Source organism: Nelumbo nucifera, chromosome 4 (genome assembly GCF_055504915.1).
Source record: "Nelumbo nucifera cultivar China Antique chromosome 4, China Antique-T2T, whole genome shotgun sequence".
Classification (NCBI taxonomy): Eukaryota; Viridiplantae; Streptophyta; class Magnoliopsida; order Proteales; family Nelumbonaceae; genus Nelumbo; species Nelumbo nucifera.
This window is the reverse complement of record NC_142652.1, coordinates 9,799,987-9,942,845: the sequence shown is the minus strand read 5'-3', so window position 1 is coordinate 9,942,845 and position 142,859 is coordinate 9,799,987. Positions and strand designations below refer to the sequence as shown.

The window sequence follows — 142,859 nt, the reverse complement described above, 5'->3', positions numbered from 1 at the left end:
GTTTTAGGTCAACTAAGCTGGACTAGTCTTTGCCTTAACCGTGTAGAAATTGCACAATGCCTTGTTCAAATATATTATGCCCAAGATTTGAAACTGCCGGAGTTTCAATTTGGTGAAGCCAGAATAACCACTTAAACTAGCCAACTCAGACATCACTCAAGGTGGAAGCCCAAAAGAGAATTGGAGGATATCGCTCATGATGAGAAGTATAAAGAGCACGACAAGAACAGCATGTAATCATGGAATTTTCAAGTAGAAGAGATGAGAAAGAGAGCATGCGATCCTCAAGCACAATCAATGTGTGGTCAGTGCTTGATTGCTTGCACTAGCCACTAGGCACCACAATTAGAGATGTCAAGCTGTCAGCAGGTCGGGCTTGGCATGGGTTTGGTTCAAGCAGAATAAAACCTCAACACGCACCAACCCGATTAATTGACATGAGCTACCAAACTCGACCTGGTCTGCCCCATAATTAGTATTCCCGTGCTCAGTCAGAGAAGCTTATATTCACAAATGTTTCAATGTTACCGCAACAACTGATTGGATTTGATATAGGCCAACAACCGACAGACCCAAAGTATTATTAAGGCTGGGTCGGGTCAAGATGGGTTTTTCATTTTATATGCACAAGACAAGATTAAGTATGATTTATATGCACAGACCCAAAGTATGATTAACTCGACCCGCTGATATCCTTAACCATAATTACATGCACAAGACGAGCAAATGTATACGGGTGGATTTTCATAGCAATTTGAAAAACTTGTTTTCTTGGGCAATGTGAGACTAGTGAATAAAAACAAGTTTTAATCTGAAATAATTTTTTTAAAAACGAAAAGTTAGGAGCAACCGAAATAAAAGCCTAGGAAATTTAAAATATTTCAAGACACCTTATCATGGACTTCCGTTATGTTCTTTCACATTTGGGTTTGATTGTCAAAGACCTAAATTCTTGGGTCAGTTGTTCCCACTATGCTTTATGGCCTCACCGCGTTCAAAGACTGATCATGGGTTCCACGATTTCAATGGATGAATTACTAGGCCTCGTTCATGGTTTGAAGCTTTGAGCAGGATTCGCTACTGATTTATCCCACCACAGATTTTGGTTCATATTGGATACATGACATGGTGGCAGTAGAAATATCGTATTCTATAAGATTCAGATAAAAAGATGATATTGAAGCAACAAGGCTTAGATGATGATGATACCAGGATGATATACTGATGGTTGAGGAATTTTAATTTACACATGGCAAGATCACAATTTTTATAAGTGATCACTAAGGCTAGGTTTGGTTTGAAGGAAAATGTAGGGAAAGGAAGGTAAAGACAGAAACCTATACAAGATTTGTAAAGGTTTCCCTACCTTTTCATACAAACCAAACACAGCCTAAAGAACCCGGGTTGTTAAGATAAATCACACGACTGTTTTTTCAACAAGTACACAAAGGAAAAAAATGCGTATATATGCAGTTAGTCTTATGATTGAAAATCACACATTAAGGACCAAGGAAACTCGGTTGATAACAAAATCCAGCTTTTTTGTTTTGATGCAGTAAAGCACAGGAAACATAACGAAAGAGTTGAAGAGTTCACCCTTTCTGCAGTCACAAATATGTGTTTGGTTGCTCACAAAAACCGAAAACAATAGGGGTTCAAGACACTAGCAGGTTGTGACTGGTTGAATTCTATCGTTAACTGCTCGGTAGCACTGAAGACTGCAAAGAGGAAGGTTAGACTTGGAATCTCTGTATTTGTACGTATTAGTGCAAGAAGGCCCTGCACATCTTTCTCGAGGTGGAGGATACCTGATTCAGAAACAGTTGAACCCTAGATCAGAAATCCAAGACAAAAGAGCTTGAACAAGAATACTCAAGAACTTGGCATAAGCAACAAGGAACTCATCTAGATGATTAAATAGGATTTGTCATGTTGGAAAGCTCTTCTCTGTAGGGAACCTCCCTATACACACACAGACCGTCACCTGGTACTCAACATGCATGCTCAGCAATCCTTTAGGCTCAGTTTAGGAGTATAAATACAAATCTGTACAGTGCAAAACCTTGTATTTTGTATATATTTGTACAGTTTAGGAGTATAAATACAAATCTGTACAGTGCAAAACCTTGTATTTTGTATATATTTGCACAGTACATATTTGTATTTGTATTCCTTCTAACTCAGCCTCAAGAAAATTCGCCTTTTGTCATGTAGGTATTCTGTTGTCCTAACTGTATACATGATCACACATTGAATGAGCTACAAGAGATCCTATTAGAAACTTGAGAAGTAAATAAATCATAACCTGGAAATAGTTGAACTGAATATGCTAGGAAGCCCTGCATCTTCAGAGAATGAGACAGTGGTGCCAGTTGGTCCAATGACCCACCTGATGGTATTGGACCCAAGACCCACAGAAGAAGATTTCTCCTGATTGTAGAAAGAAAATTTTCAGCATAAAAAAAAGACTAAAGCTGAAGCAGTATTTAGACCTGAAGAGGGCACACGAGAAAACATACCTTTGCTATTTCAGTCTGCTTTTGACGTAATTTATCCCTTCGTGATTCTCTATTTGAATTATGGCCCAAGATCTTTCTTATTGCTTCAGCCTGTTGGAGACATATCTCATAAGGATGAATACTTTGTACAAAGAACCACAATTCTGAGAGGATGCTGTAAATCAAACCTGGATTTCCTTTGCAGCTTTCTCCACTTGCATTCTACGACGTTGAGCAGCCTCGGCTTTTTTCAGCTGTTGATCCAAATCTGAAATTTTCTCTTTTTGCTCTACATGAAAATAGAAAACAAAAGAAGAATAAAAATTTTTAACTGCTCCATTATGGAAAGAGGGAAGAGAAAACAGAAGAGACATGGTTTAAATATAAATCTCATTAGGATGGAAATAGGTGCCAATGTGTACGAGCAACCATGTCCTCTTCTCTGGACATATTGTCAAGATCCAAATGATCTGAATAAATTACAGCAAGTATGACTTCCCCATTCCTTATTTTTGAAGAGAGAATTTTGATTATTTGGTTATTGAAATTCCAAAGATGTTAAAAATGATGCTTTTAACTAAGCTATCATTTGCATGTAATAGTGACCAACATCAAATTTTTATGTTCAAGACCATCTACCATCTCATCTCATCCGTGTCATAAAAAATTGCAACAACTGCAAAGAGAAGAAAAGGTGAAAGATGATCAGGAAGAAGAGCAGAAAAAGAAGAATATAACATGTATTTCAACTCATCTCTTTCAAGAAAGCCTTATCCCAACTACATGGGGATGGCTACATGAATCCTGTCTTGGAATTCTTTTATTTTAGGATAATTTACTAAAAACTCCCTATAGTTTCACATAAATACTAAGACCTACCCTATAATTTGCATATTACCAAGACACCCCCTCTACTTTGCAACTGCTTTACTTAATGCACCTACCGTTAGGAATTGTTTGCATATCCATTTGGGAATGGTTTTATACTGAAAATACCTGTAAATAGTCTCATATCACCAAAATGAAACACTCCCCTCACATTATCTTATTCCAAAAATAAAACAAAATGTAATAGGAAAAACAAAAAAAAAGCAAAAGCAAAGGAAGATGACAGTAATTAAAGTAAAAGTAGAATAGACAGTAATAAAAAAACATTATTATTGTCTGTTTAATTTTTACTTTATTTTCTCTCATCTTGCTTTATTTCCTATTTTAATTTATTATTTTAAGCTTTTTCCCATTACTGTCTATTTTATTTTTATTTTCTTTTATTTCAAATGGATATTTTGGTTATTTCTTTTCTTTAAACTATTTTGGTTGAACAGATGTTAGGGTCAAAATGTCATTTCACACGTTTGCCTAAGAGAACCAACAATAAGTAAAGCAATTGCAAAGTAGATGGAAAACCTTGGTAATACACAAACTATAAGGTAGGTTAGTAATTACATGAAACTATAGGGGGTGTCTTGGTGAACAACCCTTGTCTTTATTATAGTAAAAGAAAATTTGCACAAAAATGGAGAAAAGAGGGTACAGGAAAACATGATAGGAAATCACCAATATCTCAAAATACAAATTAAACACCTCACCAAGAGGCATTCAAAGACTAAACCCACTACATATAATCTTACAGACTCCCAAACTGAAAATGCTTCACCATTACAATGAGACTCCTCTCACACTTTTATACCAACCAAACAAACACTACCAACCAATGACCCCCTAAAACCACGATTATGACAAACTGCAACCTCTACTAAGAAGTTACAAGCACCTCCACTTATAAGGGACAGTAGATAAGAAAACATAACATTAACTCATCCCCTCCCAAAACAGCACCAAACAATTACCTCTAAACTTATCCAGTTTCTATCTCCCCCTTCACCAACTTGCAAATTCAAATCTCAAATGGTGTAGTTAATGATGGGGTCACCATTATCCCATCCTTCCTTTGTGTAGTGACAAATCTTGTATGTGTTCCTAAGAAAAGGAATGTCCCTTTTTCAAGGTCTCAAGGGGGTGTGGAAACACATAAGAACTCTTGAATGGAAATGGAAAAGAGATGTAACTAGTTCTTTCAGAAATGGTAAGATCTTTGGCACAAGAAGGGGTTGATCTGTATCATACCCTTGAACATCTTTGTTTGTCAGATGCCTCCTTATTTGACACAGAGATGCTCTTTCGTTCTAAATAATTAACAAAAACAATCTTCCATCAGAAAGCTGTCCTGCTTTATAAAAGTGGTTCTTAATTCCCGATTTCTTATAAACCTTGTCATACTTTTTGCATGGAACAGCCCTGCAAAAACCACTCAGTGGTTTGTTTGGTGCCTCCCTCCCTCAGATTCATGTTTACCCCCTGTCTACCCCTTGTTTTGCTAGTACATCCATCATGCTATTAGTCAATCTCCTAACCCACTGTATCCTGAAATTCATGTTTCTAGTCAGCCATTTAAACTTTTTCATCTCAATCCCTAAAGCACCACAATATAGACTCTGGTTCCTTCAGCCAACCTACCACCAATTTTGAGTCCCCTTTTTCTGAGAAAAGATAACTGATTGTATTAAAGAAAAACCTCAAGTACATGAGAGGATATACAGCCTACAGGAAAGAACCAGCAATAGAAATTACAAAGCCAGGATTCTTTCACTATACAGGTTTTACCTAAAGATGCCTGATTTAGTCGAACTGTCAACTATAGAATTTAACTCCCTGAGAATCCAGGTTAGATTTACAGACAAGGTGTCCAAAATATCTCTGGCCTCAGTCAGGTAGTGTGCTAGCCTCCAGGGACCTACCTCCTCCCCTAACCATTTTGCAGTATTTGCAGTCACCTTCAACAGCTAGAGCAAACCAGCCCTTATCTTTAGCAATTCGAAGACCTTTGAGTGCAGCCAAGATTTCTGCTTTTGTAGTCAGCAACCCCGATTGGGCCACTCAATGACTTCACCCTTTCCCCTGAAAACTCCACCTATCCCGGCAGCTCCAGGGTTGCCCAAAGCACTACCATCAAAGTTTAGTTTATGCTCCGACTCCACTCTTGCAGAAAGAATGTTAGGTCTGCAAGAAGATCCTGATAAAGAGAAAAGGATTTTCCCCCAAGTTTTGTTGCAAATTATTCAGAGAGAAACCTTTGAACTCCACAGAAACAAAAGCCCACAGGTTGCCCAGGAAAGAAATGTGAGAAAGCAAGAACAATTATCTGATTGACTCCCCTTCAATCTCCACATTTGTCATATTCAATATATTTGCAATCTGTAGCCCTTGCAATGCAGCACACAGTGTTTTCTCCGTATTAATATTACAGTATTTTAATTGTTTCCGTAGTTTCAAACAGTGTTTTTCAACCCATTGTTGACACCCGGCCAGTTGGACTGTTCGGCCCGCAACACAGTCATGATTCGAGTCCAGGTTAACCTAAAACCAAAAATTTAGTTGAAAAACATTGACTTGGTCAGTGACGCTGACCCAGGCGATTAAACCACTGACCCGCTTGACCTAGTCAGTGGGTCACAGCTTGACCCAGGCGGTCGATGGTCAGATCGCAATGATCTTTTTTTATTCTGGATAACTTTTTGCAAACTATGCAATGCAAGGAGCTGAAGGCACCTTGGCCCAATAACTTTGCCAAAAAAAAAAGCCTTTTTGGCCTCAAATCTAAAATAAAACTAAAATAAAAAATATAAAGAACCTAAAATAAAACATATATATCATATATATTACATGCAGAACATAATTATATACACACAAATACACATTACAATATTACAATATTACACATACACACAGGATCTGTTCTAATAATAATCTCCAGCTCTAATAAATCGGCTGCTCTTACCACCAACAAAAATGTAAAACAAGAAAGGCAATATCAATCAAAGAAGAAAAGAAAATATTCAACAAGTAATTGGAAAATCTGTAAAAACTTACTTCTTTGCCCAGCTTCCAACAATCCATCAGGAAAGTCAATGAACTTTGAAGAAGCTTTGGGTTCAGCCTCTTTGACAGATTGAAGTGCCCGTTGCCTTGCCGTGAGGGAAGTTTCTTTCTTCTCATCAACAAAAGACCCAACCAATTCTCGCTTTATGCTCTTTTTCTTTTTCACATCTGACTCAAGGTCTGAATCACTAATATCTTCACTACTTGATGCAGCACTTTCTTCACTGTCATGGAGTACCCTGCCCACCACCCTTTTCTTTTTACTATTCTTGCTAAATCGATTGGTATAATAATTCTCATCTTCATCATGATATTCTGGTTCTGCTACTTTCCTTTTAGGAACACGTGAACTTCTGCGTTTTGGAGCTTCTTCCTCAAAATCTTCACCATATGGACCATCAGAAACCTTTCCTTTAGAAGCCTTACTGCTCTGATATAAAGCCTTATCTTCATTACCATCATCACTATGTTCCCCATCAAGCACACGCCTCTTTCGAACTCTTGAACTCTTTCGAACTGCCTGAGAAGCAGAAGAATTGGCAATATCATTATCTGTTTTCTTTGTAAATGCAGTTTCTTCTGAGCTCCTTCTTGAACCCTCTGAGGTATGACTCCCATCCATTCTGGAATTGGATACAATAGATACATACTTTTCCATTCTTTGAAGACAATCATCACTGTTCTCCTGAGAGGGAAAAAAGAATAGTTCACCAGTGACTACAACTTCAGAAATAAAATGTCTTCAAGAGCAACATAACAAAATTAAATAACAGCAATGGGTATTTTTACCTTGGAAGTTACTTTCTCTAGCTGTCTAATATCAGAAGATTTTAAAGTAACATGAAGCTTTCTGGTGTCAGAATTTCCATTATGATTTGCATGTAGAGTGTGTGTTACACCTCCTACCTTAAGCTTTACTTTTGTTGGTCTGTTTTCCTGAGATGAAGGATCACCTGCTCGATCTACCAGTTTTGAATCACCTTCAGAAAGGTCATATTCCCCACTAGATCTTTTGGCTCTCTTACCAGGCTTATCCAAGCTTCCCTTAAATGAATGCGAGTCTGATTGATTTCCCCAATCAGAGGCACTTTTTCTAGCTGGTGCAAGAACCCCTTCACTGCACCTAGCATTAGAACCAGGTTTAACTTGATCTTTAACATACAACCCTTTTGAAACTCGCACCCTTGGATTCTCAAGTACATTCATTTCAGGATCCCCCTTTGATGAAGCACTAAACCTTCCTGATTTCTTATCCTCTACGATTACATTTTCTTTCCTTGCTTTCAGATCACCCAAACCTTTGCCATCTCTGTTATGGTTCCTGCCAAGTTTAGTCCTATCATACTCCCCAGCTACATCAGCGTCATCCACATTCCTTGTATTATCTAGATCAAGAACCGAGTTGTCACCCCAGCACTTTCCATGCTTGATATTCCCCAGATTTCCTGATCTCTCATGATGGAAATTGTTTGACAAAGAACCCTCTTCCTTCCTATTCTTCTGTTTTACTGCGCCTTGATCACAACCATTATCATCACTTGCGAACAGGCTCAAATTCTCTGAGCTGCTTCCATTATGAGTAGCAGGCCCATTGTCAAAAGGAGAAGATGATAGTGGAGATAATAATGGATCATGACCACAATCATTAAGAAACATCTGGGATGATGCAGTTCGAGGTTTTCTAGACACAAATGTTCTGGGCTTCCTTGCGCCCTTTACAGAGTCAAAATCCAAACCGTCTAACCTTTCCATGAAGGGAAGTTGATCCTGAAATGACAGATTGCATAACAAAGATTAAACTTCAGTATCCTCCTGGAAGACAAGACAAAACATTTATGACAACAGAAGCATAAATTGTAAAACAAGCTGAAAAATGAAAAAAGAGGTTGAATCAATTTCAGATTTTCAGTTCTACAAACAAATTAACTGCAATAGTGGCCATAGAAGGACACAATTAAAGATGGATCCAGAAGTGTGGAAAAGAAGTGGTATGCCTAGAAACTAATAAAAAGATAATGAGCATAAAACAACGAAAACTCTTTATATCACATGTTATTTGCAAACCTGCTTACAGAAACAAAAACAAAAGAAAAAAAATACAGGGAAAAGTTAAGAATATGATTTTCAAGTTGGGCAAGAAAAAAAAGGGAGAGAATAACTGCTTTAAATTATAACAAAAAATAGTACAAAGTCTCATCACCATCATCCAAGCCTTATCCTAACATGGACATGGGAAATGAAAATATGACTCCATTTTCTAAGATCCACAACACCGATACGGATGTATGTATCTTATTTAATATGCTTATATCTAGTTTCATAAGATAACTGTCATTTCTGAATGCTAATTTTGCCAGAATTAATTAAGCTTCTAATGTATACAATCTGAATTTTTATAATGTCGTCTACTAAAGAATGTTATTTTACATATTTTAAAAGTGTTAATGATATAAGAAATAATCTAGAAGCATCCATGCAGTATCCATTGTCCTATCAGATCTGTATTGTGTCTGACAGAGGTACGCTAGGAATGTACAGCCATCCGGAAATCGTAAATAGAAGAACTAAAAGAAATTTGACAATTTAAAGAAATTAAAGAAAACACTTGGTCGGAATTATCTTCCCATATGAACCGGGTCCAAAATAGGACACACAACAAAGCGAATAGCTAACCTGATTCTTTAAAAGTAAAAGAATAACCCTAGAAGATATGATTCAAAGTTCAGACTATAAAATTCCAGTACACTCAAAACCAATTACCATATTTCTTGTAGAAACACATTACAACTTTCAAGACAAGATCCATCTAATATTCAAAGTCAACGTAGCAAACCAAGCTTGGGAGCATCAAATCAGAAGCATAAAATACTAAAATCTAATAAACATAAACCTTTCCCCCCTTTTCAGCCGAGCATTCAAAATTAATGTCAAACCCTAAGCTAACAAAAGCAGCCATCCAGGAACAAAGAGAGAAAACAAAGCGAAACAGAACAACTTAAGATCACTTGAGAAACGGAAAACTAAGCTAACAAAAAGAGTTCGAACAAAAATAGACCTGGAGGCTGTGGAATCAGTCAGTGCTCACTGTAGGAGAATGAAAGAAATCATGGCGGTGCAGCTCCGTTTGCTCCCACTCGAAGGAGAGAAGATGAAAACAAAACAAAGCAAGCTTTTAGGGTTTCGATTCTTCCCCATGCAGGTAAGATAGAATCCATGGCGATGATGACGACAGTAATGGCACACGATGTCCCGATGAGGTGATGATGATGGTGACGATGTATGGTGGTGATGTGGTCTCTGGTTTATCACTAAGGTTATGGATGGTGAAGATACAGATACTGTTACTGATTGGTACCTTTAGATGATGGTCGTATGGAAATGGTGGTTGATGATAATGATGACGATAATGAAGATTGTTACGGTGATAAAAGATCGCCATTATCTTTCTCTCTGTGTTGTATCTTGCGATTTTTCACCCACCCCCTTTTTCTTTTCAAATTTCCCGCTTGCCGCTTCCCTATTATTCTCACTTCACTTCAATGGGCTGTTTCCTGTTTGTGAAGACATTTTTGGCACAATTATGCTAATCTCCCGCCGTAAGCGTCTTGTAATTAGATATAATCTCGTTAAGGGCCTGTTTGGGTGTACTGAGCTGAAGATTCAACTGCTATTAACTTATAATCGATTTAGCTAGAGCTGTAAACGGGTCGGGACTGGTTCGGGACAGGGTGGAGCAGTCCTGTTTGGTAATTACGACAACAATAAATACGCATAACCGAATCAATCAATTATTAATCAGGACAATAGGGTCTGATGTGGTTAGTTTCGATTATACTACTAATGATAATTGATAATAATAAGGGAAATTCTTTATCACTATCCTGTATTTTGGCTCGAGTAATAATTTGGTCTCTAAAGCCCGAACTTTAAAATGTGATAATTTAGTACTTGAATTTTTAAAATATGACAATCTAATACCCAAATTTTTAAAATGTAACAATGTTAATCAGTTGGTTTAAGTGATATTTGAAAAGTCAAAAATATCTTAAGAATGCTATCTAATTATCTTTATCAACCATCCAAACATTGATAATAAAATGAACAGTCTCAAAATCTATATTCTTTTAAACAGTCACCAACTTTTTTGAATAGAAGAGGCTAGAATTTGAGACTGTTCAATTTGTTGTCAACGTTTAGATGGTTGATAAAGAGAATTAGATGACATTCAAAGAGAATTTTTGACTTTTCAAATGGTACTTAACAGCTAATTAACGGACTGATTAATGAAAGGTACTGGATTGTCACATTTTAAAAGTTCGGACACTAGATTGTCGCATTTTAAAGTTTGGGGGCCAAATTGTCATTCAAACCAAAGTATAAGGTATTGATTGGAAATTTTCCCTAATAATAACTTAAAACTTCATTTTGGCATTATAATATTAATAAATTTGACAATAAAATATTAAAAGCATTTATATATATATTTATTTATTTATAAGATGTGTTTTTAAACATAATTTTTAGAAATTTATCTTTTCAGAGATAAAATATAACAAAAAAGTATAAAAAATATTTATATATTATTAACAATATAATGGATTTGGAACAGTAAGAACCAGTCCCAAATTCAATTATTAACTAAGACAAAACCACAAAATTAGCATGAACATAATCAGTTCATTCGGATCACCTGATCCAATCCATTGACGTCCTTAGTTGGTCTAGCCGTCTAGCTCCTTTCAAGTGCTATGGACAAGCAAGAGGTTGAATGACTTAGCAAGCAAGCAGGCAGCTCTTCAAATGATTGATTAACAGCCAATTTAGGCTCTCTAGCGGAATATATAATCATATGGATGTCATGTAGCACATCCCAACACATAATTTTACAAACTTTGTTTTATCCCGAGAGCCAGCCATTGCTGAGCCTGAGAGAGAGAATTCCTATTTGACCAAATAGAAGTTACGAACTCCCCTCCACCCCCATACTTTAAACTCTTAGTCTTTTAGACAGACTTCTTGCTTTCCCTTGGAGATCCATGTTAAAAGTCCATTTTTTGGGGTTACCCATGAGATACATAATAATGAAGCAGTCTCGAATCACACCGCCTTTTTGAATTCTCTCTCCTTTTCCATGACAAGTGCTTCCTGAAAATCACAGAATTTCCCATTTCAGCACTCGAACCCACCCATTAGAGGAGGTGCAACTTCACCCATGAATTGTTAGATGGATGAAGGGAATTAATTTTTCTACTAAACCACCACTTCACCCATGAATTGCTGGGGAGTTGACAGTATGACATCGACCCAGCCCACGACAAGTTGACAACTGAACTGACGATAGTGCAATACAATGAAAGAAGGGAATTAATTTTTCTACTAAACCACAATTTCTCCTTGGATTCTTTTATGCACATACAGACAGACTGAATTATACATGTTCTATTTAGTCCATGCACAACCGGAGTGCATTATGTGACTCATGAAACTAGCAAGCATTTAGTATGTAGATACACCACTGAATCCACATTTGTCCATTTCAGATCCATCAAGATCCACCCAAACCTCGTTTACACGCCCTATAAGCCGAAAAGGTGAACTATACTGTGCAATTGAGTAAGCTTCCTTGCTTTCAGACTTGGTTGAATTTGCCCATGCAGATCTGCTCAAGCTGACAGCAAGTTTCTCTGCCTCTTCAACGATGTTACTATCCCTAGCAAACCCTGAGAACTTTCTGGCTGCAATACAGTGGTCTCCCCATGCATCAGACTGCAGGTTCAGTTCAGGGAGGGGAGCAGGTGGGGTAGATTGGAACTCCACTGGCAAGTAGAATCGCACAAAGTAAGCTGATGAATGTAGGGGCCCAGCCTCTGGGACAATGCTTGTCAAAACAGGAGTTGTCATTCTGATCCTAGAAGAGTTCAAATTTGCACCTTGGATGTACTGGAATAATCTGCAATGTGAAAAAAAAAAAAAAAACAAGGAAGACTAAACCAGATAAACATTCGGGTGTATGAAGCCATTTCATAAACAAATGTCTAACTAAATAAATGGTCCTAATGGAAGAACAGTTTTCAGTTCCAGTACTAAAATGTTAAAATTTATTCAAAGTTCAAACAGATTAAAGAGACCAAAGTGCATCAGATATGGCATTCAAAATTGTTAGTCGCAAAAGTTGTTTATGGAGATTTTTTTTTATTATAGGAACTTCAGTTATACTGGATAGAGGTCTAAAAGTTAGACTTCAAGAAGGATTAGAGAAATTCAATATTGAATTGGAAAAATGTATTCTGCATCTAAATACAATATCCAAATGACAATGCACATCTATGTTTGCAAAGTAAACTAGTCATGCATCTAAATAAATTGTATAGTTATATCAACTATTGCCACTAGTTTCAATGACATCACCCTAATATTCTATTGTTTCTTATAAAAAGAAAGCAATTCTATTGTATCTTTAGTTATTCTCCTTTATCAATGTAAATACCCTTACTACTCCACAGTGGATGGTCAACTACCTTGTATAGCCTAGTACACAAATGTTTCTTTTTTTTTGATAAGTAAAGAATTTCAAAGATTGATTACATGAAAATCCCCTTAGAGAGGCGCAAGGTGCTGCTTCTCCATACAGAAAACACAAAAACTACATCAAAAAGTGCATGACTGTTAAAAAACACAAATTACAGTTGTGCCCACAACAATGTTTCCCTGTTTGCCCCTTGTTTTGCCAAGACATCAGAAAATGCATTAGCTGATCTCCCAAATGTTTTTATATGATTATGTTTCCTATATGCAACTTCTAATTTTTAGATTGCTGATTCCTTGTTTCAACACCCACAGATAGATTACTCATATCTTAAGAAGCGACAGGGTAGAGAGGAAAATTTGTCTTTCAGCCAGAATTAATCTGTCACTTCCTAGTAAGGACAATAACCAGGGCTGCAGCTCTTCCTTGATCGTAACCATCAAATATACAAGTGTTCAATGCATAGCATTCCCAGTCTTCCACAACACAATTAACTCACCTTCAAAAAAGCATTTCTATAGTGGGAATTGACTGGCATTATATGAGAGAGCATTCATCTATTACCTGGTATTCACTTTGCATGTTGAGATCCAAACAGGTAAAACAGAACCAGGAGACAACTGTTTATTGATGCATGACAATATTCCATAGTTGATATCAGAGCACCAAGATGTTCTCCATCATTTGGAACGTTTTAAATTTACAAGGGACATATCTACATAAAAGGCATATTATCTGGTTCATTCCCACCCAGAACGTCCAACTTGTTGCTAGAAATCAACTCGCACTACTCAACAACCATATCAATACATTCCCTGAGGGGAGGGGCATCCCTTTGTTGCAAATGGTGAAAGGTCCATCCATACTTCATTTAAGCGCCCAGCAACATGAAAGGAAGCACTGTACTGGGCAATTGTGAATGCATGCTTATCTCCTAAAACTCTCCCTGTGAGGGATCTACCTAAGCTGGTGGCAAGAGCTTCTACTTCTGCAATAATAGAATTGTCCCTAGCAAACCTTGAAAAATACCTAACTGCTACACAAAGAAATTCCCATTTTCCAAGCTGTAAATTCAGCTCTGGGCGGGGTAGTGGAGGCACCCCCTGATATCTCGCAGACACATAGAGCCTCACAAAATACTGAGACCCATTTGGCTCTTGTTTGATGCTTGTTGGGATAAGTTGAGAAGAATTAAAGTTAGCACCATGGCCTGAATAAAACAATGCATGAGCACAACCAATGATGAGGTGAGAATAACAATATAATGACAATTGCAAGAACTAGTAATTTAGAAGAAAATCAGAAAGAACAAACAAATTTAATAAAGTATTTACCAAATTATAAGCACAGCACAGATGATATTATAAATGGAGTTGCAAGGAAAGGGAAACCATAGATTAACCCTCCAAAAGCATGACGAATACAACCTAACTGTAATTATTATTATGAAACTTGGTGGTGTACTTTACACATAGTAGTACAAAAAACTCCTCAAGCTTGTGCACATTGGCTAACTATGTATACTAGCATATTGAGGTTTGGGATCTCAGCTCAAAAAAACACTAAACTATGCTCAATTTCATAATCTTTCTAATGATCACCAAGGGCCCTCCACAAAAGACCAGATTGAGCAAGAGCCACTATGACCACTAAATCCATAACCAAAATTAATTGTACCAAGATAATCTCCCTCAAGAAATAAGTAATTCAACTCTCAAAACTATATGGATACCCTATTTCACATCAACAGCATATCTGATGTTTAAGCCTATGCAGCAATATATTCACCAGCAGACACCATACAGGATCTCAACAAAAGCCATACACTGTCAGTTCAAAATTCAGCACCCATTCTCTTTCGGTTTGTAGTTTACATTTTTTCTTCTCCATTATGTTTTCCTCATACCACAATATTGGCCTCAGCATTCAGATTCAATTCAATATATTATTTTCGACTTACATCATCGTCCCATGAAAATTAGTTGTTAGAAATTTGAGTTTAGTCTATCCAAGTCCAAAGAACACCTCTTGTTTGACCAGATAATTCCCAAATGCTCCCCTACAAAAGATACTCATCTATAATCATATAAAACACCACCTTTACTAGAATAAACAAAAGTTGAAGTAAGAAAATCATGGCTACAGAACGGCCACCTTTGAAAATGTGAACCAAAAGGCAGAGGGAGTCCCATTCATCTCCAACATTGGATAATCCATTTCTTTCAACATTTGACAAGTGATAGAATTCAATCCTCCACATGCATTGCAGAAAGACAACTTAATCTCCAGCGCATGAATCCTAAAACATAAAGCATTGAAAAAGGGCCATTACCTAATGTTGGTCCCATTTATCTAGGGTCTTGGGAGGGTGGACTTGATAGGAACTAACATTTGGCATTTTTCCCACAAAAAAAGTGGCCACTCTTAGACTCAAACCTCATTCTCATGCTTGTCAGACCAAGAGATTACCATTATATCATGATATGGCCCCTAAAATATGAAGCATATAAGCTTTAGAGAAATCATCACTAGAAATCTAGAAAGAGATCCTTGAACCCAACTCTCTTTTTTTGTTGATGATGGATGACTACCTACATTTTATTGATAATGAACAATTCCCAAAGTTGCTTGAACAGATTGGTTTTTAAAGGAAAAAAAAATCCATCTAATAGCTTTTTTCTTTTTTTTTTAGAGAAAGTAAGGTATTGCGTTGGTAACAAAAAGGCAATCAACCCATTGTTTAAAAAAAAAAAGACGTTGCAAAATGTTGGTTCCATCTATCTAAGGTCTTGGGAGGGTGGACTGGATATGCACCTAACAATTGGCTTTCTTTTAATGCAAAAAAGTGGTTGCTCTCGGAGTCGAACCTCTGTTCTCTCACTTGCCAACTTGAGATTTTACTGTTACACCAAGCAATGGCCCTTATACTCAACCCATTACATGCCTTCCTAAAACCAAAATTAATTGTAACAGAATCTAATTTTAAATCTTCTTGTGCCTCTGTATCCACATCAAGAATATCCACCTTCACAATCTGATTTCAAGTTTTGAAAAACCTTTCTCATTTTTATTGCTAACCAGTTGAAACCTTTTTATTAAAATAAAGAAACAAGAATTAAAAACTTGAAAGCCATAACTAAAAGGAAAGACGCCTATATTGGAGCACAATATAGCTTATAGCTTTGTCTTTTAGTGAATAAGATTTTAAGGAGATCGGGAGCTCCTTAATGGCTGAAGTTGAAGTTGGGTAAGTTTCTATACCCTTGAACATTTTATCCACTAAAAGACAAAGCAATAAGTCATTCAGTTCAGCAACTTCAACTGTTATCAAACAGCCCCTTAGACACCATAGACTACATAGATATAGTTTATCTAAATTTCATCAAGCATGTTAACCATCCATTACCAATTTTTGCACCACACACAGTAAATCTTGAGTTCAAAACCTTTAAAATGATTTACAGTTGTGTTTCTCAGCATTATAAGGTACACAAGCAGTATATAGAGATCTTTCACTGGTTACACTGTTAGAAAAGATCTTCAAGGACCTTGAGCATATTTTCTTTTCATCAGGAAAGAAAATATACATATAATGAGGCAATGACAAGTAATTGACCTTGAAGTAGCAACAGCAATACCTTTGTCGTGAGCTAGTGAGTGGCAATTTCCCTAATAAGATCCATGAACAAATATTCCCATGGAAACCTCTTAAAAAATAAGTAATTAACCAGAATCCAGAAATTCCTATCCAATTGAGCAAGCTTTATTCTGGTTACTACAAGAAGAGAAAAGTTCTGTAATGAAATCTTATAACAAAATAGGCATACAATAATATATCAATCATACAAGAATCTAATTCAAAGTAAAAGAGTAAGTTTGAAAACAGTCTTACAATTATACCTGCAAAGCATATTCTGTTTTTTCCCTTCAGGTCAACACAACAGAAAGTAAAGCAATCAAACTTGGCAGCACAAGAGGTTGAATACTTCAACTCACCTCTAAACAGAAGAGACTATAGCTGTATGGAACAAGTTTCGATTGTTTTGGTATGTCCCACTTAAAACAATTTGCATTAGATTTTCACTATCAGATAACATAAAGAGAAAACAACAAATAGTAAATTAAAATAATAAAAGAAAACAAAAACGACAGAAAACAAATTTAAATAACTACTGCCATTTCTTCGGTCCCAAGGAAATATTTTCAGACTCAACTAAAGAGTCAATGAATTCTTCTAAGCCGACCAAACTTCATATTTTAGGTTTCAAGACCCCAAAATAAAATCAAAAGAATCCCATTAAATCGTTCCGCCAACAGAAATTAATCGTGCAAAACTGAATAAAAGGGAGCACCTCAAGAACGTGGAAATGATCCCGTACTATCTCAGTAAAGAAAATTGCATAAAATTAGTAACTGAGCCCCCACATAACCTACTCAATCCAGTAATAATGATCAATTTTAACTTGAATTTAGTGTACACGACATAATAAATTTAAAAATAAGAATAATAACCATGAATTTTCCAACAGAATAGACACAGCTGCGATTATCACATAACAGTAAATCAATTTGAGAAAACAACAATGACTTTTATCTAAACAAAATAGCGAAATTACTCAAATAGCACTCAGAATAACCTGTGAAAGCCTTCTCTGGTCGCCTTCTCGAAAGAAATTCCTCGAACAGGAGCTGAAATCCACGAAGACTCCCTGTACAATCTTATCTCAAAATCGGATTCAGAATGAACAACTGTAAATTGGGGTGATTCAATTCCATTACAGAAAACGAGAAAACGCAAGAAACTAGCAAAGAAGAGTGTCAGGGAAATCTTCTCCATCTTCCATGCCACGAAAGGCCCCATAGTCGTCTTGTTTAAATAGACTTTTCGGAGTGACTCAAATTACAGCTTTCTCCATCCTGATGTGCTATTATTACAACAATGGTGTTATAATAACGCTGCTGGAGCAGTGCAGCTGCAAAGCTAATGATTGATTAGGCGATCTAAAGACCAAAACAAATGGGCCCATGAAAGCCCATTAAGGGTTGGAGAGAAATTTCCTGGAAATTATTGTTGCATCATTGATAATGCATCAAACGACAACCAAGGGCAAGGAGGGGATCCATACAAAACCATTTCGGTTGGATGAAGTAGGAAGGGGGAATTTGAAAGAGAATTTGGTTCATTTGTGATTCCACCCATTGAATCTGATAAATGGTTTTAGGGGTAATTTGAATTCAGTCCACCTCAGAATTCATAATGGGATCGTACGGTTAAGGTCAGTGTAAGGGGAAAAGATTCTTTATTCGCGGAGGAAATATTGTTTATAAGGAGGGTGGGGATAAATATATTTGGAAAATTAATTTATAAATTCTATGATTTTTCTATTGTTGTGTCTAACTTTCTTCCAATCAAACACCTGTGGTGAATGTGATTCTCGTAATGTATTGGGCTTGATCTGAGATTTTTTATTGGCTTGGGTTGAATACTTGGATGCAACCATTGGTTTAACTTGGTAATATTAACCCTGGGCTATCAGTCCAGGTCCACATATCACTCCTTCCCGAACAAACTTCACTCGAGATTTTTATTCCCACTTTCCTCCCGCACTAGTGTGGTGTTTTGGTGATTCAAAGAGGATGAATGATGTACGAAAATAGCCTACGGCACCTAATCGGTCAGGCTTATTTGTCGCCAACATCAGTCTTATTAAATGGATGGTCATGGGGCTACACAACAGGGGGTAGCCCATCCCCTTTCCCTTAAGGGGCTACACCACATGGTCCACATCTATATGCATGGACTAATGGGCTTTCACACGTCGAACAAACAGCCCACTGACCACTGTGATATGCAAGATGTGGGTATTGAACTACGAGATCAGAGATCACATCAGCTCCCCACAGGCGTCTCACGTGCACATCTTAGCGTGTATGGGGAACATCTCCCATATTTGTTATTGTGAGATATTGCCAATATACAGTTGGGATGTGCTGCAGGGCACGCCCTGTGGGGTGTCGATGTGAAACAGAGCTGTAACCATCAATAGATCATTAATAATTTGCACCTGTGTTTAGTTTAAAGGAAAAAGTAGGGAAACATGTACAAGATTCGTTAAGGTTTCCCTGACTTTCCCTTCCTTTCCCTCAAGTAACCATAACTCGTTCAGCCCAAAAGAATAAAACCGTGAACGTAACTCGGTGGGTAGTATTTTCTGTACATTATGATGGTTACAAGAACGTTTCAGTGGAGGGGCAGCGGATGGTAAGGAGCTTGGGAGGAGAAGAATCGGGCCGGATTGACAAAATAATCCTACAAACGGAACCCAGCCTATAGTGAACGATTCTTTGACCTGTAGTTGCATAAGAAAGGATGTCATAGCAACACTTGTGTTTGGTTTGAAGGAAAAAGTAAAGAACAAACCAAACACAACCTAATTAGATGACAGTAAGGATATAGCTTCTCATGGTAATCAAAGTGACGCATACAAGCAATGAACTTTTTTTCAGGTAGAAAGCACTGAACTGAATTCAACAATTAGCAAGTGCCCGCATCTTTTATGAACTCCATACAAGAGCAATAGTAACAACAGGAATAAAAGTAAAGAAAAAAAAAACTAAAAATGGGGGAAAAGGGACAATTGTCATGCGGGCAAACCCATGATGAATTAGGAATTACAAAAGATCCAAACTTGTCTATATCCTACAGGTTCAATACCTTTAGCTTCTTTTCCTTGAGGAATGCACTCCACTCAACTGGTTTACGAGCGGCTCCATCATATTGAACGTACTTGGGTAGCTTCTTCCCATAAGTTACAAATGTCCCCCCATTAGCCACTGCCTTACACACTGCAGTTGCTTGGTGCCCGTCACTGAAATTTAAACCTGCAGCTGGACTTAGCTCATGTGCCAAGCGTTTCATGTACCTGTAGCAGAAGCCAAAATGTCTGAGAAAGAACACTTTATCCTTTTTTTGGTTCTTTATTTATTTATTTTACTTTTTTTTTTCTTTTTTTTTTTGTTGTGGGGGGGGGGGGGGGGGGCTAATGAACAGAACTTGTGCAGTTCTTTCATTGACTTTTGCACACAGTTTTGGGAGGGTGGACTGGATTAGACCCTAACTGGCATTTTTTTCAGAAGTAGACTACCCTCATGCGAGAAGCTCGGAACCTACTTATCAGACTTGTCAGCTTGAGATTTACCATCTCACTAAACAATGGCCCCGGTGAAGTCGCCAATGTAGCTTGGAAAATTTGTAACCCAACACCCAAGATTGATCGACCACAGCCACCTAAAGCTTAAAAATTGCTTAGAAGTTAAAAATCCCATTGTGATCAAACTTGAGAAGATTTTTCTCTCTTAGACTGGTAAGAATTAGTACTTAACACTCAACAGTCACCACTTGCAATCCTGAGGATGGAATTTGAACCCAGGTCTGGGATCACAAATTCAAGAAGATGCCATATTGCATGGGAAGATTCCACATGCAACAATTAAGTATCCAAGAGTCTGAGTTTGAAAACAATTCATGGAAAATGGAAGCAATAACGGACTTTTCAATAGTAGCCCTAACATGTATTAACAAGGACCAAATCCATAACTGTATGAGAAACAATAATACTAAAGCCAAAAGTTGTCAATGCATGAGAATGAAGACTCATTTAGCAAAGCTGTGTGGTCAACACAATAGACTAGAAAGTGGGTTTCCCTCCTTCATAACCAAATACAGTGATTAAGGGTCTCTCACAATTAGCAAAGACATGAAAAAGAAACAAAAACCTTCAGCTTTTATGAAAATTCCCAAAGACTTCAATGTGTTAACACTTTAGGGGAAATAAAACCATCTGTTGAAAATTTAGTTAGATTATTGCATTGCTCAGGAGCATGTGGAGCATGCAGGAGTGCATGAGATTAACTGATTAAGAGATCAACAACCATAATCCCAAAATCATGCGGGAATAACTTTAAGAGCCATGGCTCAACCTCACAATCGTTTAGAAATTCATGGCAACTTTTCCATCAAATGCAAGAACAGTAACAGCAACTAGGCCAATACACTTCCCATTCAATAATGAAGAAGTAGCTTATGTAGTTGGTTAGCTTCCACATCAATTGACTGGTGTGAAAGGCTAATTTGGAAAAGGGGATTATCTTAAAAAGAAAAATAACCTGCAGATTCCCCAATTCTGAGCAGACATAACACCTTTGAAATGCATGTCTTTAGTTAAGCAAAATAAGATTTTATGGACTTTAGTTTTAAGTATAATATGCCAACAATCATATAATGGTTGCTTTCTGACATCAATCCTGCACCTGTTAAGTCCGGATCTGCTCCTCATAGAGCACTCCTCACGGCACATTCCAGCCGTACATCAGGAACATTTTCTGTACTTGTATGCTGTTATTCAGTGGAATGTGCTGTGAGGAGCAAACCCCGATATAGATAGATAGATAGATAGATAGATAGATAGATAGATAGATAGATAGATAGATAGATAGATAGATAGATAGATAGATAAATAGATAGATAGATAGATAGATAGATAGATAGATAGATGGGGGATTTCTAGACCGGGGGCCATGGCTCCCCTAGGTCCCCTTGGCTCCACCCCTGCATAAGCATCAGATAAATATCTATCTATATATATATCTATCTATATATATATAGATAGATAGATATTATTTATTCATATATAATATAATGTACAAAAATATATTTTTATAATTTTAAATACAATTATATAAAACTTATATATTAAAACCAATAATATTATAATTGGATTTGTATTTTAATTGGATCGAATTAAGTCAAATTTGAATATGATTCAATTGCATAAACACATCATCCAAATATAGGATAATCAGATCAAGTGTTGAATCTTGCCATGGAATTTTAGGTATCATTGACAAGCCTACTTCCTATCCTACCTCCACCCTTTAATTAGGGTTGTAATTGGAGGGTAGATGGTATTGGACCCAAATGCATTCAAATTTGAATTGACTAGTCAATCTTAGACTTGATTTCAACAAAAAATCCAAACGAGTTTAGGAATCTCATGTTAAATTCTCATTCATGTTTTTAACATGAAGAAATAAATTAAAAAAATTGCTTGTTAACTTATATATAATAAATTAATATAAAGATGAAATTTGAATTTATTATATGCATATATATATAAGTATACAAAGTATAATATGTAAAATTATGTATCTTTATAATTCTATATAACTAGTAAGCGTGCACGTGCTTTGTACGTGGCAATTCTATATAATGATAATGATAGAATAATGCATCCAATATTGTCTATAAAATTCTTTTTTTTTTTGTTTTTTACTATTAATTGGATCCATACTGCAAAATTTGGATCTGATTACATAAGCACCTCATATTGGGCTACAAAGTTTTGGGTATCATTGGCAGGCCTACTTGTTTGGCAAGACTCTTCTTTTTGTAATCTTTTATTTTCTTAGTGTATACTTTTTGTTTATTTATCAAACAAAACATAAGATTTAAAGAGGGAGAATTGAATGAGGTGAAAATTGTAGTTCAAACTACATTTTAAACCTCACAGTTAAATAGGGATTAAATCCAAAAAATGGGTATTTTAGTCAAAAGAAAGTTCTATAATTTTATTCATATTTTTAATAATAGTGTAAATATGGAGTTATAGACGTGTTCAATTTTTTCTAATTTTTTTTATTTCTATCTGTGTAAAAATAATACTATTATTTACACTTATTTTTTGTTTAATATGTTTAATATATGATATTATACATGTGCCCAAATGTTTTTTTGTAAAGTTTATGTATGTTTATATTTTATTAATATTTATTATTTAATTATGACATTCAAGGTTGACATATTTGACCCAAAAGTTGAATTATTGATCTCTACCAAATAGGAAAATAATTTTATTTTTTTGTTAGTTTTAGATTATATATTTCATTTTTATCACCAATAAAAATAATTATTGTTTTTTACACTTAATTTTTTAATTTGATTAATAAAAAATGTCATAAGTGTGTCTATTTTTCTACATTTTTATAATTTTCTATATTAATTTATAATTAAAAAATTGTATTATCTAGCTATGGGTTCATGGGTTGCCCAATTTGATTTGGATAGTTGAATTGCTTAATTATCACTTGGATAAAGAATGATTTTGTTTTGATTAAGTTTTAAAATATATGGGTTATAAAAGTATTGAACATACATCTAATTAGTAACATTTGTTAGTGAAAAATTAACTTAAATATGAGATTTAATAAGAGAGAGTGGGAGTTAATACCTCAACTACAATAGTTAATGAGAGGGGATTATCCAATAAATACTTCATTTAGTGAAAGTTAAATTATAAAACTTTCAATTATTCAATATTGTTAAACTTAAAGAATTATAAAAGTAATATTATTTTATGAATTATCTAAAAATCATAGTTATAACAAATTAATTACTTAATAAAAATAAAATAATAATAATAATAGTAGTAGTAACAATAATAATAATACTTTAATATTACTAATTTCAAAACCAACACACACATAATAAGAAAATATTATCAGTTAATAATAATAATAATATACTTATTATTAATCTATTAATAATACTGATTATTATTAAAAATGTTAATAGCAAAATTTAATTACTTAAAATTATTTGCTGAAATTGACCATTTTAATTCAGACAGATAATTAATTATTAATTATTAATTTCTTAAAATTATTATTTATTGAATAATTTTAATTACTCTTTGATATAACAACATTATTTTTGAATAATTGGTTTTTTATGTTCAATATTTTTTTTTGCAAAAATCCAAATAAATTTTCATTTGCAATGCTAACCATTTTATTTTTCTCTTATTCAGTTTTCCAAAAGATAAAAAATAAATTAATGATATTTACCTATTTTTATCAAATTATGTATTTATCAAGTTGTTGTCATTAGTGATGACGATGATGGTGATTCAACTTTTTGAAAGAGAGGGTTACTAATAATAATTAATGACTTCTAATTAATTAATTTCAGCTATTAATTACTACTAATAATAACTCACTAATAATAATTTCCTATAGTAATTACTGCTAATACATAATTACTGATAAATTTTCTCATTATTAATTCGGAATGATAATTAATAATGATTTTCATAATGGTAATTAATAATTCAGAAATAATTATTTTATATTATATTAACTCATATTAATTATTTTGAAAATAAATATTTAATGTTAATTATCTATATTAAAATTATTATCAGAAATTATAATTCATACATTTATTTGAAATAATTAATTACATTATTATTATTATTATTATCAATAATTATAATTAATACTTATATTAATTAATATAATTATATTATTATTATTATTATTATTATTATTATTATCAATAATTATAATGAATTATTGCTAATAATAATGATTCCTGATAAAAATTAATTACTGATTATAATTACTTACTGATAATTAATTCCTTAATTATAGCAATTATAATTATTATTCTCCAATAAATGTTTCATTTAGTGAAAGTTAAATTATAAACTTTAAACTATTCATTATTGTTAAACTAAAAGAATTATAAAAGCAATTACTATTTCAGGAATTAACTAAAAATCATAATTATAACAAATTAATTACTTCATAATAAAAATAAAAATAAAAATAAATAATAATAATAATAATAATAATAATAATAATAATAATAATAATAATAATAATTTAATATTACTTATCTTATTTCAAAATCAATACACACATAATAAAAATATAATATTAGTAAATAATAGTAATAATAATATACTTATTATTATTAATGACTTCATAATTATTAATATATTACTAATCTATATTACTCAATAAAGACATGGAATAATAAAACATTCAAATTGCCACTAAATGGATGAACTAAGAATGTGAGTATTCTAATTGACTTGAATTTGACACATCAACATGCCCAAAATTATAATTTCAACATAAATTTCCTATTTCTATATCCCAATTCCCATAATTCAAACATACCAATAGGTTATGTATAGGTTTCCTTACCTTTTTTCCTAAAGATAAAATCTAGCTAGTCTACGTGCACCGTGAGGAGCTTAGACTTAAAATCCATAACCATGATTGACCAAAAGAAGTGTTGCCACCTAACTTGGAGGTGACTTCCATACTCAGGATGGTCCCATTATTCTCCTTTCTTTCATGTTTCTTTCATGTTTCTTCTATTCGATGGGCTTTGGAGTCCTAATTATATTATTAGTTGATTGTAGCCATACATGATGATGATTTGATTGTAATCATTTATTTTTCATCTCTTACTTCAAAGGATGGATGCATATGCAAATGTTGTTTGGCATTAATTGTTTTTCTTAGCAGCTCTTTGAATGATTTTCTACCTTCTTTGCCTCTTTGAACGGATATCATTTAAATGCTTTTTATCCATTCATATGTCCCTAAATATTAAGCAGTATTAGTGATATTGTTGTAAACATCCATCTAATTTTACTATTTTATAAATAGATTAATGATTTCAAAATTATTGATACTTTTTTTGGGGTGGGTTGCTCAACAGGACATTGATATTTTATTGTTAAATAGTAAATTTCAAATTAAATGATACTGTAGTTGCCCCTTACTTAGTATGGGGTCATTGTCTAGATAAAACATGGTAAGACTCTTAAATCAAATAAAGAGCCTACCCTAAATGTCTATTATAAATAATTAAAAAATGATATAATTCAAATTAAATCAAATAATTACTTGTTGAGAATTAATGGATTAAGTAAATAATAATAACAACCAATTATTTATAGAAATAAATAATAATAATAACAATCATCAAGCACTTAATTAAGTAAATAATAAAAAATGAAATAACAATCATCAATTATCATTAATGTTTATTCAAAGCATGCCCCATAATAATTACCGAATACAATAATTAAACCTAAAATAAGAATCAATATTTATTAATAGTCATTAAAGTTGTTAAGCCAAATCATTAATGTTTATTCTTAAATGCAAAATATGAATTAACAAATTTATTATATAATAATTATACTCGGTTGGAAAAAAATATTTTAAGTAAATATTTAAATAATTACAAATTTAGTTATTATTATTACTATATAACAAAAACTTTAAATTAAATACTAAAATAAATTAATAATAATAATAATAATAATAATAATAATAATAATAATAATAATAATAATAAGAATGGGTAAATTAAAGTAATAAACAGTTCAAGTTGAATTTAATGACCCGTATAATTTTATGAGTTTAACATATAAGGGTCAATTTATATGGACCTGTAGACTGTATGAATGTCTTAAAAAATGACAGTTTATAAATAGTAATAAAATGGTGATAAAAATCATTAATGTTTATTCATATATATAATTAACTTCCCCGTACTTAGTATGGGGTCATTCACTAGTAATATAGTATGACAAAATTGGGAGGTAATAAAAGTGATCAGATCGGCTGCCCACAAAGCACTCTCCACAACCCATCCCCTCAAGCACGGGAGATGTTCCCAATGCATGAAGGGGATGGGCGGGGGCATGCTATTTGGGCAGCCGATCACATCTCATAAATTAAAGAAGAGATTGTAAGAAAGAGGTTTTCAATATCTGATCATTCTTTATATAAATTTCATTTCTTAGGGTCTGTTTGGTTCATAGTCAGAATCTAAATCGGAATCGGAATCGAAATCCTCATGAATCAAAATCGGAATAGTCCATTTCCGTAGTCTGTTTGATTCAGACAGGAATGGGAATGAAAATTAAAATTAGTAGGAATGAGATTTCATTCCTAAGGGAGGGGCAGGAAATGACCATTCCCTCAAATGGGGAAATGCCATTCCAGCAAGAATGAGAATGAGATTCCGGTTCCACCCAACCAAACAGTTGGAATTGGAATAACCCATTCCAATTCTGAATCCAAATCCCTATTCCTGCAAACCAAACGGACCCTTAATTTATTTTAGGCCCGAAAGAGAGGGAGGGAGTGGGAGAGAGGCAGTCCAGTCCCCATTCCTGCCCGAACTGATGAGGTGAGCAGCAAATTTGAACCTCCTTACCCACTTACTTGAAAAACACAAACAAACAATGTGCATTGGACTTACATTCACATGATTGATAAATGCGCTATTTTCTTTTTTTTTTTCTTTTTTTTTTATACTTTTGCTAACATGCCAAGTAGATGTTGACGAAACTTGAGGGCAAAATCTATAGTACCTCTATTGCACCGTAACATGATTAGTTGAATATAATGATAAATTTGCCTTATTAAACATAAAAATACATTTTATGAAATGTAAACCAATAAAAATTAAAAATACTTTAATATAATTAATCGAAATATAGATTTAATAGACAACCAACATTAATGAATGAATCATAATTAAATTCAACTTGAAGATGCCAATCGACTCAATTGATAAGGTTATTGGCTGGTTGTAGGATAGATTTGGGATCTGAGTCCCCATTATGTAATCCAACGAAAGAAAAGATGTTGATGAAACTTCCTTGTTAGAAAACAACATTTTAACTACCCGTTGCTTTGCTTTCGTCAAAAGTAAGATACTAGTTGTTGTATATAAATATTTAGTAGACCATATGTGACCGATATAAGCATAAATCCATAATAAGGTGTTCAATCTATCTTATCATGACAAATTATTGTAACCACCAGAGTTGGCAAGTACGGTAGACTATTATACTCGAAATGGGCCCATTGCATTTTCATCTTCTGCAGGTTCGGATATGTTACCCACAACTGTTTCCATGTTCTTACTCATACAGTATTAGAGTTGCACATTGATAATTTCTTTCTTATCATTTATTAAACGAAAATATTTCTAATACACTGCAGTGGTGTACTATTGGTATCGATATCGATGTAAAAATAGTTTGTGGGTGGAAAGTGAAGTTCCCTTAGAGATTGGAAAACATCATTAAAAGAATGTCTTAATATCGATTTATTCTTCAATTTCAACATCGTCTTTCGGCATATTTATCATAAAGCAAATAAGCAATGGACTGATTTTATGCAAGGTTTAACGTATTGATACGTATTGACTTATATTGGCTGACACGTATTATATTGAAAGTTTTCTGATATTTTCTTATAAAGAGTGTATTGGGGTTTTGACCGGTTCAGGAGGTGAACGGATATTAAACCCATCCCTCTGAATTGAATTTGAAAAAAAAAACTATCAGTACTGCCGATATATCTCTATGGGCACATCGAACGTATCAATATGTTTTTTACGTGCAATGCTCTATTGACTTGATCAATCTAGAATATATATACCTCGAAACCTTAAGTTTATTTGCTGCTACTCCCGTTTTCTAACAAAAAAAACAGTTTGTGGCTAGTGATTTCTTTTGCCATGGTTCAACCGTTTAAGGGGAGTTAGTTCTGATACCAAAAAAAAAAAAAAACAGAAGATGTTTGCTCGGCTCGGTTCAAACGTTACATCCAAGCATCCGGCTCTCGGGTCCACCGCCTGCGCCCGGTTCTTATCTCATCAAGCATTAAGCTCTTACGCGATGGGCGGGGGCCATGTCGAGGGAATCGGTGTCAGTCACATGGATTCCATAGTGCGATGGTTGATACTTGACAGCTCGAAGCATTGGTGTCGGAATGTGGTTGGAATTTTCCACGTTACAGTCTTACAGTAGAGTACAGACAGAGACAGGATCTAGTATACTGTATTACCGACTATACCGTAGAGACGTTCAACCCGGAAACCTTATTTCCGTTATTTCTGTACGAAGTGAAGGTTCTTTTTAGTACTTCCATTCGTAGGACCGGCTATAAATAAGGCATGGACTTCATTTCTTGAAGGAGAAGACTTCGGAGCTAATTGATGGAAGCCCATTTCTTAAGTCAAGTCAATTTCAGTGCTCTCTCTCTCTCTCTCTCTCTCTCTCTCAAGTTTCACCAAAAGCCTGTGAACCACAAGATTTCCATTGAAATTTCATCAAATTGGATTGTTTCACAAGCTTCTTACTCTTTAATCGACTCCACCGTTTCGTTGTTGACGTGATTCCAGATTCAACCTGTGAACTATATCACGGATTTCTGGTTTTTATCTAGACAAAGTTGAGTTAACTTGTTAACTCAACTGGATTCTGGCTACATATCGATGATCTAGATCTGGAATGTTTCATACATAGTTGTTTTGCCACCTGAACGTTTTGAGCTAGAAAAGAAGGTTGAATTGGCTGAAATTCATGTTTTTAAGCCTTTTATGAAACTGAGAAGTTGGAGTTTTGTAGTTTTCCTTTGGAGTGTGAAGCATTTAAATTAAAATGTCTCTCACATTTGTCTCTGTTTTGTAGTTTTCCTTTGGAATGTGAAGCATTTAAATTAAAATGTCTCTCACATTTGTCTCTCACATGCGCAAATGAGAATTGTGGATTTTCGCAGTCGTTGAGTTTTGGTTTTAGATGATTATTTGTTTCTCTGTTGACTGAACTAATAAGAAATGAAGCGAAGGAACACACAGTATAAATCCTACAGCCGATGGAAGCTGAAGCTTTTCGTCATTCTTTTGATAAGCTTTTGTTTTGGAAGCCTAGTATTGTTGCAGACACATTATAGTCGAATTAAGATGTTTATGTCGTTGCCACCTCCATTTGTTCAAAAGCCTAAGATTGCTTTTCTGTTTATTGCACGGAACCGACTACCCTTGGATGTGGTCTGGGATGCTTTTTTCCAGGTATCTTCTTTACTCACTGTTACTTTGATTTTCAGCGACCGTAACTGTTGACTTCTATCCTTTTATGTTATACTGTTTCATTGATGTCTAAGGTCATTGTATTGCCTTTCTTTCCAATGAATCACATTATTGCCTGTAAGGCTGAAATTTAGCATCTTAACATAGTTTATTGTCTCAAGGTTTACTAGTTCTTCACCTTCAGCACTACCATCGCTGTTATTATGTAATTAATTTTGCACATCGTGAAGACATAAGAAGTAGAAATAATTGGATACTGAGACTTAAACTCACTCTTTCTTGGCGTTTATCCTGTAGATTGACTTGTATCTCAGATATTTCCTTCCATTATTGATATTTCTTTGTTTCTCTTTTAATATCTCTTGAAAGAATAAGAAATTATTGCTCCTCAAAGTAAGTTCAGAAGGTCAGTTCCTTCTGTTTTTACAGTGCATCTTCTTCTCAAGCTCCCCTTGTCATCTTGCATTTTCATTTGCATATTATTTATGTTCAAAGTTCTTCAAATTGTTTATAAAAAATGTCTAACAAATTGATAAAAAAAAAACAGAAAATGTTGAACAAACTTGATAACCAAACTAGATGGACTGGAGCTACAGAATGGGAGAATTTGTCATTATGATCCTTTCTACGATTCTTTCCCACAGCTTTTCTCCTACCATTTGCTTGCTGGGATTTACCTATATGACTATAGGAGATCTTTCTTTGTTGGCAATGAGTTGTTTAATTGACATGCTATAGCTTTTATGGGGGTGTTTGATGTATAGTATAATTGGTTTTGTGCTCTTGAAGGGTAAAAATATCTTCATTAATTTTATCCTATCAAATTTTATATTTTTATTTTCTGTTGTCCTTGGGAATCTGTAAATACCGTTTGCATTAGTTTTCTGTAATTTGATACTCCAAAGTAAAAAGAGAGAGAGAGAGAGAGAGAGAGAAAGAGAGAGCATGTGGGCTTTGAAGCTCTGAAGTATATACATCAAATTTTCTTTAATTCTTTTTGCAAGAAACAATATAAATATATTGCTGAAGAAACATATCCATATTTTGCAGGGGGAAAAGGAGAACAGATTCTCTATTTTTGTTCATTCTAGGCCCAGGTTTCTGTTCAGCAAGGCAACAACAGGATCTACGTTTTTCTATGGCCGCCAAATTAATGATAGTATACAGGTTTACAGTACTTGCATTTGAATAAGTTTGAAAATAAATATTGAATTGATAGACAAGGAAATTCTCTTGAATTTGTATACATTTAAATTGACAATTATTATAGCTGCCCCTTGCTTTAAAATAGTGTTTTTTATCGATAACTGTTAATTTTATTAGTTACAGAAAAAAGAGTGTGAAATACAAATGTGTGCTTGCCAACTTCCAAGCACAAAAGCACTAGTAACCCCTGCTACCTACCCCAATACACTCTTGAGCATCCAGTCTAGTTGGTTGGGTATCCAATAATTATTCCCCAATACATGTTGGTTTTCTGTACACCTTTCTTAGCTAGCATATCTTCCATATTCTTTCATTCCTTTGCTATCACATCTAACTTGAACTCTCAGCTTTCTCACCAACTTTCTAGTATCCTTTAGTAGGTTCCTTTATTTTCATGGGCCTGGATTTCTGTTGGCTAAAGCATTTACTGTGATGATTGAACCTTTTGCTAAGAAGTTGGCATTGTTAAGATAGCAAGGTCAGCTTTAATCCATAATGTAGATCCATTGGTTTAGCCTTCAAAGACTCTGATGCAGCTGAATTGCCTATGCTTGCTTCATTTGCACCCAAGAAAGCAATTCACAGCCACTAGGTTTTACAACATGTGATTACTGGACCTAAATATACTCTAGTAGTTAATCTAAGATTTAATTGTTCTTTACAACTCTAAACAAGTCGAGACAAGGAGAAAGAGAAAACAATTCTGCCCAACAAAGGCTATTCCATTCAACAATCAATCCAAAAGCTCATTACAAAGGGTGGGAGCTAGAATACATACTAGCTAATGGCACGTTCCATCCCTAATTCCAATCCATATTGGCACCCCAAATTTACTATAATAAACCCAATACAAAATAGAAAGATATTTTTATAGAATAAAATAAAATCCTTATAAAACCTTAGAGAATAATATAAAGGGCACCCCAGTGCACGAGGCTCTCGCCAATGTGAGGTCTGGGGAGGGGCAGATGTATGCAACCTTACCCCTACACATACAGAGAGACTTTTTCCAAGATTTGAACCCTGGTCAGGTCACCCAAGTCACAACAGAGCAACCCAATAGTGTGTGAAGGCCCATCCTCACCTTAGAGAATAATATCTAACTTGAAAATGGAAACTGAATATTTGTTGGATCTTTTTTGATGAGCTGAATCTTCTTGTCCGCCTTAAGATTGCACCATCTAGATTTGCCTCTTCTTCCTTGATTCACTTTCTGAAATTGATGAAGTTGCCAAATTCTTCACCTCTGTTATTCGCTAGATCTTCTTCGATGAGCTGAATCATCTTGCCCAAATCTTAAGATTGTGCCATCTATGACCAGCCTCTTCTTCCTTGATTCACTTGCTAAAATTGATGATGTTGCCATACTTGAATGGAATATCTTCAATACAATGTAATGGGTAAATTCCATTAAAGAAAGTACCAGGGACAATAAGAAAGTAGCCATCATCTTATGTGGAAACTTATCCTTAAAGAAAGTACCAGGGACAATAAGAAAGTAGCCATCATTTTATGTGGAAAAGAAAGTCATCATAGTTTCATAGATCTAGCTTTTTCATACTTAAGAAGCAGCATAGATTTTATTTGTTGTCACCCATAAGCCATGAGTCACAGTTACTCACTCCTGAGTCTTTACTTCTCTGACTGAGTCCAGGTCTTTTCTCTAGTTTAGGTGCAGCTTATCCTGCCAGGATCTGAGTCATGTAACCTGTCTGATATTGACATACTTCATTTATAAGCATGACTTCGTCATGGAGGTTTTGTTATCTCTATCTTTTTTTTTTTAACTTATGATTTTGTTCCAGGTAGATTGGGGAGAAGCAACTATGATCCAAGCAGAGCGTGTTCTGCTAAAAAATGCACTTGCAGATTCTTTTAATGATCGATTTGTTTTTGTATCAGACAGGTGACTATCAATCTTAATGATGGATGCTTTAGATATTTCTCCTCACATGTCAATTTGAAATCTCTTCTACAACTTTTATCGCTGTACCAGTCTCTTTTTTATATTTACATTTCATATTTTATGGTCAAGTGATATGTCCACTAGATTAATGGGGATAAGCATTGCAATTTTTTTTTGTTTCTTGTCCCTTTTCATTTATTAACAGAAAACTGTCTGAAGATGTTTGTAGTAAGTTCCCACTGAATCTATCATATACTCAAAACTAGCAATTCTAGTCGTCTCACTTATGAAGTGAAGCTATAGCTTTACATGACATCTTCGTAGTAATTTGTATTCTCTTCCAAGCTCTAATAAAATAAGATCTTATTTTCTAGTTGCTCGTTTTTCTTTTTCTTTTTTATTGAGATTATGTACATTACGCAATGCATTCTAGTATTTTATTGGAAATCAGGTAGGGGTGGATTCGAGCCGAGCTGAGCTGCATATCTGGCTATTCGAGCTTGGCTCACCAAAAAAATGTCAGGTTTGAGCTTGAGCTTGAGCATGATTCGAGCTAGAGGTTTGAGCTTGAATTCGGCTTGGCTCAAAACTCAAAAGCTTGTATGTTCGAGCTTGGCTTGGCTCGAGCTTGACCATGAGCCAAGCTTTAGAGCTTCCTATAAAAAATAAAAATTACTTTTTAATTTACATACAAAAAATTAAGAATTAAAAAGTTATTTATTATCATACATATAAAAAATAAAAAATATTATGTATACATATAAAAAATATTTTTATTTTATATACAAAAAAATAAAATTATAAAAATTATTTACTATTATGCATAAAAAATATTATACATATAATAAAGCTTATTTATTAATATACATATGTATGTATGTATGTGGACAGAAAAACAAATTACAAGCAACACTTCAAGTATACAGCAATAAGCACAAGAAATACCAAGCTTAAAACAACAAAACAAGTTGGATTTTTAGGGATTTCAGACCTGAACCTGAAGTATAGCTCCTCTTAGAACAGTTCCGCTACAGTAACAATGGTAGAAGCTGGCCTCCCGCACGGCCACGCAGTGATGGAGGGATTGGAAGGTGCCAAAATGAGTCGACTCCTCAAAACCCAAGCTCCCAATACTTGAAAACCCTATCTAGGGCTGAGTTACAGCTCAAACAAGAGAGAAAGAACCAAAAGACCCCTCCAGAAACAGCCCCCCATCTCTTTTATAAGACCCAGTGGCTTGCTGGAGAAGCCAATTAAAATATTTACACATAACCCCTAAAATGCTTCCCTCTTAGAAGCAACTCCTTGAGAACAAAACTAACTTCAAATGAACCCCCAAAATATAACTTTTGTCACAAAAAGACCCAAGAGACCAAAACCCAACAGATATGCACCCAACTGCCCTTGACCAAAATCTGACATAAAATGACGAAAATACCCCTGGTCCCAAACTGTCAACAAAGCTACCCAAAAACAACAATTTGGGATCCTACTACAAAAAACATGCAAAACAGAATGCATTCACTTTTTTTTTCCAATTTTCTTTTTTTGCCTCATCAGTATGTGCGTATGTATGTATTAGGCTCGATTGTGCTCACGAGCTTCATGAGCTGAGCTTCATTGAGCTCGAGCTCGGTTTAAACCAATCCAAATCGAGCTTTTCACAAGCCGAGCTTGAATGGCTCGTAAAAAGCTTGATTCATTTCCACCCTAAAATTAGGGTTAGAAATTAAAAATTCATTGATGGATTTAGTGTTAATTTACATAATTGAAAGATATTTTTCTTTATGCAACAAATTTTCTATGTCAGAAGGCTTAGCAAAGCCAAGGCCTAACTTTTGAGTTTGTATTTAAGTTGTGTTCTTTTATTTTTTTTTTCTTGTTCCCTTTTCAGTAACCAAAACAACAAAACTACTAAATTTTCTTCAGGTTGAGCAAACCTTATTATGAATTTTACTGAATTAGATGTTCAGATTTCAGTTGACTTTTGATTCTGAGGTTTTTTCATTAAGCAATGACTACCAAGTAGTAATAAATTATCGATTCATCTAGCTAATTATTTTCATTTGATTGCATGGCAGTTGCATACCTTTGTACAACTTTAGCTACACTTATGATTACATCATGTCAACATCAAATAGTTTTGTAGACAGGTGAGTTGGGTAAGTTCTGATATAGCAATGCAATTTCTTATCTAGCCATGAATCAATCTTCATGAGTTAATATGTAATAACTAATTTTGTTAACATTTTTTGAGCTTTCCACCATAGAAAAGCTTGTTTGACATTCTTAAATAAAAAGGGACATCATATCTAAACGCTTCTATGACATTCATGTTACATATTCCTATTTTGTATAAGCATTTTAAATTTTCGTTTGTAAAAAAATTGAGGTTGGTTAGAAAGATGAATTCTTAAACAGAAGGAAATAAATGCTGCATTCATAAAAGTAAGTTGAGAAAATAACTATTCTCAGATATCACAAAATTGGAATTGCATGAAAATGGGTTATGTGATTCTTCAATATGCCCATAAATGAGGGTAGAAGAGATGATGCACGATGAGATGGGTGAGTGGCAAGGCTATAAAAGTTAAAATTAGAGATGAATTCATCTGGGGAAATCTAGGAGTAAACTCAATAGATGATTAGAATGAAGTACATTAAAAGGGTTTGGGCATGTAAAAAGAAAACCAGCTATGGCACCAGTAAGGAGTAATTTCATTTAGATTGATGGTTGTAGAGGAGCCAGGGGAAAGCCAAATAGGACATGAGAAATGATCGGAGGGCTCACAATTTCTCTAGAGGATATGGCCCTTGGTATTGTAGAGTGGTAAAAGAGGATTTATGTAGCTAAGTTCAATATCAGTGGGATGAAGCTTTATTGAGTGTAAAAAAAAAAAAAAGAAGAAGAAGACTATTACCCAATGCCGGTTCCAGCTCTCTGGGGTTTGGGAGGGGTATACTGGATATGGACCTAACCTTTGACTTTTTTTTTTCTCAAAAAGTGGCTGCTCTCAGACTTGAACCTGCTCTCTCATGATTGTCAGCCTGGGGTTTTACCATTATACCAAGCAATGGCCCCTATAATACTTTATTTAGCATTCATATTTTCATTGTGTATGCTTTTACTTTAAATAAATCTGTAAATATATTACCTCCAATGAATATCTTTCTTGTGAATGTTATCCATTTATTCTTCTTCTTTCATGTGGTGAAAAGCTTATTTGGATTTTATGGTGAGCTTTCATGAGGAAAATATTTCCAAGTTAACCAAAAGAAACTAGGGGAAAGAAAGGCCTGAAGAAGACACCTGTTCTGTTATTTGAGTCTTAACAGTAAACTTCCTTGTTATTCCTGTAGGACAGAGAAATGACACCTCTAAGTTGAGAAGAAATAATACTTCATAGTTCAAAGCAATCATCTATTTCAGAGGAGTGCAGTTCTAAATTTAAAATTGATTTGGAGTCATTCCTCAAATTCAGCATTATTAGCTATTCCTTTAATATACTGGTTAATTACTTATTGTATTGGAGGGCCAGGATTCACTATAAGTTCCTCTTGTTGGAGGTTATAGGAATATTTCTTTAATGTTGTTCAATATCCAGGGACTCTCATGTAACTTTTTGGAGTATAAAGGGCCTGCATATAATTTTCAGATTGTTATTTGTTGGGCTTGTTTAAGCAAGCATTAGGATATTTGAAGGTCGAGAGAGAGGTAGGCTATGAGCTTGAAGATTTGTATCTCCATTTTCCGATATAGTCGACCGATATCCTCTCCTCTGGATGTATGCCCTTGTGGCCGAAGCACATAAAATCTGGTCTTTTCTTTGTTCTTTATTTCTTTTGCTGTTTTTCTTGTTTGTGGGTTAATATCTCCGTATTCTGTTATGGTGGTTAGGAACTTAGAATGATGTGGATACTAATGCATTCTGGATGATTTCTTGTTTTGCCAAAGCACTTTGGAAATTATGTCATGGAGAAGTTAGTATTAATCTTTGGAGTTTCTACATGATTTTCAATATTCTGACTTCTTCGTCAGTGGAAATTATACTTAGACTAGTTTTTATGTAATCTAAAATATTGGGCATCTGTGGAATGATTAAATTTTCTTAATTGCAACTGATCATATTATGTTGAAAGCAGTTTTGCTGATACAAAAGAAGGTCGCTACAATCCGAGAATGGATCCCATTATTCCTGTCCAAAATTGGAGAAAAGGGTCTCAGGTAATTCTTCCATTGCTTCATATATATATATATGTGTGTGTGTGTGTGTGTGTGTGCATATATATATATATGTATGTATGTATTTATGTATATTAGACCCTTGTCTGACTACTTGCAGTCTCTTCTTCCAGTGGGTTGTGCTAACCAGAAAGCATGCTGAGGTTGTAGTGGAAGATGAAACAGTCTACCCAGTATTTAAGCAGCATTGCAGAGTAAGTTTTTTAAACCATCATGTGGAGTGCCAGTATGATCTTGATTAAACTTAGTTCATATTAAGAATGCTTTTTTTTTCCCGAAAATACTTGACTACAGCAGAATGACAAGCTCTAAAAACAGAAATACAAATTTTACTTCAATGTATCATCAACATACCATGGTCTATTTGTTTTTATTTGGAATTTTGTCTAATATGATTTTATGCAGTTCAAGAAACATGGTGTTTGTATTTATCAAAAAAAAAAAACATGATGTTGTGGCTAAGCTCAGAAGTCAGAAATGGTTGAGAAAAAGAAATATGAACCTATTCTCAAGTAAATAATGGGAAGAAAATATATACCATGTAGAGTTGACTAATATGTTAATGTTTGAGTTTCATTACATTTGGAGTGATGATTTCCTTTATTGCATATAATTTTTGTCTATGCATCAATAGGGGTGTTCTAAATTGTGAAGTTTATTTCAAAATGGCCTTTATGTCCTTTTTATTTCTCACAGATGTTCCATTGTTTTATCTCTTCAAAAGGGATATTATGATGTTGATTATCATGTAATGATATACCAATACCTTCTATTGTAAATTATGCAGAGGAGATCACTACCTGAGTTTTGGCGCGATCAACCTTTTGTAAGTACCACCCTACCTCTTTTCTTTATTCAGCCATGGCAAGGCTAGCCATTTAGGTATATGGTTGCAAAACCATCATTCATAAAGTAAAATTCATTTTTATAATTTTATATTACAATGCCATGTTAACAATCTGAGGACTTATGATTTAATGGGGATATTGCTCTTCATAGAGTGGAATGGTGAAACAGGATTTGTGTAGCCAACCCCATATAATTGAGATAAAGCTTTGTTGAGTTGAGCTGAACTTTGTTACTTCAAAATAGAGATAAATAACTGGGAAATTATCTAAAACCTAATGATAAAAAAATTATTTAACATCTTCTTTGACTTTATGACAATGTCTAAAACTTCTCCCAGCTTTTAGATGCCTCTAAGGACACCCCCAAAAAGTGTCGGATGACAATCAGAAAATGCAAAATTACTACTCTATACATCATTGGTTATCTACCCTTCATTCATAATTACATATATCTTTATATACTGAAAAATGGTTATTTTGCAAATGACCAAAATACTCCAACTTGCATGTGGGAGACCCAACTGAACTAACAAAATGTATGAGCATGAGGACAGATTGATGCTTGCATTAAATGGATAGTCTTAATAAACATAGATCTTTACAACTACGTAGATGATATCAATTCAATGGTTTGATTTTGACATACTAATGGACTGTCAGATCAATGCGCTTCCTTGCTTCCATATAACATGTAACTTCAGATAAACTAATCAACCAAAATTAGATCAAATTTTGTCAGTTCCATGACCCTGCAGGTAGGCCATTTATGATCCTAGTTATACCTTTTTATTTTGAGAGAGAGAAAGATATCGTTAGCATGTCTAAGGGGTATTTTTGTCACATTAAAATTAGGTGAAATAATTTCAAGTAGATCAAAGCCATTTTTATCATTTGAAATTATTTCTAGGTTAGGTTCACTTCCTTATGTAACATATGACTTAACAGCAAAGATAGCTATGTGGTTTGTGAAACCTTCTAACAGGAGGTTCCTTGGAGGTATCTAAAAGTTTGGGGAAGTCCTAGACATTGTCATTAAATCAGGAAAGTAGATAAACTGAACTCAAATGTACAATAACTTATGAGGAAGTAGTTATGCAGCTGAGATTGCAAATTTGTATATTTATGGTCCTTTCTCCTGCAGCCTGCAGATGCATCTAAGGAACATAACTGTATATCCGATGAACATTATGTTCAGACATTACTGGCAGTAAGTGGATTTCTCAACCTTTTGTATCCTGAGCTTTACTGGTTTCTCTGCCTCCTTCCTTCCCACCCTCAAGAGGTTATTGGAAAGTGAGGTTCAAAACAACATTTTACCTAGAACAAAATTTCAACTTGTTTTGAAGAATTCAGTTTGCAGTGTCATTTGGAGGCAGTTTGTTGGTTTTTCTCACAGCTCTGAAGTAGAGAATCCAGATATCTAGTTATTTTTCTTTTGTACATAAAGGAGTAAATTGCTGCTGTCTTCCTTTAAGTACTGGTAGCATGATTAGAAATTCCTTTTAAACCTGTATCTGTTAGGAATAACTTCCTAAGGTACTTGAACTGAAAGATTACAACTTGGCAATATACAGAGGTTAATTCAACTTCCTACATTCCAAGCAATGTAGAAATAAAAAGTGTATAGGCTTGTGACATGGGGTTAATTGCAAAAATACTTGTACTACTAAGCTTGCATTTGGATAAGCTTCAGGATTTGTGTTTTTAAAGCCCCAAAGCACAAATCGCCAATTTTAGGCTTTGTGTTTTGGGGCTTAAAAGTGTTTTGACTTTAGATTATGTTTTTAAAAGAAACACTTGCTAAGTGCTTACAACACTTTGCTAATTGACAATATTGTTTGATTTTTTTAAATATTTGTTCATTTCCATTTGTAAGGTATAAACAGGTGTCCTTTATGTTTTTAAGTGTTATATTAAATTTGTAATGTCATTGGGGGCACATGTGCAAGATGGTAGATTTCTATAAATATTAGTTCATTTAGATACAAGACGTTAAACTGTGCAAATAACTAATGTTTTTTTTTTCTTTTAAAATAAACTTGATTTCTTAAATCATGAACTTTCAATTGTAAGCATGTAATTTGGGTCAACAGTGTAATTTTTATGGGTTTTTTAATTATTGCAATAACTTACTGAACATAGTCCATTTTAACTTAATTCCTCTTGCCATTCTCCTGAGTAACTACTGGTGGTTACGTGTTTTGTGGTGTCACTGGAATTTGGCCTCTCAATCAAGTAGCATCAAGGTTTTGTTATTCCTGATTCCTCATCCTAAATTTAAACCAAACAAGAGGAAAAGAACAATGAATTCATAAGGACAGAGAAAACCTTCTGAAGCATATGCATTCAGAATATTACTGCAATTCATTTTACTTGAACAAATTCTTGGAGTACCTGATGTTTGATTGCTCTCAAAGTCCTAGTGGTTCTGCCAAATATTGTTATACTGTTTCTCTTATCTTAAAGTCACGTGATGTTTTACCCATCCAGCAAAAGGGACTTGAAGGTGAAATCACACGGAGAACACTGACACATACTTCATGGGACCTTTCTTTCTCCAAAGATTTTGAAAGGCGTAATTGGCATCCTGTGACTTACAAGTTATCAGATGCTACTCCCATGCTTATACAATCAATAAAGGTAGGCATGCTTCTGCAGTTCTGCCATGTACTTACAAGCAATTCTTTGAGTGACTATATGTGTATTGCTCTTACTCATTTGATCAGATCTATACAAATTCATTTTGTTTTGTTTGTCAAAATAAAAAGGATCTCTGTTTTTCTATGGTTTTAATAATTAAAACAGAAACTTTAAATTATAACATTATCTGCTCAAAGTTTCTGAGAACACATTGTGACTTGTGAGATTTAATCAGTTCATGCTGAAAGTTGGTCATATCTATGAATGGACCTTCAAAAGTAACATGAGAGAGAGAGAGAGGAAAATTTTTTATTCTTTGTGTTAGGTATTATAGATAAACTTGAGAGACCATCAAGTGAAGTCAACATCCATGAACTAATTAATTCAATTAATATGTAGTATCATAAAAAGAAAATATTGCCAATATTTGCAGGAGATAGACAATATTTATTATGAGACTGAATACCGACGAGAATGGTGTAGCAGTAAAGGGAAACCAGCTCCATGCTTCCTTTTCGCAAGGAAGTTCACTCGGTCTGCTGCTCTCAAGCTTCTTTATACGGTAAATTTCCCATGCCTTAGTTGTCCTTTTTGTTATTTATAAAAGGAGAACTGCAAAGTATCTAAGTATTCATAAAAGAGTCCGACATCTTTAGAAAAAGGGCAATTGGATTTTTGTGAGCCAGTGGCTGGCTTGTTCAAGGTCTAATTGCATTATTTATAGCCTTTAGAGTTTAGACAAACTTGCATTATCATATTTATTTATTAATTTACCTTCATTTTCTATGGGACAGTCTATCTTGGGAGTTTCAGTAAAGGAATAAGAAAATCATAGCAGTAGTGACATGCAAGTGCTTGTTGTTGCAAGTTCAACACGATCAAAATGACTGGTGATAATCCATCCACTAAGAAAGCTGTAACCTTCAGTGTAAAATAAATAGGTAGAGCACAAATGAATGGTGTTAACTTGATTTTGTTCTCCTCATTTTCCTGTATTATATAACAATAAAGAATGAAACCACAAATTTGTGTTGCCTCATTGCCTTTGCCTGGTGGCCTTGTCAACATCGCTTTTTAGGTGCTATTAGTTTTTTATTGACAAGTAAAGGAGTGTTAACTGCCAAGTACACCAGCCCGGCTCAACCATCGGGCCCGAACTCGACTTATAATGGGCTGGACCAGGCCAGCCCGTCAGGCTACCTGGCCCATGAACAGGTCTACACATGACTCATCATATACTTTTATATGAAACAAACCAAACCCATAAACTGTTAGTATTTAGCGTATTGGAGGGTTGAAGAACCAATCAACCAATGCATGTTGGTTGATATGCATCGATACATTTGGATATTCCAAGCCTTGTATGTCATATTTAACGGGTTGTTTGACTAAGAAACACAACCCATATCCCCATATAATACAGGGAACCAGGAGCAGGCTTACCATTCTTCTTTGACATTCACATTTGTTCTTACACCATGGGAATTTGAAATGAGTACAATGGTATTGGTGGTACCGTGTTTCAAAATATGTTCTAGTTCAATGCTACATAAATCAAGGATTTAAAATTTTGCAACGGGCGTTTTGGTGACCTTTCATATGCCCTTACAGTATCCGTTTCAGGGTATGAGCAGTTTCAGGGGGTAGATAGGTCTTATACAAACCCACTATCATACCTGTATAATTTTGCTTAATTCACATCTCTAGAGCGTAGACAGTGGACAGGGGATGCTGACCCAGACAAGTTAATTTGCTTCTTGAGTTCTGAATTAAGGGTTTATTACTTTGTCTCCCTTTTACGCTCTTTTTCTTAAGAATAACATAATATAATTTTCCGACTTTTTAAAATTAACATGAAAATGGCAGAGGTATGTGTCTCATTACAACGACTACTTCCTTTTTTCCCCTACAGAAGCCTACCTATTCTAACATGCAATCAGTAATTTATTTGGCCAAGATAATCCCTTTAGTGGAGCCACTGCCCTACTTTCTATCATTGATTTTATCGGAAAAAAAAATGCTATCTGTGGTTCAGTGCAATTTCATTTGCGTTGGTTTCAAAGTATGGGAGTGCAAATTTTGGTTTGTTTTGATTTAGTTTTTACTTTTATTTTTAGTGCCAGAATAAGTAAAATAACCATAAAGCAAAATTGAATCAGAATTTTAATTTACTCTTCTCATTTATACTTCCATGCATTTGTACTAATGCAAATGAAATTGCATTGCAAGCAAAGAGCTTATACTGCATGCATCAATGGAATTCACATGCTCAGTCTACCGCGACATTATGACTTAAAAAAGTCCACTTTGTACCCAAAACAAATGGTGCAGCTTTAAACTCCAAGGCTTGGAATATTTTTAGTATGATCCATTTTCCGCCTAAACGTTGTAGTTTTCTTTGTCATGCTTTGTCAATGGCATTGATATGTGTACCGAGCAATAGCCAATAGGAGAGTATTAAGGGAAGAAAGCTCCATTTTAGCTATCAGTAACTGGTTTTATGGCTAGAACTATGGAATTGGAAGATTAACTGAGTGCTTTGCAGACAAGTTATTTTGTTTAGTTCTTGATGAAACGGCTCATAGCTGATTATAAGAGAGAAAATATGAAATGAAACCTGGCAATTGCAACCTTTTTTGTTATATTTTTCGAGTTTCAACCAATACAATACGATGGATAAAATTTTATCAGCATGCTGACATTCAAGAGTGTTGAACAAATGATATTCTCAGTCTCTGAAGTCAGCTGGCACCGTTGCTTCTGTAAAATATTCTTCTCGAACAGTCTCTGCCGAGCAAAATCTCGCCTTCAAAAGAAAAAAAAAGGAAAGTGAAATACTGCACACATAGAAACAGAGAAAAAGAGTATTTTATATCCCATGTTAGAAATTATTTACTTTCAAATTTGAACTTTTGGCTCAGTTTGGGAAGAGTGCATACAAATACAAGATTTATAAACATGGTATACAGGGTTTTGCACAGAACATATTTGTGTTTGCACCCTTCTCAATTAGCCAAATACAAATGTTTACAGTGCAAATACAAGGTTTAGTACAAAGTTTTGCACTGTACATATTTGAATTTGCACTCTTCCCAAACTGAGCCTTTAGATTTCATCTTCAATAATTGTAAAATGGTTTAAAGCCATGATTTAAACTAGCATACTAGTAATAAGCAGGCAAATTTCACTGAACTTATAAGCAATATCTAATACTAAAAGAGTTCTTTAACAAAAAGCTAAAAAAATTACGGAGATATTTGACCTTCAAAGTTTACACTAAGACTGTGTTTGGTTTGAAAGGAAAGGAAGGGAAACCAATATAATTTTTGTAGAGGTTTCCCTACCTTTTCCTTCCTTTCCCTACACTTTCTTTCAAACCAAAAACAGCCTAAGTGGAACTATGGAAGCTGCTCTGGAGGGACATAAGAATGAACTTTTGGAAGCTTAGTTCACACAAATATGTAGTGAACAACTGTAATTAAGTTTGGGATAGATTACATACTAATCGTGTCTATTTGATATCGGACACTGTAAGATGACCATACACTAAGGCTCCATTTGGAAGGAGTACAAATACAAATATGTAGAGCACAAAACCTTGTATTTTGTATTATTTTGTATGTATTTGTACTCTACATTACTGAGGTGTTGCAGTATCATCCATTCAGGAATGTGCTGCCAATTGAACAATCTAGATTGAAAAGCTGATGGCAAATAATATTTAGGATGCAGGGAGAGGGGGACTCTATGAAAGTAAAAATGAAAAAAAAAACATTATAGAGAACCCGAAAGAATCTATGAATAGTAAGCACAAATCCTACCAGAGAAGCATATGATTTCAACAAGGGCTTGACTAACTGCCAGAGTGGCTGGAAGACAAAGGGAGCATCCACAAAGAGAACTTGCTCCAGTCGTTTTGGATAGTAGTAATAAAATACATCGATCTGCAAGCATAGAAAAAAAATCAGCCACATCAAAACCACAATTGGATAGTTCTCTACAAGGCTCTTCAAATATTCATAGAATTTTTAAGAAACATTTCACTAAATTTTATGTGTCCATTAAATTAAAATGGAGCTTCTTTTTCCATCTTTACTTTTGACAGTCTGAACAATCACCTTGAACTATTTAATCTTTATGATAGAAGGCTTTCATCTTTTTCTTTTATTTGCTTTTAGTAAATTACCCAAGTCTTCCACAATTTTTGAGTGGCATCAAGCTTGAATAAGTTAACATTGGCATACCTGCTTTAAAATTGACAAATCCTTTTCTTTGAAGGGTAACAAAGATACGTTCTATTAATGAGGAGATATATTCTAAATAGAGGATGTGCAATGGTGCACAATATTAGATTATACAGTCCTACCCTCGAACTGAAAGTTACAAATGCCTTGAGTATCCACCATGGAAAGAAGTCCTTTCCAGTCCCATTCTGAGCTAAGTCATACACTATTGAACTGATTTTCTAGGATTCCACCTTGTCTTGGATGGAATAGAACTTAATATATCCCTTGCTTTGTTAAGTGAGCAAGCATCCAATAACCCCAACCCAAACCTACACTCCACTTGATAGCATTAGCCAGAGCCTTCTGAATTGTCTTGGAAGAAATTTGATCTTTGTTCGCAGTGCAAAAATTAACAAGTCTTTAACATTAGGGAGGTAAATAATATAAATATAAAAATGTTAAGGGAGGTGATTCATGATTAAGAAGCTGAACAATGTTTTCAAGTTTTTACAATCCATAAAAGATGTTTAAGTACTTTAGTATTATTATTCAAACAACGATAACTTATAAATATAGCAAATGGGTTTGATGCTTCAACTAAGGGAAATAATGAAGATCAGGTTTTGAAAAGGCTATATTTGATAGGGTCGCTAAGACTTATGAAAAGCACTTCAGTACAGTAATTAACCAATGGTCAAGTAAATCAAACAATTAACTTCAATTTTAATGGAGTCCCAGAAATCCTTTTGGGTACCTGCACCCATGTAGCAAACTCCTTTAATTTCATTTTCAGTGGTATCCAATGACTGAAAAAGAAAAAGATCATTTTCAGCTGTCACCAGAATAGAGGTTGGTTATAGACACCATTATCAGAAAGTGGTAAAGGTTCTATAGTTATGTTGCCCCTAAATTGTTAGCCCAATGAAATGTGGTCTCCTAGAAGTGGTTCCTATGAGATTAAAATCCTCTTCCAGTTTCAATATCAAGATTTAAATTGAAAAAAAAAAAAAGAAATGAAAAAGATTAATTAGGACAGTAGAACCTTTTTCCTTCTTCTTTTTCTTTTTTGCAACGTGGGGATTCAAAAAGTTACCAGGAACTTTAAGAAGTTCAAATCTGCATTATCTGTACTGAATCCCCGGAGATCAAATATTCCAAGTATTTCTTCTTTTCCATCTGGGAGTTTACTCAAAGCCTTCTCGATCATAAATACACAAAGTTTCTCATTCTCAACAGGATTGTGCTTCTGCAACCAAATGGTTATAAGCATGTCATTCCAGAATAGTTAATTGCACAGTATAGGAATTTAAAAATGAGTTATTTTTCTAGGCAAAGATGTAAGGAAAGTATCTTTAATGAAGTTGGAAACAGTTTCTATATGGAACTTCAATGACAGAAGCTCTTCTTGCAAAATATCAGAAACAGTAGTATACACAAATGGGAGAATGCATAAATTTGGTCACAAAGAATTTCTCGTCTCAGATAGTTTCATCAAAGGCATCCTGAGGAGGAGATTTCAGATATTTAATAGGAAATGCTGTGAGAGGATGAATTTTGTGTACTAGTGTTCTTTTCTTCTTTCTTTTTTTTCCTCTTCCTATTTTTGTTCTTTTTGTGCCAGATTATGAGATACAAAACATGTCATTCAAGAAGAGGGTGTAACAACATATCCCTCAAGTTGTACCTATCAAAAGGCACACCCCTCTAGATGTTAAATGGATGAAACCTAGGTCTTGTTGCTTCTATCTTTCTGTTATTTTCATTTTCCTTCACCAACCTCAATATCAAGAGAGCTTATAAGTTGGGATTATAGAATTAGATAGTGGGAGTAATCAAATGGGGCTTATTGCTCCCACTATCTAATTCTTATATTTCTTCATAAGACCCTATCTGAGGAAAAAGAAAAATCAAAAGAGAAAGAAAGAAAATTTATGACATTAGAAAGCAGATTCTTCAAACTATATTGTCATCTCAATAATAAAATATGTGAAGACATACCGCTGGAAAATGCTTGGATGCCACCACTATAAGTACCGGTCTGCCCTCAACATCAAGAAAGTCATGTACATATGCTTTTCCAGTTCTAGCTATCTCTTCCATAGACTCTTCTGACACATCTGAGACACCAAATTCTTTACGCCATTTCTAGTAGGGATGAAAGGATGAAAAGGAAGGCTAGAAGATAGATAATGGCTTGACAAATATTCTGGGATTTAAATTCTCATTCTTTTCAGAAAAAATAGAAATCCTATTAAAAAAGACAAAGTAGAAAATTTTTAAAGAGCATTCAGATAACCTGGATAAGTTGAAAATGTGCCACAAAATAAAGAGGCCCAAAAAGCAAGAAGATCAAGAATTTTTCCTCTCTAGGAATAAAGGATTCTCCAGTTATTTCTTGGAAAAAAAATACACAAAACACTCTCAGGGTCCATTAGAAAAACTTTCCAGATTCCTGTTAAAATAAGTTTATGAATCAAGAAAAATATGAGGGACATGCAAAGGATAATTATCAAATATAATATTAGATAATGTAAATTTTAGTTTGTTCATATAGAAAGCATGGACCTGCAGGAAACTCATGGATACAATGGCTTTAGTCAATTTTGATACAGCCTCTTCAACACAAAACTTGCGGTCCTTCAAAAACCAAAGGATCATTTCTTCGTCATCTCTTCCATTTCTGCCGACTGGCAGAGTAGAGTAATCTCTTTCAAGCCTTTCTCTCACTTCCTTTACTAGCTGTTAAGTTTGAAAAATAAGGACTATGAGAATCCAACAAAGCGTTAGTAAATTCAAATGATAATGCCTAGAAAATGCACAAAGCAAAGAAGGTACAGCCTTGGAAAAAATACCTCTTTGAATTATGACTGAATTGAACAGTGAAAGCTAACAATTAATTATGTATGTAGGAGTTGCATATTTACTTAACCACTACTATGCCATTTTTCTAGGAAACCACGACTTTGTCATTGAAATTTATCCAATATTAACCTTTTTTTAATGAATCCATTTCCTCAATCATTAATTGCCCCCTCATGTTTGCCTTAGGTTTTCTTTCGTAGAGGTGAAATGAGTAAGAATTTGAAATTAGTAACGAGACCTCTACCAAAGCTACTTTAGGTTCTTCAAATTGTTCAGATTCTCTGACTCGTCGAGTAGAGACCTGGGATCAAATCCCGCTGCCACCAGTGGTTGGGGGGGTTAAGGGAAAGGGGATGGGCTACCCCCTGTTGTGTAAACCCCATGAAGCGAAAAAAAAAAAAACAATTAAGGAGAATTAAAAAAAATGAAATCTGCAGGTTTATTTAGCATTTTAGCAAGCGACCTCTCTTTTTACGGGGGAATTGTAAGAGAAATGCTCAATTTTATTATCAAGTAATGCAATGAAAACCACTCTATGCTGCATCTAATAACAGTTAAACGATACGAGAACTCCACAAACCAAACTGGTAGAAAACCGATACAAGCACAGTACGGTATCTGGTCCATAGACTTTACATCAGAAATAGTGAAATCGTAGGCTCGTTCTCCCCCCAAAACACTTAATACAGCAAGAATTCAAGTAGTTCAAATACCATAAATGATGAAATTGAAAAAGAAAACGAAAACATAAGCACAAATTCGCAAATCTTAAAATTGTTGCATTTTGTTTAACAGTGGATACTGGATACTCCTAAAAACCTCTAATTCCGAAACCGTTGAAGTATGCAGACAAACTACTTTCCTTCAAATTCAAGAACCATAGTCTAGGCGTGTGTGTGTGTGGTGGTGGTGTCAGAGAGAGAGAGAGAGAGAGAGAGAACCTTATGCGTTTCGATCTGATTTCGAGCGAAGAACGTGCAGGCACGAATGGGTCTATTGTGAACACGAATCGGAGAAAAGAAGGATAACCCAAAAGGGTAAGACAGACGTAGAGCCATTGTCGTGAGCTCGCTGCTTTTCAGTCTTCACATTTATTTGCAGTAGCGTTTCATGCTTCCCGGGAAAACGGATGGTGCCGAACTGCCGCTGGCTGTTGTTAAACATGAATGGACCGGTCCCAGTCACTTGCATGCGTTGGGCCAGATTTAAAGGCCCATTTAAAGATTGTGAGGCAGTTTTGAATGTGATATGTTCTACTAAATGCCGAAATGGCGAAACAGGATATCATTCATGTAGCCGAACCCATATTGTTGTGGAACAAGGCTTAGAAGAAGATGATGATGATGTTCGATTAAATGACAAACCTAATTGATCATTTGATGTTCCAAAAAGGCTTCCCAAAGTTCAGCTTCCATGCATCCATGGGCCATTTGCCATGTTTTGGTGGTACTCAGTAATCTTGTTTTTGTCTGGGTTCAGTCCCGAATATGTGGACAAAATCTATGCAACTGGACTATAAAATGCAGAGTTGGATTTGTAGTGAGTTCATGGTAATTTGGGGCCCAGATCGAACCTACTTTTGTGGATCCATACCCAACCAGACTATTCATGTGGATCTGGATGAGATACGAGTTGTGATTTGATAAATTTGAATTATCCAACTAAAACCTAGGTCCCCAATCCATCATCACTGAGTGGTAAGTTGAATATGCCTTCTCCAGGTTGTCTTTAATGAAAATGACTTTGATTGCTTGCTTGATCTCTCAGCTCAAACCTCAACGCAAGACATACTGACAAAGGCTTATCTGGTAGAGGGTTTGGATTTTCCGCATGTATTCTAGAGCAAGAGTTGGGGACTTGGAATTGTAAATTAGGGCTATAAGTTAGGTTGCCTACTTGCCTGATTTGAAGAATTCCAACTACATCGGACTTGGGTTAGTTAGGGTTTAACCGTTTAAATCCATTATAAGCTTAACAAATCTCCAACCAGCCTGACCCAAGTTGCACTCCCTGATTAGCTGTAATGACACATATTGGCTTTACTAAGAAAATAAATAACAGTAATCGATTGCATATTGTAAGTTGAGTCGGGCTAGACCGGTCCCATACTGTCCAACCCAGCCTGGAATATGCCCAACGGCCCCAAGCAGAATTAGGTTTTGGCTTAGCTGGAACCAAATTTTAGAGTCCCAAGTGTTAGTGGTCGATCTGTGCTGAATCCCTGCTGGTAGTGACAGCTCGGAGATCGCTAGACGAGATTGCAAGACAACATGTCAGAGAGCCCGAGGGATGACCCGAGCAAGGGGACTCTAACACTCAAGTTAACACTGAACAGTCAAGCTAGCTGGCGTAGCATGCTCGACACATTCAGAGATAATAAGACTTACCCGCTCATTGTTTACGGAGAACTCCTGCACGGCTTATCTGGTTCCCGGTCAAGTGGAGGGAACCGAGCTTGTTGCTGCCAGATGGGCATTGTGTCCGCGTGTATTTCAGAGGCATTGAGTGGTGTGGATGGATAAGAGAGAACGTGCCATGTAGGTTAGAGTGTTCCTGAAGTCGGTGAGACCAAAGGAATGTGCTGTGGGACGTTGTGGGGGCTGATTTGAACTCGAGGTCGGAGGGGTAGTTGGACACTCATAGCAATCAGCGGAGGTACGTGTCCAATCACGTAGACCCGGCCTATCGGTCTACCTTTTAGCCAGGTCAGGACTTATTCGGGCTGCATGAGCCAATCTGTCGACAATGTTTGAGCAATGTCGTGACACACATGGTGCTAAGGTGTCGTAAGACAGTTCTTAGCTGCCATTAGCAGATTGTATTGATGGGTCATTTTAGCCCTTATCATCAGATATCACGTATGCATCCGGATATCGTATAATTGTAGAGTTGGCTTCAGTTAAGATAAAGCCCATTCGAAACAGTCTTTATAGCCTTGCATTGAGAATATCTAGATACATACTTTATTTCATGGGAAAATATTTCAATACAATATTGCAAAAGGCAGTTGAAAGGGTGTAGGCATGGGCTTGCTCTGATGGAAGTCGATCTCATATTTGTATCAAATTTGGTTAATATTAATAGCAAAATACAAATTGATTGGTTAGTAAGCCTTCCTGCTGGTTGTAGCGGATGATTGGGTGGAATCCTGCCTGCACCAGGATTGATTAGTAACCCGTGCTATTATGGACTAATATATTATAAATTAAGGTTTTAAAAACTGACCCTAAGATGGAACCACTTTGACCACTGTTTTCTAGGCCAGTGGTTCAATCGTTTGGGTTGAAACAGGTTGATGAGTTAAATAAAATACATGTACTTCCAATCTAATTGCATATTTTGATCTCTCTCTTTCTTTCTCCACCCCACTAATCAATTAGTTCCCACTTATTTTAGTTTTTAAAACCCAACATCATTTTTTTTATTATAAACCGTGAAATTGCTAAGGTTGGTTCAATGGTTACATTTGCTGACCAAGTCAATGTTTTTTTCTTTTAAGAATTCGGGGCATGGGCTAAACGGAACTAGGAACTAGATAGGTGGCTAATTCCCAAATCGAACAGGTCAAACACGCTCTGAGTTGGGGTGAGGAAGCTAATAGGATTAAATAAATATGGATGGGGGCCATCTAAGGGTGTCAATGGATTGGTTTTGGATTGGACTCTGTTCGGTCCAAAATCAATTTGGACGGATCAATAAAACATATTGGATTGGACCAATCTGGTCCAAAATATTTATTAAATTGGATTGGACCTAGTCCATCCATATTAAATTTATATTGGATTGGGTTGGATTAAACCAATATTTGATCCATTGACATAAAATAAGAATATAGGTGTCAATAGACCAGGTTTGGGTTGAAACCACTGTAAATCAAAATGAATTTGAATAGATTGGATGGTCCAGACATTGAATTGAACTGGTCCAAAGTGATTCAAAATATTCATTGGACTGGATTAGACCTGGTCCATTTATGATGGACTCACATTGGACTGGATCACATTAGACCAAATACAGTCCAATTGACACCCCTAGGAACATGCATAAAAGCCATTAGTATTAATATTAATAATACAAGTGGGAAACTTTGAGGCATAGGGGGGACCAAGGCTTCCCAAGTCTCTCCACCACTTTCAAAATGAACGAAGAATGCTGTAATAAACACATATAATGGACTTGAAGCCATATTTATCTCCCATAAACAAGAAAGGAAGAAAAGAAACCTTGAAACCTGGACCATTTATGGTCAATATGGAATGATGTTCACCAACACATTAATATATTTTGATCGAATACTCATTGATATTATTAGTACATGAGAATGTCCCTCTTATTTTATTGAGGCCCAGAAATGCACTTTTAAATCTACCAGCCCAAAACCTGGTGTAAGGAAGTTCCTGACACCAAATTACTTAATATATCATTATTTTGAAGGGGAAACTCTTGAAAGTGATTTTTTTCCCTTCTTTGAATCAAAGAGTGGGTTGGGTGCTAGATCTCCAATACATAAGAAAAAATTATGTATATTTGCATTTTTTTTCATTCAGGTTCAATTTGGAGGCAGTATAAATGTAAATATATACAGTATAAATATATACAAAATATAAGGTTTTGCACTCTACATTTTTGCATTTATATTATTTCCAAACTCGGCCTTAGGCTCAATTTGGTAAAAATATAAATACAAATCTGTATAATACAAAACCTTGTATTATCTTATATTCTTAAACCTTACATTTGTACTGTACCAAGCTCGGCCTTAATTCATCAAGCTTGAGTAAATTCTATGGTTCAAAAAATTTTTCATTCCCTTTATAAAGGCAAACCAGTAATTTGAACCCTGGACAGGACTCACAATATAAGTGGAACATTTCATACATGCATGACAAGTCATAACTAAGCAACAATTGAAAAGCATTAGTTGTAATATTCTGAACAGCCCCACAAGTCATGTCAAGTTGGCCACATATTAAAATTCTGAACGGATAAGGGTGGAGTCTACATAGAATAGGGCTGTAATTCCCACAAAAGAATGTTGAGGCATATATGGGAGCCCCCGTACTGGCAACACCACTAAGGTCTGCCCTGTCAGTTTTCGATACCAAAGGTTCCAGAGCAACAATTTTGGCTAATGGCTATTGAGCTTAAAGAGGACTACTAGCTATCCCCCTTAGGTGGACTTCATTTGGGATTTAGGGGCTACTTTCCTTTACAAGTCCTTATATTATGGCCCTTTTTTGGGGCCATCCTAATCTTGTGGATTTGGAAGCTTTCAAACAGATACCATGTCAGACTTTGGAATGTTGTTGTAGGCTCAAATCCCAATGTAAAAAGGATGTTGAGACTTGAGAGAGAAGGGGGCCGGGCCAGCTTAGCCCATTAGTAGGTATGGGCTGGTCCAGACAACCGGTGCTATTGACCCATAGATAGGTCAAAATGCATTTTCTACTGTTTTCAGTTTGTTATTCTATGCTTTGTATGTTTCCATTTAGAAGAGGTAGAATATGATTAAGACAACAGAGCCAAGCTAAGCTGGAATGGCCTTTCACATTGAATGCCAGACCCATCTCAACAAATAGACCCGGATAGAACTCCTCCTAAGGTAAAACAATCCATTGGAGAATAACTTGAGGCTCAAAATAGAACACAAACCCCAATGGACAAAGCTTTGGATTTCCAAATATTTAATCTCACCCTCATTCAAGAAGTATTAAAAACAACAAGGTTTGACTCTTATTCAATAATGTGTCATGTTATTTTATTATCCAAAATAAATCCATTATATTACAAAAGAAAAAAAAACAAAATTTCAGTTACCAAAACTTCTCTTTTCTAGTAAAATAAATTGGGGTTGTATTTGTTCTCTTTAAGAAATCATTTATATCTAGCAATATCTATTTACACATTAAAATATTTCCCCGAAATACACAACCTGACATTTCTGTTTGATCTTAAGGCCTTGTTTGCTTGCTGTGCAGTTTTATTTGCTTTGGTGCGAAAGTATGGGAGTGCCAATGAATTAGAGTCCAAAAGTATGGGAGTGCCTTTGTTTTGTTTTGTTTTTTGCAGTGCAGAAAAAATAAAATAAAAATTAAAGGAAAACTGGAAGCAAATATATACCAAAATTTGCAAAATTCTCATTTGCACTCCAATCCATTTGTACTAGATTACTAGTATTAGTGAAATTGTATTGCAACAAAACATGGCCTAACCAATAAATTAATTATGTAGTTTAAAATAAAATGAAAACAAAATCCATTTTTCTCACAACATTTGAAATATGTTGGCCGAAATTTGAGCAGAAATTCCAAATTTTTCAACAAAATAGTCCATTCCATTACGCCACTATTCTTGCATACATAAAATAAAATGAACCAAAATATACTGAAAGTTTGGGAAAAAAAATTAAAATCATGCATCAGAAAGCGTTGTAGCGCTTTACTTAAACCTATTAATTAATTCCCAAATCAAACTTATCAATGCCGAGCTATTATCACAAAGGACACCCAAGAAAGGTTCAAAGTATCGGTACACCCGATACACACGATTCGATACCATCAAACATTATTTTTTTGTTAATTTTTTTTTTCCTTTGATATCTTAACAGGGAGTCAGTATTAGTAGTATTTAACATTTAAAAGTACAAGTTTTTTTTTTTTTTTTTGAAAAGCCTTAAAAATGGCGTTTTGATCGAACCCCCGAGACGATACACCTGTTGAAAATTTGAACTTTGCACCCAAGAACTCTCAAAGCTAAAAAAAACTTTAGTTTTGGATAGAAATCCTTCAGACTCAACAACTCCATTCGAATTGAAACCTTCCACCCATTAAAATAAAACGATATGGAGTTAATATATCCGATATCAGTGTCCTTTTTATGTTAAGCTGGGTCTTTTAGCTTTGTAATAATGCCAAACCAGTTCATATCCGGACCATATTTTAATGGGTGTCGGGGAACCTTTCTGGGTTCAGACTTCAGAGTAGATACTGGATACGGTCCATGGTCGTTACAGTGCCAGCCTGGATCGGCCTTTGGGCCAACAGGTGCCGCTCTCTTCGGCGGTTGGCCTGGGCCGAACACGAGGCCCAATCAGCCCCATCCATATAATTTATTCTTCTTTCATATAAAAATAACATTGTTAGTGGCATCATTTGACTTGCCATCCTCATCAACAGCGGTCTGATCCTTATGAATGATAAAGACAACTACCCAAAATCCACCTACTAATACCAAACTTGAGACTCCACTTAAAAACTAATCCAGCAGGAATTATCCTCACATTTGTCAACGCTCCGCTCCGTTCATGTGCTCCTTAGTCAACCTCATATAAAAACACTCCGTATCTGGTCACATTGCAAATCATTCTGATATTTGATCCAACGGTCACCAGCTAGCTAGGAATCCACTTCCCAAATGCTGAAGCAGATAATAGTGGGTGGAGAGCGCACTACAGATTGTCCACTCTAAGTCAAAACTCTACATCGTTTTCTCCTTTCTCGTCTCATATCAAAATTGCACTGTTGAAAAACTTCAGCGTGTAGTTTGTTTCTTGCCTAATTCTGTAGCCCAGGCTGGTAGATGGACATGGAGGGGTGATTTGATGATTCTGATCATCGGTCTTATTCTGTGTCAGAGATAGTGTCCCTATTTCTTAGATCCATAGGTTGTACTATGCGGCAAAACGATAGTGGTGGGATCTACCACTTGATATGGCCCCACCTATGATATCTTGACCTGGTCAGCGATTGTGACCGTTTGATCTACCGTTTTCTTGTACGGCCAACTGATGGGTACCGGAGTGGGAAAGAAAAGGCCGAGTGGAATCCAGTTTAGCAGTGGGCTGAGCTGAGGGCAAGATTCTTGGTGGGCCATGGACCACCAACCGCCCCAAGTAGTTAAGTGAAATTGTGGATTATTGTGGAAGCCCATATAAGGGGAGGGTGGGCCACGCCTACGCCGCTCCTCTGGATGCGCGTAGATGCACAATCTAGAGATAATGATTGTGATGTATGAGATGGAGACCATCCCATCGGATGCATGACTTCCAATCATGTGTCCTCCCCGCAAGAGCGCAACCCAGACCTAAGAAATCCGCGTTCACATTTGCCTGGTTTAACCATGAGCAACATCATCATGATGCACATGATGATGTATTTGGGATGGGCCCACGTGGATGATTCCAAGAGCATGCGCCACGCGACACGCAAAGCGTGTGAGAGAGAGAGAGAAGAGCAAATTGAGTTAGGGTAGGTTTCCAAATCCAACCCACCACCGGATCCCTCCTATTAGAAAGAAACACAGTATTAGAGGCCTAGAGGGGTGACTTTGAGCCAGTGTGGTCCGGTCCGCTGCAATGGACGAGGACGAGGGTGGGAAATGGTCAGCGACATCTTTCGATGGTTATGTCTCCTTGCTAACTCTAGGTTTAGAAAGCTTGCTAACACTCTTAGACACCATGATTGCTTAACATCACCATTCCCCTTCTTTCAAGCCTTTTACACAACCTCTTGATTTCCTTTTTTTTTTTTTATACTTTTTAACAACCTTTAGTAATTAATACTTAGAGAGAGAGAACCAAATGAACCATTTTTTTTATTGAATCATGGTGTCTATATTCACTATAGGGAGAGATGGGGGGAAGAGATTTGATATCTATTTATTTTCAAAGGGGAACCATTCAGATTGTGGGCCATTTCTAATTAAGTTTTATTCTCTCACCATGGGTTTGGAAAATATTATGCTATGTTCATGATTCCATTCTCTTCTTTTCATGTTGGTCCAAATGGAATTTTCTTTGGTATCAAAGATATACTCGGGGACATGCTTTTATGTGTAATTCTCCCGACACATGCAACCAACCTGCAAGCATCTTATCAACCAAGACAAATTGTCAAGCTCTTTTCCACTCAACAACTTGTTTCGTGGTATTGAGTGGAATCACAAATCCTTCGTGAAAGATCCTTCAGATTTTGAATTCATTCTTTTCAGAAGTCTGACCTTTGGTTGTTTGTTAATTTAAACTAATTTTAGGTATTTATACACTTTTGTCATCATGATCTGGAGGGATTTTCTTATAAAAGAAGAAAAATGTGTCAAATCAAACGTAATCAGAGCTTCATGTGGGCTTAGTCGCTACATTCTCCACTACTCTTTTGATGCCCTTCTCTTTTCAGGATTTCAAGGAAAAGAGTACCGAAAAAGCTCGGCCTTGGCTCTTCCTATGGGGCACTGAATCATTAGTAGAAATGGCTTCTGGTCAAATTCAAGATCAACCTGGGCATGAATATGTGTGTGTGTGAGGGAGAGAGAGAGAGCCAACTGGGGGCGGGGGGAACAAATCTGACTGAAAATTCGACTGCTCTGAACTAGTTGATTGACCCATGTGGACTGGGCCTCATTCTACCTAATCTGGCCCGCTGGGTTAATATACCGAATCGTCCTGGCTTGGCCCGTATGGGCCGTATTCTTAATCTTCATTCAGGCAAAGCCCTTGATTGATTCTGCTTAGTGCTTACAGTCAAAAGCGATTTAAAGCGTTGAATTTCGTAAAAGGTTGTGAATAGTTAGAAAGATGAGTGTATGCCAAACGATATACTCGAGGTAATAGAAAAAGATGAAGATGTAAGGTTGTGATCAAAGCTACCAACTTCTCCTGTATTGAAGTTGCGGATAGCGTTTCGACACTGAATCTCTTTTCCTCTATTCTTCTAATATTGATCAGAAGAAGTGTGTGAATGCTTTTTGACCAGCACATGCTATGAAGCTATGACTATCTTCTTTTTAATGTCAAAAACAGCTTAGAGTGTACTTTGGCTTCATTCACATAACCACTTTAGCCCGTTGAAGTGACCCTACATTGGGTTGGTCTGGAGTCATTTTTTTCATGATTTGGAGCCGACGCAAGCAAAACAATATCAGGGGGGGAGCATGGCTCCCACTATGACATGTCTAGCTAGGATTAACCCATTTGATTGCTTCATTTTGTCCCCTATTTTTATCCAATTCGGTAAATTTGTTCGTTGGTTTATTATCACGTGTAAAGCATACGTGGGTGGATTGTTTTAAGCCTTTTTTTTTTACCTACATTCGTCACCCTAAACCCGACTAAGTTCGACTTCAACTTTACCTCGTAGGATCGGGTCAAAGCGGGTTTACCACTTAACCAGACCCATTGACATCACTAACGTTTGCATTCTGGGACTTTTTTGCCAATGCAGTGGTTAACACTAGAATTTTGTGATTTATGGAACAATTTCAACAGTGTAGAGGGTTTTCATGAAAAACTGAAAAATGGATCGAACCGAACTAAACAATTCAAATCAATAGGATCCGGTTCGATATTATTCAAAATCGATAAAATAAGTTAATCGACTGATGAAACATTCATGATTTGATCAACCTGTCCACGAACACCCCTACTAAGGCATATACTAACCAATAAGAATTCATCAAAAATTCATGGGGGCAGTTTTGATTGGTCAAACTTTTAAATATCAGCCATTTAGAGTTTGATTAATAAAAACCATTCTTTTGAATTTTGAGGAATTTTCATTGATTAGCATACTCTTAGTACAGGTCTTTCAGTGCAGAAGATGTAGACTCCAATTTGCACTTTTTCCTACACTTTTATTGGGTCTGTAATAACAATTGACAAGTGTATCATTACATGTACATTCTTATACATATGGAAATTTACATGGGTACTGGGACACTTGTCAAAAACTGAATGGAACTGCAAGAGATTCAAACTCCAAAAACACTCCCATGATGTAGTTGAAATGAGGTCCAGATTAAAGAAAAAAAACATTCTCAGATGGAATCAGGATACGGCACATTGGAAAATGAAAAAGCAAACCACTTTTCTGAGCTAAATAGATTATGAGAAATGTTTTCAATAAAATATATGTAGTCACATAAACATTTTAACAAACACAACGATGCCAAACCCAATTGAATTTGTAATTGATTAAAAAGTCAGACCAAGACACGACCCCTTCCACTACAACAACTCTTAGAAAGCTCAATAATGCATGTCATGTTTAGTGTTAACAATCTAAAAGCCATAAAAGTTATCCAATCCGATATGACCCGATTTTTGGTGAGATGATTTTGTCAAGTGGAGATGATGCTTTTAAGTATACGACACCTGGCTAACTATGGGACCCCCATATCGCGACTACGTTTTCTGTGGCCGCAGGGCCAAGTCACTTGCGCGCATTGCAACGTAACAGAACCTTGTCTCTACGTTTAAGCAAATTGAACTTAACAAAAGCTTCTCCTTATTCCTTTTGCTTCAGGTCTCGTCTTTTATAGAGATCTTCAGCAACCTCAACTTTTAAGATATGAAAAGCGTCATATCTTATATATTCTGTAAAGCTATCTTCTCTTGGCTTCTCTCTTCATCTCAACAACCATGGACCATCTCCTGATCTCCATCTTCTCTTCAATGTTTACACCAAGGTTTTAAAACAGTCATTGACCCGAACGGTTCAATTGTTCAGCCTGAAAACCGGTCAAGACATCGGTTTCGTTTGAGTTCTAAATCGTTGTTTTCTCAAAAACTGTTGAATTGTTCAATGATCTACTGACCTGAGCGAGCGGTCAGATTGTGATCCATTCGCTTTGAACAAACTAATTTTTTATTTTGATTTTTTTTAACATTATCATCGGCTGATTCATTCCGATTGAACGGTCGAACCACTGACCCACAAAGCCATACCTAAAGCTTACGTGCACACGTAAAAATGTAATGGCGAATTAGCATAAACTCGTGTAGAGCTTAAATCTTACGAGTTTCATCATAACAGTGTTGACGTGGTTTTATAATCCACCGTAAAAGGAGCATTCCCTCTTTGTTTTAGAAAAGGAGCGAAAGTGAACTCAAGCTCCACCATAAAAGGAGCATTCCCACGTGCACAAGCGTGTGGATCGTTTGTCGACATGAATCATTTGGTCTTACAGATGATCAACCCCACCTCTTATCCCTTTTCAATATTCTATGTTGTCCTATACAAAAGGCAAACAGGGCAGACTTTACAGGGGAATTTGGATTCATTTAAATTAATCCCACACTTCACCAATCACCAAACCACATTCTCTTAATCTATATATTATTTGGTTAAGAAGTCTAAAGAGGACCTCTATTGTAATACTTTGGTTTAATCAGCTTAAATGTAGTAGAATGGAAGATAATATTTAATTAAGTAATATATTTAATGTATTTTCCTTGATCGAGGGGCTAGAATCTATTCCTCAACCCAACTTTGTAAAGGCACAGTTCCACTGAGATATCTTAAATCCCTTGGCCCCTTATTTGAGAGGAGAGTGACTCCTTGTGGACCAATATTCCTGAATACTTTTATTCGTTGCAGAAGTGTGAGTGGGGTTTGTAAGACTATGATAAATAAAATAATAACAAAAGGGTTTGCTGCGGAAGTGGGAAGCATCATTGCTAGAACCCTAAAAAAGAGAACTAGGGGGCCTGCCCCAACCTTGGTGCTCCAACAAACTCTAATATGTCAAATTTTGAGGTTACTGTTGTTATTACTTTGTTGTTGTTCTGCTGCAATAAACCACATGAGTCATGTCGTTTCTGGCTGAAAATATTAGAACACTTTGGCCTAATTTGTTGGCATGCAATTTCTTTTGCACTGGTGTAAAAGCACGAGAGTGCAAATGTGTTGAATGCAAATTCTTCTTGTTTTGTTTGTTTACAGTGCAAATGAAGTAAAATGAAACCTAAAGTAAAGTAAATTTCAATGCTCCATTGTAAACAAATGGAGCCTTACGGTAAGTATGATTTTATTTTATTTTATTTTTTCAAAACAAAAAACAGCTGCCGCATGAACAAGAAAAATATGATTTTGCTGGGGTAGCGTTAAAAAATGTGCATATCATCGAACAATTTCTTAACATTTTATGAGAAATTTCATTTGTAAGAAAAGAAACATTTAAATGATCCATTATTTATGGATTAATTAATATTTTATCTAAAATTCATTACTACTATTATTATATTTGCCTTGAATTTCAATCAGTTGATATGTTTAGTTTATTTCTGACTAACCAATTTCATATTTTTAAGGGGATTCTCTTGTGATACAATACATCTGAAAATAAATAAAGAAATAATTATAAAATGATAAGGATGTATTTTGTTTTTCTTGTTCCACTTACAAACGCATTTCACACCACACATCTAAAACATTGTATGAAATTCCCACCTGATGGACATATATACTGCATTTAGCATGCTGGAATTAATTTTGATGAATTTTGTGATTTTAAGAAACAGTTTTAATTTTGATTTTATGAAAATTGTCAGAACTATTGTTTCTCTAAACTCATAATTTAATCTGAGAATAAAAAAATTAGCTTCAAAAAACAATCATTTTCATTTGGGAACTCCCTCCTCAAATAGTGATTCTTTGGAGCAGAATTATAACGAAACATAGCCATAATGGATCCACTCAGAAATTATATTCCGAATGTATAATGCATGGAGCACATGTAAGGAGCATAAGAAAAAGAAGCTTATATCATTCTAGGAAACTTACCCATATGAGTTTGACAAAGATGGTCCAAGAAAAGGGATATATAATAACCACACAAGGGGAAGCCAAATTGATCATGGCATATTCTCTTCTACTATCACATTATGGCCCCAATCGAACGGCATTGGATTCCACCACAACCATAAGGCTATCGTATCTTTAGCCTAAAATTTAATCAAAATTGCATGGTTCCTATCAAAGCAAGATTAACATTTGAATTTCTTTTTCTTTTAAGCTGTGTTTGGAAACGATGCAAATATGTAGAGTGTAAAACGGTTTATATAAATTGTAAAGTTGAGTTAATTTTACATTGATAAATTTACCTTCTTATCAAACATACTTTTACAAAAAAAAAATCATATGATTTTCTTCAATAATTTGTTAATAGTGGAACAACCACCACTCCATTAATAGTTTAATCATTTTAATTTTATTTTTTTAGTTGATGTCAAATTACAAAGTAATATTGTTATTGGAAAGATTATGAAGGAGGCAATTTTAAAGCATGTACCATGACTAGAAAATTCTAAAATATGATCATGAGAATTATTAAAATATACATGGATATTGATATGGAAGGTCGCTTAAATCTTATATATAAATGTATTAATAACACTAATATTATAGCTCAATCGAGCTGTAATTAAAGTATAAGTGCATAAGAAGCACATTTTAATGGTGTCAATTGAAATAAGGGTTTGACTATGATGTCGGAATGACATGATACTGAAAAAACTTATAACCCATTTAACCGATATCATAAAAAGTGGTAACCAATCGGTGGGTTTTCATCAAAATTCATGGCGGGTTTTGATTGGTCAAAGCCTTTCCAGTATCATGTCTTTTTGGCATCATATTTCTATTTTTTTGTGCAATAATAAATTTCAATGGACACACCAACAATCATAATTTATATCTATTTGTAAATAACATATAAATTCATTATAATTAATAAATTTTATAATCTACGTAAAAATGTATGAACCCTTATAAATTTATATAAAATCCAAACCCACTAATGACATCAAATTAATATGCAAGATATTTAATTTTAGGGCAAATTTCTTAAACTACCCCCAAGGTTTAGGAAATTGACTTACTATACTCTTACTGTTTTAGTATTGCCTTAAAGTACCCCTACTATTTTTGACAATTGACTAAATCTTCCTTACTGTCAATGTCCATTAATGGAAGGAGTAAAAAGACTATTTTGCCCATCATTATTCTTTAAAATTTCAAAATCCTTATTCAAAATGAGAGACGATTCCAAGTAGGAGCATGCTGTCAACCTCCTCGAAGTGACAAAGGTCGAGGAGGGATCTATTTCTTTCTCTATTTTTTTTCTTTTTTATTCCAGGTTGCCTCCTACATTGAAAGCTGCTAGGAAGAGTTATCGGAGGAGAGGGACAATTCCAAGTAGGAGCATGTTGTTGACCTCCTTGAAGCGGTAGAGGTAGAGGAGGTGATAAACCTCGACCTGGGTGACGAAGCCAATGACATTGATGATGATGATGATGAGCTTTAGAATGCCTCTCTTTCACCCCTAAACTACATGCACATTATACGATGACGATGACTAACTCTATGAGCGAACAAACCCATCAGAATTTTTTCACTTACCCTTCACTTGATTGCAGCTCTCAATCAGGTGCATTCTCAGATCTGCGACAATTGCAGCTGTGAACCTAAGAGATAGTTTAAGAAATTTATCCTTAATTTTACACATTTTTATAAATATTAATATATATGCATTATATTTCAATTAAGTAAAAAATAAAACCAATTTAATGTAAAATTATATTTAGATCCGTATCAGTCAATACTGATCCCTTAATAATCCGTATTGACCTTTATCGACGTTATACAAAGGGAAAAAAGTTTTTGACATATTAGGATTCAGTGAGTGTAGTACCGTACCGCTCAGCCAAAAGCACACCCATCGTCTCATACACGTGGCACCATATCGACGCTCTGAACCTTGGATTTGGATTTGGATTTGGCAATACAAGGACAGAAAACCACATACCTTAATCTTCTATCAACCTTTGAATAACACATATCACGCCATTATGATTCCATAACTATATTGAAAATTACCCGTCCAGACGCCCACCAATTCTCGTTGACGAAGCTTCAACAAACAAAAAGATGAACCGCTCGTCAACAGATGGACGGTGGAGATTGAGTATGCCAGCTCTCCACGTGGTTGAACCCCATCTGTTCACCGTGAACCAGCTGCCCTTCCAATTAACAAATAATTTTTTTATTCAGTCAGTAATTATAAATCTATAGATTTATTAATAGTAAAAAAAAAAAACGAAAAACGACAAGCAAAAGCGGGAGGCCTAAACCTCGAAACACACACGCACGCACACGCGAATCCATCCATCGCAGGCCTCATGACGCACACACACGAATACACACAGGCTTAGTGTGTGGGCCGCCACACAATAAGTGCGCAATCCGCGAGTACTCGTAGAAAAGAAGCGACATCATACCACAGAACAAGAAATAGCAATTTTGCACTGTGGAACGAGCAAGAATGTACTTGGTACTTACCATGTAGCTGTGTATATGAGATCAGAATTTATCAAGATCATTGATTTGGTACATCACCCAACTCGACCAGTGTTGAAGATAAAATCCATTACTGGAAGTCTAAGATGATCTCATCATCATGATCGATAGCTGTCCACCACTTTATTCTGTGGTGTCGTCCACAGCACCATATAATATAACTTCTCCATCACAGGAATTTCTGAAATAATAAACTCAAATTTTCACAGTAGACTGTAGAGTAGAAGATAGAAAATGGGGTGGGTTTGCTTTCCTTTGATAATTCCCAGCTAAATGGTTACCACATTAGCTGACACAAGGAACATCTAGGGAGTAGGGAAGTGAAAAAGAGAGAAACCAAAGCAAACAGCTTTGAAAACCCAGAATCAAGTGTGTAATTCTTCTATGTCGTCAGGACCAAAGCAAGGAATAACAGAAATCAGTAACTTCAGTCTTTGTATAGGAGACTGGAAACACCCTTAACTCGATCCACCCTACACTTGCACTCTCTTTTAAGTTTTATCCAACCAAGATAAGAAAAGAAAAGAAAAGAAAAGAAAAGAAAAGAAAAGAAAATGGGGAATTTTCTTAAAAATTGGGTCATTTTATTATCTAAACTCTCAAGCCATTATTTATTTTTTGCTTGCCCACATGGGAAAACCTCTTAAAAACCCCACCTATTTGGGTCTTTTTTAATCAGCTCGTGCCTGAAGGTTCTTTGTGTCAGAACACCAAACCTAAGGTATTTGAAGCTCTGAGACTGAGAGAGACCACTGGGCGAGAGTGAGTGATTTGGAGTTTTTAAAATCTTTGGAAATGGTGAGAGAGTGAACTGGATTTCTGTGATGGTTATTCTGTTTTGGATGGTTTGGTGGGAGTCGTGTTTCCATGGACGCAACTTGGAATATATGGCGTTTTGTTGATCGCAGAAGAAGACAATACCGATGTATACAAATGCTAACGCATGTAGCGGAAGAAACAAGACAGAAAAATTCCTCTAACATGGCTTCTAGCTGTTGCAAGATCTCTCCAATCATTCCCGTTTTTGTTGGTTTTCTTCTTGTTGCTTCCTGGGTTGGTCCCGTAGTCTCCTTGTCGACTTCATCAGAAACCGAGGGGCGGCTCCGGGCAAATCAAACTTTCCGACCGGGGGAAGAGTTGCAGAAGTGGAAGAGGATTAACGCTCTTCTCAGCAAAGTCAACAAGCCTGCTGCCAAGACAATTCAGGTATTTATTTCCACGAGAGGAGATTTCTTTGTTCCTGATGGAACTTTTCTTAAAATTTTCCTTCTTTGTTTCGTTTGAAGATTTTGTTTCTCCGTTGGTTCTAATTTGGGTTTATTAATGAGTTGGGTTCTTGTTTACTGTTGCAGAGCCCTGATGGTGATCTGATAGATTGTGTTCTATCACATCAACAACCAGCCTTCGATCATCCGCAGCTTAAGGGACAGAAACCATTGGTAGTTGAACTCTACTAGCTAGCAGCGCTAATTTGTTTTCTCTTCCTTCCTATTTTGTTGATTTCCTTAATGCGTTTTTAAAGCCTTGGATTTGAGAGCTGTATGAGTGGATTTTAGGAGACAAGAAGTTGTAAAATTTTCCTTCTTTTTGCAGGATCCGCCTGAGAGACCAAAAGGCCATAATCCAACAGGTTCTGTGCCTGAAATCTTCCAGTCGTGGACAATTTCTGGCGATTCATGTCCAGAAGGAACCGTTCCGATCAGAAGAACCAGAGAAGAGGACGTCTTAAGAGCCAGTTCTATTAGGAGATTCGGAAGAAAAGTGAGGAGACCAGTGAGACGCGACTCTTCGAGCACTGGCCACGAGGTTAGTTATAAAAACAGAAACCAGAGCAACACCCAGAAATTGTTGGCAAAAAACTGTAGTAGTAGTAGTAGTAGGAAGATCACTGTAGTTTGTTTTCTGAAAAGACTTTATGAAATGCCAACCGGAGAAAATGATCGATCCAGAGAACAAAACAATGGCGTTTTCTATGTTAAAAAGGAAATGACGTTTTCTGCTCTTTTGTGATTTTCACTCTTCGCGTGTTGTCTGCAAAAACCTCTCAACAATTCCAACGGTTCTCTATCTTGTTCCTGGGTTCACAATAGCAATTTGGTTCAGATGAACTTAGAACAACACGGAGAAGAAAAAAAAAAAACTAATTCCCTTCAAATCTCACCTGTCAAAATCTCAACCTCTCCCGCCTACCCGGCAACCAAACACGGAGGCTAAGTTTCATTAAATTTATCATAATTTGCTGAAAGAGGTAGAAACCAAAACCAGCATTGTACGAAATTAATTAAGATGAATAGAAGTCTCCTATCTTTACTTTGAGCACAAAATAGCAAGTTTTGGTAGATGGGTGTTCTTTACTTTCATTTATGAGGCATTAATTTCATACTCTTTTCAAGTAATCGCAAACTTTCATGGCTTTTCTCTGAAGTAAATTGTTGTGTCGCTCCATCAATTACTCCACCAGTAGCTTCGAAAATTTTCTTCCCAATATTTAATTCTCTAAAGTTTGACATTTGAAGCCAAATACAGTGGTAAACCATTCGTGGATGGAATTCTGGTACATTTGATTCTATACTGTTGCATATTCTTCATTTAATCCCTGCATGCTCAATAGTCAATAACCAAATTCAGAATAAACTTTCATCAGTAGCGCTGCAATTAATTTATGTACTGAGTTGATTTATTGTTTTATTTATGGATTGCAACAGCATGCAGTTGGGTTTGTAATGGGAGATCAGTACTATGGAGCAAAAGCCAGCTTAAACGTATGGGCACCCCACGTAGCTAATCAATACGAATTCAGTTTGTCACAAATGTGGGTCATATCTGGTTCATTTGGGGACGATCTCAACACTATTGAAGCTGGCTGGCAGGCAAGTAAATAACTTCGACGCAACTGTTTTTTTTCTTCTATAAATATAAACGAAGAGAGAAAAAAAAGCAGACATTCAATTAAATTTTTAGTCAAATTGCTAAAACCCGTAAGCTTGTTCTCATTTAAAAGCAGTTATTACAGCTCAACTACCATTCCGTCGTAATCAAACCCAGAATTCTTATTATAGGTCATGATGTCTTTTTATTTATTTTTCCTTCAGGTGAGCCCAGAGCTGTATGGGGACAACTATCCTAGGTTCTTTACCTATTGGACAGTGAGTGTTAAATTTAGCTTATTTCCCTCTTTTCCTTGTTTCCCATGAAAGTTAAAAGTAAAAACTAGAGATAATTTAAGTATTTAACCAAATGCTGATTTACAGACCGATGCATACCAAGCCACCGGATGCTACAATTTGCTTTGCTCCGGCTTTGTCCAGACAAACAACAAAATCGCAATCGGAGCGGCAATCTCTCCGATATCGTCATACAAGGGCGGCCAATTTGACATCAGTTTATTGGTTTGGAAGGTAAATTTGATCTCAGTATTAAGAAAGTTTTTCATTGATTCGTTTTCTTTTAACCGTTAGTTTGGTAAAGCTGGTAAATTTGCTCCCATGCATCTTTTGACTACAAAAATGGAACGATGGACTCTTACATGTCGAAGTATAACCGGGAGAAGATTTGGTACTCCCGCTAACAGCATATTCTTATGTGATATGACCCAATTGCATTCACATATGGCCCTTGGATGGTCCAATCAGTGGACCCCATTATAGGAGTGTTTTACTAGGTAGCCTATACTACCGCCTTTCTATTTCCAGTTGTCCAAAGAGAATATAATTCTTCTCTGGTTCATCGTCCATCCAGAATATCTCATTATAGACCCGGAATTGACTAGCATACGATCCTTTAGGCTTTTAATGGCGAGAGGCCCGCAGTGGTATTAAATTATTTTTCCGGTATGGGCCTACCCCCATCACCCCTCGCGGTGTATTTATCTAAAATGCACCGGAGTGCACAAAATGCCCGCGTGGGTGGGGGGGGGGGGTTTGTCATTTCAGCGAATTAGTAAATTACCGAGATGCCCCTTTGCCATCTTTTCTCTTTGCAAGATTCTTCTCTTTTACACACAAAAGGGTTCCCTGACGCTTCGACTTTTTCTTTTTCTCTTTTTCTGCCCTTGTTTTTAATACTTATTTTTTTTTATAATTTCCCAATTCCCAGCTGGTACTCCGTCGACAAACTCGATTTTGACCGGCTTTTTATTTCTTTTTTCTGTTTTCTTTGCCCAAAAAAATTAATATCCAAAGTCCAAACACTTCTTGATGATACAAAAAAAAAAAAAAATGTAGGAGAAAAAAATAAGAAAAAGATGTATAATCACTGAATTGATCGTAAAATGTGATTATTTGATAGGATCCGAAGCACGGAAATTGGTGGCTGGAATTTGGATCGGGATTACTGGTTGGATATTGGCCTTCATTCTTGTTCAGTCATTTAAGGAATCATGCAAGCATGGTTCAGTTCGGAGGAGAAGTTGTTAATAGTAGACCAGGAGGCGTCCACACGGCGACCCAAATGGGCAGCGGTCACTTCGCCGGAGAAGGATTCGGGAAAGCTTCTTATTTCCGAAATTTGCAGGTGGTCGATTGGGATAATAGCTTAATTCCTCTATCCAATCTTCGAGTGTTGGCCGATCATCCGAATTGTTATGATATCCAGGGAGGGAGTAATGGTGTTTGGGGAAATTATTTTTATTATGGAGGTCCCGGGAGGAACGTAAGATGTCCCTAAATGAAAAATGGTATAGGAGTAGAGAGTTCTTTAATTCTCTCTCCCTTTCTCTCTTCTTTTTTTTTTCCTTTTATCTTCATTTTTATTTTATTGAGTTTATTCAGGTTTTCTCTCCAGATCTTTAATCGGTTTTGGGTTATTTTTAGTTTTGATTTCTTTTTTCTGTTAATCCATTATTTTTCTTTTCTAACAGGTGATCCATTAATTATACCAGCTTTAGGGACTTATGTAAATGTGAAAAAGAGAAGATATAGTAAATATACTATGGTTGTGATTTTTTTTTCTTTCTTTCTCTTCCCTCTCCCAAGTCTAATCATCATTCTGTGTCTTTTGAACATTCTACTTCTGGTAATTAATGTGAGTTATCAAAAGACTCCCAATCCCAGAAAAGAACTGATGAAAGTAGAGTTGCAGAATACAGTTGAGCATTTGAAATTTTGAATAAGATGGGATGTGGTCATCAAATAAAGGGACCACTGAATCAGTCAAAACACACTCAACCAACTATCTTACTGGAAGCATTAATTCCACACAAATTGATGTTTCTTAGATAACTCATATGAGATACAAGTCCACGGTTTGTTCTTTGTTCATTTTTTTAAATCAATTAATACAAAGTTCATTCACTTGGGTAAAACCGTAAAAGAGTTTAATTAGTCTAAAGACCATAGTCTCATATAAAAACAAAAGCAAATACATTTCTTATTGGCAATATTGATGCAATTCATCCGTTGCAGATGGGAAGCATGTGGGGACATATTAAAAATTGAAACCCCACCAACCAAGAAGCAACCATGAATAACTAATGAACCTTCCTATGATAAAATATCCTAAGCACAACACCATATCCCATGTATTGTAAGCTCCCAAAAATGAGTAAAGCGAGATATATATCTTAGTTGAAACCAAAAAAATAAATAAATTAAACCCATATATCATTAAATGCACCCAGCGTTCCCACTGACTTCCCGCATTTCCACCACATGAATTGAAAGTCTAAATTAGGGTTTTCAATCTTCAATAGATTCTTTTACATTTCTTTTTTGTGGAATGGAAGAATTCTTCACAATCTCCAAATGTGGATCTTATGGGAGAAAATGATACAATGTATTTACATTAGGATTAAATTGTATGAGGTGTCTCATGTTACTTCTTGTGGTCGAGATCTGCAACAAGAAAATGAACGGTAAAACCCAACAATGAGATCACACCAACGGCCCTACATGTACATGTCAACATATATTAAAAATATGTTTCTTATTTGTTATTGAGAGGTATTCCCAATAAGACTGGATCTGCTCCTCACACCTGACACCTCACCGGCATTTTAAATGGCATATCCTATCATGCATTGAAAACATTTCTCATATTTATTAGACTGAAGATGTTCTCAATGCACGGTATGTGAAGAGCAGATCCCATCACGTTCCCAATACACAATTGGTATCATGGTATGTGACGTGGGACGCAGGGTGCGGATCGAAGAAGAATTGGATTTATTCTCCAATATGTCCTTTCAATAGGGACTTTTTTTTTTACAATGTTGGCGTTTTCTCCTATTTGCCTCTCGGCAGTGCCTTGCCAACTGGTGAACGGAGTAGGGCTACATCATAACCCAACATCCACTCATGATTTTCAGTTCTTGATACCCGTCCCCATGCATTGCCGGACCCACATATAAATAGCAATCTCCAAAGTTGAAGCAAATCAGACGGTTGAGCACTCTTACACAAATGCTCTTGTCAAGTGTCAACATTGATCCTTTTTTAATTGAGCTTTTTCTCTTACACAATCATAGACTCCCTCAGCCAGCTGTCCTTATCTTAAAGTCGACGCTTTGGGTTTAGAAACACCACGTTATTATCACCCTACGTCTCTCAAGCTCCCAACTGGTCCTTGTAATGCGGAGAGACTTAGATAAATAAATAATGTCAGTGAGTGATGGGCGTATTCTTATTTTATTGCTTATTAGGAAGTACTTTGAAGAAAAGAATTGGACAATCCAAACATGAATTATTAACATCAAGTCTTCAACCCCTTCATTCAGAACATAAAACTGCTGAAATTTTGACTTATATCACAAGCCACAGGGAGGAGATCAAACCTGGAATTTCTTAAATTGACTAAAATAAACCTTCTGTTGTTGAGAAGGAATAGAATAGGTGAGATGATTTCTGGGGTTATTTTAGTCAAAAGACATTAGTAGTACACTCGTACGAGTAGAGCTGGCCCAAGGAAAAAAGAGATGCAATAACAGCTGGTACAGCTCCCAAAAAAGGCCAGAATAAAAAATGTCCTTTTGGTATGTATTTGGTTTTAGGCTCCGTTTGGGAAGACACGTTTGTATTGACATTCTTCCGTAGACATGCAAATATGTAGAATGTAAAACCTTATATTTTGTTTGTATTTACATTTACGTATTTTCATTTATACTCTTTCCAAACTGAACTTTATTGGGACTTATTTACCAAATACAAATAAGTGATTATTAATGTAGATCCAGCCTCCAATCGGTATAAGCACTTAAAAATAAACACTCTCAAATGTGGGCTTATTATCGAAATTCAACTTGGTTTGAGATATTGGGATTGGACTTCACTAGTTCTGTTTTTATTTTGCCTTTCCACCCTAACCTATACAATTACAATATTTTGCAAATCGAAACTAGTCAAGCTATTAAAACTTAGAAGAGGGGTAGTCCGACACTCCGACCCCAATACAAAATACACAGAATTGAAGGCTTGAAATCTGCTAGGCTGAGTTGGGTTTCACAAAATTCGTTAACAACTTTCCCTCAAAGTTCTGTTCCTTTATTTTCTGTCACATCCAACATAGAACAAATTTCCAAATTCCACTCCACACGGAATTGGCCCCAAATAGCAGACTCCGGATACAAGGAATTCATAGCATTCCAGGTAGCAGAAAAGCAGTTGGGTGTAGTAGATAGGGGACTAAGGGGAGGGATCTAACTTAAACTCTGGCTTTGACCAAAGCGCCACTAAGGAACCAAATCACCAACAAAAGGGGGCCAATAGAATGGAGAGGAGTATTTGAGTTATTGACGTGAAGAGCAAGCGGGTGTAACAGTTAATGCAAGCATTCAACTCGTCTTTAACTTGAATCACAAGCGAAGCGAAGCACAGACATCTCCCGATTTCCAAGAATAATAGCTGAGAAGCCAAGCTTTAATTGTTTGTTTGATGGATCCAATTAACCGTTTGGTCATAAACTCGTAATAATTAGCCACCTACCCTCACAAATGCTAATAGAAGAGATTACAGGTGGCAATTTGCAACGGCTTTTGGCCTTTTGGGTCGACACTCGACACGCAGTAAGTGAATTGGTTGAGAAGGAAAACTGGCTTCCTCTAGGCTGATTGATACAGTACGTCCTCCCTCGCACTAGAGTTAATGTGTAAGATTACTAGGTTTGGAATGGATACAGACATCGGTGCCCACTTCATGTTAAAACTTAAATCCAACCCCCCCACCTTCCCCTACACAAACTTCTAAGAAGTAATTGTTTTGCTTATCACAAGGACATTAGAACAGCTGTGAAGTCCTGAAACTAAGGGGGTGTTCTTCGATGTGAATGGTTTTTCTTGTTGCGAATTTCAAAATAAATTAGAATCGTTTATAGCTTGAAAATGAATTGATTCTAAAATATATATATATATATATATATATATCTATATATATATCTATATATATTAAAAACATGTTCTTCGTGTGCATGTGTGTCTTCTTGTTCCTAAAATTAGAAATAAAAACATCTCCTTCGATTTTCGGTTTTTATGAATAAAAATAAATAAAAATTGGGATGCAACCTGAAGAATTCCCAAGAGGTCACACATCCAAGAACATGTTTTCATCTGATAATTGATAAAGAGTTCATAGCCTGAAACTAAGGGGGTGTTCTTCGATGTGAATGGTTTTTCTTGTTGCGAATTTCAAAATAAATTAGAATCGTTTATAGCTTGAAAATGAATTGATTCTAATATATATATATATATATATATATATATATATATATATATATATTAAAAACATGTTCTTCGTGTGCATGTGTGTCTTCTTAATCCTAAAATTAGAAATAAAAACATCTCCTTCAATTTTCGGTTTTTATGAACAAAAATAAATAAAAATTGGGATGTAACATGAAGACTTCCCAAGAGGTCATACATCCAAGAACATGTTTTCATCTGATAATTGATAAAGAGTTCATAAATTTGTTTGTCTTAGAAATCATTATTTTAGTGTTTTTTTTTAAATATGGGTTATTTTTTAAATAAACCAACTTGTTTTTACTTCTTCAAGAAAAAGTAAATATAATAAATGCAAACATTCATGTTGTAAAGAAAATTAGAACTTAGGAAAATGACAAAATGTGTTCTATAGGATGTTAGACCATGTACAAATACGTAGTTTTGCTCAACCCAAGAAGTCCAAACTGCAAATCCGAAATCTATACTATATTTCTAAAATGCAGTTGTCCCTCATATTGATTTCCAACCCTTTTAAAATTATGATTTTTTATGAAATCTTAAAAGTAAAAAAAATTAAATATGAGGCTATTGAAGTTCACTCACAACCAATTCAGTTAAGAAACTGTGAATGCAAGAGTGTCACGGGGGTAATTCTACAGCGGAAGAAACCCGTGCGGCGTCCTGGCCAAGGCAGGCCAGGACAAGCCTTTCTGCGCTTAGAGGCTAGGAGTTGCCCGATGGGATGGCTCCACCAACGTCAGTAGCACTGGATCATGACCTCAAGTCCAATGGCCGGGGCACTCTCCTGGCTCAGACCGGTCCATGGGAGGCGCCGCTTACGTGCTAAAGGGGGACAACCATAATGGAAGGCGACCATGCGCCGATAAGGTGACTTGGCACCGATGTGAAGGGTCTCCTGTATGCTGACGATGACAGGCACCTGTGTGCCATGATGATAGGCAACCGCATGGGCCGGAACACACCCGTGCGCTAAGGGCAACGGGATAGCTCAATCAGCTTGGGCAAGGGGCTGGCGAAGTGAAGGGACATGCTTGAACCAGGGCCGCCCCGCAAGGGGATGAAGGTCTAGGAGTGCCAAGGTTAGGCACCCAAGGAGGTCGACCACCCCTCCTCAAAGAGTACGTTAAGCTTTTGGGGGAGTGACAATAGGAAACATCAAAATGATGGAAAAGCATACTAAGTAATTACAATAACGCCATTGGCGGTCCCCCTTACAAAATACAAGTAAAGCCCACCCATGACACACATGTTGACACCATGAAGGCACGCGGTTGGCACTCGGATGGTTCACTGTAGGTGCTTGTTGGAGCGGCGAAGGAGTCACTTGTGACATTCTCCCCCACTCAATTCGATCTACGTCCTCGGAGATCGGCTTCGGCTGGTCCCTTAGAGTCACTGTTGCGGAAGGAGGGTTCTTCTGCTGCTCCCCGAACCGGCTATCGTCCAAGGCCGAGGTGTATATTTTGGTGGCATGGTCGGGTTGGCTCATTCTGTAGGGGTTTCCTATGGCTAAGTCCTTTCCTGGCAGCCTCAAGGTATGTTAGTGGCTGGTTCTGTTTGGCTAAGGGGTAGGTTTGGGCCAGGTAAGGATCAAAATGGTGTTTTGGATTATTAAGGTGTGGATTCCCATGCATTTTTCCCCAAGGGTATCTCACCGGGCTACTACGGGAACTAGCCTTTGGGATGACGTGAACGTGGTCCCTGAATGGCTTGGGTGGCACTCGCTCTCCCCGGTGGTTGTGGTAGTAGATGTGGGCAAGGTTTGACACGGCCTTGGGTCTTCTTCTGTTGGGCCCACCAGTTGCGGGCACTTGCGGCTTCTGCTGCGAAGTCGACTTCTGCTGCGAAGTCGACTTCTGCTGCGAAGTCGACTTCTGCTGATGTGGTTGGCGCTGAAGTTGATGCTGCTGCTGGTGTTGACTTGGGCGCTGGCATCGGTGTTGGCGCTGAAAATGGAACTGTCTTGGGGGTGACTTCTTCCTGGTGACGACTTCCCAACCAGTTCCAATGTCGATGAGAGGTACTTGACAGGGGTTCTTCCTTGCTGACGCAGAGCTGTCTTCATGGTTGATAGTTTCTTGGTACAACTGCAAGGCTGAAAGTTGCTTCCCAAGTATCTGCACGGCTGATGAGACAGGAATCATGCAAGGGGAGTGTTCGTCTAGAATAAGCAAACTGTTGATGTGTGGCATAAGTGCTGCTTCCGCCTGCTTAAGGAACTCCACTCCAAGAACCACCTGAAAATCATCCAAGGGAACCACAGATAGATTGATGGGTCCTTTCCATGGTCCAACTCGGAGTTCTACTCCACGGGCCGTGCCCACTACTGCTTTGGCCCCGGAGTTGACAGCCTTGACCCACCCAGTTTGTTTGGTGGTGGTCAAGCCGAGTCGCTTTGCCTCCGCAAGCGAAATGAAGTTATGGGTGGCCCCAGTGTCCACCAAGGCTTGGGTCGGCCTCCCGCTGAGGGTGATGTCTACATAACTCAGCCCCTTGTGGGCTTTGGTGGGCCGCTTTGATGTGGCCTCTTTCTTGACCATGGCATTGATGAGTTGGAGGGCGCCTATTCTGGGCGCCGCTGTGGGTTTCTCCTCATCACTCTCTTCACTATCGCTGAGTTTGGCGATGAGGGCAATTATTTTCTTTCGGGTTGGACAGTCACTCATCCAATGCTTCCCGTTGCAAAGGTAACACGGCGCAGGAGGAGGTCTTCTAGTGGATTGGTGGCCCTGGTAGCTTAGGCCTCCTTGTGGCTTCTTCCCTTGTTGGTAAGTGTAGGGCTTGTTCACGGGCACTGGCTTCTCCTTTGTAGGGGTTGATTGTGGATCTCCCCCACTCAAACTCATGGTACCTGGGCTGGATGGTCTTTGCACATCTTCTTTAGGTGTTCTTAGATCAACAAGCTGTTCAGCTATGGCCATGGCGGTGGCGAGGTCCTCAACCCCGCGTCGCTGGAGTTCGAGCTCAGCCCATGGCCTGAGACCATCCATAAAATTGAACAGAAGATCCTTGTCTGACATGTCCGTGATCTCCAGCGTCAAGGCCGAAAACTCCTTGACATAGTCATGTAGTGATTCTTGATGTCTGAGATTCTTCATTCTTTGGCGCGCCAAGTACTCCACGTTTTCTGGGTAGAACTGCCGCTTGATCTCACACTTGAATCCAACCCAAGTGTCGATGGTACGGGTTCCACGTTCAATGTCTTGGCAACACCTACGCCACCATAACATTGCTATATCAGTCAAATACATAGCAGCTGTACGTACCTGAGTTTGGTTGTCAATGATGCCAGTGACAGAGAAATATTGCTCCAGTTGCCACAAGAAGTTGTCAAGCTCCCTAGCATCCCGGGCACCCGAGTAAGGCGTTGGCTCTCGGATCTTGATGTTCATGGAAGCTAGGGTGGAGGGAGTGCTTGGTGTGTTGGCCACTGCCCTCTTTAGGAGAGTCATCTCATCTCTCATCTCATCCAACTGCGCTTGGAATTTGTCTAGCAAGCCCTGTAGGCTGCTTTGGGAAGGCCCAGCTCCCGAATTCTGTATGGTGGTGTGCATGTCTCTGAAGGCGCCATTGAAACGTCCTTCTAGTTCCACCACTGCATTCTCAACCGTCTCTAGGTTGAGGTGGAGTTCATCAACCCGATCTCGGGTTTCTCCCACTGTCACCTCGCAACGTAGGAGGCGCATGTCCACGGTAGCTAGTTGGTCGACTGATTTGTCGTGCTTGCTAGCTTTGGTTGTACGCCCCTTTGGGGCTTGTGTCTTGGTAGGTTCGTCAAGTGGAGCTTCGTCGGTGTCGTGGGCTTGAGTCCGCCCATGTGGTGTGTCATCGGAAACGCCCCGATTGCTCTTCATTGGGTTGATGTAGGGACGAAGGCGGTCCAGAGTATTTGTAGGAGCACCTGCTCTGATACCAACTGTCACGGGGGTAATCGTTGGGGCCCCGTGCGGCACTCGAAATGGGCGAGTAAGCCTACGAAACAAAGCAAACACACACACAAAGGCAACAAGAAGGCACACGAATTAGCAAAAGGCTACTTGTATTGCATTAATCAGTGGTAAGCACAAGCACACAGTACAGTGTCAAGGGGATCTCGTGCTTAACCTTTACACGCTTATGAGCTCACTCGACTACCTACCTCCCCTCGAAGAGTACGTTAAGCTTTTGGGGGAGTGACAATAGGAAACATCAAAATGATGGAAAAGCATACTAAGTAATTACAATAACGCCATTGGCGGTCCCCCTTACAAAATACAAGTAAAGCCCACCCATGACACACATGTTGACACCATGAAGGCACGCGGTCGGCACTCGGATGGTTCACTGTAGGTGCTTGTTGGAGCGGCGAAGGAGTCACTTGTGACAAGAGGGCATCTTTTTAACACCCAATGCACACAGGTCTCTTGTAACATGAAGTCATGCATGGTGTTCCACGTATACTAATTAATATCATTAAATTCCCCACATGGCGGCCTTTACTAGGTCTAGGTGCTTGTTTGGTAGGGCTTTCACACAGCGGCTTTTTGCAAGGTGGGCGCCACACAAACAGCCTAAAAGCTATGTTTGGTGTAAAACCCAGAAGCCTAATGTGCTTTCGTTCAATCAAACAATTGGCTTTCTAGCAATGTTTTAAAAATCGATACTGAATCAAAACTGCTTTGGCCACTGGTTTGACCATCTGATCCAAACCAACAGTCACAGTTTAAAACTAAAAATAACCATTGTCCAGGTCAAATGGATCAACAGTTTGATTGCTTGAGTCAGCAGGTTATTGACCAAATCAACAATTTTTGACAAAGGAATGATTCAGGGGTACAATGGAACTGGTTGCCTAGACAGTTCTGGATCAAATGGTCCAACCATCCGGGCAACGACAGTTTGAAAAACATGCTTTCCAGTGAAATTTGTTGTAGTCATCGAATCAAAGTGGCTCAGTGAAAAAGCAGCTCAATTAGAGCCGAAGCCCTCCCAAATGGGCCCTCTCTCTCACCGACAGGAAACCTGAATAACAGCAACTCCGTGGGCCTTTTGCCGTTTTGCGCCTCAGTGATAATAGATGTTCAACCTATGGCTTACTGGGAATTGCCAAGGAATGAAGGATCTATACGAAATAATCCCGTATGGCCATGAGAAATGGAATAATGCACTTAAGTTTACATACTCTCAGATCAAACAACCTTTCCTCTTCTTGGCTGCTTCTTCCCTCTCCCTCCACTTCTCTCTTTCCTTCTTTTTTTTTTTTTCTTTTTTGAGAATTAAAAAAATTGTGGTCACCACAGCCCAGTGCAACAATGGTGGTCACTTGTTTAATGGTCTACATGAGCACATAACACCATCAGTTTTCCAACAATCTGATACTTCGGCTGCGTAAGTCATTTCTTGAATATTTTGAAAATTTATTTATTTTGGCTGCATAAGTCATGCTTTGATAATTTGAGAATCATTTATTTCTGAAATTGACATTTCAAATTGAAAAACTCAAAAGACATAATGAGTTTCCATCCATTTCTGAAATGAAAAAGAAAAAACCGCAATCAAGCAACAGCTCTCCAAATAAGGCAAAAATATTGGCAAAACTAAACTTTTTTTTTATCAATAAAAAAGTTAATAACAATTTATTTTTCATTGAAATGGGGAACAAAAAAGTTAGAAACAGGTCATCTCCAAACCTTTGACGCATCAGGCTGGTGATATTTATCAGCATTGCATACTTGTAAATATATCTGCACAGTTATCCATACCAGAAAAAAATTGGTTTCTGCATATATCTCCTCCACCAACGGAACAATTTCAAAGCCCCATGGTGCGAATTCTCATTAATTGTGAATTTCCATACCACCCTGTCGAGATATGATCTTTCCATTTTGTCTTATTGTAGATCTTTGGTACATCATTTGGCACTTTCAGCTTCCTATTCTGCAACCATACGAGCATATAATCTCCATCCTGCCTCTTGGTCCACTAAAACTCCTTTAGATCCTTGGTCACTTGTTTAGCACGCACAACTCTCAAGTGAACAATCACATCCCCATCTCTCAACTCACCTTTTAACCATAGTCCTTTACATCAGTTGCTTTGGTTTGAAAACCTCTGCCGGGACAAAATCCATACCATCTCAAGATATCCCAAATGACTTGAATTGGAAACTCTCAAATGACGACTTGACATGAATTTACATCCAAATATATTATTACCTCTAACAGAAGCAGTGAGGGTTCAAGTCATTGAGTTCATACAGCTAGAAATCCAATTATCCAATAAATATTTGTGATGGCACAGTCCATGACTGTAGTATCATTCTGAAGAAAGAGACATTAAATCTAGAAGCTTCAAGTAAATCCAAATCCACAGAAGCAGAAGTTTGCACAACTATCATCCTGTATTTTACTGACCTGTGTGAGTATGGGTCATCATGACAGTGGTTGCGTCTTCGACACCTCTTATGGCAACACCCATAAACTGAAAATATCCCAAACAAAAGGCATCTATGCAATTTACAGGAACTTTTGAGTAAGCGGTTCTTCAAGGGCTCAGCTATGGCATTTTATTCAAATATTACCTCTTACAGAGCCATTGAGATTTGATGTCACTCAATTTAGAGAACAGGTTAATGTTTTTGTTACTAGAAAAGCAACCAACTTTATTCAAAACACACTCTATGACTGTAATAAGATCTTTGGGGTTGGAAACCTTAAAATCATAATCTTCCATAAAGTCCATCTCCACTAAATTATTTCCTAAAGAGTAATTTATATCAGAAGTTGGCCCAATTACCGTCTCATATGTTCCATTTAAAGCTATGCACAGATCCAAGAACTCTGACTGCCCTATAACTTCTAGGACACCCACTAAAGTTGCTTCATTTCCACTCAAACTCTCCATGGACTCCATCTTCAATGCAACTTTGCATAAGCATGTGAGATTTATAATTAGATACTGAATTCTTGGCAATGGATCCCTAGTGAAATTACTGTAGTTTCTTACAAGATGGTACAGTTGGATCAAGTTGGCAAAAGAGAAACGTGAGATGCAGATGAAGAAATCCAATAAATTCATGCCTGTTAGAAACAAAGAAATGACTAAGAGAAACTATACACGAGAGACGTAGAAATCAGTAAAACTTCAGTAACTAAACATTTCAGCATCCTTCCTATATAAGCATTAGTAGATTAAAATAATGATAATTTAAATGCAGAGACGCTCATGTCCTAACTGTGTTTGATGCATGGTCTATATCATATGCAGGATCTACAATTTAATGTATTAAATGCAACTTGAGCAAGTTCAATAGCAACATGAACCTAACTGATGCAGCCCCTTTTGTAGGTTTGTTTTGGACTTTCCAAACTCTGAGTTGGGGTTGGTGGAGATTCTTGAGTCTCAACAGAATTATGTGTCACATTGGGTTTGGTTAATAAATGGGTTGTGATTAGGTTTGCTAGTTTGGGCTATTTGGCTTCTGCACATGTATGTGTATGTGTCTGCATCCCACGGGCAAGCATGTAGTTGGGTGATTAAGGGTGGTCTAACTGAATAGTGAATAAACAGGGATTTGGCATTGAATCTGCCTTTGGTTAAGAGACCTTTTGTTCTTTACTTCCTTACAAATACTGCATCACCAGAATTGAGATAAGTTATTCAGACCAAGGATGGGTGGATTTAAGGTTGTATTCCATTTGTTCCCAATATCTAACTTTCCACTCTTTTTTTTGAAAGGTAATAATAATTTTGGGTATGAAGTTAATCATCCAAATTCAATGACTCCCACCAAAAACACTTGGTATGAAGTTAATCATCCAATCTGGAACTTCTTAAAGTAAAAAAAAATTCTAGCCATATTCTTCACCTATAAGATCATCTAACCATGCCAATATTTGACTTGGGAGAGTAAGGAAGGCTGTCCCTACCCTGATGCAAGGGCATTTAGGCTACTCTATTCTAACTCAAGGTCCATAAGATATGTAGAGAACATGCAGGTCCACTATGCGCTATTTCCTTCAATACAGTTCAACAAACTATTCCATGCTCCTGGGATTCAACACAGACAGCTCATGTGTCACACTAGTAAAATTCCTATTTCATTTAGGACTCTTATTTAGAGTATTCTTATAAATGTAGATCTGGAAAACACTATTGTATGCATAAGGACCGTCAATCAGCCTCAAAGGATTTTTCAGATGATTTAATGTGAATTAAGACTGAAGAGCTCCCCTGGAAAAATAATGTTGGCTGTGCATGGTAGCTCGTGCATATGTTCTTGTAGAAATATTTTCTCTACTTGCAGGAGAAGATAAAGAAAAACTCCTTGCCCAAGGTTCAAGATCAGGAACTTGATTCAACCTTCCCTTCATTCTTGGTACAGGCATAAAGTCCTTGTGATATCTTATACGCATTGTTATTGCCTAAAGGACACTAAAACCAAATTTCCTGAACACCAATTCCTTATTTGCTTCAAACATAACCCTATTAGCCCACCCTCCAACCCTAACCATGCTATTATGAAACCATGGCATGTAGGGTTGCATACCTAATGAATCAGTCCTACTGTCCTACATCACATTCTGCCTTCCTAATATTCCTTTTTTTATGGATTGCCTTCCTAATATTCATAATTCAGAGCTCCTCTTTGCTACAACACTTTACCTGTGTTAGCTGCAAGGTTTCGCTGACAGAGGCCTTCAAAATCATCACATATATCTCTAATGTCCTCTATGTACTCTTTTGCCTCATTATAATCTTTGACAAGCAATTCCCACTGAAAACAGATAAAAATATAATGAGATGTAGCTCAATTTGTTGGAAGATGGTCTTCCTCAAAGTTTTGTAGGCTATGACAGGTGAATTACTTAGCTCTACTTACCACCCAAGAAAGATTATAGGCATTGAACCAGTTGTGGTTTATGGATATTGTATCCTCCTGCAAAAGAAATACAAGTAAAATTCTTAAATTAGGAAAATATAGTAATTCCTCACAAACAAACTAAAGAAAAAGAATAGGCCACAGTAATCCATGAGATCCAATCCAACTATTTTCAGATTTGGATGGCCCATATGCACAAAAGGATTGAACTCAAATTAGGAAAGTAGTATATTGTTGCCTATTAATAAAAATTTTGTTATTTATCAAGATGATTATTAATTGGTAGACATAGAGTGGTTATGATTTGTAAAAGCATGTCTACAAGTCATCCATCCCCCCCTTTGTAACAACAAATAACCAAAAAATTCTAATGATTTTTAACCAAATCTAACAGTACCAGATCTGATTGGATTTTAAATCAAACTTGGTAATATGGGTTAAAAGACACAGGTAAGAAGCCTGCCAAGAGACACAAGTAAAGAGTCACTTTCTTCAAGACGATGATATATGTCTGAAAGATTTTTTTTATTTTTTTGAAAAAAGAGGTAAAATATTGATTCATTAAGAAAAAGAGAGAAAAGACCCATGTACAACCAGACACTATACATTGGGGAATACAAAACAAACATTAGACCACTATCCCATTTGTCATTACAAAAAGGTTTTCAAAATGAAAGAGAGAACTAAGGGGAACACTATTTCTTGATAGATGTGCAGATGACCAGGATAGCAGTTTCCCAACTATTTTTTGCTACACTTCCCCTTCTTGACAGCCTTTACTTTGAAAGAGTCTTGAGTTTCTTTCCTGCCAAATTGACCAAAAAACTGCTCCTGGGACCATTTGCCATAGATTTTTCCCTCTTACTCAGACCATGTGTCCACCAGCCTTTTACAAAAGCTTCCACTGATGCAGGGCAGCAACTTTTAATGGCGAAAATTCTAAAGATTTTCACCCATATGTTGTATGTAAAACTGCAATGCAGAAACAGGTGGTCAACTGACTCTTCTACTCCATTACATAACACACAAACAGGTGAGTCAATCACCACTCCCCTCCTGATCAGGTTGTCTTTTGTAAGAATCTTGTTCAGATAGGCAGACCAAACAAAGAAAGCCACCTTTGAAGGAATAAACTTACTCCAGATTACATGCCAAGGGACATCCTGCTCATCCTCTTGGGTCAATTTATTATAAAAAGATTTTACTGTGAACTCACCCTTTCAATCTTCTGACCAGACCCTTCTGTCCTCTGAATTAAAATTGATTTGCATGCTGTACAATTTCTGAAGTAGCTGCCCAAAAGGTTCAATCTTCCAATCATTTAGAGCTCTTCTAAACTGTGGGCTCCAAACCTGATCGCCATTTTGAAAATGCACATAATTGGCCACTTTTGCCTCTTTGTCCACTGTGATTACAAACAGATCTGGAAAATCATCCTTTAACAAGTTGTTTCTCCACCAGAAATCCATCCAGAATTGAACCCTGGTTCCTCTTCCTACTTCAAACTTGATTTTCTTGCTAAATGAACTGTTACTTTTTTCAACCCCTTTCCAAATCGAGAATGTAAATCACCTCTTTCTTGAGTGCCCATTCACTACAAAGGTATGGAGTCATTTTTCCAACCTTTTTGGTGTTGCTTCGTTTACTCGTAAGATTGTAGAGTTGTTTTCTTTACAAATCCTTCCCATGCACAAAAAGAAGAGGGTAAATTTTTAGGCACAGTATGATGGCAGCAATTCTATGGAGCATTTGGTATGAACAGAATTTCAGAATTTTCGAAAATAAGAGTCAAGATGCACAGAGTATTATAGAGCTTTGTATGATGTGGATGGTACATAGGCTGAAAACTAGAGAGGAATTTCAATTGATATTCAATCGTAAGAGAGTGGCTTATGTACATATGTACGTATGTATGCGTAGAGGGAGCTTTTATAGATCATGACAAAAACATGGTATTGAACTATTCGGGCCCAACCAGATTTGGAAATTCATCAAGGAAAGAACTGTTAGCACTTCTTCAAGGGATAAAATTGGCAATGTGACAGCTTGTTAGAGTTGATTTACTTTTGAAGAAGATTGCCAAGTTATTATTGATTGGTTTCTCTCCAAACTGAAGGACCTTGGCACCTTAGACCTCAAAATTAGAGAAGCAACAGCCTTTTTTTTTATAGGAAACGGTAACTTTCATTAGATAATTAAAAAGATTACAGGCTTACCACCCACAAAATGGATGGAAAAAGAAAATAAAAAACTTACAAACAGGCCCAAAATAAAGCCTCCCTAGTAACTCCTTGCTTAGCTAAAGTGTCAGCCATTCCATTTGCTGACCTTCTTACCCAATTAAAGTGCACCCCAATCTTCCTTGCTAAGCTAATAATCTCTCTTAGAGGCTGTCTAAGAGTCCACACTCCCAGGTTTCCAGTTTGCATCCACCCTATTACCAGCTTGGAGTCTCCTTCCACTTCTAATTGTTGCATGCCCCATTGTTTTGCCAGTTTCAAACCTTGAAGCAAGGCCACTACTTCTGCCCTTAATGAATCTCCCAGGCCCGAGTAAAGGGCCAAGATTTTCCGTCATCGTTTCTGTACACACCCCCAACTCCCGACTGACCTAGATTACCCAAGGAGCTTCCATCAAAGTTTAGCTTCACCTTGACCTGAGGCGGTGGTACCCTGATGTGGGCGCCGACAGCAGCAGCAGCAGCAGCAATTTAGTGTTTTCATCCTATCTTATCTATTCAGTATTCTTACCTTATCTGCTTTCAGTAGTAGGGATTAGTAGGAGTCTTATCTATTCAGTTATCTTATCTTATCAGTTCAGTAGGATAGATTAAGGGAGTCTTATCTTATCTAATTACAGTTCTTATCTTATCTTATCAGTTCAGTAGGATAGATCAAGGAAGTCTTATCTTTATCAATTTAGTCTTATCTTATCAGTTTAATAGGATAGAGTAGTAGATTAGCAAGGAGTCTTCCTAAAAATAGGATTCTACCTCTTGTAATCTCCTATTTAAGGAGCTGATATTATTCAATAAACATATCGAAAATTTCAGTCAAGAAAGAGAGCAAAGGAGAGTTGGTGATCTCTTGAACAAATCAACTTTAGGGCGGCAAGATAGGTTCTTCAAGAAAAGAGAGGAACAAGGGAAAACAAGAGGTTTTCCCCATGGACCGACCCGTGACGAGATCCTATTCGCGGGCCCATAACATACCCAACAATCTTGTACCACAGGGGAGGAAGGCGAGGATATAGCTATAACACTCCAATTTCTAATTAAGTCCGCTGAGGAGAAATCCTTGAAGAGATGATGTACTTTCAGCCAGTGCATACATAACCTTGATGGTGACAACCTTCACAAGTGCTTCCTTAGATTTTTCTTGCCCTAGGAAGATCCTATTGTTTCTCTCTTCCCAAATTGACCATAGGATGGCAGCTCTTGTTATTCTCCACATTATTTTGCTCCTTTTCCTTGGTTATCGGAAGAAGCTAGAGTCAAAATGGTTCAGCACACCTGAGGGGGGGTTCCATCTGTAACCAAACAAAGAAGAGAACCAATTCCACAAATAATAAGCAAAAGGACAAGAAATCAAAAGATGAGTCGCCGTCTCACCATTTCTTAAGCAAAGGTAACAGACATGTAGGGAAAGGCTCTAGTCTGGCCTTTTTCTTTGAAGTACATCCATAGTATTGATCTTTTGAAGAGCCACTTCCCAGCAAAAAGCCCTAACTTTTGGCGGCATAGGAGAATACCAGATTTCTTTAGCAGGAAAAGAGACAGACACAAGAGAATACCAGATTTCAAAGTTAGACAGATTTCTTTTCACTGCTGATTGGGAAGAACATTGGGGAGACATGATGTCAAGGACATTGCCTAGAGTCACCTCTGATCATTGGCCAGTTCTAATAAGTAAGCTTGAGCCTAGGAATAGAGGACCTACCCCTTTCAGATTTGAGAATATGTGGCTGTCCCATCCAGGTTTTAAGGAGAAAGTAAAGGAATAGTGGGTAGGAAGTAACCCAAGGGTCAATTGAGAAGGTATGAAATTTCAATGGAAGTTGAAAGAGTTGAAAAGTAAAATCAAAGAATGGGATATTCTTCATTTTGGGAGGCTTGAGGAAAGAAAACAATAGTTGGTTAATCAGATTGAGGAGCTAGATGCAAAAGAAGAACTAGGTTTGTTTGGGGAAAGGGACAAAGAGCTCAGATGGGAGCTGAGGAAAAATTTGGAGGATGTCCTCTTCAAAGAAGAAATTAGTTGGAGGCAAAAGTCCAGACACAAGTGGGTAAAGGAAGGTGATAGGAACACAAAGTTCTTTCATGCTATAGCCAATGGTAGGAGAAAGAAGAACCTTATCTCCAAGCTAGTGATTAATGGTGTAACATTAACCTAGCAGAATGAGATTGAAGGGGCTTTTGTGGATCATTTTAAGTCCATCAACAAAAGGCCTATGTCTAGTAGGTTATAGATTGAAGGTTTGGAGTGGCCTAGGCTCCCGGAAGAATCGAGGGTGTGGTTGGAGAGAAGTTTTGAATTAGAAGAAATAAGGGTAGCCATATTTTCTATGAATAGATCTAAAGCACCTGGTCCTGATTGCTTTGTGATGGCTTTTTACCAAGACTGTTGGGAGATACTTAAGGAGGATATTCAAAGAGTGTTTTCTGAATTTTTTGAAAGATGGGTGATCAATCTAGGCCTAAACTCTACCTTCCTTGCTCTAATTCCGAAAAAGGGAGAAGCTTGTCACCCCAAAGAGTTCAGGCCCATTAGTTTGGTACACAACCTTTATAAAATCATTGCTAAGGTGCTATCTCGGAGGATTAGAAAGGTGCTACCCTTAATAATTTCCCCGAATCAAAGTGCCTTTGTGAAAAATAGACAAATTGTGGATCAAATCCTAATTGCAAATGAGAGTGTGGAAGATTTCAAAAGAAGTGGGAAGAAAGGGTTGGTGTGCAAATTGGATCTCGAGAAGGCATATGATTTGGTGGATTGGTCATTTTTATTGGAAGTCCTAGAGTCTTTTGGATTTGGGCAGAAGTGGTGCAGTTGGGTGAAAGGATGTATTAGGACATGCTACTATTCCATTTTGGTGAATGGTAAGGTGGTAGATAACTTCCCGGCTACTAGGGGCATTAGGCAAGGAGACCCCCTTTCTCCTTTCCTTTTTACCCTAATTGCTGAAGTCCTAGGGAAGCTGATTGAGAGGGCAGATTCTAGAAACTTGGTGAAAGGCTGGAGGGTAGGGAGGGATAGGGTCCCAGTAACACATCTACAATTTGCTGACGACACAATTCTCTTCTATGGTGGGGATGAGGTAAGTTGGGTTAGTAATCTAAAGCAAGTGATCAATGTGTTCGAACAGGTGACTAATCTCAAAGTGAATTTAGATAAGAGCTGTGTGATTGGCATCAATATGAGTGAAAGTGAGGTGGAGGATAGAGCTCGAATTTTGGGATGTGAGATTGCTCAATGGCCATTGATTTATTTGGGGCTGCCACTAGGGGATAACCCAAGCAAAAAGAGTTTCTAGAATCCGGTGATTGATAGGCTCACTAAGAGGTTATCATCTTGGAAGAAAAATTACCTTTCCTTGGGAGGCAGGATAACTTTGATGAAGTTAACATTGGCCAATTTGTCTGTTCACTTTCTGTCGGTGTTTAAAATGCCTGAGGGAATATGTGGGATTTTGGAAAAGCTAATGAGAGATTTCCCTTGGGAACCAAGAGAGGAGAAAAGGGACCATAGAGTCAGGTGGGATATAGTTACCAAAACCAAAAGTGATGGTGAGCTTGCTTTAGGTAATTCGCAGAAAAAGAATGAAGCACTGTTGGGGAAATGACTTTGGAGATTGACTTTGGAGAGGGATAAACTGTGGGCTCAAGTTGTCTTAAGTATTCATGGGTAAGCGGCAGATGGCTGGGACTCGGGAGTTTCAGCTAGGGCTATGAGAGTTTTTCCTTGGAAATCCATCCATGCCATACTTCCTTCTTTCCTTCCTCTAATCAGGTATGACCTGTGCTCTGGTAACCTTGTGAAATTTTGGGATCATGTTTGGGTGAGAAGCACTCCGTTGAAAGAGCTTTTCCCTTCTTTGTATTCTTTATCACGCTTTAAAAATAGGTCAGTCTCCACTTTTTTTACCACTTCTAATTCAACTATTGACAGGAACTTGGGTTTTAGAAGGGCCCTTAGAGACTTTGAACTGAACATTATTTCTGACCTGCTCAAAATCCTAGATGAGGTGGGTATTGACCCCTCTAGGAGGGATAGTAGGATTTGGGTCCCTTCTCCTTTGGGTGTCTTCTCATGCTCTTCTTTCTTCAAAGAATTGGCTCATTCCCCACCTGTTTTTGGACTCTCCTTCCCAGTTTTGGAAGTTTGGGGTAGACCAATCCCTCTGAGAATTAGTGCTTTTTGTTGGGAAGCTTTCCTTGAAAAGTGTAACACTTGTGACCTACTTCAAAGAAAAAGGCCTAATTGGTGTTTATCCCTGCACTGGTGCATCCTTTGTAAGAAGAATGGTGAGACTTATCATCGCTTACTGGTTTCTGCCCATTTGTTTCAGAGATCTGGTGTTGGTTTTTCTCTCTTTTTGGTTGCAGGTGGACCCCCCCCCCCTCAAATGTACAAAGCCTATTCCATTCTACTACTGTTAGGGGGCTGAAGAAGAGAGGGCAAATTCTGTGGAGATGTGTAAGAGCAGCTATATGTTGGACAGTTTGGGAGGAAAGGAATCAAAGGACCTTTCATGGGAAAGAAAGAAATAAGGGTGTCATCATTGAATTAATCTCTATAAGGGTGGTTCATTGGGCTAAGACTTTGCAGCTCTTCGAAAACTATTCAGAAGGAGACATCATCAGGAAGTGGAAAGAAGTGGCTTGGTCAGCTCCAAGGAAGATTTCGTTTAACCCAGCTTGGTCCCCCCCAGCTTCGAGGTTCACTAAACTAAACTTTGATGGTAGTAGTGAAGGAAATCCAGGCCCGTCGGGTATAGGGGGAGCTTTCAGGGATGGAGAAGTTTGAATTATTGCATTGTATTCTGGTTCTATTGGATGGGGAGATTCTCTTAGAGCTGAAATATTGGCTGTTTTGGAAGGGTTAAAAAGAGCCCAAGAGTTAAATATCAGAAAAATGATGGTGAAAGGTGATTCTAAGTTGGCTATCAATTGGCTAATGCAGGATGACTCTAGTTTGTGGAAATTTCTAAATGAGAAAAAGAAAGTTAGACAGCTCATTCAAAACATGGAAATCAAGTTTCAATGGACTAACCAACAAGGGCTGGCTCGTTGGTGTGTTAGCTGGGTCATATCAGCATTGACATGGAACCCAATCCCACAACCAGCACTTTGGGGAAAAAAGGGGGTAAAGGGGAAAAGTGAAAAAAAAAAGTTTCAATGGACTAAGAGGAGTGCAAATTCGTTGGACAAACAAGGGGTGGGAAGAGTTAATTTTTTCTGGGCAGTATTGTAATCTGAACTGTTCTTATTGGGAGGGTTAAGATTTTTTACCCCTCCCCTTGTATCTTGCTCCATTAATATATATTAATAAAAGTTTTTGTTATCTATCAAAAAAAAAAAAAAGCGACAGACACAAAAGAAGACTGGACTAAGGCATTGAAGAAAGATGAACAAGAGAAAGCAAACTGTAGCTATGATACCAAGGTCTGCCAACAGCCTAGCGGATGGTTTAGCTATGATCAATGTTTTAAAAAATGACCCAGAAATTAAACTGTTTTGGCTCCAAGTTGTGGGTCAACAACTCGACCATCGAGCTCAAACCATGACATCAAAAAGCATGTAATCAATAAATAATGGATACATTATAAAATATAGAAACTTACAGAAATTTTGCAAAAAAAAGCTGGGCATGTCTCTAATATTTTATATTCATCATACTGAACAAAATTAAGTGTGACAAATCTTGCTATTATAATAATGATAAAAATGGCTAGAAATATAAAAAACAAAAATAAAAAAAGCAATGCCTAATCCATGAAGCGCTAGCCATGCCAAATAGGTAAATAATTCAACTGGCCAGTTCACTGGGTCATTGACCAAGACAACAGTATTTTTTTGCCAGCGAACAGTTCAGGGGTAAAACAGACCCAAAAACATGAGCAGGTGGTGGCTCAACCAGTCCAAACATCCAGGTCAATAACAGGTTGAAAGCATTGGTTCTGAGGCCAGTAAAATTTTCTAATTATCTTTGTATTATACTGCTTTATGCTGTCAGCTAATGGCTGTTTTGCTTTCTGTCCTACTTAAGTATCCCAAAGAGTTGTGTTGTATAGCATATATTTCTATCTTAATAAAATTTACGGTTATTAATAAAAAAATTGTTGGCCCAATAAAACCCTAGTTGGTTACTATGCATGTTGTTATAATTATCATATGATTACATATCGTGTTCTTCAGTAAATAGAGAAAGGAATCCCCATAAGGATCCATATATAAGTGGGTTCATAAAGAATTTCACAAAATTCCTCAAGAACTTTTCCTCAAGCCTCAACTTTCTGTTTCTCTTATTTTCTGTCAAACCAAACATAGCCTTAAGGAAATTAGATACTAATTCTTGTCAAAGACCTAACTTTACCAAAAGAGATACAATACTTCAAGAGTTAAAAAGATGAATTTTGTTCAGTGATCAACTCAGTTTTTGCAAAACAAATGGATTTTAATTTTTTAAATGCATCTTAACATGGCACCTGGAGTTATAAAATATGTGAAGGCCATTTTTGAAAATACTAATAGAACAGAGCATGATTGCAACACACTAGACTGAAGTTGAGAATGATACCAGATTATGCACTTGATGATACCACCCACTAGGTACAAAGATAATTTCATTTCGTTCTTGAGTGCATTCCAACCAAATAGCCTGAAATGCCATATATGTACAATCAATGTTTTGTAGAAACAAGGTGGAGAAATAGATCAAAGCCTTATTTGGTGAATTACCTCCCTGAAGCCTGGAAACTTTTTCTCTGGAACATCAGCAAAAATGTCATAGACAGAATTTTTCATGTTCCTGCAGGAATATAAAAGGTCAGATCAAATACTATATCAAAATAAACATTTTTCAAATTCATGCCATTGCAGAGCCTTGTTTTGTTCCATCACACAACTTAACGACTATCTCTGCCATTTACCCTCAACATTGACAGCATAGAATAAGTTTACTGAAAACTCATCAATGCAAACACTAGTAATTAAGGCAAATCAATGTTTTAAAAGGTGTAAAAGGCATACAGGAGAAAACATTGAAGCATATGGTGGAGGCATGCATACAGTGAGGTGTAATGGCGTATGCCTCTAACCTTCCATTCAGTTTTCTTATTGTAAAGTTCAGCAGCTAGGGCTCTTGAAGTATAGTACCACTCACTCTGTTTAGACATCTATTTTGGAGATTTTCCTATTTTCTATTTTTAATTATTTACTAATTAAGAATTACATGCTTGGGAATTATCAAAAAAAAAAAAAAGAATTACATGCTTGGGGGCTTATGCCTCTTACATTGTGAATAAGACCTCATGCCTCAGGATAGTGGAAGACCTTGCACCATACCTACGCATCTTAAAATATTGATGCAAATGCAGACCTTTTTTTATCAGCAAAAAGAATTTCATTAATATAAGAAAATATGAATTACAGTTATGATTTCTCATTCTTACAACTGAGCCCAAAAACACTGATCCCTGTTTGCCCTTGTTTTGCTAGCTGGTCTGCAAATCCATTTGTCGCCCTTGGAGTCCACTGAAATGACAGCTGCAAGACCTTGGAGAGGCTTTTAATCTTCTTGATATCATTTCTATGCAACCAGGGTATATTTTCAGTTTGCTTTAGCCAGCTTATCACTACTTTGGAGTCGCCTTCCACAACAAGCTTTCGCGTCCCCATCTCCTTAGCTTTTTGGGTCCTAAATACCAGTGCTTTTAGTTCAGCTGTAATGGAATCACCCAAACCAATAAGGCCTGAGAATAGCCCCACTATAGTTCCTTTGTCATCTCTAAATACCCCTCCAATTCCAGATCTTCCCGGATTTCCAAGGCTACTTCCATCGAAGTTCAGTTTGAGGAATCCGGGTTGCCAAATGCAGCTTTTCCCCAACCAATATTTATTTTAATCATCCAAGTTTAGTTCTAGATTGGAAGATTAAGATCATTCAATGAGCCTGACCATTTAATACCCCACCCAAGAGGTTCTCCACCTAAGGATGAACTGATGGACCATGTGCATTGTATGGTTCAACTCCAACAAATGGTCATGGATTGAACTTTAGATTCATTATAATTATTTCAAGTTTATAAATGTAAGAATACAAAATATAGAAAGTACATAATGCAATAAACGGATAAACCTCAAATTATTAAATGAATAGATAATTTTCAAGTTATTAAATGATCTGATAACTAGGATGTCAAAACAAGATGGATAAGATTTTTCCTAGAACGAGTTCACCACTCAAGTCACATATCAAACGTGTCAAACTCTTAGGTTGAGAATTGGACATAGAATTGGTTTTGTCAATTCTGAGAAGAATCTCCAGATCCCATCATTTGGGCATTTCTTTTATGTTTTACATTGGGATTTGGAGAGATGGAGAAAAAAAAAGGAAAAAAAGCAGGCAAATTTATGTTTTAGCAGAATTAAACTTCCTCCAAAAAGGCCATTTATTTCATTTTCATGGAATCCAAAGTCAAATCCATTCTACTCCTGCAATGGAAATGCAGCCTGATGGTATAGTTTCCTATTGATCCCACAGCAGAAATTGGAGCTCCAGTTATCATGATCATAGCTCATGGCCATGGTAAAATATCAAGCCCAAATTGATGCATAATCACACACATATTCTAGAATGTATATCCATACCTGTCAAATACAAGATGACATTGAGAAGGGGATAGAAGATGCCACTGTTTCTTTCCACACACATTTGCAGACCAACTATAAGACCTGAAAACATCGGCATGTAAAGGAGTCCATGTCCCTATAAGATAACCAACACTTTGATACCTTTTCCTCCATAGATTGTATAGTCATCCCAGAATAAAAGGCAAAATTAAGGCATGCATCAGAAGAAAAGAAAGTGTTCCTTGTGTATGTGTACCAACCTTTGGCTCCCATGTAAACAAAACGGTAATCAGAGCAGTTTATCTCATTTGTCTTTTGATAGTTGTGAGGATCTCTATGCATAGGATGACCATCAAGATATATATTCAGCCAATCATCACGAAAAAATAGTGGAGTTGTATAGACCACATAATCTGGGTACTCCTGAGAACAGCATCATACAAGATTAATAGGTGCAAGCATAGAAGAAACAATCTTTCTTTTATCGGTTAGAGGATTATAGTCTTCTTTGCAAACTAGTTTTTAAACCAGCCATTTTCTGTGTATAATACCAATGCTCAGAACATGGGACAGATAGCTAGCTATAGGAGTTCCAGGGCATTATTCAGGTCCTATGTTCCTAGACTTAGCCTTAGAAATCTTTATATTATTATATTAAAGTTTTTTGATAATTAAAGAAAACTCTTATTCTAGGAAGAAGGAAAAGAAGAGCCACATGCCCAAATACAAGAGAATATATTAAAAAATCATCATTTTGAAAAACATTAAAGAATTTATAATCCTATTAAAAAGTTTCCATTTGTTATGGGCTACAAGAATGACTTTCTGTTGGGACAGGAGGTCTGCATTTGCAAATGGGTTGGCCAGTGATTTGGCCAAACAAGGTATATTAGGGCCCAGGGATCTTTTATTCTGGGCTGAAATGTAATTAATGTACCGTTTCATGGGTTAGATGGTTGATTATGAGCCTATACCTTAGCTGCTTTGGCAGTTTCATATATACTATTCTTTATTGATGATTAATAAAATTCACAGTTACCTATCAAAAAAGGCTACTGGAGTGAATTCTGGCTGCCTTTCCTTTTTCCAGAGACAAAAACTACTACTTAGTTGGAATAATCGAGAACTTCCATGTAAATACATTTCAGTAAACTTCATGTCAGTTTGAGGATGTAGTTCCTAACATGCTAGTGGATTCCATGATAAATTTAGCCTTTTCTGTCCAGTCTCCATTTATATTCTCATTGAGTGGTCTGATATGAGTTAAAAAAGGGCCCATACAATCTGCCAAAAATATAATGTACAAAGAGACCCACTGCATCCTAGATGGTTAAATAAAATGTGCTTTCAGCTGATCTTCAATTTACAGGAATTGTTCATGCAGAAGTACCAGAATCTGGATAAATGCTTTTTTTATCAGAAATGATAACTTTCATTAGATAATATTTAATAAAATACACTGTCACCACCCAAGATAAGGGTGTTGACCCTTAGAAGAATGTTCAGAATCTGGATAAATGTTAGCTGGAGCTAGTACAGTTTCCAGGCAAAAATCTATCCCTTGATTAGTAATTTATCTAATCATTAGCCACTTCAACCACAATTCCCTTTCATTCAGTTTCACAGTATAATAGTCAAGGACTCAAGAATTTGACTACAGAACGCCAGTCCATCTTTGTATCTAGACTGATTCCATTTGTCATCTTCTTGTTTAATCTGTGGTGCCACAGCTCATAAACATGATTCCTTTAATCAGAAAGATAATCTTGTAACTTACATAAGATGGATAAAACTATTAAAGTCAGTGGTCTTATCTTAAATTTTATGTCCTTCTAATTTCTATCACACCCACTAAACAGGGACAAGACATATATACTGTTCCTCATTTCTGCTATATCTAATGACTAAACGACACATATTCTATTCAAAGAATCAGCTAATAAATTACTTCTCACTACATGAGTCTTGGTTCTTGTTTGATCTTCCTGCCCTTGAAAACCATAAGCTTGCGTCAAGTAATTGATTCTTATTGGTATTTTTGTTGATTTCTGATGAAGGGTGATTTGGCCCGACCTCATAAACGGGTGACACGTGTACGTGACTCGACATGAATAACAACTCGACATGAGCAGATCGGCACGTGGACATGACTCGACGTAGATGACAGCTCAGCAAGTATCAGCTCGCCTCAGAATGAGCTCGGGTACAAAAATGTCCCGAGCTGAAGGTACTTCGGGTTGAGTCCATCCCAGTTCGCAGACTAAAACAACCAAGTTCACGGCAGTCTAGACCCAAGCAAATGAGCCACCTCGGAGACAACTCACCTCGGGCAGAATCAACTCGGCATGCCACCAGCAACTCGACACAAGTAGCTCGCCACAAGGTAGCTCGCTATAGGGTTCATTATCAAGTAGCCCTGAGTCCCGCGAGAAGCTTCCTATCTAACAACCGTACCTGTTAACCCTGAAAGCTGCACCCACGTCCCTTGCCTGGCGGCGCAGCATCTGCCAAGTCTGAGGACTGCACTCATTGTCTCTCACCTGACGGCGTCGTGCCTGCCAACCCCGGAGGTTGTCTCCTGCCTGGCGGGACCGTACCCTACAACGGTCGCATTAGCCCACCTACTCCCCAGTCCTGATGATAACAACCAATCACTCCGAGGCGTTACCTGACAACAGATCGCCGTGGCAAAGATTTGGGATCAACCCCTCCAAACCTGACAGAATGTTAGTATATAAAGACTTCAACCCCCCAGGGGCCAAGGTATCGCATATTCACCACTCTCTAGCTTTCCCATCTTCTTGCAGACTCATTTTCTTCCAACTCGCAATTGAGTACTAACTTAAGCATCGGAGTGTTCCCGCCGGGTGAGCAACCCCGGGTTCCTTCATCTCTCTTCGTGCAGGTATCTCTTGCCCGTCGCCAGCTAGGAGCTCAGTTGCTTCCAGCTAGGAGTGGCCGGATTGCGCATCATCAATTTCCATTTCACAAGGTCAAATCATCTCAATCTACCTTCCCTTACCCTGTCACCACCATGCTTCCACTGAATGTACTAAGATACACTTATTTGTAATGATGTCCTTACCCTATCACCACCATTCTTCTTCTTCTTCTTCTTTTACTACTACTACTACTACTACTACTACTACTTTTTCTTTTCTTCTTTTCTATTCAGCCCATATATTTTTTGAAATTTCTTTTCCTTCTTCATTTTCTTCTCATGAATATGTTGATTTTCTATACTTCAACATGAACTTTATACTTTTCTTATGAATAATTATTAAGGAAATATGGTTATGGTACCTAGGGGAACTACCCTAGGGTCTATGTTTTTTACATAAAAGAATCCATCGCCTAGGTGACTAGGCAACAAGGCACCCCCTGTTGCCTAGCCTCACCTTGGCGCCTTGAAAACTATGTATACACGTGAAATATACATCTTTTATCTTAAACTAATTCAAAGTGCAAATATTGATCACATGCCTACATGAATTATCAATAGTGGTTCTTGATGTCATGGTCGTTGCATCCACTGTTATCAATTACTTGAGAAAAGACTTGAGTTATATATTTATGCTCCATTTGGGAAGAATGCAAATACAAACATGTACAGTGCAAATACAAGGTTTAGAAATGCCATATAAACATATTTGTATTTGCACTCTTCCCAAACTGAGCCTTAAAGGAAAATACCAGTGATAAACAGATAAAACTACCATGCTAGTGCAATACAGAACAGTAACCTCGTAAAGATGAGAAAACTTTGCATAAAATACTCTGAAGAAATATGTAAACAAGAACTTGCTTCTGTAGTTCTGTATACACCTTCACAAAATGCCAATCCTTCAAATATAACACTGTTTGATCATTGCCCTGGCGGTTTGAATAACTACCGTCTTCTTTGGGAAGCTTAAGCCAATGGTCAATGAACTCTGAAACCGACATTTCCACTCTCTTCTGATCAGTGAACTCTTTGCTACCACAATCCGCCACCTAAATTTGACAATGATATTACATAATAACATATAAAAAACAAAAACAAAAACAAGGATTCCACTAGGTGCTAGAGATAAATATAAGCACGAAATTAGAAAATAATAGAAATAAAAAAATAACAAAGGGGTATTTATCAGGAATTGCAGATGGAAGCCAACAAACAAGGGGTATTTATAATGTTACCAAAAAAAAAAAAGAAAAACAGTCAATTACCTGAACTCTGGATTTCCCGAAATGTGCAGAGAAATAGTGGAGATTGGGATTTCCATTCTCATATACCCAATCTCTGCAAGCCTTCCAGTCATCCATCAGCCCTGTTAGAACAACTGGTTGGTTCTTCTCAAGATACCTCTTCACAAATTCACTGTAACTCAGTTCCTTCCCATTAACTTTCTCAACATGCCCGCCAATATTCAGTCCCATTTTACGCTTCAAAAATCGTTTGAAAAAAAAATCTATATATAAGGAGAGAGCTACCAACGACTGTTGCAACTACCTGATGCTCCTCGCCCCTCTTCAGTTCCTCTGACTCCAAAACTTGCACTCGGCAATCGGCAATCGTCGTACCGGGATTTGACCTAAGTTGATGAATACTGCCTTGTCCCTATTAATAATCGGTTCGGGGATGAGACACCGTGGCCCGAACCAGACCCAGACCCGACCCACTGACAGGCACAATAAAAATGTAAGCCCTTGTTCGAACTTCGGATCATGTATTCCGGCAAAGTCGTGCTCGCCTGCTCGGTTCCAACTCCCAACCGCATAACCGAACCTTTGTACAAAACTTGCCGCCGTTTCCCTTCGAGTCTCAGCTGCCATGGACGAAAATGTATCGTATCCCTTCATTGACACCTCTTCATTCGATCTAATCGTCGTCGGAACGGGATTACCGGAATCAGTGATAGCATCCGCCGCCTCTGCCGCCGGAAAATCCGTTCTCCACCTCGACGCCAACCCTTTCTACGGCAGTCATTTCTCGTCTCTTCCACTCGATAGCTTCACCTCTTTTCTCCAGTCTCAGCAGAATATTCCCCAGAAGGAATACTCTTCATCAATAGAAAATTACAGCCAGAGCGATTGCGTGGTCGTAGGCCTTGAGTCCCGTTGTCTGTACTCCAACTTTGAGATCTCCTCTCACGTATCCCCGGAATCTCTAGAACCTTCAAGGAAATTCAGCTTGGATATCTCAGGGCCTAGGGTTTTGTTCTGTGCTGATCCTGCCGTGGATCTGTTGCTGAAATCCGGTGCAAGTCACCACATTGAATTTAAGAGTATCGACGCAAGCTTCATTTACACTGGTGACGGAAGACTTTTGGCAGTGCCGGATTCTCGAGCAGCAATTTTCAAGGATCGGAGTCTTGGATTGACCGAGAAGAACCAACTGATGAGATTCTTCAAGCTCGTTCAAGAGCATTTCGAATCAGTTGCTGCTGATGGTGATCGGAAAGAAGAAAAGAGGAGGATTTCAGAGGAAGATTTGGAGAGTCCGTTTATTGAGTTTTTGAATAAGCAGCGTTTGCCGCCAAAGATAAAATCGTACAGATCGCATTGCCCTTCTCTTTTTGTTAGTAAGAGTTCTCATTTCAGCACTTAATGTCTTGCTCCTTTCAAATAATTGCTTTTAGAAAAATTCAGGTTCAATTTGAGATAATTGTTTTTTGAAACTTTAATTGCAGCTAGGAATTACAGATCGTGCCGATATGGTAAATTATGTGTCTTTATGACATAGACCTGAACTAGAAATCCTGACCAGTCTGCCGAGAAGAAAATAGAATTTTTTTTTTGTTATGCTTAATTTCTAAACTCAATCACCAGTTTCCGGATTTTGTTCAGAAGCTAGATTTTGCTCTCTTAAATGATTGGCGGGAATTTTTGTCCTTTTATTGGATTATCACTCCGAGAATTTTATAACCTTTCTGCCCTTTTTTCTGTTGCTGAATTGAACTGCTTCTCTTAACTGATTGTAAATGAGGTTTCAAGTACATAAAAAACAGAAGCTGAAAGAAACAACAAAAATTTTAAGGAGAAGATTCAACCTATGGAGTCTATCATTGAATGTATTTCTATAAAGGTGGCACATTGGGTGAAAACCTTCAATCCCTTCTCTCTTAATGATACCAAAGGGATTGGTATATTGTGGCAATCTCCTCTATGGCAAGAACGTTTTGGTCATATCTTGGTCACCTCCTTTTTTTGGTCAGTAAAAAGAAATTTTATTAGGAAATATCAAAGATCATAGAACAGTACAAGCAGCTCAAGAGGAGGTTTGAGGTGCGCACCGCACATACAAACAAATTAAACTACAACTTTGCCCAATACAATGATTCCCTGCTAATCCCATTCTTAGAGAGAGTACCCGCCATCCCACTAGCTGATCTTCTAACCTACTGTGTTCTCAATGTCATGGTGTTGGTTAGCCATTTGAACTTCTTCATCTCCTATAGGCCCAAATGACGGTCTCCGGTTTTTCCAACCACCCTACTACAGTAGTACCACCTTAGAGTCACCTTCAATAATCAGCTTCTCCAAATTCAAATATCTTGCAATCTGAATCCCTGAATAACAGCAAGAAATTCAGCTGTAATGAAATCTTCAATGATCAGTCATATCTTGGTCACCTCCTTTCAACATAATCAAGTTGAACTTCGATAGATATAGCTTTGAAAACCAAGGTAATTATGGAGTGGGGGTGTTTTTATAAAAAGCAATGGATAGCATTGTTTTTGAGCTCTGTTGGTCAAGGTTGAATCAACAAGGGCTGAGCTGATGAGAGTTAAGCAGGCTTTAGGCTGGCCGCATTACTAGATTATCGAAACTTGATTATGGAAGGACACTCACATGTAATTGTGGGATGGCTCAAGATAAATAGTGAGGGCCTGTGGAGACATAGACATGTAACTAGGGAGGTGAAGTTGCTGACAAGGGAACTAATATTCACATACAATTGAATACTGAGATTGGTCAATACTGTGGCTGGTGTTTTAGCAAGACAAGGGGCTAATAGATCTAATTTGTATTAGGGGGGGGGGGGGTTCATTCCCCATGGAAGAATTTGTAGATAAACAAGTATTAAATTGGGTGGGTAGTCAAGGTTAGCCCAAGCGGAGGATTGTATAACACATCTATACTTGTATATTAATTACATATTGCATTATAGTTTCTTTTCTTGTTGTTTTCGATACTTGATGCTGTTTTATATGTCACTAACTTGGAAAATCTCTACTGTAGTATTATTCTATATGCAATAGTCATGGCAGATTGTGATCAAGACCACCCAGAGATATCAGAGAATCTAGTCAAGACAAAAGATGGAATAGAGAAATTAGCCCTCTACCACTCTTCAGTTGGCAGGTCATCTCTCTTTACATTCATTCCATGCTTTTGTGCCTACTTTTGCAATGTTTATCCCATGAATTGCAGATACTTCCGACTTCTAGTACTTCCAGAAATTCTATTGGCACACAGTGATGCTGACACTTTTATGTTTCTATACTTATATTAATACTTGTATACTTCCCATTAGTTATGTAGTCGGTTTGGAAAAAAAAAGTAATTTTTATGTTTTTGAGAACAAAATTGTTAAGGTTGATTCTATTATAGATAGGGTCTTTAGGATGCTATACTTTTTGTTTTCTATTTTGGGAGATTTCAGGGGTTTTGGTTTCTTAGCTTGAATCAGAAGAAATTATTAATGATCCTTTATTCTAATTAGCTATATTTGTATTAATTCAAGGTGGCTAGGGTAATTATACTAAATAGGTGTTAGGCTGGGGTATTAAGTAAGCAAGATCTTTTCTAAATTTGGTTTGAACTCTAAAGGGTGACATGGAATGTAATGAACTAACGGAAGTAATTAGATAGGATGGTTTGGAATAAAAATTAGAGGTTAGAAGGGTTTAATTAGGAATAAAAGGGGGTTTAATTAAGGCAACTGTCTGACTAGGGTTTATACTAGTGGCTGGTGATTCTAGAAATATGTGGTTGGTTGCTTGGAGTAGTAGTCTAGGTCTTGTTCTCTTTTTCTTGACCAATAAATTATACAGGCTCATTTATAGAGGTCAAAAAGCAATTGCATGTTTTATTGCAATGGCATCAAGAAACAGAAGGTGTTTGCCAATATCCTCTGCTGTTGCATGTGCTAAATGCTTGACAAGCTATGAATTTGTTAGACTTGGAAAAAAGCTTGTTGCTCTCAAAGAAAATGAATGAGAATGAACCTGTCAACAATCTACTATCTTTGATAGTATCATTGAGTATCCTCTGCTGTTGCATGTGCTAAATGCTTGACTAGCTATGAACTTGTTAGACTCGAAAAAAACCTGTTGCTCTCAAAGAAAAAGAACAAGAATGAGCATATCATCAATATGCAAGCTTTTATAGTACCGTTGAGTTTGGAAGGCTTATTGTGGTTACAAAATGGTATTAGGTTGGAGTTGCTAGGCTTTCTGTTGCCTACTTTTTTTTTTTTTTTGAAAAAGGTATCTGTGATTATGTTAATAATTTCAAAGAAAGGTACATGAGATGATATACCAAAGAAACAAACAGAAAACTCCTCAGGAACTACATATGCATAACTCTATCACTATACAAAACTTTGTTGTGTGCACTAGATTTAGTTAAACCATCTACTATTGAGTTTAACTCCCTAGGGGTCCATTAATTTTTATGTTCATCAAAGTCATAATGCCTCTAGCCTTGGCCAAGCAGTGAGCCAGCCTTCAAGGATCACCATCCTTCTCCTGTAACCATTTTATAGTATTTGCTGGATCACCTTTAATGATTAGAATAGCCCAACTCTTTTGCAATTTGGAGCCCAGTGAGAGCAGCTAGAACCTCTACTTTTGTAGAATCAGCATTCTCAATTGGTCCAAGCCCAACAAATATTTACCCCCCCCCCCCCGGATCACACCTACCCGGGTTACCTAATGCACTTCCATTGAAGTTTCATTGCATCTCCACCTCCTCCCTTGAGGATGGGCCCCGGGGAGAGATAAACGTCTTTGGGGAGGAGTATAAGGACTCTGCTACATTCCTTTGCAGGTCATTCACATATGTTCTTTTGAAGTCCAAGGAATTAACCAACCACATATTGCACAAGCCAGTTATACAAGAGACCAGGTCTTCATAAGATCTAGCCTTGTTTTAAAAATTATGATTGTTTCTTTCTTCCCAGACACCCCATATAGCATGATAGAGGACTTTTTTTTTTAAGAGTAATAGTGAAATTTTATTAATTCAGATACTGATTTAGAATTGTAATTTCATAAAACATACCATGGAGAGGCACAATCTGCAGCCTCTCCCAATAGCTTACAAGTAAACTAGGAATAAATTACAGAAATCACAGCTGATCCCAAAGCAGTTCTTCCCTATTTACCCCTTGCTAGGCTAACACATCAGCCAAAGCATTTGGCTTTGGAGCCCAGTGAGCCAGCCTTCAAGGATCACCATCCTTCTCCTGTAACCATTTTATAGTATTTGCTGGATCACCTTTAATGATTAGAATAGCCCAACTCTTTTGCAATTTGGAGCCCAGTGAGAGCAGCTAGAACCTCTACTTTTGTAGAATCAGCATTCTCAATTGGTCCAAGCCTAACAAATATTTACCCCCCCCCCCCCGGATCACACCTACCCGGGTTACCTAATGCACTTCCATTGAAGTTTCATTGCATCTCCACCTCCTCCCTTGAGGATGGGCCCCGGGGAGAGATAAACGTCTTTGGGGAGGAGTATAAGGACTCTGCTACATTCCTTTGCAGGTCATTCACATTTGTTCTTTTGAAGTCCAAGGAATTAACCAACCACATATTGCACAAGCCAGTTATACAAGAGACCAGGTCTTCATAAGATCTAGCCTTGTTTTAAAAATTATGATTGTTTCTTTCTTCCCAGACACCCCATATAGCATGATAGAGGACTTTTTTTTTTAAGAGTAATAGTGAAATTTTATTAATTCAGATACTGATTTAGAATTGTAATTTCATAAAACATACCATGGAGAGGCACAAGCTGCAGCCTCTCCCAATAGCTTACAAGTAAACTAGGAATAAATTACAGAAATCACAGCTGATCCCAAAGCAGTTCTTCCCTATTTGCCCCTTGCTAGGCTAACACATCAGCCAAAGCATTTGTTGATCTCCCCATCCACTATATAGAAACCAATATATTCCTTGTCAGCCAATTAAATTTCTTAATTTAATTCTTGTAGCACCACATTGTATCTGCCTACTTATTTTCTGGAACCTGTTTCAGGCTTGCAAATGCATCAGGGGCATTTATTTATCCTATTTATGGCCAAGGAGAACTACCACAAGCTTTTTGCCGTTGTGCTGCTGTTAAGGGTGCTCTCTACGTAAGTCTCAATCACTACAAGTTATCTCCTTTAGGGGGCAGCATTTTGTGTTGATAGGTTTTTTTTTCTTGATTTTCTTTCATGGATATTTGTGATTGGAAACTTTCATGGTAATTATGTCATATGCATTTCTCTAAAACATTATCACTGTTCTTGTTTACTTTTGTAATATTGATGAATCCATCAATTGCTGCTGGTTTTACAATGTTGTTTTTAAAACTTAGCTGTAGTTGTACTAATATGATTTAAGTTTTTTTCCCTTTATATGTGCAATGCAATTTTTTTTTTTTTTGATAAGCAGAATAGAAATTGTATTACTGAAGAGGGAGATGGTCTCTCAGCCACCACAATATCATCAACAGCCACTATATATTTTATACAAGCTGATGCTGTTGGTTTTTAAAGTGATCTCCATCAATCCCTTAAAAAAGCTTCCAATCAAATAAGAGAGTAAAAAAGACAGACAGTTATTAAAAGAATAGAGAGTTCTCGTTACAGATAGTGGGGATGTTCAGTAATTGGGCAATGTTATTTTGCAAGTGCTTAGGTGGTGCTTGTGTTTATTGGGGTAGAGCTTTGTGTAGCAAGGGAGGAGTGACGTTTAGAGGTTTTGAGTGTTTTTTCTCTCTTTCCTCCAGATGTTTTTGGGTTTTTTTTTTTTGCTCAGGTTTTGGGTTCTCTTTTTTTTTTTCCTTGTTTGTGTGGGTGAAGCTGTTCCAAGGGGAGTATTTGGGGTCTTTTGTTTTCTTCTTTTCCTTGGTGATTTCTTATAACCTCTCTCGTATGTTGTATCCCATTTCTTTTATTCCTTAATAAAATTTTCTTTATAATTTATTACCAAAAAATTCCATTCAAAAAGCTTCAAATTTCTCATAACCTGCAGTTCAATCTTTTCAAGCAAGGTTGCCCCAGGTAAAGATTTATCTTGAAAAATATGCAAATTTCTTTCCTTCCATAAATGGCCATGGGAACCACTTACCATAAGGCTTTGCCTCTTTTGGACAGCCCACCTTGCTTCCAGGCTGATATTAAACCGTGAATATCAGGTGAATTCACCCACTGTAAATAAGAGCCTCACAAAATGGGTCTCCACCTGATCGGAGTATTTCCAAGACAATTTAAGTTTAGATGGTTGTTTCTGCTGTGACACTGAACAGAGCTGAATTACAGACTGGGTTGGGACGAGGTTTTGTTGAGTTGAGTTGAGTTGTTTCTGACACCAAGTAGTTCTTGTTGGTGCTTCCCATGGCTGTCATTCATTTGAATGTATCAGCTTCTAAAATGGTCGTGCCAATCCTTTCCTAGCCTGGATGATGGAAGTCAGATCTAAAAGCAGTTTATTGTCTGTTTTTTCACATGCTTTCATCTACTGAATTTGGTTTCTAGTTGGTTGATGGTTCTGTTAGAGATTAAATGCCATGCACTGCAAACCAAATGAAAATTTTGGGAAATGGAATATTGTGCTAAAAGAACGTTGAATTATTATGTTGATACTCAATACTTAAGTGTCATATGATTTAATTACCCTAAGCTCGATATGTTTATCAGGCCCTTGGTTAATTGGCCTGGATTGGTGGATATGACATAGATAGACATTTTTTGGGGGGATCTAGATGGCATAGCATGGTCTGTTGAAATATGGTTGTTGGATTTACAGCTCTTGAATGGCATGGCATAAACTAGCAAGGCACCACTGTTCCTTCCCATCTATGCATCGGTGAAAGCTTGAGAAACTTCATGTCCTGCCTGAAAGGCTTAAAACACATGGGTAACCTTATCAAAAGATAAATAAATAAATAAAACACAAGGGCAACCATGGCCTTGGGATCCACTACTCACACATGCAAGAAAGGTCCAATCTCTTTCTACACCAGTAGGAAGATTTCGTATAGAAGGGGGTGGTGAGCCGAAGTAAGAAAGAAGGGGACCTAGGATTATGAAATGTCGTTAGCAAGAATGAAGCTCTTCTAGCAAATGGCTTTGGAGGTGGCCTTTGGGGGAGAGATAGATAGATAGATAGATAGATAGATAGATAGATAGAGAGAGAGAGAGAGAGAGAAGTGGCTAGTATCCTTGACTTCTCTGAAACCAGTTGGGGTATCTTGATGGGCCTTACAACACCTTGGAAGGCAATTTTTGGCGCACTCCCTAAATTCCTCAGGTTTGTAAGGTATGATGTTTCCTCTTTAAAAAGAAGCCTATTTCAAGGTTCATTTCCCCTTTGGTTCTCCCATTGACTTAAATTGGGACTTTGGATTTCATAGAGGTTTAAGGGATGAAGAATCAGCTTGTGTCTCTAAGCTTTTACTTCTAAACTTTGTGTTTGGACCCTCTTAAACTTGATAAAAGAATTTGGACCTTGACTCTGAATGGATTCTTCTCCCTCCTTTGGGGTGTTCCTTGTTAAAGAGATTTGGTCAAGGCCTATACCTCCTAAAATTGCTATCTTCTGCTAGGAAGCTTATTATGGTAAGATCCATACTTTGGATAGCCTTTAAAAGAAGAGACCTTATTTGTGTTTATCCCCAAACTGGTGTATTTTGTGTGAAGCAAAGAGTGAAGACGGTCACCACTTGCTGATATCTTGTGTTTTTTATGCTAATATTTGGAATTGGGTTTTTATGATGTTTGGGTGCAGGTGGAGCTTGCCCTCTGTAGTATTTGCTTTTTGAACCAACCACCTTTGGGTGACCAACAAAGAGAGGGAAACTGATGTGGAAGTGTGTTAGAGCAGTTATTTTGTGGACCATTTGGGAGGTGAGGAATGCCAAAATTTTCCAAGAAAAAGAAAGAAGCCTAGCCAAAGTAAAGGAGTGCATATTGATAATAGCAATGCTATGGCAGAAAACTTTAGACCTTTTTGTGAATTATTCCTTTGATGATCTTCAGAAGAGCTGGGCAGAGGCGGCCTCCACAACCTCCAAAAAGAATAGATTAAAAGCAGAATGAAGACCTCCTCCGAAGGGAGGGGTAAAGCTGAATTTTGATGGGAGCAGTCAAGGTAATCCAAGGCCATCAGGCATAAGAGGGGTTTTGAGAGATAAGGATAGTAACATCTTATCCCTATTTTCTAGATCAGTAGGAGTTGGTGACTCTATAAGGGCTGAGATACTGGCTCCTGTACAAGGAATACAGGTTGCAAACCAACTTGGAGTGGAGCTTGATAGTTGGGGGGACTCCAAGGTGGTAGTGGGTTGGCTGTCAGATCCAGATACAATTTTCTAGGGCTACAGGGATCTTCTCAAGAAAGTTAAGTGGCTTACACGAAACATGTCAGTAAGTTTCCAGTGGGTTTAGCAGATCAGTAAATGCTATGGCTAACATCTCGTGCCTCCTCTTAGGGTGACTGTACACTTTCTTCTCTTCTTAATAAAATTACCACTCATTTATTAGAAAAAAAAAAGATTCCAAACAGTTCCTGATTCCCTCAAGTTTTCATTTCATCTAATAGGAGTGGGGGACTCATTGAGAGTGGAGGTGATGGCCTTGCTTCAAGGTGTAAGATATGCAAAACAGTTGGGGTTACACCAAAATGAGATAGAGGGAGACTCTAAATTGTTGATTGAGTGGCTGCAATCTAGTAAGTTGGGAGCCTGGATTTATAGACAGCCCATAAGGGAAATCCTCAACATAACAAGGGAGATCGGTGCATGCTTCAAATGGACAAGGAGATCAGCTAATGGTTTAGCTGACACGTTGGCTAAACAAGGGACTGTGAGGGAGAGTATGTTCTGGGCAGTTTTGTAAGAAAGATTACTGGGGGCTCAACACCTACTTGGGGGTTGACAGCTGTACTTAAAATCTGGAAAGTTATTTTAAGTAATATTAATGAAGTTACCGTTTCCAATCAAAAAAAAAAAACCTCCAGCACATCCAGACTGCTGCAGAGGTTGTATATGTTTGCTGTGAAACTCAGTTTAACATCCACGACTTTGCAATTGGATGCTTTGGTATTGTCAGATAAATGTGAAGGTTTTTTTTTTTTATGGATGTCTGACAATATTTTCTTTCCATCCAATCCACCAAAACAGACTATTTCCCTGACTAAAGCCTGTTTGTAAGCAAAGTTACTCCACTCTTAAAGCATGGTATATTTATATATATATTGTATGTTGTGTGTGTGTTTTGAGAAAAGGTAATTTTCATTAAAACAAAAAAGGTGAGGTGATGGATGGGGATATACAACAGGAGAAAAGGCGCTATACAAAGAATCCATATCCACCCCAGAATTAGCAAGGCAATCAGCTGTAGCATTAAAAGCTCTAGGAACCCATCTAAAGGAACAAGACAGATCTGTAGCGATTTCCCAGATCTCATTCAAGAAGTGGTCAAACCTCCAGGGACCACCCATCAACCCAGCCCTAAAAATTCCTAATATCAGACTATTCCCTTGAAAAAAAAATTATAGCAATAAATATCAGAAAACATCATTTACAAATTGTTGAATAAAGTTCGTTATTCATCTAGATTCCTTTGCTTTTGAAAGGGGAAAGCTTATCTTTCCAATTTATCTAGATTCCTTTGCTTCATGATCCTTTCCCCCTTTACAGCGATCTTGATGATGAAACAGCATATCCAATCTCTTCATCAGGCAAGAGACACTCCAGACAGGTTCTTGGTGGATATTTAAGGGCCTTCTGCATATAGCAAGAAATAATAAATTGTGCTATGTTCTAAAACTGAGAGCAGCCTGCAAGGCATTCTGTAGAATATCACTAGACTTGTCAGTCCATCCCCTGAAACTGGTATATTTGACAAGATTTTAGTAAGAGAGAATGCTGTTGCAACATCTTCTTCTCTCTCAGAAAAAGAGAGAAAAAAGAGGCTTGAAGCAAAGCTGATTCTAGATAAATTAGCTTACAGGGATGAGCTAAAGTGGAGACAGAGAGCAAAAGTTAACTGGCTGAAAGCAGGGGATAAAAATTCTGGTTTCTTTCATAGGATGGCAAATGCAAAGGCTAGAGCTTGATGGTCAAGTGGGCAAATCTTGGGCTGAGTTGAAAAGTATAGCAACCCATTACTTTTCAAATCTTGTCAAGGAAAGTTGGAAAAGGAGACCCCTCCCTCTTGACTTGGAATTGAATAGGATTTCCGAGGTTCAACAAAGAGAGTTAGAAGCTCCCTTCTCAGAGGAAGAGATCTGGCAAGTGATAAAAAAACTTGGAAGTTGATAAATCTCCAGGGCCGGATGGGCTCACAAACCTATTCTATAAAAAGTGCTGGGAGATGGTAAAAGTTGATATCTTGAAAGTTTTTCAGGAATTCCATTTGAATGCTACTCTTGAAAGAAGGCTAAATGCTACTTTTATTTCTTTAATCCCAAAGGTGGAGGGAGCTACAAATATAAATGACTTCAGATCAATAAGTCTGTTAAACAGCTTTTACAAAGTCTTAGCCAAGGTCCTAGCTGAAAGGATGAAGAAGGTCCTGAATTCAGTGATTGCAAAAAATCAGTTTGCTTTTGTGCCAAGACAAATGTTGGATAGTGTCTTGGTGGCTAATGAGCTGATTGATTCAAGGCAAAGGGAAGAAAAACCTGGGCTGATTTGTAAACTAGACCTGGAAAAGGCCTACGATCACATTAATTGGAGATGTTTGGACTTTGTATTGGAAAGAATGAATTTTGGGCAAAGATGGAGGAATTGGATAAAGGTTTGCATACTTCTCCTAAATTTTCAGTCCTAGTGAGTGGTCAGTCGGCTGGTTTCTTTAAGAGCTCTAGAGGTCTTCGACAGGTAGACCCCCTATCCCCTCTCCTGTTTATTTGTGTGATGGAATTATTAACAGCCTTTGTGAGCCGGGTGGGAAATGAGGGTCTGTGACAAGGTTTTGAAACTACCCCGGGGGGAGAAGAAGTCCAATTGCTCCAATTTGAGGATGATACCCTCTGCTTTATTGATGCTGATGTGGAACAGTTGGATGTGCTCTTTGGGGTTCTTTGCTGGTTTGAGGTAGTTTCAGGTCTAAAAGTCAACTGGGCCAAAAGCAGACTAATTTCAGTGGGAAATGTAGAAAATATTCAAGAGTTACCTGAGGTTCTAGCCTGTCAAGTTGGTTTCCTGCCAACTATTTACCTGGGGCTTCCTTTGGGAGCTAAATGCACATCAGCTTTAGTGTGGGAGCCAGTGCTGGAGAGATTAGAAAAGAAGTTGGCTTCATGGAAATCAAAATATCTATCCTTAGGTGGAAGGATTGCTCTTCTAAAAAGTTCTTTATCAAATCTGCCCTCCTACTTCCTGTCTCTTTTCCCAATGCCAAGGAAAGTGGCCTATAAAGTGGAAAAACTGCAGAGAGATTTCCTGTGGAAAGGGTGGGAGGAGGAGAAGAAGATTTACCTGGTTAGTTGGGATCAGGTTTGTACCCCTAAAAGAAAAGGAGGTCTCGGGGTTAGGAAAATGAAGGTTTTTAATAAGGCTCTTCTAGGCAAATGGATCTAGAGATTTGGTAAAGAAAGAGGGAGTTGGTGGAGAAGTTTGGTTGCAGCCAAATACAACACAGACTATGGGGATTGGGTGACAACTGCCTTGGTGACCTCTCTGGGGTGCTCCATCTGGAAGGAAAGCATGGAAGTCTTCCCCCTGATAAATAGGGGTCTTTCGATTAAGCTGGGAAATGGTCAGAGGGTAAAGTTTTGGAAGGATATTTGGTGCAATAGCAGATCTTTAGCTGAGTTGTTTCCTCAGTTGTACCAGATTGCAGAGAATCAAGATAGCTTGGTGGCTGACTACTGTGAGATCTGGGGCAACATCCAGGTTTGATGCCCTTCTTTCAGAAGAAACTTTCAGGATTGGGAGCTGGACCTTGTTTCTAATTTGTTGGAATTGTTGTCCAACCAGAACCTGAACCAGATGGAAGAAGATACCTGGTACTGGAATTGGAGTAATGATGGTGTATTCTCTGTTAACTCTTTTGCCAGGTACCTAGTAAGTGGCTCTCAAGCTGAATTTCTAGCTGATAAAGTCTGGAGTCAGGTTGTGCCATCAAAGATAAGTGCTTTGCTCTGGGCCGTGGCACTGAACAAATGCCTCACCAAAAAGAATCTTGTGAGGAGGGGAATCTTGCTCCAGGATCTGTCCTGTGTGTTCTGTAATCAAGTGGAAGAAGATAGTAACCACCTATTTCTGCACTGTTCTGTATCCACTACAATATGGAACCATCTCTTGTCCCTTTGGCATCTCCATTGGGCTATGCCAGTGACTGTGTGCGACCTTTTGTGGTGTTGGGATCAAAGAGGTCTGTCCAAGATAGCAAAAAGTGTTTGGTCCTCCATCCGTGCTGCAGTAATCAGTACCATTTGGGTGGAAAGAAACAACAGAATCTTCAAGAATAAGCATAATGGAGTGGATCAACTAATCTCCTTTACTTTTGGAAAGTTAGTCTCTTGGACTGCTGCTGTGAAAGGGGTTCAACCAACGGTCTTGGGTGCCCAGCTGCTGGCTGGTGATATCTTGTAATGTTTTCTTGGTTTTAAGCCCCAGTTATATTGAGGGGCCAATTGTACTCTGTATTCTGGTTCTTTCTAATAATATTTACCTTACCTTTTTCAAAAAAAAAAAGTGTCCGTGGGAAAAAGGAAGAGCACAAGTGTAATTGATGGGATGAACAGTTTTTGCAATGCATATATAACAGAGATTAGCTCATTCCAAGATGATTGAATGATTCTGAGCCAAGGGCAAGAGTGAGGTGGTGTTCAGTAACTCTGAAGTCTGAAGTTTAAAAAGCAAAAAAACCTCCTAAAAAGTCTTAAAGCATTCAGTGAAAAATTTGCTTTTCAGCTTTTGCAGACATCTGAATATAGTGGGGTTGTTTGGTAATCTGAATGTTGTCACATCTGATAAGTTTTCATTTTACAAATTTGCCCCTCAAAGTCATTATTTAAATAAAAATAAATGAAAATGATTAAAGTAATAGGATGTCATAAAAAATATTACAAAATAATGCAAAATATAAAATATGATAAAAATCAATAAATAATATCAATAAAAATTAAAAAATAAAGTAAAATGTTTAAGGACTTAACAGCTGATGACATTTATAGAAGTTGGGATGAGGTGGCAGGTACTACATCCCTAAAGCCTGTGGCACAGGAAATGTGGTCCCCGCCAACTTTCCAAAGCATAAGGTTGAACTTTGATGGCAGCTCTATAGGTAATCCGGGCCCATCAGGTATAGGGGGAGTATTTAGAGATGGGGAAGGCAAAATTATTGCCATGTTTTCAGGACCAATAGGAGAAGGAGATTTGTTAAGAGCAGAGGTGATGGTTTTACTTCAAGGCATAAGATATGCCAAACAAATGGGGCTGCAACAAATGGAGATTGAAGGGGACTCTAAACTGTTAATGGGGTGGATGCAGTCAGGTTGTTTGGGAGCATGGAAATATAGACAGATGATAAGGGAAATAATCATTATAACAAGGGAGATCAGTGTGTGCTTTAAATGGACAAGAAGGTCAGCTAACAGGTTAGCGGATACCTTAGCAAAACAAGGAACTGTAAGGGAGAACATGTTTTGGGCAGTGTTGTAATGGGTATGTAACTTGGGTCAACTTCATAATAGGAGTTGACAGTTGTACTTTGACATAGTTTGAAATTTAATGAATTCACCATTTCCAATCAAATAAATAAATAAATAAATAAAGTAAAAATTGTAAAATAGTAAAAAAATATGTATAAGAGATCAGTAAATAATAAAATGATGTAAAAAAGATAAAATAGTAAAAATAATATAAAATGAATATAGTAATGAAAAATAAAAAATATAGTAATAGGTTTGGGCTTGGGATGATTTAAGATGCAAGATAATTTTGGGTTTTTTGAATTCTTACAGGGGCACCGCTGGAATAAACATTTTGTGCACTACTTTTGAACAGGCTTGGAGGTAGCTCGAAGCCTGAACAATTTGGAGGAATTTTTAGAGTTCGGTTGCTCTATTCAGAGGTGCAGCAGAACACCCACCAAGCACTGAAACAGCAAGTTTTTCAGCGTTTTTGTGTATTCAGCACAACTGAACACAACCTGAATGAGAGTGTTGCTGAAGTGAAAATGACCTCCATTAATGATTTTCAGCAGTTCTGGCAACTTGTGGCATTGAAAGCCAGAGTTTTGGGGCATGGTCTTAGAAGGAAGACAGAAGAAAAAGGTTTCCCTTTTTTTTTTCATGCTCTCATGTGGTATTGATACATGGGAAGGGACAGGTTGTGCCTGGAGCGTTGCAAACCAGCAAGACAACCACAAGCACCAACCAGATGATCCTGACCCTAATGTAGCACCCTTTGTATCATAGGTTACTGATAAAAAACAAAATAGCAATGCTTAGCATCTTTGGCTGCTTTTTGCACATCTTCCAGAGATCTTACAGGATGTTGTGAATCTGATGGCTGTCATTCTTAATTCTGTTCTTTTGCTTCACTTAGTTGCTAAATATGGAGAATGTTGCTAATTATGTTATTCTGTAGCCATTTAACTTTGCCATTCACAAATCCATTGGTTGTTTGTTTGTTGCTCATCAACCATATGTGCCATGCTTCCTCTCACTTATACTCTTGCTTGGTTTTGCATTTTTCTTGTTTGGGCTGCAAAGCTTGCTCCTTTTGTGTTTTCCTTTTTTATTCAATACAGTTTTTCTTTATTATCAAAAAAAAAAAAAATCATGGGCATATCTGATGTCAAAGAATTATATTATACAGGTCTTGCGTATGCCAGTGACAGCTCTGCTTCTTGACAAGGTATGGAGATTATGGGATGTATCTGTTTTTTTTTTCCTCTTATTCTTTGTTTTGCTCTTTGGGAAATCTAGAATCTGGATACTTGGATCAACATAAGCACTAAGGCCCCGTTTGCTTTTCGGTAAGTTACTTACCCGGGTAAGTGTTTCCCAGGAAAGACTTATCCGGGTAACTGCATTTACCCATGTTCTGTTATTTCCCATGTAAATAAGGAAATAACCATTTTAGCCATAAAAATCCATTATTAAAAGGGGCATTTTTGTCCCATTCAAGTGTGGGCAACTTTCCCCCAGGTGGGAAAGTTATTTACCCACCTAGGAGATGGGTATCACTTACCCAGGAAAATAAACTTTCCCTGGTCCCCACATAAATCTGAAAAAAAGAACATGGGATTCTTGGTCAATGGGAATCAAAATCCCATTGACCAACTTTCCCCCCTCTCAAAATCCAGAAAAAGAACACCCCCTAAAAAGTAACTATTCTATACACTTTACAGCATGCAGATGATTAGTTTCCAACATTGCTGTTTATAATTACTTTATTAGCCAATGAAAAATACATGTATGAAAAGGAGAAATGATCAATCAACATTGCCATATCCTTAAGAGTATTTGTTAGGATATGTGTCCCTGCTTTGCAAAAGAAGGGGCAAATTGAAGCCAAAAGTTTTGGGGTTCAATCCACAAAGGTGGGAATTTGTAACCATAAGCAAGAAATTGCCAAGGCTAGCTGACGCTTGCTACCTTTAAGGGGTAATTGGCATTGCACTAGCTGAGGCTTGTCATATCCTTGCCATGGCTTAAAACAGTATCCAAATTTAAAAACAATTTGGTGATTCCAACTACTTGATTTTACTGTATTTTTTATTGTTTACTAGATTTTACTGTATTCAAGTTTGGAAGGTGGAAGTGCTCCCTTAAATATAGGAGATATATTATAGAGTACATGCCCAGTCCATTAAAAGCTACTAGCATCCACATAACTAAAGCAAAGAAATGCAGGAACTTCAATTCGAGAAAAAATCATGGAGGTGGTTGTAGGATTACCAAGGCTTCTCTTGGTTTTCGAAAATCTTCCTATTTCTCGATTTCCTTATGTCCCATCAAATGGAAAAGAGACCATGGGCCAGATAATAGATTGTCTACAACTGATGAAAAAGAACCCCAAGATGTAATTATGTCTTTCAATGAGGAGATCTGCACCTAAAGTGTTTGGAGAACAGAGCAAAGAAAAATGTGCTCAGGCAAAAGAGAAACACTTGGTTGATTGATTCAGCTAAATTGCACATGACCCATCTATCATGGATTTGCATATCTCCGTAGTTCAGATGAGCCATGGTAAGCAGTTCTCAAGGAGACTAGCCACATGAATGCATCAATCCAAGGAGGGAACCATCTGCCCTAGATGTTGCTCATTCCAGCAATACCTATTACTTCTCTCTACCAAATTTCATTTTTTTAGTTGGAAATAAAAGATGATAAATGTTAAAGGTTAGTTCTGTATCCAGTCCACCCCTCCCAAGACTCCAGATATCTAGGACCAAATGACCTTTATTTGGAAATATAAGATCATTCTTGAGCTTTTGGAGGCAGAGAAAACATTCAGAGATTTCTCTACTCAGGAGAGGATGATGAAAAAGAGGATTCCATGACATTAAATTGCCCTGAAAAGAGACTCCTTGCTTGGAGATAGTCTATAAAGTGGTAGACAAATGGTATTTACCAGAAGTAGAGTCTGGTCAATGACCACCCATTAGTTTCTTGCCACCTCCTCTTTGGTGAATCTCCAAAACTATTTACCAAGGAGAGCCTTATTCATCAGAGCCATTTTCTAGAACCCTAACACTCTAAGAGCTTTGGGTGACACATTCACTTCCATTTCATGGATACATTTATATACCATTAATAATATATATTACAAATTGTACCATATAATGTATTTCTTTGAATTATGTTTTCTACCCCCACTTAAAAAGTCTAATAAACACTACACCTCAGTTATCACGCCCAACACAGGTTGCCTAATTGAGATATGATTAACCCCTTCTTTTGTAACAAAAAGTATATGGCTTTGAGGGTCCAACAAGGTCCACATAAGAGACCTCTTGAACTATAGCTAAATGCTGCTGTATAATTGAGTTATGGACTTCATTGATGACACAATTTGAATATATGGAAAGAAAAATAAGAAAAAGCAGTGACTGAACTCATCAAATGTAGAGGCTTCGCAACGTGATGGGTGGTGCCCAAATGTTTAGGTTCCATGATTGGGTTTGGGCTGATCTTTTGGCCCTCATACACTCATCATAAGTAGTCCCGAGCTTGCCAGGCCTGTAATCTCCTCTAATTAGGACTTTGGAGATGACATGCTTATATTGTGTTTTGTTGTGTAACTTAGAAGAGCATAAAATGCAATCTTGAAGATATTAAGAATGCTATACAAGCACAAAATAGGTTGTTACTTGCTAGGTTTAATGATTTCTATTTCAAATAATTGTTTCACTTATATAATGAGCATCAAGTGTATTTTCTATTATTTTCTAAAATTTTATCATAGAATTTTAACATTTGATAAGCTTTCTATAGTTTACACAACTTTACAAGTTTTTTTCATAAGCTTTTATAAACTTCCATGTATTAATTCCACTTCTGCTTATTGATCCCCCAAAAAAAAATTCCACTTATGCAAGGTCTGAAGTTTACACTGAAAGAAATCCCATTTCCCTCTTTTTTCTTTGAAATAAAAGTTACCTTTTCTTAAAAAAAAAAAGAAAAAAGAAAAGAATCCTCAAAAGGAAATTTGATGATCTAATTGTGCAAGAGGCTAAAAGTAACTTGATTTAGCTGAGAAGGTCACAGGAAACAATGTTTTGGGATTAAACAATGTATAAGAGTCTAACCAACTTGAAGACAAGATTCTTTCAAACATCAATTAATTTAAGGATCCATTATTATGTGCAATAGGGGTGCTCAACAAAAACAAAAAAACTGAACCAATCTGAGGAAACAGAACAAAAAAATCTGGTTAATCAAACCAATTGGTTTGGTTTTGGTTCGGTGTTTTTCAAACATCAATTAATTTGAGGATCCATATTTGGTTATGTGCAATAGGGGTGCTCAACACATTCATCAAAAAAATAGGGATGCTCAACAAAAACCAAAAAATCGAACCAAACTGAGGAAACTGAACAAAAAAATCTGGTTAACCAAACCAATTGGTTTTGGTTCGGTGTTTTTTAAACATTAATTAATTTAATTTGAGGATCCATATTTGGTTATGTGCAATAGGGGTGCTCAACAAAAACCAAAATTGAATCAAACTGAGGAAACTGAACAAAAAAATCTGGCTAATTGGTTTGGTTTTGGTTAACCTAAAAGAAAAACCAACAATTAACCAAATCGACTGGTGTATATATATGTGTGTGTGTTATATTTATAATTATAATATACATATTTATAGTATTAAATATATTATATTATATATTTATAGAATTTATATTATAAATTTATATGTTTATTTGTAATATATATTGTAAATATTAAAAACCGAGAAACCGAAGAACTGAACCAATCAACTGGTTAACCAATTGGTATCAATTCGATTTCGGTTCACGTTTTTCAAAAACCAGCAGTACCAATTTGGTTTCAGTAAAGCTGAACCATGAACACTCCTAATGTCCAAGAGATCTGTTCTAGAGCCTAAGTTTGTTGAAGAAGCTTTGGCAATATCTTGACTATGGTTCATTTTACCTTTGGTGATAATCCACCTTTCATCCTCAAAGTTATTTTGAACTCAAGGGTGAGTTTTTCTTTCTTTTCTTTTATTTTTCTTTCTATTTTTTTGAACTGGGAGAGAGTGATGAGGTATAAATTTGAGTATCAAGGGCAACTTTCCATCTGGAAAGTGGTGTCATGTAGTATTTCTCATCTGTATTAGTATCTTAGAATGTTGGTACAGGTGAGCTAAGCATGTCATGATATCCAGGTAGCATAGCATGTATTTTGGACTCAGATAGGGGTGATCATGGGCCAAGCTGGGCTTAGCACCTTGATAGGGGCTATAGCCCAGACTTGGACCCTGGGCCTGAAATACAAGTCCTTAAGGCTGGGCTTCCGGGCCTATGACTTTAAATGCATTATATTTGCTATATATATTACATGACATATAATATGTATAAAATACATGTTATACTTTGTATGGTATAGTATAGTATAACATATATGTTTTTTCTATCTTGGTTATCTCTCATCACCTTTTTTCTCTTTTGCTTTGTAATCTGCTGTACTCTTCTGCTCTTCTTACTCCAATAAAATTTTATTTTTTATTTATACATACATAAATGTATCTAAATACATACATTTATGGGGTCATCTACATGAGTTCTTTTATCGGCACTTAAATGATTTCTTACTACTACTGCCTATGTCCTTTTAAATTACGTCCATTTTATGTATGCATATATGTGTATGTATATATTGCAGGCCATGCCTAATGTATTGGGAACAGGCTTGGTTCGCAAATTTCTGGGCATGATTTGCAGGCTTGGGCCTAGGCCGAGCTGAACTTCACTAGAAATGATCACCCCTAATCTTAGAGATGGATATGATGTGTGTGAAATTAATTGTACACAATAAGTCCAAGGGACATATATAATATGCTTTAATTAATTTATCTTTATGTGACTATCATACAAGTATTTTAAAATGTTTGCTTAAATCATGATGTTTGGCACCAAATAATTTTTGTCAGAGCACATGTGTGTCTTCGGCACAATTGATTTTTTTTTTTTTTTGAGAAAGTTGTTTCCTCATGCAAGAGGCTGAAGGTTGAACACATTTCTTCAGGCAACCAAAATTTCCACTCGTAATCTTTTAATGAATATATTTTGTTGTCATTCCAACTATGTTAAGTTGTTTGACCTATCTTTTTCAAGAAACTTGTTGACGTGTTCCTACAATTTTTGGTTTAGTTCCAACTGCAATTGTTGTGCTGTAGCTAATGTTCATTGTCTTGTTCCTCTTGAAAAATAGGAAAGTAGCCATTACAAAGGTGTTCGGCTGGCATCCGGTCAGGAAATGTTCTTCCATCATCTGGTTGTGGATCCATCATATGTAGTCCCATCATCATCAATCTTGTCACTTACTGTAGATTTGCAGCAAAAAAGTGCTCACGGTTCTAGTCTGGCAGTAGTCAAAGGAAAAGTGGCTAGGGCAATATGTGTTACGAGGGGTTCTGTCAAGCCAGATTTATCAAATCTGTTGTTGGTATTTCCTCCTAGATGTAAGATATAAATTTTGCTTTATTTTGTTTTTTTTTTTTTGGAGGGCTGAAAAATATAGTTATTGACTGGTGTCTTCTGTGGCATGTAGCTTTGAACTCCAAGCAAGTAAAATCAATTCGAGCTCTTCAGTTAGGCAGCAATTTAGCTGTTTGTCCTTCAGGCCTGTAAGTTTTGCTGGCTAAAGTTAAACGGCTTTTTTTTATACGTAAAAGATCATTAAAATTTCATTGAAATCAATAAAGATAGGCACTGTTACAAGCATCCCAAAGGGAGGCACCAGATGCAGCCTCACTATTAAATAAAAAATGGCACAGTAATTACAATTGTGCCAATACAACTGATCCCTAATTACCCCTTGCTTAGCTAATGAATCAGCCAATGCATTAGCCTCTCTCCCCACCCATTGTATACTTAGATTCATCTTCTGTCTTAACCACTGGAACTTCTTCATTTCATCTCTATAACACCAAATCACTGAGACCGGATCTTTTACCCAGCCTACTACCACCTTGGAGTCCCCTTCAATCACCAGGTTGTCCAAGTTCATCTATTTTGCAATCTGAATGCCTTGTAAAACTGCAAACAGTTCAGCCTTTAGTACCTTGGAAAACATCATGGTTTCATGAAAAATCTTGTGTGTGTGGACAGAGAGCTTTAAGGCCACCTATAAGTATCTATAAAAGAAGAAGCATGCACCCAGTACCATGTACATGAGTCCATAAATGTATCTAAAATTCTAAATACATACATTATATTTATGTTTAGATGATACTATGTGCACTTGCACACAGTCACACACACAGATGGATCTTATTGGATTGAGTTACTAGATAGGGGGTGCAACTCAGGTTGGCCTGAATTAGCATTGTACACTACTTCGGGCTCAGGCCTTTGGGCTAGGCCCATTCAAAATTTGACAATAGCTCAACCCAGGCCTGGCCAAATTGCACTCCTATTTCTTGATGAACTTAACCTTGGCCAAACTTGGTTCTGAAGGGTGGCCAACCCACTCTTAGAAAAGTCCAATGTGAACAAGCTTCTTGAAAGATTGATATAGTTGGAACTAAACCATTGCAGTTGGAACTAAACCATTGCAGTTGGAACCAAACTTGGTTCAGTTTTGATGGATCTTAGTGGGATGCAAGATTGATAACAAATGAGCCATATGTACATATTGGTGTACAAAGGATAGTATCTTCTTTCCCCTCTCAAGTTTTCTTTTTATTTTCCTTTTTCCTATTCCCATGGGTAATTTTATAAGAAATGTCCAGGAGTTGACCAACATTTTTTTTTGTTTTTCTTGGCACTTAGGTTTCTTTTATATCTTTCGACTGTCTGTGATGATGCTATTCAAGGGAAGGAGTCACTACATGCAGCCATGGATGCACTTTTTACACCTGTTTCTGAAGACAATGATAGCACATCAGTAGTAAGTAAGGATATGGAAGGACAGACCAAGCCCTCTTTACTGTGGAGTGCCATGTATATTCAGGAGATGGCAATGGTTTGTTTCCTATCTCAGTTGTTACAGTTTGCCAATACATATGTGTGTAATTAATTTTTTTATTTACATTTGGAGAAGGTGCAGAATTATGAGGCATATTCACAGACCAATATGCAATCTCATTACATGCTCCACAGCTATTTCTTTGATCCACATTCTGGGTATAGATATTAATTCCATTTTAATGATAAACTTAAGAAAATGTGTAGGAAAAAAAACTAGGCAATACAAGTGTAAAAGTGAGGTGGCCCAAGTTTCATAATGTCATGGTCAACATGGGAATCCCACTTTACAAAGAATCTCTGTTTCCTCTGTATGTATTAAGGACACATGCCAAATCATTAGTGCAGTAGGCACTCATCTGAGAAATATGTTCAAAGAGAAAAAAAAAAAAAGCAAGATCTCTGATTTCAGGAACCAAATATCATAGCTACCAACTTTGCCAGAAGTACAGCATTCCTGTGCTTGATGCCTAGGGAATTCAGGTTGCTCTTTGAACTGGAAGGCCTTGTTATCTGGATGATGGTTGTTGGGCAACATCAGTGATGATGGTTTTCTAGTACTAATGAATATTATTTTGGGGTTGTTCCATTATCAATCTTGAATATCTGAATTTCTTTTTTACTGGATATTATCATGTAATTGGTGTAAAGTTTATGGTTCTGAGATCTTTGGTTGCTTTATTGGTACTATTTATGTTGATGGAACTCATGACTAATTGCAGGGTTCATCAGACACTATCAGCTTCTGCTGCATGCCAGATGGGAATTTAGACTACTGTGATCTCTTAAAATCAACTGTTGAGGTATCTCTTAATGAACGTCTTAAACAAACCATCTGACTTGTTTTTTCTTTCTCCTTTTCCTGTTAACTTTTCTCTTCTTCTAGTGCTTACGTCCTACTGGATGTTGCTTTTAATATGGGAAAACCATTTAGATCTCGATAGATGTTGATTACTCGCGACAGTCTTTTGTAGGTGTTTATGAACAGCTAGAATCAGCTTTATAGACGTTTTACTTGTGACAGTCTTTTAAGTAGATAAGATTTTATTAAAGGAGAGAGCTAGAGGCACAAGTGCTTCATATACATTTAGGGACAGGGCCTTAGTGGGTGCCACACCATCAAAACCCAAAAGCCATGTTAGAAAATACAAAAGAGCCCCCACCCATTACAAAAATCAGAAAATTGAACCCCATTAAATTGCTTTAAAATGGAAACCCACATAAACACAACAACTTCAATTCCAATCACTTGAACCTCATACCTTTCAGCATTGAAGTGGATATGGGGAATTAAAGGAAATAGGTGGCCCTTCCAGCAACAGGAGCGTCGGAGGGTATATTCATGATGTGGAGAAGAGTTTTAGTGATTGAAGTGGATAAGGGAGAATTCACCATTTCTGTTCTCTTTACGGATAAAGCTAATGGCTTTAATTGGATTGGTCATAGTTTTTAACTTTTAACTTTTTAAGGTGCTGAGGTGATGCTAGGTGATAGGGGGCACCTAGTTGCCTAGGAAGGCACCTACGCATCACCTAGTTGATGGGATTTTTTTTTGAATAAAAACCATGGATCCTAGGGTAATTCCCTAGGTTCCATAGCAAGCAACAACCATGTTTTACTACTAATTCTCTATATTCTTCATAAAAAATGCATAAACTTCATTTAAAACATATAAAATCAACATATTCATGAAAGAAATGGAAGAATGAAAAGAAATTTCAGAAAATAGAGGGGCTGAGACTCTATTTTTGCTCTAGATAAAAATAAAAAAGAAAAGGATGGAACGGATATGTATTGATTGGAAAAAGTTTTGAGTTCTTCCATGCTTATTAGTTCAGGTTTTGAAGTCTTCGAGTGTTCAAGACAATATACATCTTGTGTAAAAAATAATGTCTGTTTTATTATATAATCTCAAGAAGTTAAGAATATAACAGTATCCAACAGCACTGTGTAAAAAATATCTTGGCAGTCAAGTGAGGTGACCCTCTGTGAGCATCTTATTGCCTAGGTGTCACTCTACATGTTAAGTTACCCTGGTATTACCTGATTGTCATAGTTAGGTAGTATATCCTAGAGGTAGTCTCTAGGATACAAAACCATCCAATAAAACCTTACAAACCTGTAAAATAGCACAAACTGCTTTAGAGCACCAAAAGGTATTTATGAACAAAAAGAACTCATTAAAATCACAGATTTACTTTCCTAACCTTCAAACTGACAGCACGATTCTACCCATACCAAAATTAAGAATGTCTCTTTTCCTCTAACAACAAACTCACAACCCTCAAAACCACCACAAGTATCATCTCTCTTCACACACCTGATAAAACAAAATCATTTACTCTAAATTCTTAATTTATAACTTGATTGATTCATTTTTTTGTCATTTCAGCTCTGTTTGTTTACAGCACAAATCTGAACCGAATACAAAATTTGTACCCGGCTCAGTTTTGCATCTGTTTATTTGTAATTATAATTTATGACTTGCATTCTTATCTGATATAAACCTTTTGTCTCATTTTCACTCACTCCAAAATTGATGCAAAATATATACCACCTTCCTCCTACCTCAATGCTCTCTCATATAAAAGAGGGACCATATCATCTTGCTTCTTACCTCACTCTCAAACACAATCTTCCTCTATTATCTTTTGTATAGAGTGGGGACTACATCATTTTACCTCCTATTTTAGTTCTCACAAACGAATAAAACAGTCAATTTTGATGCAAAATTAAACCAGAATTTACACTTGGCCTATTTGTACCCCCAAGCATTTAGACAAATGTAAATTAAATTTGCACTGCAAAATGAGCCTTCGGAATCTCTAACTTTATCTCTTCTAATTTCAGAAACACTTTTCTTGCAAACTATTAACCACCTAGAAAGAACAACCGCAGCTTCTTACCTACTTGAATGTCTTTTTCACCCGTCACTTTTATGTCGGCTTTTTCCTTGAGATATTTCGACCCTGTTTGATTTCACTTCTAAAAAGTACTTCTTTTAAGAGTTGGGACCACACATTAAGTGGTTATTAAGTGCTTATATGTGTTTGGTAAAAAATTATTTTTTTAAGAAGCACTTTTTAAAAAGTGACCTTAAGGTTAATGATCAAAAAAAAAAGTGACCTCAAGGTTGCTTTTTTTCAGCACTTCTTGGAGAAGTGCTTCTTCCAATCGAATGGGACGAACCAGTCCCTGTTAATTTTTTAATACCCAAAATACCCCCATGTGAGGGTTTTCTTCCCTAGAATGCATTGTTTATATGTACGAGTGAAGTGATGGCTAAAAGTGTCATTTATGCCAGTATAAGCACTTGTGGGGAAAGTAGCTCACCAAACATCCCCACCCAATAAGTGCTTAAAAAACATAGCAAGTGATTTGGCAAGTGGGTCACCAAACAGCCTTAAGTGGTTGTTAAAAGAAGCACTTCTAAAAAGTACTTGTACAACAAGTACTTTTAACAACCTCTTATTCACCAAACATAGCCTTCATCAAATGGGATAACATCTTCAACATCATTTTGGTCCATTGCTACCTCTCCTCTCTTCTCAGGGGAGCATCCTCAATAGTATTAGAATTCTCTGATGATTATGTTCTATATCCCTTTAATAGGATGGGAACTTTTAGGATTATTTTATCGTATGTGGGTGCCTTGTAGTTTGTGCATTTTTTTGGTAAGAAATCATGTTCCCTTGTAATTTAAACTGATTAGAACATTGTTGCTTATTCTGAATATGGTAGTTGTTCCGTGAGATGTATCCCATGGAAGAATTATTTCCACAAACCACGGCTGAGAAAATTGAGGATGATGGCGACTCGCTGGACTAGAACCATCTACTGGATCATTTTTATTGAGTTTCCAGGGATTATAATGACAACTGCAAGCCTGAATCAACGTCTTCACAGGTGGAACCTTCCATGAAACAGTTCAATAGCCCTAAGATACTTAGATTTTATGCAAAAATGGCTAATGTGCATATTCATGTACACATCGAGGGCTTTGCACAAAGGTGTTTACTTAGAAATTTTTGTATTGTGAGTTTGTTCCATGTGTGCTCTGTTAGTATGTGTTTTACATTTTTGTTGGAGCTTGAGCAAATAGATATAAAGGGTACTGTCTGGGCCTACAAATTTGCTCTGGCAAGTAAACAGAATCCACCCCACGGTCGTTCATTTTTTGTTCTTGTTTTGTATGTATTAGTGGGGCCGAGGGCAATCGTGCACCAAGCGCTGCAGCTGGGGGGCCTGGGGGATCAAATCAAATGATTCGCACCGCCTGTTGTTTGCTTTTGCCATTTTTCAACTGCTGGACTAAATACTACATGAATGGATTCGAACTCCGTATACACAAGCAGGTGATTGACGTCATTAGTTTGAAGGCCGGAAGAAATTCACCCCGATTACCATTGAACCATGTGTTGAGCCTTGAGGTTGAGGTTACACAGGCAGATTAATCCTTAACAATCACCAACAGCACATTTTAAGATAAGCTAACCAGAGCGAGCTATCATCATTGTGATTTAATATCAATATCGGGAACTAAGAGAAAACGCAGGGTATTTCTCTTTGCATGGTTGTTGCGCTTGCTTGTTTCAGTCCCATTGACTTCATTACAGAAGTGCTTGCTGTTGCATCACTTCAGTGGCAATAGCATTTGCTCATGTTTCTTCATTGTATTTTGGTTCAACCAATAGTATGCAAGGAATTGACAAAGCAAAATAGGTCGTCTCCATTGTTAATCCTGTAGCAATCAGAGTCGCTCACGTAGGTCTTTACAATAGAAGAATGCAAGGAGTATCTATTGTTTCTATCCAAGGTGTTGGCAAGCTGTAGCCTTTTTTTTCAGAAAGGGTATTAATCCAACATTGATTTAAAACCAAAAAGTGGGATAAACAAATTGAACTTTGATGCTTGTGCCTCAAGCAATATGGGAGTGTGTCTAGAAGCCAGGCAACCATAATGTAGTGAGGGTTTTGCATTTTCACGTGTAACTGTGGAAGACCATGTTCATTCATTATATGATACTTTGAACTTGCTATATTGATGAAGAGGGATGTTGTGTCCAATCTCACATTTGTAATCTTCCAGCCTACTATCTTATCTTTTGTTAGTAACCTTCATGATTAAATTTAAGGGAAAATTCGTGATCAGTACCCTATACTTTGGCTCAAGTGACAATTTGGTTTCCAAATTTTAAAATGCAACAACTCAGTACCCAAACTTTCAAAATGTGACAATCCAATACTCGAATTTTCAAAATGTGGCAATCCAGTACCTACCGTTAACCAGACTGTTAATCAGCTGTTAAGTGACATTTGAAAAGTCAAAAATGCCCTAAGAATGCCATCTAATTCTTTTTATCAACCATCCAAACATTGACAATAAAATGAACTGTCCCAAATTCTAGATTCTTTTAAACAGTCACCAACTTTTTTGAATAGAAGAGTCTAGGATTTGGGACTGTTCAGTTTTTTGTCAATGTTTGAATGGTTGATAAAGAGAATTAGATGGTATTTGAAGGGCATTTTTTACTTTTCAAATGTCACTTAACGGCTGATCAACGGACTGGGTAACGGCAAGTACTGGATTGTCACATTTTGAAAGTATGTGTACTGGATTGTATTTTAAAATCCGGGGATCAAATTCACTCGAGCCAAAGTACAGGTTATTGATGGAGAATTTTCCCTAAATTTAACTATTAAAAGCTATGTTTATCTTGTAATATAAAAGGCTCATTTTTACTCATTTTCTAAAAAGATATGCAAAGCTTCATTTTGACAGGTGGACACAATAATGCCACGTCACTCACCATCAGAACAACTTACACTAGGAGTGATCATGGGCCACACAACGATTGGACTTGACCTTGGCTCGAGCTTAACTCTACATAGGCCTGGGGCGGGCTTCCAGGCCCAAACCCTGAATTTTACGGGCCGGGCTAAGAACCATCCCTATTTGAGGCATTTGCATTCCCAGGTCTCAGCCAAACCCGAATTTGCTAAACAACGACGATGAAGATTCTCCTTATTAATGAGTCTTGCAATCTTGCCGTTGTTGCGTCCCGACTCCTGAGCACTAGAAAGCCGAAGTGAAAAACTGAGAAAGATTTTCCTGTGAACCCTAGAAAAGGATCAGAAAAAAATGGCAGACTCAAGCTCGTCTGGACCAGATCGTGGCCAGCCTTCTTCGTCATCGGATACGTACGTATAAGAGTTCTGATTATGGTTTTCCCACTTTAGATGCCATCCGTTTTGGGCGAACACCATTCCTTCTGGTTTAAGTGTTGATTTGTTCTGAAATTTAATGTGTATAATGTGGGGGTTTTTTGTAGCGTCAAATCTATTGTTTTTGAATGCATGCATGTACTAAGAGTCTAGGACTTAGGTTTTAGGGTTAGGGTTTTGAATTTTGACTCTCGAAGTTTCTTTGACACACAAGCTTCCTGCAAAGGAAAAGAGCTTCAGTTAAAACTTTCGTCAGCGATGGCCTTTATCCAGGACAATAATTATAGTTCATCTTCTTTTGAACAACAAATAAAAGCTAGTTCTGGTGCAGAATTTTACCTATTTTTGCATGTCGAAACAATAGCTAGATTTATGACATCAATAGAATGACACAATGGCTGTAACTTAGCATTTTTATCAACGGAAATTCTAACATGAGGATGCTTGCTTGGGTCTTAATTGAAACTCAGTCTACGGCACTGTGGCTTGTAAAGGGTTCCGATTGAAGTTTCTGCTAATCATAAACTAAAGGTTCTAATTCGTACACTAGCACATGAATCCCTTACCTGTGCATACCAGAAATTGGCCATACAGAATTATAGAGAAAACAATAAAAACCTAATTTCTGTATGTGTTGATAAACTTCTTAGTTGAAGGACCAAGGCACAGAGATGAACTCAAATCAACATGAAGGACATATATATAAACTTGTGATGTTTTACCGTTGTTGTTCAAGTGATTAGTAGGCTGGGAAACTTGTCACCTGGGCATCCAGCCAGGTATCATCACCTAGGTTGTAATTTTCATATAGAAAATATGGGTGTTTTAGGTTGTTCCCCGTTTATGAATTAGCTTGTTTCCCTAGCTGTGAGTCAAGATTTTAAAGTTTTTTAAAGTTTTATCGAAACCTGTACAATTTTGATGTTTTTTTTTTGTTTTGATTGCGCATATGTATAGAATTTGACATGTATATAGTTTAAAATGAAATAGGAGATACCCAAATATTTAGCTAAGATGGTTACTGATCAAATATATACATAGCTAAGATAAAAGGAGACAAAAGAGGAATGTGCAGGTGTCAGAGAGGAAATGGGAACAAAGAGAGAAAACAGGAAAATGTCAGATATTTTAGTAATTAATATAATTTCATTATTGTGTTCTGTATGGATTATAAAACTTTGATGGAATTAAACAAATATTTTTGTAGAGGATGAACCAATCAAATAATAAATAAATCAATACCTTGGTCTAGCAATTAGAGAAAAAAATGAAGTGATTTAACATGTGAAAGAATCAAAGTTAAAAGTTGAGTTAAAACAATTTACATAGCCTATGAAAAACTGGGAGATGGGTTTTCTATTCTAATAATTTATGAAATAGAGATACAAGGGGAATGTGTATGTTAATTCATAGGACGGGAATAAACAAACAAATGAAAGGACACAGTGCTTCTTATGTTGAATGCAGAGATAGATATATAGGAGAGAGAATTCAAGTGAATTTGTAAATACAAGGATAAACAAATGATGGAGTGGAGCTCCTTTTTCTGATCATAGATAAGACCAAAAAGATGAACAGAATGACTTTTTTTGTCATCTAGTGAGTAAAATAATTAAGGGTATGGGTTTCTAATGCCTGGAGGTTTCTTGTTTCTGAGGCTGCATCTCTGAGGAAAGGTGCCGCAGGGACTTTCCTGCATCAACACCACACCTAGCATGACCAGATGCATTCACTTTGTCATGGGGCTCTTGAGCCATTATGGGTAAGGCCATCAACCCAAATTCAGCTTGAGCCAACCCATTAAGGAGCTTAAAACTTCCTTAATAACTTGTTCACTAAAAGACAATGCTACAAGTCATTCAGTTCAGCCACTTCAGCTGTTATCAAATACCCCCTGAGAGGCCTCTTGTAAAGAATGCAAAACATGGCAAGTGGTTAATTGAAGCTCTAATAAAATGAATACCTTACTTTCCCATTGTTGTTGCAGTTTATCCTAGACTTATTTTATGGTTTTTTAAACTCGAAAATGGTCTCAGATGATGTCTGTGTACACTCTTTTACCCATCTTTGTATGTTGTATGGTGGTACACCTCCCATGCAAAGACATGAAACTTAGGGACAAAATTACCCTGAGAAGATGCTTTATTGCTTAGTGCCCACCTACAGTGCCTGACAACTTTGCGTTGTGATTCAATATCCTAATTATATTTGGTAGGTGCCAGTGCTATTTATTGTCAGCTGATAGTGTTAACAAAACAGAAGTAGAATGGTCCTGTGAGAATTGATAGTTAATAAAAAAAAGGAACAAGGAGTTAAGATTACATTGCATTCATTGATTGTTTACTGCATACTTGTATATTAGGAAGCACCTCTTTCATGGGGAATGATTAAAAAAATATTACCTCTTTTCTTGACAGCAATTTAACCATTCTTGGACCACAAATGGTGTTTTGTCATAATTCATAAATAATGAATGGCTGCAGACGGTATCTGTTTATTTGGATTTGAATATGGTTCAGGGCAATCTGAGTTTGATCCTAATTCAATACAGATAAGATTCGATTTGAATCTGAATATTAATGAATCAAATTTGGATCAAGGTGTATCCAAATTTGATCTAATCTGTTCGCAACCCTAAAGATATATGTGCATACCATCCCAATATAAGAGCATTTAATAATGAAGCTTATGTCACTATGTCATTGCAATGTATGCCCTGCTCATGTGTTATTGCAATATCTGCCGTATGTCATGCTATGTATGTCCTGCTCATGTATGAATTATTGTGGCCCTTCTTCCCGTGTTGGACACCAATACTGCCTGGATACTGGCATAGGAGTCTAGATCTGATTTATGTCAAGTATGACTCAACAAGCCGGTGTCATGTTTAAAAAATAGAATTCAGGAGAAGAAAATATTGGATATCTTCTGAAACATCATGTGCCTATAGGGACATAATTGGGATCCATGCCACTATAGACCATGCACCTTGAGTCGATAGGCACAGTGGCACACATATATCATTTAGGGTTTATGTCCAATATTTTCTTTTCCCTTGTTGGACACCAATGTTGGATACTGGCATAGGTGTCTAAATCTGATTTATGCCAAGTAACTCTGCAAGTGGGGGTCATGTTTAGAAAAAAAGTATTCAGGAAAAGATAATATTGGATATTATTGATCAAAAAAAAAAAAGATAATATTGGATATCTTCTGAAACATCATGTACCTAGGGGCATAAGTGATTGGGCTTTTGATAGCTAGGAACATTCTATAAGAAAAGTTGCAACTTATTATGTCTTCTGGAGCTTAGTTTATGCCAAACAAGCAAGAAGAAATAAAGATAGCAATATGCAAAAATTACCTTAAAGAATCCAGAGTGTTGGATTTGGATCTGTGCCCAAAATAGACACTTTGTCCATTTGGGATGTCCGTGTAAACTATTAAATGGGTAGAAAAACCCTAGGTCAACATGGTATGGATCTTTTGGTTTTTTTATGTGGATTATTATCCATGATTTATTTATATGTTATTTTGAATCCCCTTATCTAGTAGAATAAGTTTCGTGTACATTTCTTACAGGAAAAGCAGTAAGAGGGATTTTTCTACTGCAATTTTGGAACGCAAAAAATCTCCTAACCGCCTTATTGTTGATGAGGCTGTCAATGATGATAATTCTGTGGTTTCAATGAACCCTGCTACAATGGAAAAGCTTCAGTTTTTTCGGGGAGACACAGTTCTAATTAAGGTTCTCTCTCTACTTATTCTTTTCTGCCATACTATGTAGAAATTGCTTTCGGACATTCTTTTACCATATTTGAATGTTACAGGGGAAGAAACGAAGGGACACAGTGTGTATTGTTCTTGTTGATGAACAATGCGAAGAAGCAAAAATTAGAATGAACAAAGTTGTGCGTGCTAATCTCAGGGTACGACTTGGGGATGTTATCTCTGTTCATCAGTGTCCAGATGTGAAGTATGGGAAGCGTGTTCACATCCTTCCTATTGATGACACAATTGAGGGTGTGACTGGCAACCTATTCGATGCATATTTGAAGCGTGAGTCCCGTGCAGTGTTTATGTATATAAGTTGATTTTTTTTCTGCACTAACTATTTTATGTGGAACTTGTTTCTATGCAGTATCATTGACGTGTCTGACACTCATGTCTTCTTGTATTCAACAGCATATTTCTTGGAATCATATAGACCTGTAAGGAAGGGTGACCTTTTCCTAGTAAGGGGGGGCATGCGGAGTGTTGAATTTAAAGTAATTGAGACAGATCCTGGTGAGTACTGTGTTGTTGCACCAGACACAGAGATCTTCTGTGAAGGAGAACCTATCAAACGCGAAGATGAAGAGAGACTAAATGAAGTTGGATATGATGATGTTGGTGGTGTCAGGAAGCAAATGGCACAGATACGGGAGCTGGTGGAGCTTCCTTTGAGGCATCCACAACTGTTTAAATCCATTGGTGTAAAGCCCCCTAAAGGAATATTACTCTATGGTCCACCAGGTTCTGGGAAGACCCTTATTGCAAAGGCAGTTGCCAATGAAACAGGTGCTTTCTTCTTCTTGATAAATGGGCCTGAAATAATGTCAAAGTTGGCAGGTGAAAGTGAAAGTAACTTGCGAAAGGCTTTTGAAGAAGCCGAAAAGAATGCTCCTTCAATCATATTTATTGATGAGATTGATTCCATTGCCCCAAAGAGAGAAAAGACACATGGTGAGGTGGAGAGGCGTATAGTATCCCAACTTCTGACTTTAATGGATGGTCTTAAGACAAGAGCTCATGTGATTGTCATTGGAGCAACCAACAGGCCTAATAGCATTGACCCAGCTTTGAGGAGATTTGGAAGATTTGATCGAGAGATTGACATTGGTGTGCCTGATGAAATTGGGAGGTTGGAAGTTCTTCGTATTCATACAAAGAATATGAAGCTTGCAGAAGATGTGAGTATTTTACATTATCACGCATTTTAGTTTTATTGTTACTGTCTAAATATGGACATGTTCCTTGCAACTTGTTTTGCAGGTTGATCTTGAAAGAGTTGCAAAAGATACCCATGGTTATGTCGGAGCAGATCTTGCTGCTCTTTGCACTGAGGCTGCTCTCCAGTGTATTAGGGAGAAAATGGATGTTATTGACTTAGAAGATGAGTCAATTGATGCTGAGGTTTTAAATTCCATGGCTGTGACAAATGAACACTTCAAAACTGCACTGGGGTCTTCTAATCCGTCAGCCTTGCGTGAAACGGTAAGTTGTAAATCAAATCTCTCTTTACTCAATGATCTTCCTGCTGCAGTTTCTAACATTTTATTTTATGAATATAAGTACAGTTATCTGATGATAGGTGATGTGGACTTTTCTTGGCAGGTTGTGGAGGTGCCAAATGTCTCATGGGATGATATCGGTGGGTTGGATAATGTCAAAAGAGAGCTACAGGAGGTAATTTTTCATTTTCTTGATCATTCTTCTGCACCTTTTCTTTCTACCTATAGTTATGTTTTATAATTGGCCATCATCCATCACTTTTAGCAATCTTGGTTCTTGAGAAGCACACTGATAATTCATTATCTGCTGATTTTCATCTGCTTGTAGATTTGCTTGAGGCTTTTGCTTGATATTATGTAATCAGCACCCTATACCTGTGTCATTTTATAGTTTTTTCTGCTATGCCTTTTTAGTCACCAAATTTCCAATGGGAAAATGAATTACATCATGTTTTTGGTTATTGGCAGACTGTCCAATATCCGGTGGAGCATCCTGAAAAGTTTGAGAAGTTCGGTATGTCTCCGTCCAAGGGTGTCCTCTTCTATGGGCCTCCTGGATGTGGTAAAACCTTACTTGCAAAGGCAATAGCAAATGAATGTCAAGCAAATTTCATAAGTGTTAAAGGCCCTGAATTACTGACTATGTGGTTTGGAGAAAGTGAGGCTAATGTTCGAGAGATATTCGACAAGGCGCGGCAGTCAGCTCCTTGTGTACTTTTCTTTGATGAACTTGATTCTATTGCAACTCAGGTGACTTGTTAATTTTACATGCATTTCTTCTTGTACTTCTACCATGCATGCACATACAGTGAATATATCTTTAAATAACTCTTACTGTTAGGGCTGCAAGTCGGGGCCGGGTTAGGTCGAGTTGAGGCTAACCCTAGCCCAACCCTAACCCTAACCCAACCCGACCTTCAACCCAACCAACCCCAACCCTAACCCTAACTAAATTCCTTCAACCCTAACCCAACCCAACCCAACCCGAAGTCAATTTTGGGTTGGGTTAACCTTCTTCCCATCCTTTAAAACCTCATAGAATTTCTCAACTTTAGATCTTAACTCAACTTTCACTACATATATTAATCCTATGTTTCATTAGTATTTGTTTGTTGACATTATATTTTTGTTTTTTTATTACAAAATTCAGAAAAACAAGTGTTAGAAATGACTATAGTTTATTATGAGTTATGACTTACGATAGATCTTTCTTGGGCAGCAAACAACATAGAGGAGATGAAGAATAAAATTTTCAAAAAACATAAAATAATTAATGTTATTAAGGTTTTAGTCTTTCTGATTAGGATTAAGTGAAGTGATTATCTTAAAAGAAATACATGAGACTGTGGTGAGGCCTATACAAATATCATGCATCTAAACAAATCGATGTATGTTATATATTAATATAACATATTTTATATATGACATGTACTATTGACTCCAGTTCGGGTTGGGTCGGGTTGGCTAAGGGGTCAACCCTAACCCAACCCGAAGTAAAGTCGGGTTCATGAATTTCAACCCTAACCCTAACCCGAACATCAACCCGACCCGACCCAACCCAACCCAACTTTTTTGGGTTGGGTTCGGGCCAACCTGGCCCAAGTTGCAGCCTTACTTACTGTCAATACTTTGTTGCTTGTTCTGTCAGCGTGGTAATTCAGTTGGAGATGCTGGTGGGGCAGCAGACAGAGTTTTGAACCAACTTCTGACAGAAATGGATGGAATGACTGCAAAGAAGACAGTTTTCATCATTGGGGCAACAAACAGGCCAGACATTATTGACCCAGCATTGCTCAGGCCTGGTCGTCTAGACCAGTTGATTTATATACCATTGCCAGATGAGGCTTCCCGTCTTCAAATCTTCAAAGCATGTTTGCGAAAATCACCTGTCTCTCGAGATGTTGACCTTTCAGCACTTGCAAGATATACACATGGTTTCAGTGGTGCTGATATCACAGAAATCTGCCAGCGTGCTTGCAAATATGCAATCAGAGAGAATATTGAAAAGGTAATGAAGTCTGAATCAACTCAGAAGTCAGAACCTTACTTCTGCTCTACTAACACCCCTCAAAGGCTATCATTTATTTGGATTAAACTAAAAAGTGATGCTGGATAAATTTGACCTTCTGTTTCAGGAAGGTTATCAAGAGTATATTTGTATGGTGCTGTAGGAGAGTATGCTGATTAGTTTTATCATGCTCAATCCTTGTAAACTAGAAAAATGAAAGTAATTATATAAATTGCAAGCTAGCTTAGTTTCTACTAGTCGGTCATCAACTTGAGCCAAAATTTAGCTGGGTCCAATTTTTTTTGTACAGAAGACCTGGGATGAGTCAGGTCTGTTTATGCATGGAGAACATCATATAATCTAAAAGTAAATAAGCGTCAGCTTTACAGTGCTAAACATTAATTCTCACAATATTGTCTCCTTCAGTTCAAATTATTTTTGTTTTTCTTCACTAGCACTTACGAAACATAGATTCGTTCTTTTTAATTGCTTGCATTTGATCCTATTGTTTGGTTCTCAGCCCAAGCCACCCCATCTGTGGGTGGTTTTACTTTATCGTGTTGGAGTTGAGCTCCTTGTTACCAGCCTGATTTGAAACCCTATCAGAACAAGTCACAGGTGGTGAGATTTCTGAAGCAAATTCTAGTCACTATAAATGGAGCCACATGTGCTTTTTGATAATAAAATACCACTTATAGCATTGTTATTTGGTGATCTCAGTCCAAGATGAATGATGTTTTAAGGAGATTGTTTTGAGATTTTCAATTTATCTCTTATTTTTAGCCGTTACTTCATTTGAGGACTTGCCAGTCTTGCTAATCCAAGTATACCTGCGGTTGATCTTTCTCAGTGGCTTATTGGTATTCAACCTGGATTCTCCATGTTTCTCGTTCTTCAAAATCACGGAGGTTCTGCTTTTAATATTTTGGACTATGTTGCTGAGTTCTGGTTCTTGCATTTCTGTTGTGGCTCTAATCTTGCATGTAGAAAGTACTTCAGGCCCACCACTTCTGGATAGGAAACATTGATCTGCATGCCAAATTTTAAGAATGTTTCATGTACTCAAGTTGATGTTGATCAGCTAAAAAATTTTCCGACATTGCTGATAGCTGTAATAGTTCACTTCATTTTCTTCATAAGTTGTTATTGAATGGCTTGTTGTGTTTCAGTTTTTATTTTTCTCCCCCTTCACCTATTAGAGATTTGACAGGATATTGAAAGAGAGAGAAAGAGGAGAGAGAACCCAGAAGCAATGGAAGAAGATGACACTGATGATGTCCATGAGATCAAAGCTGCACACTTTGAAGAATCTATGAAATATGCTCGCCGGAGTGTGAGTGATGCTGACATCAGAAAATACCAACTCTTTGCTCAGACATTACAACAGTTCCGTGGGTTTGGATCAGAATTCAGATTTGCAGATCGCCCTGAGAATGCTGCGGGCGGAGGAGATACAGATCCATTCTCTTCTGCGGCAGCTGCTGGAGATGATGATGACTTGTATAGTTGAAAAGTTGATCCCAATTACAAGTACTGTCAACATGTGGGGATCCACTGTTGTTTTTTTCTTTCTGTAGGGTTCAGAATCTTTGCCCAGCTTTTTTTCTTTTTCTTTTTGGAATCCTTAATCCCAAATAGCCTCTGCAAAATGCCTACTTTCATCGGCCACGTTTTGTAATTTTGTTAGATAAGCTTGTGTACTCATCCACCCTGATGCAACTTTCTTTTGCCTGAAATGTTAAATTCTGTAATTTCAGTAAAGTCGTTGAAATGAATCCATCGATTTATCTCCCGTTTTGATTGATTGAAACTTCAAAGTATGGGAAGAGGCGAGAGGGGTAAAGTCCACGTATGAGCAGTAACAGAAGAAAAAAAAAACCAAGATAGTTTTTCTCTTTGCTTGTTCACTAAAGTGATGCTCGACAATATGATTGTTGTGGGTTTTTACCGTTCAGTCCACCCCAGAAATTCTAGTTTCACCGTACAGTTCAGGTTAGGTGTCGGAATTGATGCCAATTCACGAACAGGTATGGGTGTTGTAGTGGAGATGTTTATAAATTTGAATTGTTGTAAGTCTGTAGTTCAAATCAGAATTGTGAGGTGGAGTGCAGTCCAAGAATCTCTGTTGTTGTTTGTTTGTTTTATTCTTCAAAACAAAACGTTAAAAACCAACTACTCTGTTGATGTCGAAGTTGTTGTTTTGAAAAACATTCACTATTATTCATTTCATATATTCGAACACCCCCTCAATGGACCATTTAACTAAGGATTGCTTGGATTTATTTCGCAGGGGTCTATTTAGCGGTTGCGGTGCAGCTCATTTAGACAAAATTCCCTTGGAATTCCATTTTATTGAATTTGAATATACGATTCATCCCAATCTGATCTGATCTGATCGGAATCAAATAATATGATAATGAGGAACGTTAAATTGTACTCTTTCTATCGCTTTGACGTGTTTTCATGTTAAGGGTGTTTGTGTATTATCGCAAGTTAGGCAATGGCATCATTTTCATTCTGCATTGACACGATATATTATTGTTGTTAGGGTGGCGTCATCTATCTATATGCCCAATTCCTGAAGCATTCATGTTGGGTTCTTTATTTGATTTAGGAGACCAAATTAGTTTTTTTTTTTTTTTTTAATTTTTTGAAAGCAAACAACACGTTGTTGGAAAGAATGGGACCTATTAAAAAATATAGTCTTTTGTTTGGGCTACAAAACTAAATGAAATTTGACTTGTATAGAATTATAGTGGAATTTAGAATTCTGCAGTAGTGTAATATAGTATACTTTTATAAAATAACTTTCTAATTTGAAAAGGAAATGACATTTTTTTAGCTAAATGCTAAGATGGGATCCATGCCATTATCCCATGTACTGCTTGTGTTGCCAACTGTTCTCTTGCTAAAAGTACAATGCGTATTAATGTAGTTCCGATCTCAAATACTTCAAAGTTTTCTAGCCCAAGCTAAATACCTTAGGACTTACCACATGGATAGTGGTAGTGGGTCTCAACTAAAATATGTACATATAATTGTCCTGTACTGTATATTGGGTCATCAGCTAGTCTAATATATGAGACTGCTTAACAACCTCTTGCTCAGTATGGGGCCTCCATTTTTATCTATTTTGTTTAAGGGCCCGGTATTCATGTTATGTCTTGGACCATTCTGACTGTTTTTTTTTTTTTTTTTTTCTCTCTCTCATTTACGGACTTGTTTAAAATCAAACAATTTACTTTTATCTGGAAAAATGGGACCCAAAGGCATGGGCTAGGTGAAAGTCCTTCCCAATTGTCCCACTCTACGACTCTGTTCCACCATTTTTGTGCCCTGGCCCCTGATGAGGATCGACCGGTCGAGTCGAGACTCGAGAGGGCACAATGAAAATTTTGGAGCGGATCAACCCCGATATAAGTGATTGGGAATCCTTTATGCCGTGTTTGATTTAATAGAAAATAAGAGAGACAAAAATTCCTCGAGAACCTTCACACAACGCTCTATTTCTCTCTTATTTGTTTTGTCAAGCCAAACACAGCTTTAGTGTAAAACTGTAAATAGGGCGATGTCAAAACAAAAATAGCGTAAAAGAAAATGATAAGACAGTTATATAGTTGTTAGGGAATCCTGAAGCTGAAGGGATCTACGATGTCTTTTTTACTTAATTTCCCACATTGCATGGGCTGAATATTTTTAGGACAAGTAGACGGTAGATGTCATTTTGGGGGGTGTGGGGCCCATTATTTGCATGGGCCATGGGTCTGGTCTGCAGCTGCAAGTGCAAGTGCAAGTGCAATTGTTGTTTCTCTGTAACTCAGAAGGCATGTGAGTCACATGAGCGCAAACAAAGGGCTGCCAAAGGAATCTATCCTCACTCCTCACTGCCAACCTCCCCCCTTAAACCAAAATTTTTATTATTTATTGGACAGAATTGACACCACCCACCTTATTATGTTATTCATTAATTAATATCTTAAGTCATGGATATAGATCTAACTGTCCCTCACGTGGCCCGGGGGTGCACTTATAGGAAGCTTCTCACTTATCCTTCAAATAATTAATCAAACAATTAAACGTGAGTGAGGGAATAGGGATAGAGATGGGACGGGCTTTGCACTGACTGAACCCGGTTTCATAGGGATATGAGTGGGAAGCTTTTTTCTTTTTGATTTTTGAACAAAACACCACCCAATCATTACCCGCAATTCCCCACAAAACCAAACCACACATCCCTGATCCCTCCTCCTCCATCTCTCTCACGTCTCCAAAAAACGAAATCAACCTCGATAAAACCTTTTTATATCAAACGTCCAAACTCACACATCCCAACATAACTACCTTACACACGGATATCCCCGGCCAAAAACACTGACTTCACGCTGAAGCAAGACAACACAGGCAAAAGCAATTAATCTTAATCCTCCTGCTTTTGGGAAAGAAGTTCTGATGAATTCTGTGATATCAAAATTCATTCCAAAATGGTGATTCTTTTAAGCAGAATGCTAACCAACCAAACGCAGCCTAAGCAACTGGAAACAGGAAACTGGGTATCTCCCTCTCCTCTCTCCTGTTGTTTTACTAAAATGCCCCTAAAGGCTGGGTTACCCTTACCCATAGACATTAGGCAAACGAACAGAAAAGAAGTATGTATGTATATACAAAGAAAAGGTCATATAATTTGCAAGATACCCTACAAATTCATTGGAACAATAATGTTAATTTGCTGCTATACACTCGAATTGATCGTACCTCTTGTCTTGTTACCAGGGTCACCAAAAAACAACCAACCCTTTTTCACTTCACTCTTTACAATGGCCAAAACAGTCTATATTGCTTTTCCCACATTTTCTCCCTTTTTGGGTTTTGGCTAACAGACATATCGTTCATTGGTTCCCCGATGGAATCCCACCAGACGAAGCTGAGTACGCTAGTGAACAATGAGATGACTCCTGGAGAATGAACATCTGCGCCGGAGATACCGATGACGAGTAGGATGGAGTGTCCGACGACTTGTTCCAAGAGTTACAGCATGTGGGCTTTTGGGCTTCGCTTCCGGCTGGGGAATCGTGGCGGATCTCCCTTAACAGTGCCGCCACGTCCTTCATTGTCGGCCGGTCTTCTGGACGGTTGCTCGCGCAGAGCAGGGAGATCCCTAACGCCTGCAGCATTTCTTGTATCTGGGAGTCTGGCCTCCCTTGCAGCTTTGGATCAAGAATTTCAACTGGGTCCCTCTTGCTCTTCAGATGATCCCGCACCCATTGGACCACGTGTTGCCCATCGGGAAACGATGGATCAACTGGTTTCTTTCCGGTTATGATTTCTAGCAGTACTACACCGTAGCTGTAGACGTCGCTCTTCTCTGTGATCTTCAGCATACAAGCATACTCTGCTCATGTCAATTCAGATGAAAATATTATTAGAAAACCACGATTTTTCTTAATAAAAAGTAACGGATTAATACTTGAGTAATTTGGGAAAATCACAAGGAGAAATGAGTCATTTCAAGTTGCTAAAAAGACATAGAAAGCTCACCCGGCGCCATGTAACCGTAGGAACCGGCGAACTGCGGCGGGTTTGCGGAAAAGGAGCCATTTTCGTCTTCAAGGAGCCTAGCAAGTCCGAAGTCCGCTAAACAAGCCTCGTATCTGTCCCCCAATAGTATATTCTGGGTTTTCACATCCCGGTGCAGGATAGCCGGAACACAGTCGTGGTGCAGGTAGGCCAACCCTTCCGCCACGCCCAACGCTATATTGAACCGCGTCTCCCACTCAACCAGTCCCGAGTGTCCGTCGTGCAACAACGCTGCCACCGTCCCGTTCGGTAGATAGTCGTAGAAAAGCAGCTTCGTCTTTCGATTAGCGCCCCAACCCAACAGCCGTACTATATTCCTGTGTCGTATACGTGCCAGCGTGGCGATCTCCGACGAGAAAGCGGACGCCGAGAACTTCTCCGACGACCGGAATCTCTTAACTGCTATTGTTAACCCCGAAGGAATGGTGGCTCTGTAAACGACGCCTGAGCGGCCCTTCCCTATGACGTTGGCAGCGGTCATGCACCTTACCACGTCAACAATAGACAGGTCGAGCTTCTGGTAAAGCGTCACCTCCCAGTGTGGTCCCATCTCTAAGTCCTCGTCACCATCAATATCACACTCGTGGGCTCCACTGAAACTATGCCGGCGCTTTCTGCCTCTCAGGATGATAAACAGAGCTGCCAGGAGCAACGCGCATGCGGCGCATAGAAGCACCACCATTGCAACTCTAGCTGCAGCAGCGGCGTGTCGGGCCGCTTCGCCCCGAGTATCGGCGGCACAGTGGTTGCCGGAGAGGCAGAGAGACGGGTTCCCCTCGAGGTTGCTTAGCGGTAGCTTGGTGAAGAATGGTGTGTACGGTATACGCCCCGAGAAATTGTTGTAAGAGATATTAAGCGCCACGAGGTTCTGGAGAGCCGCAAGGAACTGAAGATCGCCGGTGAGCTGGTTGTGGGAGAGGTCGAGGATTCCGAGCTTATCTAATCCGGAGAGCTCCTCTGGGATCTTGCCAGAAAGCTCATTCCAGCTAAGATTTAAAGCTATCTCTAGCGCCGGAATTTTGCCCAGGCTCGGTGGAATCTCTCCTATGAGTTGGTTCCTGCCCAAGTCAAGGAGCTGTAGTTTCGTACACGAGCCGAGCTGTGACGGGATTGAACCTGAAAACCGGTTCTTTCCAAGGATGAGTTTGCTGAGCGACGTCAGCGATCCAAGATTTGGATTCAACTCTCCTTCTATCAAGTTGTCGGAGACGTCAACATATTGAAGTGAAACGAGCCGGTTGAAATCGGTAGGCAGGTTGCCTGTGAAAGAGTTGGAATGTAAGTCGAGGAATGTCAGGTTCTGGCAACCTGATATCTCCGACGGTATGACCCCCGTCAAACGATTCGAACCGAGGTCTAAGAAACTCAAATTGCGCAGCTTCCCGATTTCTGGCGGAATAGGACCGGTAATCTTGTTGCCATTGGCTCTGAATCGGATTAACGACGTGCATTTCCCAATCTCGGGTGGAATTTGGCCTGAGAGATTGTTCGACAGTAGCAGCAGCTTGTTTAGATTCTGCAACTCAAAGATTCCTCTTGGAATCGGACCCGTTAGACTGTTTTGAGATAAATCAACGGCTTCGAGATTCTTGCAGAGCGAAATTGAAGTCGGTATACTCCCCTCGAGCTTGTTAGCCCACAAGAACAACAATGTGAGATTCACAAGCCGTCCGAATTCGGATGGAATGGTGCCAGTGATTTGATTGTTATCGAGTCCGATGTGAGTGAGACTCTGGCAATTCCCCATCTCCGTTGGGATCCGGCCAGATATTTGGTTGAAACTCAATTGCAACTCCTGCAATGAACTCAAGTTTCCAAATGTTTGAGGAATGCTCCCTGTGATCGAATTCAGCGAAATGTCGACAACCAATAATTGCTTGCAGTTCCCGAGCTCCGGAGGAATTACGCCGATTAAATTGTTCTGCCACAGCAGTAGATTGCTGAGATTGCGCAGATTTCCCAACTGGGCTGGAACAGAGCCACTTAGATCGTTCTCGTACAAGTAGATGTTTTGCAGCTCGGTACAGTCGCCAAGCTCAGGTGGGATCTGGCCTGAGAGGAGAGCGGTGTAGATGGCCAACGTTTGCAGTCTCTTGAGGAGCCCGAGCGTAGGAGGAAGAAATCCTGACATGCTTGTCTCAGCAAGGCCTAACATTACCAAATTGCTACAGTTCCCAATCTCTTGAGGAAGTGGACCTTGGAGATTCTTGTTTCCACCGGCCCTGAGTACTTCTAGTTTCTTCAAGCTCCCTATGGTACTGGGGATTTTACCGCTGAGCTGATTGTCATACAGAATCAACCATGTCAAGCTCGAAAGGTTCCCGATTTCGATCGGGATTGAACCCTCGAGCCGATTGGAATTGAGATAGAGCGTTTCAAGCTTAGTCAGGCTGCAAACCTCACTGGGTATTTCGCCTGTTAAGGCGTTGTCACTCAAGTCCAAGTAACTCAATTCACTAAGGCTGCCTAGCTCTTTAGGGATGGAACCAGTAAGGTTCGTCCCCGACAGAACGAGCTTCTGCAATGAGTTCAATGAGGATAAGTTGGAAGGAACATGGCCGAGCAAATCTACATACCTCAGCTCCAATTCCACGACCTGGTTGTTATTGTTGCAGGATATCCCGGACCAATTACAGGGGCTTTCGTCACTTGGGTCCCAATCAGTCAAGACCTCCAGCGACCCGTTCAAGCTTCTCTTCCACGAAAGCAGTGCTTGACCTTGTTCGTTGACGGCGAAAGCCATGAAAGACGTAGAAATGGATAGAGAGAAGGAGAAGAGGAGGAAGGAAAAGAGGTTCCATGAATTTACAGGCATCAGTACTACACTAAAGTCTCTCTCAACTCCTGGGCGAGGGAGGGAGAAGAGGATGCGCAAGTGGAGACAGGAAGAGAAGAAATACGGAGAGAAACCAAACCATGTCTTGTGGGCTAAATTTAAATATGAGTTCAGAGACCCAGAATCTCCGGATCCAAGAACAGCTAAGCCATGATGTTTGTGCAGAGAGACATGGAATTTGGATGCTGTTTTTTCATTTGTTTATGGCAAGAGAGAAGAAGTGAGCTAGAGGGTGAAGAGAGAGAGAGACCCTTTTTTTTTTCTTTCCCTCTTTATTTTATTTATTTAATTAACGAAAGTGAGAGATGGGTAAGTGACTTTTGTGTATTTGTTGAAATGCCTTTATCTCCTTAAAAAGTATGGCATAGCTGTATAGATATGGTCTATTAACAGTTCAACTCTTCTTCACTGTTTCATGTCGAGCAGATTCAGCGCTGCTTCATATAAATGAATGGATCTTTGCATGGTGGGTCTCTGATTCGGTACCTCCTGACCTACTAAATTAACTTGCAATTCGAGTGCAAACACTTGACTTGCATCAAGTTGTGATGGACTGTGAAGTAAGATTTTTCTTTTGAACGAATGAATGGCTGAGATCAATTGCATCAAGAGTTGGCTTCTGATTTTTAAATTTTTATTCTTTTCTTTATATAGTCAGTCGGATCCAATGTTTGTCAGTCTGGGTCTATACAAGGAAAAAAACCAAGTCCAACTTCTAACGTTGTCAATGCCCGTTATGTGTATTAAACTCGAAAAATCTTTTAAATACTTGACTAGAATTACTTAGATCAAATGTTGAAGCGAGGCCCTAACCCTAAGCCATTGGATCAAATCCTATGTAGGATATAAAGATTGGTGGGATTATTTTACATGGTGGAGTCTCGCCCACAAAATCAGGCAATCTCTGACACACACTCAATAAAAATTGAGGCATTTTTATAGAAACAGCGAGATATCACGTGTTGCAGTGTGGAGCCAAGTCAACAATATGTATGAGATATCAAATGCCTTGTGACCACACTGTACACTTATATTATCTTATCTTAATATAAAATTGGTTTTAGACAGAAAGAGAGGCAGTGAGAGGGCGTGTGTGACTGTATTTGTGTTTTGGAATCTAGGCACGAGGGAAGGAGGTTGCACTTGCACATGGGGAAGAGGAGCAAGACTCTCTCAAGAGAGAGAAAGAGAGATGGTGGATTGATAATGGAGATGATGAGGGGGCTGATCGAGAGGGTGGGAAAGGAAGATTTTTAATTTATTTTAGAGGGGCCAAAGCGTCCATTGGTGTCTGACAGCTTTTCAATGTGAAAATTTTTGTCCAGGGCAAGAGAAAGAGACAAGGTCCATAAGGAAAAAGTATAGAGAGAGAGAGAGAAGTCCCCCACCACCACCTCCTCCGCCTTGGACGTGGACGGAAGTCCTTGCCCTGAATCCCTGATTAACACTAAACAGTTTGTCACCTTCTCCTCCCTTCCTAATTCTAATTACTATTACCGTTATTGTTATTACTGTTAGACCATGCTCAGCAGTAGTAAGTCTCTGGAGACAACAACATAAAAAACAAGACAAAGCTAGCTAATAAGGCTCCTTACAGATTGGTTTTACAGAGTCATCAGTGATTCAGTACAGTATAAATACCACAGAAACAACTAGACAAGAGTATTTGGTCACATGTAAGACACCTCTTAAAGCCAAAGTTTACAGTTCTCCTTCCGGTGCTGATTTGGACACTCCATGCCAAAAAGACAAAAACTACCCTTACTTGCCATAAATAAAGTCCAATAATAGGGCTATACTCGTCCTTATGAAATATGCATTATCAAAAGTGGGCTATATATGCTAGCTAGAATTCTCTTTTGTGAGCTATTTATTTTTAGGAGTTGGAGTCTCAAGTGTCAAGCAGATGTCAGATCAGATCTTTTAG

The 142,859-nt window shown here is 37.4% G+C and overlaps 9 protein-coding genes across 19 annotated transcripts; 4 read left to right on the top strand and 5 right to left on the bottom strand.

The window, feature by feature from the left end:
* Window positions 1-1,520: 1,520 nt before the first annotated feature.
* On the bottom strand, window positions 1,521-9,863 carry LOC104591441 (uncharacterized). Of its 2 annotated transcripts, none has more exons than XM_010250273.3 (7): window positions 9,493-9,863; window positions 7,227-8,204; window positions 6,429-7,122; window positions 2,687-2,787; window positions 2,520-2,609; window positions 2,306-2,430; window positions 1,521-1,808 (listed from the first exon to the last, which is right to left on the bottom strand). In XM_010250273.3, the coding sequence occupies exons 2-7, from the start codon at window positions 8,187-8,189 to the stop codon at window positions 1,664-1,666; spliced, it is 2,118 nt and encodes a 705-aa protein (XP_010248575.1). In that variant the 5' UTR covers window positions 8,190-8,204; window positions 9,493-9,863; the 3' UTR covers window positions 1,521-1,663. The 2 variants fall into 2 exon arrangements, with proteins under 2 accessions (XP_010248575.1, XP_019052247.1); XM_019196702.2 differs by lacking the exon at window positions 1,521-1,808 and adding an exon at window positions 2,207-2,231.
* A 1,925-nt stretch (window positions 9,864-11,788) lies between these two features.
* LOC104591442 (uncharacterized) lies at window positions 11,789-17,839 on the bottom strand. Its single transcript, XM_010250274.3, has 2 exons — window positions 17,601-17,839; window positions 11,789-12,387 (listed from the first exon to the last, which is right to left on the bottom strand). The coding sequence occupies exons 1-2, from the start codon at window positions 17,822-17,824 to the stop codon at window positions 11,934-11,936; spliced, it is 678 nt and encodes a 225-aa protein (XP_010248576.1). The 5' UTR covers window positions 17,825-17,839; the 3' UTR covers window positions 11,789-11,933.
* Window positions 17,840-28,817: 10,978 nt separating this feature from the next.
* LOC104591443 (glycosyltransferase BC10-like) lies at window positions 28,818-41,595 on the top strand. The gene is made up of 12 exons (XM_088903180.1): window positions 28,818-29,188; window positions 29,316-29,695; window positions 30,764-30,880; window positions 32,725-32,825; window positions 34,907-34,978; window positions 36,969-37,050; window positions 37,182-37,262; window positions 37,856-37,894; window positions 39,058-39,123; window positions 40,407-40,556; window positions 40,990-41,118; window positions 41,351-41,595. Exons 2-12 carry the CDS (start codon window positions 29,462-29,464, stop codon window positions 41,378-41,380), a joined length of 1,101 nt encoding a protein of 366 aa, XP_088759306.1. The 5' UTR covers window positions 28,818-29,188; window positions 29,316-29,461; the 3' UTR covers window positions 41,381-41,595.
* A 1,567-nt stretch (window positions 41,596-43,162) lies between these two features.
* On the bottom strand, window positions 43,163-48,826 carry LOC104591444 (Sec14p-like phosphatidylinositol transfer family protein). Of its 2 annotated transcripts, XM_010250276.3 has the most exons (6): window positions 48,586-48,823; window positions 47,369-47,521; window positions 46,781-46,927; window positions 45,876-46,028; window positions 44,378-44,500; window positions 43,163-43,362 (listed from the first exon to the last, which is right to left on the bottom strand). In XM_010250276.3, the coding sequence occupies exons 1-6, from the start codon at window positions 48,700-48,702 to the stop codon at window positions 43,285-43,287; spliced, it is 771 nt and encodes a 256-aa protein (XP_010248578.1). In that variant the 5' UTR covers window positions 48,703-48,823; the 3' UTR covers window positions 43,163-43,284. The 2 variants fall into 2 exon arrangements, with proteins under 2 accessions (XP_010248578.1, XP_088759307.1); XM_088903181.1 differs by lacking the exon at window positions 45,876-46,028 and having other exon boundaries at window positions 48,586-48,826.
* A 15,621-nt stretch (window positions 48,827-64,447) lies between these two features.
* Window positions 64,448-68,723, top strand: LOC104591445 (protein neprosin). Its single transcript, XM_010250277.3, has 7 exons — window positions 64,448-64,980; window positions 65,127-65,213; window positions 65,368-65,580; window positions 66,480-66,644; window positions 66,867-66,920; window positions 67,026-67,172; window positions 68,062-68,723. Exons 1-7 carry the CDS (start codon window positions 64,642-64,644, stop codon window positions 68,437-68,439), a joined length of 1,383 nt encoding a protein of 460 aa, XP_010248579.1. The 5' UTR covers window positions 64,448-64,641; the 3' UTR covers window positions 68,440-68,723.
* A 9,289-nt stretch (window positions 68,724-78,012) lies between these two features.
* On the bottom strand, window positions 78,013-96,730 carry LOC104591447 (2-oxoglutarate (2OG) and Fe(II)-dependent oxygenase superfamily protein). 4 transcript variants are annotated; one of them, XR_016085559.1, is made up of 11 exons: window positions 96,367-96,729; window positions 95,983-96,150; window positions 92,418-92,580; window positions 92,176-92,293; window positions 90,265-90,334; window positions 90,104-90,184; window positions 81,306-81,362; window positions 81,089-81,200; window positions 78,838-79,503; window positions 78,640-78,744; window positions 78,013-78,535 (listed from the first exon to the last, which is right to left on the bottom strand). XR_016085559.1 is itself a non-coding variant. In XM_010250281.3 (9 exons), exons 1-9 carry the CDS (start codon window positions 96,574-96,576, stop codon window positions 79,001-79,003), a joined length of 1,482 nt encoding a protein of 493 aa, XP_010248583.1. In that variant the 5' UTR covers window positions 96,577-96,730; the 3' UTR covers window positions 78,013-79,000. The 4 variants fall into 4 exon arrangements, 1 of the variants encoding a protein (XP_010248583.1); XR_016085557.1 differs by having other exon boundaries at window positions 78,640-79,503; XR_016085558.1 differs by having other exon boundaries at window positions 78,013-78,744.
* Window positions 96,731-96,853: 123 nt separating this feature from the next.
* On the top strand, window positions 96,854-123,653 carry REP (Rab escort protein). 4 transcript variants are annotated; one of them, XR_016085555.1, is made up of 10 exons: window positions 96,855-97,689; window positions 99,382-99,504; window positions 102,406-102,505; window positions 112,192-112,230; window positions 117,261-117,510; window positions 117,600-117,675; window positions 118,823-119,015; window positions 119,740-119,820; window positions 122,759-123,027; window positions 123,219-123,653. XR_016085555.1 is itself a non-coding variant. In XM_088903304.1 (9 exons), the coding sequence occupies exons 1-9, from the start codon at window positions 96,971-96,973 to the stop codon at window positions 123,330-123,332; spliced, it is 1,695 nt and encodes a 564-aa protein (XP_088759430.1). In that variant the 5' UTR covers window positions 96,854-96,970; the 3' UTR covers window positions 123,333-123,653. The 4 variants fall into 4 exon arrangements, 2 of the variants coding, with proteins under 2 accessions (XP_088759430.1, XP_010248580.1); XR_016085556.1 differs by lacking the exon at window positions 123,219-123,653 and having other exon boundaries at window positions 96,854-97,689; window positions 118,609-119,015; window positions 122,759-123,148; XM_088903304.1 differs by lacking the exon at window positions 122,759-123,027 and having other exon boundaries at window positions 96,854-97,689.
* A 1,201-nt stretch (window positions 123,654-124,854) lies between these two features.
* On the top strand, window positions 124,855-134,314 carry LOC104591448 (cell division cycle protein 48 homolog). 3 transcript variants are annotated; one of them, XR_734255.3, is made up of 10 exons: window positions 124,855-125,217; window positions 128,824-128,989; window positions 129,072-129,300; window positions 129,427-130,193; window positions 130,276-130,497; window positions 130,618-130,689; window positions 130,983-131,264; window positions 132,163-132,522; window positions 133,373-133,633; window positions 133,733-133,852. XR_734255.3 is itself a non-coding variant. In XM_010250282.3 (9 exons), the coding sequence occupies exons 1-9, from the start codon at window positions 125,159-125,161 to the stop codon at window positions 134,030-134,032; spliced, it is 2,457 nt and encodes an 818-aa protein (XP_010248584.1). In that variant the 5' UTR covers window positions 124,855-125,158; the 3' UTR covers window positions 134,033-134,314. The 3 variants fall into 3 exon arrangements, 2 of the variants coding, with proteins under 2 accessions (XP_010248584.1, XP_010248585.1); XM_010250282.3 differs by lacking the exon at window positions 133,373-133,633 and having other exon boundaries at window positions 133,733-134,314; XM_010250283.3 differs by lacking the exons at window positions 132,163-132,522; window positions 133,373-133,633 and having other exon boundaries at window positions 133,733-134,314.
* A 2,863-nt stretch (window positions 134,315-137,177) lies between these two features.
* On the bottom strand, window positions 137,178-141,389 carry LOC104591449 (uncharacterized). Its single transcript, XM_010250284.2, has 2 exons — window positions 138,058-141,389; window positions 137,178-137,911 (listed from the first exon to the last, which is right to left on the bottom strand). Exons 1-2 carry the CDS (start codon window positions 140,909-140,911, stop codon window positions 137,409-137,411), a joined length of 3,357 nt encoding a protein of 1,118 aa, XP_010248586.1. The 5' UTR covers window positions 140,912-141,389; the 3' UTR covers window positions 137,178-137,408.
* Window positions 141,390-142,859: the final 1,470 nt, after the last annotated feature.

Bases quoted from the DNA above. Each gene is read 5' to 3' on its own strand.
- LOC104591441 (XM_010250273.3), bottom strand. From the start codon at position 8,189: ATGGAAAGGTTAGACGGTTTGGATTTTGACTCTGTAAAGGGCGCAAGG. The intron at 2,788-6,428 runs GTAAGTTTTTAC...ATTTTCATGTAG, and splicing joins GTTGGAAGCTGGGCAAAGAA to AGCAAAAAGAGAAAATTTCA. The intron at 1,809-2,305 runs GTTATGATTTAT...TTTCTGAATCAG, and splicing joins TTCAGTTCAACTATTTCCAG to GTATCCTCCACCTCGAGAAA.
- LOC104591442 (XM_010250274.3), bottom strand. From the start codon at position 17,824: ATGGGGCCTTTCGTGGCATGGAAGATGGAGAAGATTTCCCTGACACTC. The intron at 12,388-17,600 runs GTTATTCTGAGT...TTCACATTGCAG, and splicing joins ACCAGAGAAGGCTTTCACAG to ATTATTCCAGTACATCCAAG.
- LOC104591443 (XM_088903180.1), top strand. From the start codon at position 29,462: ATGAAGCGAAGGAACACACAGTATAAATCCTACAGCCGATGGAAGCTG. The intron at 37,051-37,181 runs GTAATTCTTCCA...CTCTTCTTCCAG, and splicing joins ATTGGAGAAAAGGGTCTCAG to TGGGTTGTGCTAACCAGAAA. The intron at 39,124-40,406 runs GTAAGTGGATTT...TTACCCATCCAG, and splicing joins ATGTTCAGACATTACTGGCA to CAAAAGGGACTTGAAGGTGA.
- LOC104591444 (XM_010250276.3), bottom strand. From the start codon at position 48,702: ATGGCTCTACGTCTGTCTTACCCTTTTGGGTTATCCTTCTTTTCTCCG. The intron at 46,928-47,368 runs GTATCCATGAGT...CATCCCTACTAG, and splicing joins CAAAATTGACTAAAGCCATT to AAATGGCGTAAAGAATTTGG. The intron at 46,029-46,780 runs GTATGTCTTCAC...ATTTGGTTGCAG, and splicing joins CATCCAAGCATTTTCCAGCG to AAGCACAATCCTGTTGAGAA.
- LOC104591445 (XM_010250277.3), top strand. From the start codon at position 64,642: ATGGACGCAACTTGGAATATATGGCGTTTTGTTGATCGCAGAAGAAGA. The intron at 65,581-66,479 runs GTTAGTTATAAA...GGATTGCAACAG, and splicing joins CTTCGAGCACTGGCCACGAG to CATGCAGTTGGGTTTGTAAT. The intron at 66,921-67,025 runs GTGAGTGTTAAA...GCTGATTTACAG, and splicing joins GGTTCTTTACCTATTGGACA to ACCGATGCATACCAAGCCAC.
- LOC104591447 (XM_010250281.3), bottom strand. From the start codon at position 96,576: ATGGGACTGAATATTGGCGGGCATGTTGAGAAAGTTAATGGGAAGGAA. The intron at 90,185-90,264 runs GTAATTCACCAA...ATGGCATTTCAG, and splicing joins AGTTTCCAGGCTTCAGGGAG to GCTATTTGGTTGGAATGCAC. The intron at 79,504-81,088 runs GTAAAGTGTTGT...TGTTTCTAACAG, and splicing joins AAACCTTGCAGCTAACACAG to GCATGAATTTATTGGATTTC.
- REP (XM_088903304.1), top strand. From the start codon at position 96,971: ATGGACGAAAATGTATCGTATCCCTTCATTGACACCTCTTCATTCGAT. The intron at 97,690-99,381 runs GTACAGATCGCA...TCTCTACTGTAG, and splicing joins TTGCCGCCAAAGATAAAATC to TATTATTCTATATGCAATAG. The intron at 99,505-102,405 runs GTCATCTCTCTT...AACCTGTTTCAG, and splicing joins TACCACTCTTCAGTTGGCAG to GCTTGCAAATGCATCAGGGG.
- LOC104591448 (XM_010250282.3), top strand. From the start codon at position 125,159: ATGGCAGACTCAAGCTCGTCTGGACCAGATCGTGGCCAGCCTTCTTCG. The intron at 125,218-128,823 runs GTACGTATAAGA...CATTTCTTACAG, and splicing joins CCTTCTTCGTCATCGGATAC to GAAAAGCAGTAAGAGGGATT. The intron at 128,990-129,071 runs GTTCTCTCTCTA...TGAATGTTACAG, and splicing joins GAGACACAGTTCTAATTAAG to GGGAAGAAACGAAGGGACAC.
- LOC104591449 (XM_010250284.2), bottom strand. From the start codon at position 140,911: ATGCCTGTAAATTCATGGAACCTCTTTTCCTTCCTCCTCTTCTCCTTC. The intron at 137,912-138,057 runs GTGAGCTTTCTA...TGACATGAGCAG, and splicing joins CTACGGTTACATGGCGCCGG to AGTATGCTTGTATGCTGAAG.